This window comes from Centroberyx gerrardi, chromosome 14 (genome assembly GCF_048128805.1).
Source record: "Centroberyx gerrardi isolate f3 chromosome 14, fCenGer3.hap1.cur.20231027, whole genome shotgun sequence".
NCBI classification, from domain to species: domain Eukaryota; kingdom Metazoa; phylum Chordata; class Actinopteri; order Beryciformes; family Berycidae; genus Centroberyx; species Centroberyx gerrardi.
Window position 1 is genome coordinate 26,148,980 of NC_136010.1, and position 117,611 is coordinate 26,266,590.

Below are 117,611 nucleotides of genomic sequence, written 5' to 3' on the forward strand. Positions count from 1 at the left end.
TGATTTCCCTGTGATTCCTGACATTTCAGACCCGTTCAATGTTTCTGTCTCACAACTTTGGTCAGGTTGATCTGCGGTAAATACTCAAACTAGGGATGAAAATTGCATTTATGTAATTTAATGTGTGTGTAACAGTGTGAATGTGTGTGAACTCACTGTGAGTGCGTGGAGCAGGGTGGTTGCTGAAAAACAACAAAACACCATCCGTCACACTCGGCCTGGGAAAATACAGTACGTTACATTTAGCGCCTAAAGCTGGCGAGCCATCTGAGGATGGAGCCGATTAGTCGTGAAAAATGGCAGGCATAAATACGAATGTAATATTGAAAGACTCGACTCCTTCTCCATCCGTCTACCGCAACAGCTGCGCATGGCGGAGACTTGGCCGGCGAACGGACAATCTTGTTCGCTAAACACTCCTCCGCAGGGAAAGAGTGATGTGAGTATGAGGCGAGGAAGAAGCTCTGGAGGTGACTCCCTTCTAGGGCCCGACTGATATCTGGGGCCGATACTGAGCTTTTATTCAAAGTCAGATAAGGGTCCATCCACATCTGATATGATGGATATGATGCAGTTTGATTGGTTCTGATGTGTTATTTTGATCGGATTCCACACAAGTATGCATGAATATGTATTATTGTTGTTTTTTTTATTGTTATTATCAGTTTCAGTGGAGAGATTTTGTGTCCCATGATGGTCTAAAGGCTGTTTCTGAGGCTTTTCCACCCTGACAAGAAGAAAATTCTGGGCGAAACACTGAATATTTGCCATTTTCAAAACAATTTCTGGCATGAAAGTGGTCAAATTTAAAGATATTGAATCTCAGGACTCAGGAACCTCAACTATCGACAGCTTCACTACAAAAAATATTGGTATAAAATCAAAATCCAATATTGGTCGATCCCTGCTGTCAGAGGAAAGGCGTGTATCTCCAAAAAAAACTCAATTTGTAATCAGCCTAAGAAAACACGCCTCGCGTTAAGATTAACCATCATGCATTGTTGAAATGATTCCATGGGTGTTTAATGGGTGTCAGGTTGACAGAGCGGCGGTGTTCATCATGCCTGTGTGTTATTTTGTGAAAGCCGGGATGGTTGCAGTGTTACGACACACTGCAACATTCCAGTAAAGAGCATCCGAACACGTCACTGTGAGCAGGATATGACTCAGGAAGAATACCGGGGGGGTTTCAATCACACTTTACTAGTGTATATATGTGTGTGTGTGTGTGCCACTGCATGTGTTTGTGTGTCAGAGCTGTTTCCCAACAGTGCTGCATGCAGTAATTATGCAGGAATGCGGAGTGGAGAAAGCCTTCAGACGGCTGTTTTTTCTGTCTCTCTTTATATGAGGCGTGAAAGCCAGTGAGATAATAGTCAATCAACACGCTGCTGTGTGAGCCATTAGCCTCTGGTTAGCGGTCGGAGGAGAACTTATTATGGAAGGAGTAGTTATTATGGAGACCGCAACGACTACAATACACTGGAAGTGTTGATGGCTGCTTCGCTCGTCTTTTTTTTTTTCATGTCAAGCCTGAACGCACAGTTATCCATCCATAAGGAGTTGTGTCATTAAAACAACTAACCCTAACCCGCACACTGTAGGATCAGCAGGGTTACACTCATATATACAGCTGATACTGGCCTTGCATTCAAATCACATATCAACCAGTCAGTGTGTTGTCCACCTCTGATATGATGGATATGACTGATTGCTTGATTACATATTGATTGTAGAATTGATCAATACTACAGTGGTTGTGTATGGGAAACCCTTAACCAGAACTGATTGTAAAGCAACAAGTTGATTCAATGCAAGTATGCATGAATGTTTATTTTTATGATTATGATTATTATCATCATCATCATAGTAAATATTAGTATTGATAGTAACACTAATAGTAATAGTAACAGTTATAGTAACAGGAACAGTAATAGTAACAGTAATAGTAATAGTAGCAGTAATAGTAGTAGTAGTAGTAGTAGTTTTAGTGGAGAGTTTTAGTGTCCCATGGTCTAAATGTTGTTTCAGAGGCTTTTCCATCCTGCAATATTGGTTGAAACCTACTCTCTTCCTTCTTCATTTTTTTTTTTTTTTTAAATAAAAATCAAATTTAAAGTTATTGAATATCAGTGCAAAATATCGGCTATCCGTCAGTATGAGTCAAACCCTGATGCGGATATTTCTCCTCTCCTTGTTAAAGCTCTGCTGGCTCTCTAAACTCTCTCTCTCCTCCCTCATTTTTCTCTCTGTGGCTTTCTCTCCATCTCCTCCTCCCCTCCTCTTCCTCTCTCACTATGCCTCCTTGTTTCTTCCTCTCTTTCTTTCTTCCAGGGAGTTCAGAGATCTGCGTGGAAGGCATTTTCCCGCGGGGTCACATGGAGGAGATTGTCCCTAATGATGTTTGGATGACTCTCATCACAGACGGGCCCAACACTCCCTCACCCCTCTCCTCCTCCTCCTCCTCCTCCTCATCACCAGACCTCGGTCAAATAGTGTTTGCAAATAACTCTCGAGCGTTTGTCTCATGCTGCTTGGTGCACCAGCTGGCTGGGGTTTATCACATCGGGACACATTCAGAGAAGTGTCAGATGAGTTGGCAACTCAACGGACTATTTGACTTTCAGACTCAGTCTAACCTTTCCAGCCTGTCTGTATTATCCTATGTGTTAACCGCCGCCCAGCTCCTACCCCCTATCTAGCAGGTTAAAACGAATGAAAACACTCCTCTCCTCCCCTTGCCTTTCGTTTCACCCTGCAGCATCTGCTCCGTCTAGAAAGGCCGATAGATTTTGACTCAGCATCAGATAAGTTGGCAATCACAGAGAAGTATGCTTCAAATAGGCACTTGTCTTGTCCTCCTCTCTGAGCCTTTCTTTTCTCCTCTCTGATTTAATAACAGCATAGTTTAAGGCTCATGATATGAGAGAAATAGCTTGAGGTAATGAAGATGAGTGACTTTGCTAAAACTCATGACCAGGCTGGGAAATGACCAGCAGTCACCAGATGAATGGTGATGTCTTAGTTTATTCTACAATTTCTTTGGCTGGTGAATGTTGAGATTTTATGATCCAATATATATTTTCATCATAATGTGGTTGCGTGTAAATGACTATTAAAGGCAGTATTGGCCACACCGTAAAATGCTCAAAATGTTGCCTATGTATCATGACATCAAAGAAGCCATGATATAAGCAAGTTCTTGTATTTTTGTGTACATGCTCAAATACACACATTGTGAACTAAAACTAAGACAAAAACTATGTGTTCAAAATTTTGTTGTAAACTGAAATTAAAAAATATATAAACTAAGCTTTGTGAAAAAACAAAAACTGAACTAAAAGCATCTTGTCTGCTTGTAAAATGAACTAAAGTAAAATAAAAATGTATGTGGAATGTTTTTAATTTTCATCTTTTGGTTTATGTGCAGGGTCAAAAAGAGGATGAATTTTGGGTGGGGAATTGTGAAGAAAAATTCAAAACTATAATAACCCTGACACAATGTGACCTCTTCAAAACAGTGGAGCACTATCTGTTCATGATCTGCAGACGCACACTTCCACAGAGCCTTGTTTGATGCCCCCAGACTCCCACTGACCTGTGCGGGGTTCCCATTAGGTTCAAATGGGAAAATGTGCTACTGTCTAACTCTGACTACCTGTGATAACATGTAGTTTACATTTCCTCTCTGTGAAAAGCAGATACAGGGAGAATACAGCGTGGGTTAAAGGGGATGTGAGAGGAACATTACATAAATGAAGCTCCATAGACTACAACAGAGTCTTAGTGCCCTCTACTGGACAAAGAGGTGTAAGTACAACATATATTCACCTTCAAACTCTCACTACAGTTAGTAACTTCTGTATAATGACTACAATCAAGCAAATGACCATTGGTCTATGACTACAGGACATCAGTGGTCATGTGGCTTGGTACAGAACATTTGCTTCACTCTTTTCCAGGCCTAGAAATGACCAAGTGCACTTTCCAGACTTTTCCAGTCCTGTGTAGGAACCCTGCTTTCTGTCTGTGTTTGCAAAGTTCTTGCATCTCCAAAAAGTCAGCTTTTTTTAACATTTAAAAGTGTTGAAAATTACTTTTGCCATTGACACCCATGGTTTTTTAATATTTTCACAATGCGTTTAGCTTGGTACCAGGGACATGATACAATTTCCTATACATGGGTGTGAAGTAAGCTGTAAGTAAAGAACCAAAGTAGCAACATTGGAGACTCAAGGTTTCTGATCTTACACTACACTCCCTTACCATTAACCTTCATTCTCTGGATTCCACTTAGCTCCTTTGCAGCACTTCAGTAAAAACCTACAGGAAAAAAAGCAACAGACACAAGGGATGCTTTGCATCATTATGTACAGCGGTTTTATTTGTGATTTCCCCAAAACATTATCAGTATTTTATTACATACAATGCATGTAATCAATGTACAATGGATCAACTTCAAAGAGAAGAAGAGCAAAAAGAAACAGCAACACAAAAACAGGCGGTGATTTGACCACAAAGAGAGACACTGGTTAAGGTAAGTAAATAATAACACTATTCATTTTCATATAGGGCTATTGATGGCGCCATCAATAACAGCAATGCCATGGCATCCGTATGTTGAAAAGACAAGTTTCCGAAAGAAGCATTGAGGTTTTGGTGAGTTTTACTGCATGGTGGTGTGCATGTGTAAAAGTACTTATCTTGGGACTCGGTTGAGATCAACTACAATCTGAAAAACTTTGATTTTTTATATATATTTTTACATTTCCCTAACATTGAGAATGGTTCTTGCTATGGGAGGTCGCAGTCTGCTAGAATGAAACCTGTCAGGTTTAAAAAAATATAAATATTTGGAGAAATTGGTGTAGAGTGAAAACCTCATATCTACAAAATGTCAGCTTTTCAGAGATTAAAGAAGGGTTTCATAAGCCCAAGGGTGTCAAAAGGTTTCCACCTGACAGCTGCAATCCCACTGAGCAATTTTATATCTAGGCTAAAATGAGACTACAAAGGGTTAAAAGTGAAAGTTCAGCAGAAGTCTGTCTTAGACTGCGTCTTCTGGGGTATATGACAAAAACAAAGCAATATCTTGTACATATAGACTTCTCTGGTGCATGGTTTTTGATATTTACAGCTGTTTATGCATTGTTTAAATATGTAACAATGTATTTACTTGGTCTAAAACTGGGCTATACACAGCCAAAGAGATCATGGGCTGTATGAGAGCTAAAGCAGAGATGCCACGTTGAAATGATGCCTAGTGCTCAGTGGGATATGAAGGAATCGGTCCAAGAAAAAAAAAAAAAAACAGTGGACACGGTGGCACAGGGCTTGGCAGCTGGATCAGCAATGTTAAAGGGACTTAGACCAACTTCACATCGACTGATTTGAAGCTTTCGGCGTCGCTGCAGCAGATTCACAGTGACGCAGCACAAGTCAAATGCATCCGTTTAATTTAACCAAGCAGACAGATTCAGGACCAATTCTTATTTAAAAGCAGAAACACCTAAGAAACACTGACGTGGTAAATCCTAGCCGGACATGCGCCTCCCAAAAGCAAGCTGCTCTTGACTCCTAAAGACCAATACGACCGATTCGCTAAGTTCACCTAACAAAATGGAGGGTGGAGATGGAGACGAGAGAGAGAAAACTAGCTACTTAAACTCACTGAAACTGTCTTAACATCGGCAATAAAAAGATAGATAGTCCTGTGTTCTGGTTTAAAACCCCTGATATTGTCCCAAAATAAGGCTGCGGGTTCTAGGCACACCAAGGTACAACTGAGCTGAGCAATATGTGCATTTATGTGTTTTTTATTTTTTGCGTTTTTTTTAAAGACATGAAACGTTCTGTTATGTATAGCTACTGTCTAGTTTGTTTTAAATTCATTCCTGACCACCCGGCTGGCCCCGGGTCTTGCTATAGTGATCAGAGGAAAAAACCGACGGCGACATCAAACGTTTTGCAGAGCATTTAGAGACAAAAAACACGACAAGTGCATCATTGGCAAAAAACTGCTGGTGAGGGAGAGAGAGAGAAGTGCACACGTGACAAGTGTGCGTTTTGTGTGTGTGTGTGTGTGTGTGTGAGTGCGTCTTTTTTTCAGTCGGTCGGTCAGTATGAGTGTGTGTTGCGCGTGCGTGTGTATGAGCAAGCGCGTATACAAAGAGGTAGCAGAGAAATGTAGTCAGAGCCGCGGAAGAGTTTTCCAATGGCTCTCTCTGATCCGGTCGGACAGAAGAAGAGTTTTATCTGTCTGCTCTCCTTCTCTACACTACCAAGGTAACTCCTTCAGTACAAACCACAGAGTTCTACTGAAAAATGCCATGTGTTCACAATACAAACAAAAATCCTAAAGTTCATCGTTCTGTCTGTTGGTTGTAGTGTAATCATTTTGTCAACAAATAACCTACTATCCTTTTAAAAGGGCCATAATTTGTTTTTTTTATAAGAGGGCGTCACGTTTTTCTTTCTTCTACTTTTCTAATTAAAATACATTTTTCATTTCATTTCTTTTTCCTAAAGGCCATGGCACATGGACAAGATGCTGAGGCAATAAACCACTGGACCATTTTCCAACCGTTTTGACTGACAGCTGCTTTTCATCGCACTCTTCTTCCTTAAATCACACTGTTACTCTCACAGAATTAGTCAGATTTTCCAATAATTATCCCAGATGAAGGCGATAGCTCCTTTTGTCCACTGCCTCAAACAGTTGTCCATGCATCACTGCCTTCAGGTCAGTTAAATATCAAATAATTTAAACAACTGGAGGAATTGAATAGTCATAAACTTCATCAACCACAAACAAATCCAAATATCTAATATAGGCTATCCTTAACTTTAAATAAATCTGTGAATCCAAATCTCAGACATCTGCAGTTCGATTCTGCACAAAACTATCAATCAACAGCAGACTACGACAATGCATGCACCTTAAGAGGAGCTTATCTTCCAGAAGTTGCTAGCTGAAATGTGATTCCTATCATATGCTTTGTCGATTTAGTACCATAGTGTGACTGATATAGGCTTGGTGTGTCATTCACAGCACGATTTGTCGGCCTGGTTTCTGAAAACAGAGCGAGAGCAGCAGTGGAACTGTAGGTTTAATATAACCAGAGTTATGGAGTTATTAGAAGGCAGAGTGCTGTGGGTGGACAGGAGCAGGTGTACGTGACTTGGCCGGCTGCTGAACAGAACAAAATAAACATTTGTATCTAAAACGTCTAAAATAGGATCCCAACGTTACAACCCTTAACGGACAATTGACGAAAGCGGCGACTAGAGACGAAACAGACAGGAAAACCTACGGCGCAGGTTGCAAAGTGGCGTTTAAGAGTGTTACGTACACACAGGCCACAGCCGGTGAACAAAGCCAGAAATGACCACTAGCTTTTACATTATGAAGATGGAGACCAGTTATCAAACTCTACTGACTTGCACAGTCGTGTACAAGCTTGTACAGTTATCACTCCCATTAATCAATGCAGAGACCTTCATTCCTGATCTTTGGACACTTAGCTCTACAAAAGGGACCAGAAAGAAGAGTGGACCATACAGGTCTTCCGGCTAAATCAGGTGGCATTTTACTACGACCGCAGCTGTAGGTTTAGTAGCATCAGAGTGCTTTGAAGGCGTCGCTAAACACAAAGAGGAGGGGCTTCAGTCACGCCCCCCACCCCCCGACCCGTCCTGTTTCTCAGAGTCCAAATTCTCTCCACCGTTTCACTCCAGTTTTGACTGAACTGAGGCGTCGCCCCAAATAACAATCAAGTCCCTATTTGGCTTTCCTTCCATTGTTGTGTCTCGTTGTCCTCCATGCTAACGCTGGCTCAGCCAAGCCGCTGTGGTGCCAAAATTATGACAATTGCCTCTGGTGAATGACAGAGGATTTACTTGTTGTCATGGCAACACTGATGTATCTGAGTCGCATGTAGGTCGCATGCCTCGGGATCTGATTTTGTAGCACATATCCATGAGGTCCAAACATGCGTCTCCATGTAGCTTTTTCTGTTCACACTGATTAAAAAACAGATGTGTCGCATGTGAGGCAAAAATAAGAACTGGGACACTTTCGGCTGCAGTGTGAACGGAGCCTTAGCGCCACTTCAGTGGTAAGGTGACACTAAAGTGGGCCCTGCTTTACTGACTGAAGCTCCTCTTGATTTGTAGGCTTATGTTGAGATTTGTTGAGGTAAAAAATCTTCCAGCATTTGAAGAGAGAGAGAGAGATAAACAAGAATATATATACACAAAAAAAAAACTAAATTAGTGTTAAAATAAAAACTGATGCTTTATAATGAACACAATCATGCTGAGACAAAAAAAATATATATATGTGCGGAAGGGAGAGGTAGTATGTTTTGGTTAAACGCAGCGCCGAAGCTTAGCGACACGTCCTCTGTCTGTACAATACAGGAGAAATAAAGTGAGAGAGAGAGAGAGAGAGAGAGAGAGAAGAAAGAGAAAGAGGAAGAGAAACAAAGAGGGAAATATAGAACCAGAAGAGTAGTGACAAGAGAGAAAATACAGAGAGAAAGAGAAACGGAGACAAAGCAAGCGAAGGAGAAAGAGAGATAGAAAGAGAGAGAGAGAGAGAGAGAGAGAGAGAGAGAGAGAGAGAGAGGAGAGAGAGAGAGTCAGAGTGACGGTTTACATGTAGAAACATTGGGATCCACCCATATACTGACTGGTCTACTGGCAACAGGATCCTATCAGAACAATCTTCAACACAACATGAACAACTGGCAACTAGTTTTACTGTATGATCAAAGTAAAAAAAAAAAACACAACACTGCAGAGGTTGCTGAGGAGAGAGCTATGCTGTGTGTGTGTGTGTGTGTGTGTGTGTGTGTGTGATCGTGTGTGGTTTTTATGTTTGGTTCCCTTGTATGCTATTGTGAATAGTCTAACTGTAAATCACTGAGGTATCTGTTTTCAGCTGAGAGAGGTTTCTGTAAGTAAGGCTACTGAGGTGGAGCTGCTGACCTGGTTTGAAGGGAGGGGGGTCAGGGGGGAGAGAGACGGCGGCCAACGGGGGGCTGCCGTTGGCCTTGAGCGCAAGCTAGGCATCGGCTGCAATGCTAACGTTAACCGTTAAATTGCAAAGCTGATGCGAGACGGGCGTCAGAAGGCCAACATCACCTTGCAGGTATCTCCATCTATTCTCTTTAACCATTAAGAGTGGATTTTGAGAGCAAATCAACTTGTCGACAACAGAAAAGAGCCAAAATGGCCGACGTTTGACTCTCTTTTTAACCCTTTAAAAGCGAGCGCCGTCTCTCGCCCCGTCGCCCCGTCCTGCATTCCTTTTTAAAATGTTTTTTTGATGTAGATGTTGACGTTATATGAAAAAAAGTCCACTTTTTTTTATGTCTTTCAACATGAGACCTATTCTGTACAAACACAGTGACTTTTTTTTTTTTTAAATCTGGATTTTTAAGAGCTGCGATGTGAGACACAGAGTAGTGAGAAAGATAATGTCACACTTTGGGTTTTGGGAGGAGACATCTCGTCAGTCACTACACGCTCTGCCTGTGGTGCTTCTCATTTTAAAAATACTTTCTCTCTTAATATCTTCTATACAGATTCTACAGTCTCTTGTGGGTTCGATCCGAAGGTTTTTCGAAGTCAATGGACAAGAAGCCGTTTCTGAATCGCAAAGCAACTGTCTTTTTCACAGTCTGAAGTGACACGTCCAATTCCACAGCAGCCGCTCAACAAACTCCAAATCCCATCAGCCCTTGGTGCGCCACAGTCTTCCCGAAGCGGAGCCTGATTGGCTGCAGAGTTAAAGCTATGAAGAGTATATCCTGCTTTAATTGGCTATTGCAGAAGAAGAGGCTGTAAGATGGTTGGTTGGTGAATGAAGAGGCACGCCCATGCCGTTGCTGCAACAGTTCGCCATTGGCCAAATTTCTGTGTCAGTCAGTTGAGGCAGTGTTAGTTCAATAAGGAGCATGAACACTTGATTGTGTTTGACGTCCTACTTCTGGCAAAGCGGGCGTAGCTTTTGTACAGAGCTGGGGACCACCTTTCCATCGAGAGTGAAGATATTTCACTTCACCGTGTTCCCTTCCCTTCAGGTTTCAGCTCCCAATGTAAGATGGCTGCATTGACAAGTCTTTTCTATTCCATTAGAAACAGAACAAAGGGAGAGCGAGTGCCGCTCTCCCCTATCCATCCAAAAGAACCAAAAAAACAAAACAAAACACATCATTAAACCAGGGCCGTTCCATATGCCATCACAGTTGAAATCAACATACCCAGGAGGGCTCCCTTGCATGTGAGGGAGGGGACACGGTAAGAAGGGAAGGGGACATTGTTCACTTGCACTGGAAAAGGCTCCAGGAGTCCGCTTTGCTCGTCTCCTCGGGTTATAACGGCGTCCCGGCACAGTAAGCCAAGCGCTAGCTAGCCAGCAAACTCTGACACACATTAAAAACAACAACAATCTTGAATCAAATAGAGAAGAACAGATTTGCACCAAAATTAAAATGAAAAATATGGATATATAATCATCGAAAGCTTATCATTTGACCTCAGAGAGAGAGAGAGAAGAGAGAAGAGAGAAGAGAGAGAGGTACATCCATAAACTTGGAATGGACAGAGAGGACACTTCCCAGTGGGTCACGGTGATATAAACTGTTCTGTACCTTCAAAATGGCTGCCAGAGGACTGAGGACGCTGACACGGATGTAGGCGTTGCTACGAGACTCAGCCAGTTGGAATGCTCAACACAACCGCCACTGGGAATGTTCAGTGAAATGAAGCTTTTGCACTGGTAACACATCAGCTTTCTGAGTCCTACGTGTTGTACCAACGCTCATTTCAGTGGCAGCATCATCCAAACTAGGGTTAGACCAATATTGACCTTTAAGTAATGACTGGATATTGGCCAGTTAGTGTCATTCACCACTAATATGATGGAGGCTCCCCCCCAGTTTAGTTCTAGGGATGTCAGTCTGTAAAAGGAAACTTGTGTCACCCTGCTTTCATTTCATTAGTATGGCTTTCAATGGAGAGTTTTAGTGCACCATGGTCTGAATGCTGTTCAGGGGCTTTTCCACTGAAATTCTGTGATACCTGTAATTTTTCTGGCATCAAAATGGTCAATTTTAAAATTACTGAATATTATCCATGGGCAGCTTCAATCCAAAACATATCAGCATCAGCATCGGCCTTCTAAAAGCCATATTGGTCAAACCCTATTCCAAACTATGGCAGTCTTCTTCAAACAAACGACCACTCAGCAATGACTTGAGTAGGATTGCCGATTCTGTCCATGCCAGTTGTGAGTACAACATTAGAAAAGAGTTCATCTTCTATTTGCATAAAGTACTGTATCTCCAGAGCATCTTGCCATCAACAATTGAATTCTCTTAGTATTTTGCCTACTTTTATCCTTAACTATGTACAGACTTAGCAAGTGGTATTTACAAGTTTGTCCACAAGGGGGCGATCCAGGCCTGCAGAAGGGGACAGGAGATGAGCATGCAATGTGTTGACAGGAAGTGATATGATATGTAATGATGTCGAAACTAACATCCTAAACCTCGCTTATCTACACCTGGCTGGTGTCAAAATGATACAAATATGGCAGAAAAAGGTTATGAGGCTTGAGTTTTATATTCAATATATACAAAAACTCTCCATGTGTTATGATTGTGCCCTGTCGTTTAGAGCATTTGAAGGATTTCATTCCAAAACACTATAGGTTATGCATCGCTTTATCATCCATAGAATATCCACTTTGCCCAGAAAAAAAGTTAAGGCTGATGTTAATGTATAGAAATTTCAAAAACACAGATGACTCTGCCTTCAAAAATGTAGCCATTTCACGGGCACACGTCAGCTTCAAGACTATTCTGTAATGAATTTTATGATTATGCAAACAATCATTTTATAAGAGGAGTTTTTAAAGTTGGATAGATAAGCTTGGGAATGAAACTCTTGTAGTAACCATTAAAAAACGTTTCGGTTTTAGCTTAGTTGTACTGTTATTTAGCATGATTAGAATCACAGTGATGCCAAGAGCTTCAAAAACAATCTCCGTCTTATGATTGTAAGCTTACGCCACACACACCATAAACACCAAGTACACAACATCATCAGACAAACTTTTCCCTGAGGCAGCAGCAGACAGTTGGTTTCCGTCCAACTATCTAGCTCTAACTAACTGTCTTAGCAGCAATCTAACCAGCCAAACAAATATCTTGGATATTAATTATCCATGAAACAGGACTGCGTGTGTGTGTGTGTGTGTGTCTGTCTACAAACTTCACAGGTCCATTAATGACAAAATCCAACACAGAAGTGCTTCCCTGTACTAATCCCTCAGCCAGAGCCTGTACATACACCCCCTTGTGGTCCATCAATATTCTCATATACTGTACAAACATCAAAAAATAGAAGGAACCCTCAAACACTTGTCAGCGCTTTCCTGTGTGTGTGCATATGTTTGACACTTGAAAGATGACACATATACACACACAGTGGAGGAGGGGCCTTCAAATCCTCTACATTATAGAGTGGATCACTCTATTACTATTTGTTTCCATGGAAACAACCATCTTTCGCTCTCTTAAATATATATATTTATATATATATATATATATATATATATATATCAGCTTATACGTATTATTTATATTTATATAGCATTATACATACATTCTTGTTTTGTGAAATTCCCTTTTGTCTTGTGAACAGGGAATTCCAACCATAGCAACTCCCTCCATCCATCCGACCTCCGTCTCTTCTTACCCCCGATCTCACCTTTCTTCCCACCGTTCCTGTACTGAAAAAAACGTCCTTTCTTCCCTTCAGCTGACCATCTGAGACCTCACCTTGTACACGCTGTGTTTCCTACACTATAGATACACACAGAGCGTCAGGGCTAAAGCAGGAAAAACACACTAGCAGGGAAACGCCCCAGCTAGTCGATTCCCATCCTTAACAAGCATTTGTAGTAATTTGTATAATATTTCCTTTACGTTTTGTTAGCCTGCCCCGATTGTTATCCATGTTGACGTTTATATTTGGCTGTCTCTGCTGTCAACACACTGTAAAGCAGCAAAAATTTATAACTTGCTAATGCTAATGTGGTAGCACTGCTAGCGATTTAGCTGAACCCCACAAGTGTCAGGATGATTAATGGATATCTATGCATATCTATTCCTGTCGCTCATGGTGATGACGTGAAGCAATGAGTGGACGGTGAGAGGGGAAAGGGATGTAGCAGTCACATCCGTCCATCCAACTTTCTCCATCAGAAGAAAACGGTGGAAAAGGGGATCTAGAGGAGATGGTCTGGGGGAAAGGTGGTGATGAAGAAAGGTGGATTTGGAGGCGAGGTCGCGGATGGAGAGAGATCCGGATATCCGTCTGCTCCGGATGTCCGCGTGTCAGGAAATCTGGGTGAACATCCTGAAATCCAGGGGTCTAAACATGGCACTACGTCCGCAAATCCAGAGATCAAAATGTGACGTTCTGTCTATGTGGAAATCTAAAGATCTGGAAATCCGAGTGCTGCGGGAAATCCAGAGCATATTCAGGTCGTATCCATAAATCCCAGAGGTCCGGATGTCTGAGTCATGCCGCTTTGAAGGTCAGGAGGAGGAGGAGAATGGGTGGAGGAAGAGTGGGAAGAAGAGGTGAAGGTTACCATCTATCCTAGAGTATCCGTCTCTCCACCACATGTCCAGGGTTGTATCAGGGGGCGGGGCTTTCTGGGGGAAAAGACGATGAGGGATGGTTAGTCGTCGCGGGCGCACGCGCGTGTGTGGGGCGTCTCTGCTATGACACCTCGCTGCCGAACACCTCCAGCACCAGCGGGGTGAGCTGCATGCTGTGCTCGGGCTGGAAGGAGAGCGAGCGGTACTGCTTGGAGTGCTCCTCGTTCAGGCTGCGCAGGTCGGCCAGCTTCTGGATCATCTTGGCGTAGAGGAGGCGCCCACCCGGGTGGTTGACCCGGATGTAGGCCTGCAGCACCTCTGACAGGCGGTCCTGGAGCTGCTCGATCCGGGCGTGGTCCTGGACGCCGGGACGATCTGCGGGAGAGGAGGGGCAGGGAGAGTGGAACGGGGAAGAAAGGAAAGTACGGGGGCAGAGGAGTCAGGTGGGAGGGAGGGGAAGGAGGGGGAAAAGGGCGGAGGAGGTTGAGGTTGAGGTTGAGGGATGGAAAGAGAAAGAGAGAGTCAGTCAGCGCAGTCTGTCATTCTCTCATCCAAATCCGCCGCCGCCAGAGGAATGGATAAAATTATGGGATTATGTGTGTGGTCTCCGGCCGTGTTCACACTGCCTGCTTTTCTGCTGCCTCGACCGCATTTTGTGCTGAGAATGACAAGCGGGTCGCACAACGTGCACTTTGTCTCCAAATTGACTTGCTGCAGCAGCTGCCACCATCAGTAAACAGTACTTATGTACAACTGTAAAACCCTTCCAAAAGAAACACAAACACAACACAGGCACTGTGCTCCCATATTGACTCTTCACGATTAGAGGGACAGCTATCATCAACTTTTTGCTCCATTTTGATTCTGGTTGTTGTCGTCGTAAACTGTCAACTGCCTATGTAGCATCAACCTCCGCCTCTTCTTCGCTGTGATGAGTCAGCACACGAAAAAGCGATGTCATGCGGTCTAAATAGTTGAACTGTCTTCAAGTGGCTGCTTTCACATCTGTCTTGCAGCCACTCCCCTTTGGTTTAATGTAAAAACAATGCTGGCAGTTTGAAAACAGTGGAATAGTGTGAGAAATTTAGATGTTTAGTGAATTTAGTGAAGCTCACATTGTGGCTCATTTGCTCACAAGTAAAGCTTCAATGATCTCTAAACTCACTAATACCATTTGACAGTAATTGAATAGTATTTTTATATATTTAATAGCGAACAGGCATATCCATTCTGTGGCTTTGCTGTATGTTTGTTTCATCTCCCTCCTTTCTGAACAGAGTGACTGATCACTGTATTCATTTACTATTTTCAACTGAACATTGACAGCTCACATATATTCATTTCTGACGTTGTGTTATGAATTTAAATTAATTATTAGAAAGGGTTTCATGTATTGAACAGGAGGCATAGCCTGTACTCCCTCAATGAAAACCTTTTTAATGCGCTGCTGGCGGCATCAAGCACTAACATGTAATTACTCTGCTTGGATGAAAACTACGATTTATTTCCACAGTCAGACCAGCAAGCAGCCATAGGAACAATCTGTTAAACACAGCGCTAGATTGAAATGCTACTATTTATGCTTGCTGTGCACTTTTTCATGATGTGCTGTTGTTAGTAGAGCGTCTCTGTAAAATGCATCATTTCATCGATCAGATTGGTGATCGGCCAATCACACTTTTAAGACAATCAGTAATCAGAATCAGCCCCAATAAACCTGATGCTGGTGGTTCCCTAGAACTAACACTAGCCATGTTGCAGATCTAACATTCAGCTGGAAATAACTCCGTCTCAGTTTCATGTAGAAATACACCTACACCACACACACACACACACACACAACACACGCACACACAGTACCTGGAGAGAGCAGGCAGATGGCCATAAGCAGCACGTGTTCCTCCTCGTGCAGGTTGAGTTTCTTCAGACCAACCTGGAACTTCACCAGCGGCTCCAGCAGATCCAGAGTGTGACCCGCTGTGCAGGGCGACACAAACACACCATTAGTGGCTCTAGTGTGTGTTCAAAATACAAAATAGAAACAATAACAATACAAAAGAATCAACAACCAAATTACAAATATGAATTAGCCACAGACAATTATGAGCATGCAAATGTTCATCATCTTTCCAGTACTTAGTTAGGCTGTAAATATAACTCACTCATTTAAATGATGTTCCAACTGTTTCGTAAAAGACAATTTTCCCTTAGCTGAACAGACAAAGGGCAATATGTTCCATTGAGTGACAGCCCTAAAGAGCCCTAGGAGTTATCAGTTATCAGTTATCAAGCAGCCAAGAACAGCTGCCCTATTCTGAGCAAGCTGTAGCTCTTTCATCTGATGATTTTGATGCCAATGATCAAATCAAAGAACAATAATCCAGGTGACACAAAACAAGGGACTGGATCATTTGAGCTAGAACAGATGGTTTAACAAATGAGGAACATTTTCTTATTCCAATTCCTTTGCCCATCTTCAGCAGACCACGAGAGTGAAATATCCAACATTACTCCGAGCAGTTTAGCCTTATAAACTAAAAATAAATAAAATATGTTCACCTAATACGCAGAGTTCTAAATTTGGAGCGAGCCCATGTCTGGACCCAAGTGGAGTATTCAAAACAAGTCTGTTCATATAAACCCATTCTGGGACTCTTACGTTCAAATTCAAAGATAGGACTCTGTTTAAGTCCTTGCCGTTAGATGCACCATAATAGAAGGTGGTATCATCTGCATACAGAGCTGTATTTGTGTCATTAATGACGTAAGGTAGAAAAGAAGGTAAAAAGGAGCGGTCCCAAGCAACTCCCTTGAGGAAACACACATTTAGGATCCTTATAATAAGAAAAACTGCCATTGAAATAAACTCTTTATGATCTCACCGCCAGATAACTTTCCATCCATAAAACGCATGAGGGTGTAAGAGTATATTTATAGGTCTACTGTTCAGACTATTAAAGATAGACATCCTTAGGAATTAGAATGACTTTGGCTTGTTTCCAAATTAATTGACTTATGAATGAAAACATACTGGGCTCTAAGAATAAGAATTTCTCTCTGCATGCTGTGTGTGTAGTAGAATACCTGAAGTCCAGCCCTGCACAGTATGTGTGAGTGAATAAGCAGTGAGTGTATGTGTGTGTGTGTGTGTGTGTGTGTGTGTACGTGGCGACTTTACTGCTGCCATGAAAATACCTGAAGTCAAATCTCCATAGGAATGTGCAGGTGTGAGTAGAAAAGCAAAGTATGTGCAATCCTTATGAAACTCTGTTATACAAGGTAGGAGAAGAAAAACGACAAGGACACGTGTGTAGTGGGCTACAACAAAACAGTTTTCTATCCTTGTGAGGGTATGTGAGTGTGTGTTTGTGTGCGCAATCAGGTGTTATTGATGCAGTACTTGATGTTGCGTCCTTCACGAGAACTTTTGTGCGCTTTTGAGAGCATCGTGTCTACATGTGGGAGTGTGTGGAGCGGGCTTGTTAACTGCTGTGTGCACACACTCGTGTTTCAGTGTCCAGATGTGCGGCTTATGTGTGTATGTACTGATGCAGAAGTTAAACGCCTCGCTCTATCCTAGCTACACAGGGAATTGAACCCTCAACCCTGGATACACAGGATCCAGGATCTGGCATCCAAGAGTGTGTTTCTGTCTCCTAGATATGTTTGTGTGCGTTTTGTTTGGAGTACTGTAACTGTGATAGCTGAGGTGAAACCAACCCTTGGTCACGTCGTTGATGCAGTATTTGAAGTCAGGCCCTCCGCAGCTCCAGGACATGTCCTCCAGACTGAAGGACTGGTTTGAGCGCAGCATGATGATCTCGATGGCGCTGGACTTCAACAGGGCGATCTGGTCCTCCGCTGTCAGGTCTCTGGAACACACACAGACACAGACACACCATGAGTTACGAACGCATACAGACACAAACAGTCAGAAGAGAGCACGGTTTGTGGTATCTAGCATTTGTTTTAACTTGCTGGGAGCACCAGATGGGCGGGGTTTACCGCATCAGGACAATCAAGTTGTCACTCGCAGAGAAGGACACTGAAATTGTCCTTCAGATACTTTCCTGTGATTGTCTAAACTTTCTGGTAGTGTTGTAAATCAGACCCATCTGGCACCTAAACAGGCTAAAACAAACCATAAAAAGCATTTGAAAGTGCCATTTGTTCCTGGTCCTGCACTCACACACACAAACTTACACAGACACACACCCATCATGTCGTTCCCTCCCACACTACAATCCATTTAACAGAGAACAGGTACTCAACCTACGACTGATGATCGAAACATCTGCATGTCAACAAAAGAACATGAGCCTGTTTAATTGTCAGAAAGTGTTACTTCCCCACCTACACTAGATGTGTGTGTGTGTGTGTGTATGTTGTGATGCTGTGAGGGAGACAGTGTTAAGGACAGCATTCACAATGAATGCATTATATGGTTACTGTGGCAATGGAGTTTGAAATCCCAGGCTTTGTGTGGCCACAAAAGCATGCGTGGACACACACAGTCTCTCTCTAACGAACCCCTGGCCCCTGCTCCAGCCCTCTCTATAGCACATCATATACTTACTGTATATACAGTATTATGTAGTACAGTCCTACATGTATCACCCCATTGTGACTGAAGTCGATTTAAGACTAGTAAGGCCAAAAAGCCTCACCACCAGGCGTCGTGATTACAAAAATTCTCCAACACTGAAAATGCAATGTCTGCAAAATATTTGTTCTTTAAAGTGGTAATCAGCAAGTCTCTCTTTTTTTTATATATATAATTTTGGTAACATCTTTGGTCGTGACTGTACAAGATGTGTTGGTACCCGAGTGTGAATGCCTCCTCCGTCTCCTCCTCCAGCACTCGATTCAACAATTAGATGGCCATTGAGGCAGCAAGGTGGAAATCAATAAGGGGATCATAGCTTTCTCATGGATTCACCTGAATGGTCTAGGCGAGCGGTTCTCAAACTAGGGCCCAGGGACACCCAGGGGTCCTTGAGGGGGTTTCAGGGGGTCCCACAGCAAAATGAGCAGAATTCATGAGAATGACTATTGTAATCATAGGTTTCCCTTTCACCACTGTTATCTCCCCATGCACAGTGTAGACAGTTATACAATTCAATACTAAATCAACAACTAAAATCCTACCTGGGACAAAATCCAATCTGTCCAATCTGTGTTTATTTGACATGAAACTGTCTGAGAACCCCTCCTCTAATCCACACAAAGAGCTGGCTGGTCCTCATATTTTGCATCACAAACTGTATGTATTGCATATTTTTAGGTAAAGAGGGGGTTTCCAAGCCCTTCTCATACCTCTTTAAAGAAAATCCCCTCCCAGCTATACCACAGCCTGGGCGCCACTCCAAATGTTTGAGAAGTTCACCCATGACGTACTGCAGGCGAGGTCAGCGGAAGGGATGAATGTATATAAATATCAACCTATTTGTACAGATATTTATTTTTCCTTCTCCATTTCGGTCCGTTTCACACGGCATGTGCGCAAACACACACACGCGCGTGCGCGCGCACAGTCCGCATAGCCACAAACATGCATTATGTATGCAACAGATTTCCCTTCTACATTTTATAACTACATGGTCTATGTATGTGCATACATTCATGAATTTACACCGTGAATATACCGGGCGACAGCCTGTTCCAGCATATTCGTGCAAGAGCTTGTTTGTTTGGGAGTGTTAATAGCATCTCTCCTTGCCCAATAACACATCACGCATATGTGTAGGCAGCAGATCAATGTGTTCTGTGTGGGAGGGTGAGCTCTTTCAGGCTGCTTACCTTTGTGTGTGTGTGTGTGTGTCACAGCGTGTCTGCTATGGGTTAGACGCCCACTGATTTTTACCAGTAAACAAATCATTCCAGGTAGTCAATTAAACGTTGGCTAGCTGCAGGAGCTATAAAGTTAATTTCTCAACATGGTCGGAAATATGATTTCTGCCACAGGGTGAGGACCACAGGGTGAATGTAACACACATACTGTCCAATCACATTATCTGCTTCCTCATTGACATCAAGAGCCCTTCAGAGCCAATCAAAGGTTATTCTGCTGTCCTACTGGGACACGTCAGCTTCAATAGTGTGCTGTGTATCTGAGAGATTTGGAGTAACTATCGCAAAAATACCCACAACAGACTCTTAAAACAATAATCCAATTCATTCAGCTCAGATCCACTCAAATTGTCGTTTTGAGTTACGCCACTGATTTCATTTAATCTTCTCTGTTCTCAAATTAAAGTGCATCAATCGCTTTTATTTATTCATTTGTTCAAATTATGGACTGACCACTGTATCACAATCTTCAATCAAATGAAAAGAAAAAACAAATGGCCACTGATAATGATAAAAAAGATAAAGCTAATCAATTTTTTTATACTGTTCAAATCCAGCTTATTCATTTAGGATGATTTATAGATGCAGTCAGAACAGTGTGGTAGGTTAGGCCTAATAAAACAGAATGGCATTTCGCTTACATAGCCAAGGCTCCTCTGCGAAACAATACAGTAGTTTCTGACAGCAGCATTTTTCTATACTGATACTCCAGATACTATTGGTGCACCTCTAGATGCCAAATTCATTCATTCCACTGTATTTTGTGTGAATTGCCACATGTATACTTGAAGCCTGGGATCATCTTGGCGAAGCCGATGACCTTCTGGATACTGTAGGAGACCAGGTCGGCCAGGTGGGGCAGCATGGAGAGCTTGGTGTCCTCCTCACTGGAGTTTGGACTGCCAGCGCCGTCCTGGTACATCATCAACAGGTTGCTGAAGTTCAACTTGGTGTCCACTGACTCTGTTAGAGGAGAAGAGGAGATGAGAGGAGAGGAGGGAAGAGGAGGAGAGGGCACAAGGGGAGGAAAGAGGAGGGAAGGGGAGAGGAGGAAAGGGGGGGGGGAGGGAAGGGGGGATGATGAAAGGCGAGAGAAGGGAAGAGGAGGAAAGAGGAGGGAGGGGGATAGGAGACAAGGAAAGGGAAGAGAAGAGATTAGAGGGAAGGTATTGTAAACACACAGAAATTGCAAAGAGGCGGCCGGAGCGGCGGAGAGGTAACACAAGGTGAGACAGCGAGTGAGTTCACAGCGGACAGTCGAGTTACAACAAAGATGTCAGTGGGGGCAACCAGAGCCATGAATACAAACAGTTTGTCCAGGCTGTGCTGTGGGAGTAATGTCACTGCCCCAGTTTTTTTCTACAACTAAAAAGCTTCCCTTTCTCTCTGGCTGGAGTATTGACTGCAAATGTGTACAGAGTATTGCAGAGGATGCCGGTTTCAGAAAGCCAAATTTAAGACGTTTTAAGACCCTTTTAATGCTACCTGGAATTAGATTTAAGACCAATTTAAATGTAAAATCGAAATGAAGAAACCAAAAGCTGGCAAATTCAGCCCATTTCCGACTGAACATAAGTAACAGAAGTTCTGAAGCTATAAACAGGCAGAATAATAACAAGGACTTCAGAAAAGTAATGGTTTAGGGTCATGACATCCAACTGTTTACTAAAGCAGATGCAATGACATTTGGCACATTGTATTAACCCTGTTCTGTATTAATCTAGGAGTGGTAAAGTCATGTAATACAACATAAAAAATTAAACCAACCCTACTGCTGGTTTCATTCACATCATTAGGTGAAATTTCGTTTGTCTTACTTTCCAACTCTGCCTCAACTAAATATCGCCGAATGTAAAGAATCTGTCAATACCATCAAAATGAAACTTAGTTGAGAATAAATCTGCTTAACATGGTGAAATAATTAAGACATTTTAATACTTTTAAGACCTTAAATTTTGATAACTTACTACCCTGTTGAAACCATGTTGAACTAAAACATTTAAAAAGGGAATGAATTTGGTAGCAATATCCTTTTTCTCTACTGTGAGATTTCTAACATTCAACAATCTGTCTACAGGTGTCTTGGCACAAACTAATAGACAAACCTGGTTATCTATAGCTCTTACTTGAATGGGAACTAAGAGCAAGAACGAGGACACACACACAGTCACCTTAAACATCCTTGTCGGCGAGGCTACAGCAGATAGATGCTACACAAAGGTTGCAGTATTGGCAGTGATTAAAATTTGATCTGGCAATGAATTTCATTTTACGGGTTCAGCATGTTTGTGTGTGTGAGGGTGTGTGAGTGTTTCTCAGGTGTAGAGCCTTGCTGAGTAAAAGCAATGGTTTTGCATGGATGTTGAATGGGCTTTCATTCAGACAGCATGAAAGCACAGGCTGTGAACAGAGCCTGAGTCATAGCATACGTGTGTGTGTGTGCGTGTGTGTGTGTGTGTGTGTGTGTGTGTGTGTTTGAATAATTGGATCTCTTCATGGCTGTGTTCTTGGTAAAGCTAACCTTGAAGCGTGAAAGGGAACAAGGACAAGAGGAGGGGGATGTGTGTGCATGTGTGTGTGTGTGTGTGTGTCTCACCAGGTGAGTGGTTGAAGGAGTCAGAGGAAGCATCTGACAGAGAGTGAAGGGAGGCGGCTCGGCTGGCACTGCGTGTTACTGGGCCTTCCCGCACTGGAGGCTGCAAACCCACACAGAGAAAACACACACACATTAATGTTACAGTACTTCACAAAGCTATTGTTGGTACATAATCTGTTTTGGAGGCTACAGCCAGTCTAATGTCTTTAAATGAGTTTTAGCATGTTAAAAAGCTACTGTGAAAAGTACGTGTATCCTACTGCCCCCCTCATCAGTTTGATATAAAAAAAACTTTAAAAAAAAAAGCAGTTTTGTAAAATTAGTTAGCTAGTAGTTTTCAAATACCATGTGTTTTACCCAACACATGGTATTTAACTGTAAATTCTTCAACAGACATGCTTAATATTCATGTTAAACATTTACTCCCCATGATGAGTAAATAGATTTGATGTGAAAAATTGGTGAATCATCCCTTTAAATTGCATATTCCTGGTTGGTGACCATGACTCACTGAAAATCTGTAACACTTTACTTCATTGAGCCTATCTTTTCAAGTGCTTCAGACTCCATCAAGTGTGGTTGAAATACATAATCTACACAGGGCTAAATGGACTGTTTGAGTCTTTTTCCCACTGACAATGAAGTGGAAGCTGCATGACTGAGTGCATCTCAACTACATCACATATTGTAAATCGAGAATCACTTATGAGACTATAGGTCTGTGTGACAGTGGTGATTTCTCACTGGATAAACAGCCCACAAAGAAAACGTAATTTCTGTTTAGATAATATGGTTCAAGACATTTTAAGACTTTTTCAGGACCTGCAGACACCCTGAAATGTAACCTCTTTGTCCTCTCGGGGTGCGTTCCCACCGAGCCAGTTTGAAACTGTTTATTCAAACTCTGCAGCGTTTCCTCCTTCAGTTTGATTTAGTGTTTTTTGGTTCAGTTGGGTGAGAAGGATGCCATTTGAACTATAAATAACGGCACCGAGACACCTGAGAAGGTCTCGGTCCTCTGAGTGAGAATGTGATCGTGCCAACAGCTAGGAACGACCCCAAAACGCACGGCATTATGGGTATAAGGAGACTGATGTTGACATCTGATAGCCAGCAGTTAGTCATGCTGGGAAAGCTTAGGATAACTACCATAACCATGAAGTCTGGACTGATGCTCATATTCAGCTGTTATGTGGTACAAACACCAGAGAAGAAGAGCACAGACAAGTCCATCATGCTTAGCTAAAGTTACAGGGACTGGAATCACATTTATTTTGACCAAACTCTCTAACCTGGCAGGATGACAGGTTACCAAAACTCTGCCCAATAAACAAGCTACTTGTGAGCCATGTGACTTTTGTTTACAAGCCCTGATTCCCTTACAATTGGACAGTGTGAACCTAAAGGAGCCAAATACAAAAATGCAGCAACAAAGGCAACTTTTCCAGTCTGTTTTGGACCAAAGAAAACAAACTGTAGGTGTGACTGACCCTGAAGCGGCTGAAGTCGGAGTAGGAGTCGTCGTAGGTCTTGTGGTGCGCCTCCACCAGGCAGGAGATGATCTGCGCCTGCTCCTCGTTCAGCCGTGGCCTCAGCGCCTCCCTGGCCGCCTCCTCCTCCTTCCGCTTCAGAATCATGTCCTTCTTCCTCTGCACCTCCTCGTCTGTCAGGATGACTGCGAGAGAGAGGATGGTGAGAGAGAGAGAGAGAGGAAGGGGAGCAGAAAGGAAAAGAGAGACAGAAAGAGAAAACGACTGAGTTTTGATGTTCTTTATTAAATCATCTCACGACAAAATAGTAACTCTAATAATCACCTTTAAAACTCGCCAACACACACGTGCGCATACACCACACACACATACACCAACAATAACAATATCTGCAGTACTGGCAGCCCTCGCAGGTCATTTAAGTACATCCAGACCCTCTTCTCCCACCATAAATAATGCATTCTGCAGTCTGCAAACATTCAGAAATGTGACAATCATTTCTGGAAGACAAAAAAAATACAAAGAAAGAAAGAAAGAAAGAAAGAAAGAAAGAAAGAATGATCACAGCTTACCATATGCACTTACAGTCACACAACAATTGAGTGACAGCATGCCTAAAACTATTCCCATCACTTGAAGACTTCATTTGCAAAATATTATCAATTTATAAAAAATCTTTATGGTGAGTTGATCATTTAATAGCTCTATTATATAAAGGATCCAGTCTCTAAAAGTATTATTTTGTCAACCAAGGATTTAAGTCACCTACAAACATTTAATAAGTACCATACATTTTTTATTTTATGCTACCGAATCAGTTCAGAAGAGCAGCTTCCAAACAGTGGAAATCTCAGTTTTGGAATGAAGCTCTTCACTTGTTACTATCCATCACACAAGAAGCAAAAGAAAGACACAAAAGCTCAGTGAGACTCGGATGTAATCAAGAGGTAACTCCATTATCGCCCCAGGTATCACAGAGCTGGACTCTTCTCACCGTCTCTAATTTAGTCAACGGGCACACAAAGGACTAATGCAGTGAAACCACACTCTCTCCAACCTATCTGCATGACAATGCTGCTACGCACAGGGGGGGAAACTGATAGTGGAGGGCGACCCGCACGGCACTGAATTACACCGAGCTAATCAAGGCGAGACTTAGGAACAAACAACTCAGTGTACACAAATAAATCAAGTGTGCGATTGTAGTTACACGCTCGGCGACATCGAGCCGATGCCAGTGCCGGTGAACAATAATTAGACTCCGGGATCAAAGCTGTTCCAAGCAGCGGACCGAAACGGCCGGAGGTTTGAGACGGAGCTTGAACCGTGTCGGCATGTTGCTCGGGCGTATTGAAAAGGGGAAAATCCACACTAAAATTTACATATCTGGTACAAACAAAACAATAGATCTATGACTCCAAAAAGTCAGTCCACTTTAATTTTATGTGGTTTATTGTATTGTATTACATGTAATCCCTTACCCCCCTTTAATCAGTGTGTGTACTCGGTTCCTCCACCACACACTGAGCATCAGTCGTCTGTTTGTATAGAAACAAAGACACAATGTGCAGCGATGTAAATCATGTCTATCAGGCAGACTGATGCCACCACTCTGTTTCCACTGATTGTCCTCACTTCACGGTATGAAGTAATGTATTTTGCTGTAATGATTTCACATTTTGGGATTTTCTCCAAGTATGGGAGTTTCTGAATATCTGTTTTGATTTTATTTTTATTCTAGGTCTTGGTTATGCTTGGAAAAATGTCTCTTGGTACTTGGTATTTAGCACATAATGGTGGGCAATATGGCATGAATTTTACATCATGATATTTTTTAAATTGTGGACAGCAACAGTATATATTACTGTATAGTAATTTTTTCTGATAATGTAATTTGAAAAATGTTAAGTAGAACCCTGGGGGAAGACCTGTCTTTTGACTAGAGTTTAAATAATTCAGTTACATTTTGTTAATTTAAGGGCAGGTATCACAATTAAGTATCCTGAAAAAATAAGTAAAAGCGCAAAATAGTAAACGCCCACACTGAAAGCAGCTTGGTTCTCGTTTTGTACCTCGCCGACACTGTTTGGATCATGTCAAAATATCTTCCAAAGCGATATCATCAGGAATATTGAATACTGCTTTAAGGTGGATTCTGCCTGTGTGTGTGCGACATGACGAGAAGTCAGCGCTACTAGTCAGCAGTAAAACGAAGTTAGCGCTAAACTGGGGGCGGGAACTTTAATGCAAGCTCCACATATTTCCATCCTGGGGCGCACGAACCATACGTTTCCTCAGGTTGACACGAGGACAAGGCCTGTCATCTGCCTTTTTTTAGAAAGCCCGGGCGGTGGGCGCTTGGCATTTAAGTGGCTTCTGCCTTATTCATGCTGCGAGAAAGGAGAGAGACTAGGAAGCGTGACAGAGCGGGGGGTGTTTATAGTAACTCGTGTATTTTTGACTAGACGACGACATCTTTTGGGAATTCCCAGGTTTGCACGCCGCTGCCACGCATCCAGGGGCGTTACATTGTGTCATTGATCATTTATTCACAATGTTGATCCATTATACATTACTGATTGCAATTTTAGAATATATATCTATTACTGCATTTAAAAACACAATGCACTCTCTGAATGAAAGTGGCTATTGCATTGTTCATGGGTAAAAGAGAGAGAGACAGAGAGAGAGAGAGAGATTACTCATTATATCATACTAAAAATTACACTCACACTGCCTTTCAGAAATCTGATGGATATATGGATATTGTGCATTAAAGTGGTTTTTGTTTTTATTCAATGAAAGAAGGAAAGAAGGCAGAAGAGACAAAGACATGATCACATTGCTGTTTTTTTAAAACTGATAATTTTCACTGTTTTAACTTGACCTGTACTTTGACCTGTTTCGGCTACCTTTTAAAATGCAATGCATACTAATATAAAGAAGTGGCTTTCTTTATTTGTGGTGAGAGAGAGACAGAGAGAGAGAGAGAGAGAGAGAGAGAGAGAGAGAGAAAGATATTTACACAAATGTAAATCAAATGTCACAGAGTTATAGTGTGTGTGTTTGTGCATCATATGTTCAGACATACCATACCGGCCGTGTGTTTGCTTGTGCCTGCACTTGTGTGTCAGTGTCTAGATACACGTGTGTGAGAACATGGTGTTCCTGCTGAGACCTCATGCCTGATCCCCTTCCAGCAGAGAGAGAGAGAGAGGCAGAAAGTGTTTCATGTCAACGGTGTGTTTGATGCCGCTGATGGACGGCGGAGCACGAGGGACCTGGAGAGTGAACGCAGAGCTGATAACACACACGGGGACCGAGGGAACCGTATGGAGCATGCAGAGCTGATAACACACACTGGGAACAGGGGAACGTATAGAGAGGGCTGTATAGAGTGCTACTTTATTACCAGACCGTACAACAACAGCATAGAGCAGAACAGAACTAACTAGAATAGAATAGAATAGAATAGTAGCACCGTAGCAGAAGAGTGAACTCACTCAGGCTGTGGAGGGAACTTCCACTATTACCACAGCATTACAGTTAGTAACTGTCTATCTTATATTATCCTTCTGATCCTCTGCCACGGTGACTGATTACCCATCAAGCTCCCTGCTGGACAGACAGACAGACAGACAGACAGACAGCATGACGGCCAAACAGACAGAGTGACGGCCAAAGAGACAGAGAGGCCCAGAGCCAAGAAACCAGAACACATGCGGATAAGACAGCCAGCCGGCCAGGCCAACAGACAGACAGCCAAACAGCTAAAGGGAGAGGCAGACAGTGATCAGCAAATGACGCTGTCTCAATATACATACTTTACTGACATGAGCTTTGATGCAATATTAAACTGTTCCAGTATGAGGAAAAATTTAATTTATTTGTATAGCCCTTCATCACAAGCATGTCTCAAAGGACTTTACAGAGAATGAGCCTAGCTAGATCTAACTGATCAACAATCAAAAGCTGGAAATGAGCTCTACTCCAATGTTGTTTGATTGGGCCAATAATGGAGGGTTTGCTTCTTCTTCTATCTGCTGCTTGGCCACAAAGTTTAATGGTGTTACATGAATCCATTCGTACGTTATATGCCTTTTTGTGAGAAGCCAAAAAGGTTAAACAGTTCCTCCAATCTTTCCACAAAGTTTTGTGCAAATCTATTGATAACTTTTTGAGATATACTGCTAACAGACAAACAAACAGACAAACAGACAGAATGGGGTGAAAACATAACCCCCGTCCAACTCTGTTGGCGGAGGTAATGATAGCACAGTGAGCAACAAGCAGAAGACACAAAATCGCATGTTGGAGAGACATAACAGGCCTACCTAAGCTACAATGTCTCCTGATGCTGAAATGCTGCTATTTTTGAAGGTCATAGGCATAACACCCATTGTTTAGAAGAAGAGCCTTGGCTATGTAGGCAAGCCTTCTGCATTTTTCTTCTGTTAACCTGTTCTGCATGAGCTATTTCTAATCTGTTCTGAATAAGCTGTTCTTTATGTTAACCTGTTTTGAATCGGCTGGTTTTATCTGCTAATCTGCTGTGAATAACGTGTATTTGAGAGTCCATCAATAAGCTGTGTTGACAAGTTACATGAGTTATATCCTCTGACCTATATAGCGGCCAATGCAAGGATTAAGGTTTCTCATGCTTCAGCCGTACCTTCGGGGGGGGCGGTGCTCTCGGAGTACGACAGATCAGCAGATGAAGGTCTCTGGGCAGCTACCCAAAGAAGGCACTGGAGCACATGGAGGGTTTCAATTTTATTCACTTGGTGGAAGGGCTAAGTCAACAACTGTTTGCAGTCCCACCTTTAGACCTTGCACCACATAACATCAAATTGAAACTATCCGTGTGCTCCAGTGCCTTCTTTGAATAGCTGACCAGAGACCTTCATCTAATGGTCAATGAGTAATTTGATCAAATACTGTAAATAAATAAATACAACTGATGCATTATAACAGACCAATTTGAGGTGGCATGAAAGATCCATTAAGTACTGCTCAGATTGGTGCACTTCTAGTTCATACTGGTTATGTTCCTGGCAACGGTAAACAACTATATTTAAAGATTTTCAATGATTGCATACTGGACTGCAACCACAGAAGTGACATTACATAACAGTACGATGTGGTGATGCAGACAACAACAACAACAGTTAAGCTACACTGGCTAAAAAAGGCAATTAATTGAATCGGACTGCTTAGCTAACCAAAGGCTTTGCTTGGCTTTCATCTCTTTTAGCCCACCGTCATTAATTAGGCTTCGGCTACTTTCCAAGACCCATCCGCGTCCATGCCAGGAACGGGCCGCCTAGAACCACTCCTTGTGGTAAGGACATCCAAGTGTGTGGCACTAACCCCGACCATGAATAGGCACAGTTTGGTCACAGTTTGGCACGGCCAGTCAAAGCAGCTATTCTAAGGCCGGGACATGATTGAACCGGTCAGTCTCCAGCCAGGATTTAGTCCTGGACGGCATCATTAAGGCAGGAGCCCACAAAAAACAACTGAGCATCAAAGCAACATCTTGACCACCCCACGGCATGGACGCTCAAAACAAGCCGATCCCAACCACAGCACTTGGCAGACATGGGCCACTTCACCAAGAGAGAGTCTGCTGTTTGGAAAAGGGATGATTGGACGTGGTGATGGGGTTGTCATGCAATGCCATGGCACAGAGAGAGAGAGAGAGAGAAAGAAAGAAAGAAAGAAAATGAAAGAAAACTAAAGAAAGAATGAAAGAGATAGAGTTACATTTGAGCCTGGTGCTGATGGGGTTGTCATGCAATGCCATGGCAGAGAAAGAGAGAGAGAAAGAAAGAAAGAAAGAAAGAATGAAAGAAAGAAAGAAAGAAAGAAAGAAAGAAAGAAAGAAAACGAAAGACAGAATGAAAGAGGTAGAGTTAAAAGTAGAGCTTGGTGCTTTCTGCTGTATTGCATTCCCAACCTCCACACAAATGAAGAAAAGAGATGTACAGACAGAAAAAGAAAGAGAGAGGAGCTGAGGGCAGCTGAGGACAGCAGAGTCTCCCTGTTTGAGGAGGCCAGAGGGTCACAGGAGAGTTACTTATTAACCAGACGACTGGCCAACATATACCGTTCAGGTTCATGTGCATGGTGGCAGGAAGATGTGGGGTATAACAATGTAAACTGTCGCCTCACACCAGTATTTTAAGCCTTAGCAATTTTGCAAAACATGACATTTGTGTGAGCTTTCATCTAACACTGTGATGAAGCTCAGTAGCATGTTGTGCTGGACAACATGCTACTGAGCTTCATCACAGTGTACAGCACTTAAGAAAATCCTTTTATCCAAATCATGTCCAAATAGCTTCATGTTACTGTATTCTCCATAGAAGAGATGAAGGCTGATCAACCTACATTCAAATAAACCGATCACTAACTAGCTCTATAGGCCATCATGAAACTGAACACAATCTGGACTTTAATTTTAACCCTGCAGATGAAATGTAGCTCTATTTGGGATGTGCATGTACCATTTTTCACCTGACCCCCTTCCCTGAACTCTATCAAGGTCTATCAAGCTGGAAGATGAGAAGTGAGGCAGGTAGAGAGACAGAGGCGTCCTTTCCGCCTGGCGCTAACATGCGTCTCCTGTCTGAAATGTGTCTCGATGTGATTTAGCTGGAGTACAATTACACCTACGCGCTGAAATTGGATTTGTCTTTTCCTTGCCAAACATAAAAATGGCTGCGCACGTCACTTCCCGTGCAAATATTTACATGACAGTAAACACCTCGTCTTGCTTGTTCCTCATCCACAAGGATCCCGACAATCCATATTTAAACTGTGTTACTTCACAAGCTGCCTGCCGCCTGTTTAACTTGGTTTATTTCCATTAACATAGTTGCTATATTTGTATTGAAGACGCACTGTATTGTTGTTAAGGTGTGAATACATATCTGACCACCTCCGGAGGTAGTTTGGGCCATCGCATCTTCACCTGGATTTGATGAGTTTCGCTCTATCCGACTGCAATCCGAACACCCAGGACGCATGTTAATGCAGGTGGAAGGGGGGTCGGAGAGAAAAAAAAGAATATGAATTGGAGAGAGGCGAAACGGAGGGCAGCGCCACAGGGGAGGCTTTGCTGCTGAAAGACACACAGGGAGAGAAGAGACCCATTTGAAAGGCTGAGATGTTTGATATCAGAAACGCTCCTGCGGGTCGTAATCCTGTTACAAACGCACACCAACACGCACATTCACAAAACATACGCAGGCATGGCACCCGTGCAAACACACACACACACACACACACACACACACACACACACACACGCACACACACGCACACACACGCACACACACACACAGAGAGGTCTTTTCCCAGCGTCTCACTAGGTAACCTCTGTCAAACAAGGGCAGCGTAGGGAGTGTTTACTCCACACAGTGCTGGCAAAGCTCACACAGGGCAGGATCAAGTCTGGGTTGGCACTCACACACACACACACTCACACACACACACACAGTTCTAATCTGAATGCTGGCGGAGTTTAGACAAAGCTGCCGACAGTACGAGAGGGTGGCGTGAAAGCAGACAAATGTGCAAACACAACCACACACAAACACACACACACACACACAAACAGAGGATGACTGAATGCTAATTAATCCTCAGAGTGTTCAGCAACATAAAATAAAGCAGGAAAACAATCTGGAAAACAGTAATCTCCAATTAGAAATGAATGGGAGTTGCACTGGTAAAAACGTGGCAGTGGCTTTAAAGAAATGCTAAACACACCAGATTAACAGGTTGCCACTAATGAATGGAGGTCATTTTATTTCACAAAAGCAAAGGGATTTTTTTTTGTGACTGCTTTCAATCATCACGGAACAAGGATTTAAATCTTGCTTTCTGAGGAATTCCCTCATTACAATCTTGGAAAAAGTGACATTTTCTATGCCAGTGCAAAAAGACAGTTTGACAAAAAATATCCGGAAATGAAGACTGGATACATTTTTTTACAGCGTGGTCACAAGACAGAGTCACAGTGAGACTAAGACCCACAAGGAAGAAGGTATGGTTAGGAACACACTCATAAAAACAACCGCATGTAGAGATATGCACAAATCCTGTGTGTGTGTGTGTGTGTGTGTGTGTGTGTCAGTGGTCTGTCATATGAGCAACCTATAGATGTCATATGACCAAAGGCAAATTCCAAAAGCACCCCCTCCCACACACACACACTAACACACAGAAAACTAGGGCAGACTCATGAACCTACATAAGTATTTATCTATAACATTCCACATGCCAGTGTGTGTGTGTGTATGTGTGTGTGTGTGTCTGTGTTCAGTACTAACCGCAGCTAAGGAACTGAGGCTCTATGATTGGCTGTGAGGCTGGTATCTTTCTATCAATCAGAGGTCAAGCTCGGTGCCACACCCTCACCCTCGCCTCAGCATGTATTTTTTTTAGGGCACACTGGCTATGTTATTATATCCACATGAACACACACGCAAAATATTAATAAGGACATGCACAGACACTGGCCACATTATGCACCCACACGCACACACAGAAATAGACAATCACACACACACACACACACACACACAAACACATAGAGATGCAAACACATAAAATAGATAATAAATAAATACAGTAGCATCCACATATGCAATCATGCTTGTAGACAGCTACACACGCACAGACAAACACACACACACACTGCAGAGACAACCAGGCCAGCTGTAGTACTGAACTGTGTGTGCAGTTGCCTTCCTTCACCCATGACCCAGTGGCCTACAGGCATCACACTAGCTGGGAGAAACAAAGAGACCATTTTATACTGCTGAGGGTCTTTCTCTCCCTCTCTCTCTCTCTCTCTCTCTGTTCCTCTCCCTCTTTCTCTTTTTCCATCTTTTCTCAAAGAAATAAAAGCCAGTATCATGTGGAATGTAGACTGTGCACTGGGGTTCATAGAGGCTTGTGACTGTTTATGGTCGACATGGTGGCTAACAGCGGTCTGACCTCTGCCCTGCATCTCTCTCTCTCTCTCTCTCTCTGTCTCTCTCTCTCACACACACACACACACACACACACAGTGTGTTTGTGAATGAAATGTGGGCCAGACTATTGTGCGACTCTTTGGAGAAAGAGAGCCATTGTTGAACGGTGCTTTAACCTCCCCCCCCCCTTCCTTCCTTCCTTGCTTCTTTTCATTCTCTTCTTGTCATCTTCCAATACTTTCTCATTACACTCACACGTTATAATTCTATAGAAGCAGATTTCTTCTTCTTCATCTTACAAGTTGTTAGTTTTATTACATTTTCAACCCATTTAGATTTAGATTTTGACAAGTAATCACATTATCTGTCAGTTATTACATTATCGGCTGCTACGAGGTGTCAGTTTGTGTTAACAAGGGGCGGAGTGACGTCTCCTTCTTCCCTCCTCAAAGCGCTGCTAGTTTTCCATAACCAACATACTGTGACAAGACCAGACCTGGGTCAAACAGTATTTCAGATACATGAGACAGTCCAGTGAGTTCCAGTTAGTTCAGACACTCACAAGAAAGCATTTGAAAGTCATATTAGTACACTTCCACACCATCTGAATTAACCTGATCCGGTAAACCCCACCCATCTGGTATTCCAAGCAGGATAAAACAAACACTAACAATTACTTGCAGCTACTATTCGAACCAAGCCTGTACCTGACATATGGTGCAGCCTGCCTTTATGCATATCCGCTATTGTCTACCCCCACATTGTAAATCAGATCAATTTACGCCTTGCCACAGATTCTACTGGCTGCTGCTGCCGGATATCTATAAATATTAGATTAAATGCTATTCAAGCAGGAAACCAGTTTGCTGCTAGCGCCAGCCAACCTGCCGCTAATCTCTCCTGACATTTGCCTGCGCTAATATATAAGAGATAGCGCAAACACACACAGACGCACATTACACACACGCTAATAAATGATGCGGGCAGGTTGGTGGAAATGTTTTAGCTCTATGGTCGTTCTTTAGATCTTGCATCTTCATTTTAATCTTAACATAAAAGCCTTATAGAAACTAATCTGCACTTAAAGGATTTTTGATCAATGCAAATTAAATCATTTCAGTTTCAAATTAGACGGTACAGCCTTTAAAAACATTTGGCATATGAAGGTTTGATATTTTTTTAAATGACAGTAGGCGATTTAAGTCGTCGTTGGATAAAATGACACTTTTACTCACTGGATCCTCTATAATTCAGAGATACTGAATGATGAACTTTGGGTAATGATTGTTTTTCAAAATGGATATATAGTGTTTGGAAAAGAAACCCCTCATTTATCTTGTCTGTGTGCTTGCTGATGATGATGATAATTTTCAGAGGGTGGCCTGACACTGACTCCACCCCGGAGGCATCAATGAATCACATCAAAAGATAATGATAATGTTAGATGCTGCCTTAACTACTATTACCCTCAGCAATCGTTTACATGTAGCAAGGGACATAATGCTCTTTTTCATCCGTTTCATACAGTAGCTTCATTCTACTGCCGTGCCAATACTCATGTACATCAAAGAGCTACAGTATTTTCCACCACAGACAGCAGCAGACACATTTTACAACTTTCGTCTGGTCGCAATATGTTGATAATCAGACGAAGCATCTCACACATTCCTTTCAGATACCAGCAAAAAGAAGACTGGATATTAAATATGTCTTGCACTGATCTATACTTAAGGTTACAGAAACAAAAAGTATCCATCTTAACAAGTCATTTAGTCTTGTACTGAGTCTTAAAATCTAATGTAAGTAAAAACATCTGCCAAGCCAATGGGGTGAGATAATTCAACTTGTTTCCCATGAAATGCAACTTGTTTTAAGAATTTTCTTAATTGTCGAAGCAGGTGAAATTGCACTGGAAACAAGTAAAATTAGCTCAGCCCACCGCCAGAGTTTTCCACTTGGTTTAAGGAAAACAGGATCTCAAGACTCAACACTAGACTAAGCTTGTGAAGATGCACATTTTTGCAGTGCACAAGGTTGCTAGTTCAAATCTGCTGGTTACTGAGAGGGAAGTGCTATCCTCTTGTTTTTGCAGTTAAAATCCCTCTGTGGCCTGGAATCTTTCCCAGTACTCCGCATACTAGACTGTGTCAACTAGTTTGCTTAAACAAGGATTAAAATGAATAAACTTTGACACCCATCTATGGATTTTAAATCACATGGATTAGATTAGTTATCAGCCATTATCAGGCAAATTAGCAGGCGAGCCCGCTCGCAGGCTGGTGTTATTGCTGCTACCAGCTGCTCACCTAAAAGACCATGAGGCCAAATTACTGGCCGATTAGCAGCTGATTCCACAGTTGTTTCTCAATAACATGTTTATAAAAAAAAACATCAGCTAGTAATTCATTAGAATGTTAATATGTCAATATAATGGTGCAGACAATTCACACTCCGTCATGCAAAGTTGTAAACACTCCAACATCTGGAGTTGGACTCGTGCCTTCAGCGTCTATCTCAAGGTCTCACACCAAATAACTTTGCCAGTCATTTGAATTGTTTTCAGTCTAATAAAGAAAGCACCTACTTCAGCGGATATCGGCTAGAAAACATTTGAGCGTGCCCATACACAAACATGGGAAAGGACAATATGTGTATGAAGTTGGGATTCCTACATTTTTCTACCAGAAAACTGAGATACAGCAGCCACAGTTACAGCCAGCTGCCCTACTGTGGCTTAACTGCTGCTCCACCCCAAGATAAACTGTTTGGAAACGCAAATGAAAAAGTGAGTGAGTCAATAGCGAATTAGAGTCCAATTAGAGAAGCTGAACAGAAACAACCTATTATTATTTTTTTTTTTCTATTTTCTATCTATTTATTACAGCGAGCGTGTCAGAGGTCAGAGAGGTCAACTCACACTCTTTCATCATGCCGATGTCGATGCAGCGTTTGAGGCGGCAGGCCTGGCAGTGGCGGCGGTTGTCCTTGGTGATGGTGCAGCTTCCGTTGAAGGGACAGGTGAAGGTGGCTTTACGCTTCATGCTGCGCCTGCAGGGGGTCAAAATAATCACATTAAACAAAAACTTTATTAACAAATCTAATGTATAATCGGTTTTCCTTAGTGATGATGCAGCTTCATGCTCCTTTGAATGAATACTTTTTATATGCAAAAAGATTTTTTAAACATTTACACTTTTAATTCAACTTCATTTCAATCGGGTCATCCTATTCATATTCAAATGTACTATTTGGTGGAAGGGAAAGTGCCTTTAAGCTTTGTCGTGCGTCTGGAGGACAGTACAAACAAGTAGGAATTCATGCTGAAAAAACGGCAGAGTTAGACAGAAAGTAGAGACAGACTGAGAGTAAGAAAAAAGAGAAGGGGAATAAGAGAGAGAATGAGGGAGAGAGAGAGAGAGAGAGAGAGAGAGAGAGAGAGAGAGAGAGAGAGAGAGAGAGAGGAAAAATAAGGTTAAGAGTTCCACTGAATCTATCTTGTTCTGAAATACAAACATTACCTGTGTGGTCATGCAGCGATACAGAAAAACACATAATACATCAACCTCAGTGTATATTGACATCAGGCAGTCAATAAAAACAAACACGCCTTTGAAGAAATAAATGAATAATATTTATAGGGCAAACCATTTAGGAAAAAGCAGCACAGCCTGGCCAGTGTGTATTTACATATCCCCGATATTGGGCAAAAAACATGTACCTCCAAAAAATGTATCGTTAGGAACAAAGAAAATATTTTTGAAGTTATAAAATGTGGGTTTTTAAAGGTATCAAAAGCCCAATGTGCATGAAACAGGGTCACTGGGTATCTGCAGGTTTAAGAAAGCCAAGTTTACAACCTCTTTAATTCTGCCTGGATTTGAAAATAAGGCCAATTTAAAAACAAAAAGGACTTTTTCAGAATTCACAAGGGAGATGATGCCTTGTGTCAATTTCAGCTCCAGTAAGAGTGCGAAAAAATTCCAAAAGTAGAGTAAGAAGGTTTTCACCCACTAACATACACTTCACCTTAATTTGACCCAGGTAGTCCCATAGATAGTACAAATCTCTCTTTCAATACAGTCCTGGCCAGGAAAGCAGCATCATTAAAGACATTAACAGCAGACACAGCACACAACAAACAACCAACAATCAACAAAGCATTGTGTGAATGAGTGAGTGAGTGAGTGAGTGAGTGAGTGAGTGAGTGAGTGAGTGAGTGTGAGTGGGAGAGAGAGAGAGAGAGAGAGAGAGAGAGAGAGAGAGAGAGAGAGACAGAGAGAGAGACAAAAGGACACAAAGATGTAATCTCATCGTAATTACATTCAAGCTCCTGCAGCAACACTGTATCAGCTCAGTTTGCAATCAGTGTACACACACACACACACACACACACACACATATAAACAAATCAAACCTGGACAATCTCACCTCCTCCACACTACCAGGCTGCCAATAATGCCTGACACTCAAAAGTAACACACACACACACAAAAAGACACACACAGACACTTTCATTACCCACTAGACTGAAACACTCCCAAGAAGAGAGGAAGCGAAATGGACTGCAGTTTAGCCATATACATACATATCCATATACACACACACACACACACACACACGCATGTGGAGTCAGGCACGACCGAGCCGCCACACCCACCTGAAGAAGCCCTTGCAGCCCTCGCAGGTCATGGCGTTGAAGTGGAAGCCGGTGGCCTTGTCGCCGCAGACGCCGCAGATCCGCGGGGCGTTCCGGTCGAACTCCTCCGGTCCGACCACCGACGTCGTCACCGTCATGGGCTCCATCACTGGACAGAGAGTGAGAGAGACAGAGAGAGAGCGGTTAGAGGTAGTTTTCCTCACAGTGATCCCATAGAAGTGGTGCAAGCGCAAAAAACTGCTGATCCGTCATGTGTTTGCGAGAGAAGAATCGTGAGCATGCGTTCGGCGTTTCGCTAACATCAGAGAAAAGATATTGCGGTTAGGGACATGGGTAGATACATTGAGTGACTGTGTGTGTGTGTGTGTGTGTGTGTGTGTGTGTGCGTGTGTGTGTGTGTGTGTACATCCAAGAATCCTGCCGCTGTCCTACCTTGACAAGAACCTCGAAAAGCAGTTTGCTTCCCCCCGTGTTTGAGTGTGTGTGTGATGCTTGCTGGGGAGGTGTGTGTTTCCCTCTCTTTATACAGACAGGTGTTGGGCTATTAGCATATTTAGCAAAAGGCATTGACAGGAACACTCTGCATCTCGCCGCCATTGGCTAAATGACTCAGCACACACAGGTACACACACACACACACACACACAGAGTCCAGACTAGTCCTAATCGGAATGGCGACATTGCTTCGCAAAAGCAGCAAACACAACGCTAATGGGAGAGAGAATTAATGACTGAAAGAGGGCCATTTGCCAAAGGGCTGAGAAATGGCCGATACATTTAATCCCGCCGAGATGAAATATTCTCCTCAGCGCCCATTCGTCCGCACAGACACACACACCATCTGGCTGTCCCCTATGAAATAAACAGCAGTGGAGTAACACACACCGACAGGCCCACTGTAAGCAAACTAATCCATTTCAGCGTGTACCAAAACTACCTCTGTCTTAACTCTGGTTGAACTGATTATGCTGCTTTAACAAAGTCAAATAAGGAGAGAGGAGAGGGAGGGATGATGGAGGATGTAAAAAAACATATACAGTAAGTAGGATCAGCGGGTTACAGTGGTGGTGATCCTTTAATAAAAAGCCCCGGGGCCTGTGCAGTCTGTGTACAGTATAGGACTGACAAACTGACACTGGTTGGGTTCTTAAATCATCTTCCAAATAGTTTCTGTTCAGCTGCACGGACCAGACTGAACCGGCCCTATGTAAGAAAACAACAGGGAGGGAGGGAGAGAGAGCGAGAGAGAGAGAGAGACAGAGAGAGAGAGAGAGAGACAGAGAAAGAAGTCTTATTGAACATTTCAGTATTCTGTTATTTCCGATAACACTGATATTGATTTTTATTGAATTATTATATGAATCATCTCTTAATAAAGCGTATCTGCAGCTTTGAGAAAGCCAAGGCTAAGTCTTTTTAAGATCTGTGTAATGCTTGCTGGAATTGAATTTAAGTCCAATTTGAAAACCAAAATACCAAAAAAAAAAACTGAACACAGCTGATGAAAGTTCTTAAACTATAAATCAGCAGAATAAGAAAAAGGACGGCAGTAAATGAATTAAGGGACATTAAGTCCACTACACACCCTGTTCTGTGGTAATCTAAGAGTGGACATTTAGCAGAAAGAAACCTGTCATTAAATGGCAAAAAGACATTTTAATACTTTTAACATGTATTTTATGTCAGATAATTAAATTGGATTTTCTTTTTCAGACTTGTAATATTACAGGAACTGATGATTACCTTCCTTTCATGCCTATAATGCAAATTTGAATTGAATTGTACTAGATTGAAATGAACTCAGTCGAGAGAGAGAGAGAGAGAGAGAGAGAGAGGTGGGGGGTAAAATAAAAAAAAAGAGTCAGAAGATTACAGAGAGATAGAAAAAGACAGATAGAGACAGAGAGGCAACGCAACAAACATAGGACTAGAAGGTCCTGGGATGTGATTTCCTTGAATAAAAGACATGTGGGCCTATATGTAAATCTACGTATGCAATCCTATGTGCGAGAGAGAGAGAGAGGGGGAGAAGCCATGAGAGCAGATGAGGAGAAGAAAACCGAATGAGGACAAACGGAGGAGGGGGTAAATGCAGCGAACATAGGCACAGCAGGGAAAACAGTCACGTGGCCGCAAAATATAGCCGGCGAGGAGTCGACACGCATAGAAGTAGGACTCAGATGTCAAACGAGGACAACGGGATAGGGGGAATTAACGGAGAGAGAGAGCGAGGACAAGAGAGGGACAGCGAGAGATAGAAATAATGAAGGAGGGATGAGAGGAATCAGGTGGGAGGGAGAGAGAGAGAGAGAGAGATGGAAGCAAACATCGTCAGACTCCATTAGCTCTCATTACCTCTCGGCTAGTTGAAGCTTCTGCATCGGTTGCCAGGAAAACACACACACACACACACACATGCACACACACACAGACACACACACACGAGCCAGGAGCTTCTGGCTGTGAAGCATCAGTCCCATTACCCAGAACGCACTACACCAGGAAACCAGGACATACACAGACCAAAGCACAAACGTTTCTCAAAACAGAGACGCTGGTTCTCACAGTGTAACTACCAACAGGTGAGTCCCAAAACCCAAACAGATTCTCGCATGTGAGTGAAAAAGACTTGCAGGAACACCATTTCTATCATGTAAACAGAGCAAACAGAAACCAAACTTAATTTTGAGTAAGTAAATCTAGTTTTCACAAACACTGATTCCCTCAATGAATCCTCCTCCTTATGCTTCTGTCTTGAAGAAAACAATTTCCTACACGATCATTCTACAGGCAAAGAAAAGTTTTATTGGATAAGAGCACCAGCTGAATGCCTGAAATGTTAATGCAGTCGGACCTGTCTGTTTTAGATAGACCACTTGAATGACTAAGGCACAAACAATTCCTAATGCTTCCAGTTGGAGTCACCGAAATACATAAGAAATCGATGCAGCCTTCTGATTAGAGCACAGCTGAAAAACAGTTTTCACTACAAATTCTCTGTTCTTCTAATATAGTTTGTTCCTGCCACATCAGTAGCATTATGGGTATACAGCCTGTAGTGAGTCCCACCAATCAGAAGTAATGGAATGCTAGCCTGTAGTTAGCTCAGACAATCAGAAGTGATGTAACATTCGCCTGTAGTCAGTTCCACCAATCAGAAGTGATGTATTGAAACACCAGAGCCAATCCCAGCTCAGCTGGTTTCGTCCAAGATGGTGGTACAGCAGTAAATTATGGCCGACTGCCAGATTTTGAAAATTACAACTAAAGTGAGTAACTTATTTGTGCTTTTGATTCTTCCACACCTGGGAGCTGCCCAGTACAACCACAGTCTTCTACTGTCGGCCACTGGGAGCTGCCCGGTACAACCACAGTCTTCCCAGCTGGCCCCGGGGGATTCGAACCTTCAGCTACCCTCTAACCTCTAACTACCACATTATTTGCCTCATTGTGTGTTGGGTCTGGCCACTGCTGCAACATTCCCTCACTCCTTCAAGACTTGGCTTCGGAAACCTGTGGTTAGGAGGGGGGAAATTGTTCGGTAGGCTGAATCGTCGGGCAACGAATACAATATGAGCCACTAAGCAGAGTTTTGGCTTCCACCGATGTGCAACAATATTTAGTTTCAGGAGGAAACTGAATCGCTGGAGGCTTACAAAACTTCCAGACTTGTGAATGTCACAGCTCTTTTGTTAATGTACAGTTTTGAGCCTCACAAGCAGAAACCAATTCCACCAAGCAGCCAAAGCTTCATTCTACTGCCTGTTGAACAGCTACACCATTTGTCTGTGTGTGTGCGCGTGTGTGTGTGTGTGTGTGGTTCACATGTAACTACGCGGGCTTGTCTCATTCACAAACATACTGGTGATTCGAGGTTACAGTGTGTGTTGGGGCAGATGGAGAGGGTGATCAACAGGATGAACATGCGTGCACACACACACACACGCACACACACACACACACACACACACACACACACACACACACACACACATACCCCATTATTCATAGTGTCAGAAAAAAAACACAAATTTTGTGTTTTTTCAGGTGCAGCAGGAGATGAATAATGAAAGAGTTGGAGAGGGACGGAGGTGGAGACGCATCCAGAGGATCAATAGAGCCACAACAACAACACCAACACAAGCTGCGTTTTCATTAATAGCGATGATTAACAGCGGGACCATTAGCCTCCAGGTCTGTGATTAACAAAACCTATTGTTATTTCTCCATCGATGTCACTCTTCTCTCTCTTTTTTTGCATTATCTGTTTTCTCTCACTTACAACACCGCTAGATAATTAGCATTTTTAATTATTTATACCCATGATGATTAATAGGCAGAGAAAAAGGGGTGGAATTTTTTGACCAAACAGGTGGATGTGTAAACAACTGCATCTCTCCTAAACTCTCTCTCTCTCTCCCACATAAACACCCCCTGCCCTCTTTTTCTCACACACACACTTTCTCAATACATCGCTTTTCCCAACATCTATTTTCTGAGAACAAGCCATCAGCATGTTTTTCTCTCTAAGAGACTGGAGGCAGGGATAACAAGATAGAGATGCATGCATGCAGAAAGAGAGTGTGTTTATCAGAGAGAGAGAGAGAGAGAGAGAGAGACAGAGAGAGAGAGTATATTAGTATTGAATATTGTATTATGTCTTAATGGTTATGTTAAGTCGTATTCGTTTTTGTATTGTCTAGTTTTACAACATTCCTGCTTTGGCAAGATTGTAAATGTACAGTCGAGCCAATTCAAACATGTTGAATTTGTACAGATAGGAGATAACTAGATTGTAATCAAGGGTTACACTGATTTGTTCTTTCTAAAACCTGCTGCCACTCCCCATTTAATTTTGTTTACTAGGAATTTAAATGTTAGAAGTTTGTTATGTACAAGGTATTTTTTCATTTGTATTTAGATGCTTTGGCAACACCATTCATCTGATATTCATGCCAATAGAGCAAACTGAATTGAACGCAATTGAATTGAGTGAGAGATGAAAGAGAGAGTGTTGCCGGACAAAACAGCTGTGACCTGTGGATAATGGATTCTTCATGGATCCAATTTAATCAAATCATCTGAAGATATCCACACTGGAGAGAACTGATTTCATTAAATATGTGTTAAACGGCTACAATTCCCTGGGCAGGCCATCACTGTGTCCTAGAGACAGAAATGGAGATACACACACCACTGCACACACACACACACACACACACACATAGAGCGCTATCGGTATCAAGAGGTAAATTCAGGTCAACGAATAAGAGTTGACACACTTCATTCCTTTATACCCGGACGCTATCAAACTTCATCGCGGTTTACAGCACTTGAGAAAATCATTTTCTACTTATCATGCTTCGTCTTTACTGAGCAGTATCTAATTGATAAAATGAAGTAAAAGTTGTGTTACAAAACTGGGATACAGTATGTAACTGATTCAACAAACAAGTTGAAGAACTCTGTGGGGATCAGGGCGAACCAGCTGACTGTCCCTGGAAGGCCTGTTTACGTTGTACAAGTGGACTGACTGTGTTGTTTAGTCAAGCTAGGCCACTGCCATTCACCTCACATACCCTGCTATAGTCTTATGACTGCTGTCACCCACTGCTCCTACAGTCCTCGCTGGTGTTGACACGACAACTGACGTTTCAATGCTGTTGTGAAAGACTGAATTACTGAATCTTGTAAACTTTCACCAAACGAGTACAACTTCACCTCCAGAGGGTGTATACGTGTGGACTGGAATAGTTAGAAGAAGAAGAAGGAGAAGGAGAAGGAGAAGAAGAAGAAGAAGAAGAGTCAAACAGCTGAAAACATGACAGTGTTAAACAGTCCAATAATAATATGTTAGTATTGGCAACAAAGTCAAAATTCTGGTATCATGGCAACACCAGTCCTTGCATCCTCCCCTGCTTTTTTCCCCGATCTCTCCCCTTCCATCCCTTCTCCTCCTTCCCCGCCTGCTTCACTCTCTCACTATTTATCTCTCCCTCGCTCTCTCTAATCTCACCCTCTATCCTCAGCTGTACAAACACATTTGCCCATGTCATTTATGAGCACTACGCAGCGCTGGCTACAAGTGACATCTGATGTCAACAGATGAAACATTTAGCAAGAGGGATAATCAGGCTGGATTACAGCGGAGTTGCTGTGTCTGCCGTGGTTGATGTTGATGTTATTTTCCCTCTCTGAGGAGGCGAGGAGAAGGGTCGTGTACCGCGGAGCCATGTTGACATTTATAAGCTCGTCTATAGCATGTGAACAGCGAGCCCCTCAAGGCTGTCAATAAGACACCATTGTCATACATTATGCTGAGGAAACATTGTTCACTGGAGGGGAAAATTTACTTACTGAATCCATAAGGAGCACAGTTGGCTCCTTTGATTCCTGACATAAGCATCATGTGAAAAAAGCATCAAAGTAAGGCCAGTCTTCTCTAAAAGCAGCAACGCAATCCAAGCTCACAAACAGGATAATGGCCATTATAGGACCAGCCTGTAATGGCCATCACAGTTCTATGCCCTCAAAACACAATGTTGTAATGCAGCTGTCTTGGTCATGAAACTTACAGGAGTGGAGCATGTTGGCCACAGGAAAAACACATTTTTGTTGTTTTAGATTCTACTTTACCAATTGTGAAATGCATCGTATACGTGTATCATAAAAGTCCATTCCCACATCGCATTCATGGTGATGACACAGACTGATAATAACTAGGGTTAGACTGATATATCAAGCTGAGCTATATTAAATATCGGATATCAGCCAGCCAGTGTCGTCCACTACTGATATGATGGAGGTTCCTCCCTGACCACAGCTACAGAAAAACAATCTGTAAAATCTGCATTGAAGTTTTATTTTCTTTGCAAAATTGTTTTTAATTTGTGTTGTTGTTCAATATTTTTTCCCCTACCACTGAATAGGTGAGCTGGGTTACCCTGCCAAAGAGCTGCAAAAAGTATTTCATAGGTTTCAATGGAGAGTTTTAGTGAGGAGGCATGATGGTCTAAATGCTGTTTCAGAGGCTTTTCCACCATGACAAGAATACAATTTTGGCATGAAATGGTCAAATTGAAACTATTTAAAGATAATATTAACACAATACACAACTATCCATATCGGCACCTGCCTTCAAAAACCCATGTTGGTCAAACCCTAATAAACGCTCCATAGATAATTACTGCACTGGAAAGAATACTGTAGTGAAATGACAAATTTCGCCCATATAGGCTGAGTTACACACAGAAACCATTGTACCTCGGTGAAAAGGTACACGTAGTCCTCTTGTGTGTCTTTCTGTCTGTCTGGTTTTCCTCTTTCTCTTTTCCTGCAACCCCTCCTGTGCCCCTTGGAGGCCAATCAAACTACTGTGCTGGGTTTGTCTCCGTGCTTCCTTGTCATCATAAATCTAATGTTCCAGTGTGCGGGGCCTATACGGGCCTATATGGTGCTAACACAACAAGACCACCTGCCTGGAGAGGAGGAAAGAGGAACACACCGCACGCTGCGTAATAGAGTTAGCATGCACTGTATGCACTAGTATGTACTGTACAGTAGGTAGGCCAGGGCTTCAGGCCTGTGTGTGTTTTTCTGGTAAGCACGTGTGAGACTTTCCATTAAATACAGCATGAGGTGGACTTATCAGTGTATTGATTAGCTAGCGCCAGTGCCATCAAACATCATCACCATGATTGAGCATTTTGTCACTACCATACTGAGACCAAGCCTGATGATTAATGTAGATCTGGTGGGCTTTTACCCATATGTGCTGTTTCACACACTCTGAGAAATGCATGCAGAAGCCACAGGTCGACCCAAATGACTCTTGTTGATGTTGTTGGGTAGAAAAGCGTAATTGATCTCGGATAACATCACTACGGGCCGCATTGCATGGGCCACACTTCTGTGGACAAAATGTTTGGAACAATTACTACTTTGTCTCAATGCTGCACTAATAGAAGACATACTGCAGGGTTGGCCATGATGGAAACAAGAGGAACGCAAATGTCCCGCATATGAGAAGATTTCTGTTGTGGATTTAGTATTGAATTGCGTAATTGTGTAAAGATGGTAGTGATGAGATTGAAACCTATGATTACATTCTTATGCATTCTCTAATTGGGATCATTTCTAGTGAATTAAATTATAGTGAAATTAAGCCATTGTCATTTTGCTGTGGGACCCCCTGGAACCCCCTGGAACCCCTTCAGGGACCCCTGGCTTTACGGACATAGACCAACCAAAAACCTTTATTTCAATCATCATGGGGCTGGTGAAGTCTTACATTACTCAATTTGTACACCCTTCAACATGTATCCAGACATGCCACATTAGACTAAAATATCTAGGCTATTTGTTTAGCAGAGAGGAATGCGTGTCACCTGATCACAGAGCTAAACATACTGGTTTTCAGTATCTCACGCCCTTAATCTAGCATCATGTAGGCATCAGTGGCATTTTATCTGTTATTATATGCTTACAGAGAGGGGGAGAATAAGTGGGGTGGTTTGAACTTGGCAGCAGGCTGGCCTGGAGGTAAAACCTGTCCTTCAACCAGAAGACCCAGGTTCAAATCCCTGTGTCAGCATGCATCTGCACTGTCCCTGAGCAAGTCACTGAGTCCCTGCCAGCTGCAGGGCTGCTGCTCTGTATCTGACCCTGACCTCTGACCTCCCTGTGGAGGGGGCAACAGAAAAGAGAATCCCTACAGGGAATAATAAAGTATCACATTATGATTTGAAAGAGGATCACACCCTCTTTTTTTAAATCCGCCTCCAACAATCTTACAAATCACTAGAAATTTTTCAAACAAGCTTTGTACAAGTCATGTGAATGGGGTTTTGAGGTCACTGGAGCAGCCTTTAACACAAAATATTGTTGAATGTAGATTTTCATTTCAAAGCCACGTAAAATAAATCACTTTACCTTACTGAAAAGACAAACTGAACAAAGTGCATAGAAATAAAGCTTTTGATTCCACAACTTCTTACAGCAAAGCAGGTACAGACTTGAGGAGCGTAAGTAATGACAGAAGCAGTAAAATACCTTTCTGACTATTCTGATGTCTACTTTTTGTTGTAATTGTGCCAGGCTGCAAAACCAATTGCACATCTAGGACAAATAAAGTTGAACCTTGAAAATTTCCGACTACTACTGTGCATTAAAAGCATTGGAATGTATTGTTGTGAGGGCTAAACTCTGATCCTTACTGCATAGACACAAATACTACGGGCTTTAAATGGAATGGGCCACATGGCATTGTGATTATTAGAGTTACAGGTTTGGACTCCCCACGTTGAATAGTTGAAGAAGCAGGGTCGATAAAATACAATGCTGTGAATGTTTGTGCATAAAGCAAGCATTTTAATAAAAATCTAATGCAATCTAGGCTACAGGGCCATTCACTGTGTTAAAATGGGTAGAAAAAGCTCTATAATGCACAAAGCAAAAGACATATCAACATCAAAGGACATATCTTTATAAGCATGTCAGAGTGGTTTAACACTGGCATAACATTGTTCACCTATATTGCCTTTTCAGTGGACAAAAAGTTGTGAAACTCAAAGAGGACCTCTCTCTCTCGCTCTGTCTCTCTCCCTATCTCTCTCTCTCTCTCTCTCTCTCTCTCTCACACACACACACACCGTTTCTGTTCAAAGCTCAGCAGTAATCCAGTATTGCTTAGTTGTCTAGCCTCACTAAAGGAGGGCGCCATAGGAAATGGAATCTATTGCGTATACAGGGGTTCTCTCTATAGGCGACGCAACAGGGAGCATGGCCTACTTTTACCACCAGCTGCCTCACAGTGGGCCTCACGAACAGCTAACCGCCATAATTCTGGTCCTGTATGGCACAACAAAGCCGCGGCCAGGCTGCAGCTTAACACACACACACACACACAAAATCCCACCTCCCTAAAACCAAACGGTCGCGCCGTGTGATTCTTCAGGTGACTGCCTTTGATCTTTGACGGTTTCGATCAACATTTGACGTCACCCAGAGAGTCTTGGCTCTGTCATCTTTGGGCTTGACTTGTTTGTGCTCGCTTATCCAGACAGTCCAAAGTCACAGGTGAATTCTGTTTTAGGGTGGATTTCTACTTTGATGCGTCATAACTCAAGCTCTGTATAGTAGATTTCTGTTCAGCCCCGTAAATCACTGGACATCAAAGGTAAGGTAAGAAATCAGAGAGGAGGAGCAGAACGTGAATGTGAACAAGCTACTGTGGGTCCAAACTTGGGACACACAGATCAAAGCCAGAGTGTTTTTTTCTCTTGATCTGAGTCGGTACCCAACGGTGGCGCATGGAGAGATTAAAAAGGGTCCACAGGTATTATGTTGCCAATGTATAAAGTCCCTGCAATGTCAGGTAGGCTCAACAAAATACTCTCAAGTAGATCTTGTTGGGTTTAGACTAAACAATAGCCTGCAAAAATCAGCATTGGGGTGAGAAAAAATGATTAGATAAGATGAAATTAATGATGATTAATTAAAGATCCCTGTGGGGAAATTGGGACGTTACAGCAGCAAAAGAGTAACAGGATACAGCAAAGAAAAATAGAATATAAATTGTGGGGTAGTTTAACATAAGGCAACCCACAATTTCAACACTGGAATGTGAAGTAGAAATGTATGAATGAAAAGTATGGATAAAAGTGAACTCAAGGCATGCGAACTAGCAGCAGTACAACATACTGAGACTTAGAAAAAACCATATGCAGCATGAAATAAGTGAAAATTTGAATTCAGAGCATATATAGCCTAGAGGCTGTGAAAAATGCATGTTGTGTCAATTACGTTACCAAGATAAACCCTGCCTAATTGAGTCATTTGTAATCCAGGAGACAGCACAAGACTTACAAGAGTGTTAGTAACATGCCCGCTACACTATGGTGCTACCGTGACTGCCAAAGGCTTCAGTACAGTACCGTAACATACAGTAGATCACAGGACATCAAACAAGGGCAAAAGGACGAAGGAGAGCGCTGATTTTATCCGACCGGACACCCGCACATCGAACAAACGAACCAGAAGCCATTACGGGGAAGGGGGGCTCTGACTGTTTACAGTGTGGTGGGCTTTGTATGAGTCTGTGTGTGTGTGTGTGTGTGTGCCAAGTCTGTTTGAAAGATACTAATGGAGTGTCCCGATTGGCTCAAGAACCATGCTATAGAGACGCGCTGGTGCGATTGGTCGGTACGTGGCGCACCCCTTGACACACACACAAATACACACACACACACACACACACACACACACACAATTAATTGCCCCACGCCTCAACCGCATTTTGGATAAGCGCTCTCGATGCTCACAAACTTACCATATCGCTCTCAAACAAACACACAACAAGCTTGTTGGCTTCTTGTATGCAAGTAACAAGATAAATACGACACACACTTACACACACGCCCATAAAGCAGATAGTCAATGCCCATAGCCAAGGTTACATTTTTGCATAAACAGGTTTTCCAACTGAAATGTGCAGCCTCTTTCAAAAACATATGCAGCGCCATCAGAAGGTATTAAACTCCCTTGACTTTTTCTGAATTCTGTGTTGCAGCCTGAAATCAAAATGGAAATTTGGTCACAATCTAAACAAAATACCCCATAGTGACAAAGTGAAAACCAAATAAGCAGTCAACCCCCGGAGTCAATAATCTGCAGAAGCACCTTTGGCAGTGAATACAGCTTTTGAATTAAGGCTGTAACACCACAAACTGTCTCTCACACATACACACACACACACATAGCAAATTGCCCCATTGCAGTGCCTTATGGATAAACATAGGCTCTCATGCTAAGATGCTTAACTTTCACCTTTCTTCAACGTACAAACACACACATTCAAAACACACACGGCAAAGCCAGTACAGGTTTTATCTCCCTCACACACACACACACACACACACACATTGAAAGTGCTGAAGATGCTGCTAATTGTATGGTGTGCCTGACTGTGTGTGTGTGTGTGTGCGTGTATGTGTGTGTGTTGAGAGTTGAGCTGGGGGTAAATACAGGTGGGCAGCCTATATCTGACTGATGCAGGTTGAGGCACACACACACATTGACACACACACACTTCTGTCTCACACTATTACATATGCACACAAATTCTAACATGGGAACAGCCCAGAATAACCCAGCTGTGCAAACGGATAATATGTTAATGAAATTAATTCACATGCGCGCACACACACGCACACACACACGCACACACACACACACACACAAGCCCTGTGGGTGTACAGTAAGCACTAGCAGAACGTGGGAACATGAAAATGACTAGGCCATCAAACTATATTCCCTCGCTCATCAGATTAAAAGCAGCAAGAAAAACCTGCAACATCCCCGGTAACAAAGATGCCTCCAGGCCTGGGCAAACTGCAGTTTAATACCTTCTGAATACATGAAAACATAAAAAACACAATATGGGTCCATACACACAAACAAAGAGTTTGTGTGCCTTGCATCTCACAAGTGTCCACTGTTTGAGGCTGTTGGCCAAGAAATGTGTCAGACAGGATAAGTTGTGCTTGATTTAAATTATCTCTGATCTCACATTCATCACCTCCTCAAAGCCTGGACAAAAGTTGAATACTTTCTGAATGCATGAGAAACAGAAGATGGGGTACACACACACACACACACACACACACACACACACACATACACACAATTACTTGACATACTGTATTCTCAAGTGTTAGCATGCAATCCACAAATTGAAGTATCCGCCTTCAAAAACTTATATTAGTGGAACCCTACTTGAGGCTGAAATGTGGTGTCTGGCAAGATAAAAATTCCAACTATTTGAGACGATATTCAAATGTATTTTGGCCCGCGCCTGTCCTCCTTCTGCTTTCCCTCCACTGCCGCCGATCCACAGCACAACAGCAGCTCTGAACTTTAGACCTTGTTTTCTAGGCAAAGGATGAAAACGAGCAGACCGCCAGGCTGCTGGCAGACTGACAAGGAGAGAGAGAGACAGAGAAGGGGGGGGGGGGGGGGGTAGAAGAGGAGGAAGGGAGGAATGAAGGAATTAAGGCAGGGAGTAAGGAAGGGAGGGAGGGAAAGGAGGAAGGGATAGAAGGAGGAAAAAAGGAAGCCAGAAAGCATGAAGCAAGGAAGCAATGGAGGGAGGGAGGAAGAGAGAAAGGAAGCAAAGGGGACAAAAAAGAAATCCACAACAAAACTGGGGAGTCTTTCGAAAATTGATTAGTATTGGACATGTTGTGATTGTTTGTTAGCGTCAGCTCATAACAGCCATATTTCATGCTGTCTGAAAACCAAAACAAATAAATGCACTTGGCATTATTCTAATACACCAACTGATATTTTACAAACATTTCAAAATTTCAAAGCCACTTTTGAACTGAGACTGAACCAAGCCTCCATCATTATTTATTTGACAAATGCATTTCCATGGTTATTTATCGCATAACTCCTTTATACACAAAACATTTCCGCTTTTTTGCAGCATTGGGGAAATTTTATTAAAATTTGCTGTTTCTATTCAGCCTTTCTAATTTGTTGATTTTCACACGGTTGACAGTGGAGAGAGGGACAGGAAGCGCAGAAGAGTGCGATGGCCTAGTATGACTTGAAGCACCGCACTAGTGATGTGTGTGTGAAGTGTGTACGCAATAAACACACTGTAAGACAGACAAAATAGTTCTTAAAGCGAGAGCACAGAGTCCGTTTCATCTCGCATGTTATTTTCACTCTCTTTCTACAGCTGCAAAGCAGAGGCGGTGAGAGAAAGTAGAGGGACATATGGTATATACAGTGAAGTGCTCTGGGCAGGAATCCAAGCGCAGGACAGTTTATATAATACAGTACGGGGGGATTGAAAGCCGACAGCCATGCCGTTTACATTGCGTCACCGCGAACTAAGCTACTGGCACAAAGGAAGCTTCCCAGTCTGTAGGCAGGTTTGATGTGAACAAAGGCCTGCGGAGCATTTCAACAAGTGTGCTTCAAGTGAATTCAAGTATACACTGAGCTTTTTGGAATGTAAATAGAATGAGAGCCTAACAGAAATATAACATGAACGTAAATAAGGTGGGTTAATTTGCCTGTAATAAATGTAATCAATTTCGCTAAAGCTCGCACATCCAGGTTAATGTATTTTGGGCCTTGTCCACTGTTTCCTTGGATATGTTTTATGCTTTATGCAATATTTCCAAACAACAATCAATAACTTGGTCTGCTACAAGGATTTTTGTGCCTTAAAACTGCCATATAAAACTGTAATGACTCAAAGAACCCTCTGATCTGCGATGGTACTAGCATACAAAACCATTTTCTGGTACTATATAGAAACATTTTTGTTAAGAGTGTAGGCAACCAAACAAGAAATTTTACTTCTTGCTCTGGGATCTGGCCTGATTAAACCATACTGCTACTCTCACCATATGCGGACCCACTACTAGCAAGTCCACAAGCCATTTTGTGACCCCATGCACGGCTTGAGAAACCAGGGCCTCGGCTAAATGTCACTGACATTTCCTTCTCTGAAGTGTTCGCAGTGACGCTCCACCGGCTCTCAACTACAATTTATTCCCTCTTTTTCCCCCCAGCAACATCTCTCTCTCTCTCTCTCTCTCTCTCTCTCTCTCTCTCTCACACCCTCCCCATATCACACACATACACACACACACTGAAACGTGGAGCTTGTCCAGTGAGTGGAGTCTCACACGTGGGAGATCAATGCATTTCTGTCAATTCCTGAACTGGAATATAGAACCAAACATCAATGGGATGAGTCCAGCTACAGACACACCGACCATGAATCCAATGCAAGGTACAGTCAAACTAACTCTGCTTTCAATACCAGGCTTACATATGTCGCTGTGATGTTTCTGAGCTATTACAAATTCACAAAACACAATGACACAACTTGACAACCTTTAAAAACTTGCAAAATTCAATTCATTCAAATGTGTCTGTTTCTTATTGAACAGTCACATAGTAAAGTACGACCTTGTCCTGCCTGAGGAAAAAGCTTAGTGTTGCAGTGTTTCCCACTCATAGACTTTACTTGGGCGGGCCGCCCAGGTATATTAACGGCCGCCAAAGTATATTTGGCGACCCATTTTAGCATTTTTTATTTTTATTTTTATTTTTTTATCCGTCTGAGAGACGATAATCCGTGATCGATTAACTAGTGGACAATCTCCCGTCGCTCTGCTCTACCCCTCCAGGGTTTCCCACACATAGAAAACTTTGTGGCGGGCCGCCACAATATCAGCACTGACCGCCACAAACTTTATTTTTTTTCACTATTTAATCGTAGAACTGCGTGTAGCAGTTCCCTCAGCCCCTAATTGCTCCACGCGATCTCTCTCTCTCGCTTGCTCTCTCTGTTGCTCCCCCCCCCTCTCTCTGTTGCTCGGTCTCTGTCTCTCTCTCTCGCTCACTCGCTCTCTCACCGGACCCGTCTGTTCGCCTCCCACTGCACACGCGTGAGGGATATTTTTTTTCCATGCCAAGAAGACTGAATTCCCGAAAAGAAGAACTAACAGTTAACGTTACTCGGAATACAGCTGAGTTTCCGAGATTAGCATGCTGTATAGCCTAGCTGCTAGTCAGTATCCACTGAGTGGACTGATAAGGTTAATATTAACTTTTTAACTCTGACTCTGAATGTTTGCTCCCTCAATCCAGATTAATATTGAAAAATATTTTCAAAGAAGGAAAAGGACTGGTCCTGAGGAGGAGCAGGACAGTCTGGACCAGAGGAGCTGCTGAGCAGTAAAACAGAGTAGATAATAATATCAAAGGCTGTAATGTAACGATGTAAAGATACAGGAGAGACTGACAGCAGAGAGATGCAGCAGGGCAGAGGGGCAGAAAAGCAGATTTCTCTGTAAAAGGGGACTCATTTCTATTCTTCACCTTGTAGACAACAGCAAGCAACAAACAGAACAGTGTAGCACTGTTTATATTTTTAAGTTATGTTATCTTTGACACAAAGTACTTTAGATATATACAGGTTAGTTATTTGTTTGACAAATGGAATTATTTATGGACTATAATGGAGTACATTAGATAATTTTTCAGCCATCCAGGTAATGGGATCCTTTATTGATATTAGCCTATATATTGACAATATAAGAGAATACAAGAATAAAAAGGCACTCAGACCCCCCCACCCCCACCCCCACCCCCCCTGTGTTGCTTTCAAGCTTGCCACCTGTTTTGTCTGTGAAGCTATGTAAACCGCCCAGAAGTGTTAGCTCACACAAAACAAGGGCTTCAAATACCTTCCACGCCACAGTATCGACACGGTAACAACAGCAAACGTAGATTGCAAAGGAAATAAACAGTGTTCAAAGCAATCTTGAAAGTAGGCTTAGTCACTTCTCTGTTGTGGTTTTCCTGCCACTCAAAGTGGAAAGAGACGTGCAGTGGGAATATGGGCTCTGATTGGTCAATTGACAACCAACAGCACTGGTCAACGCTCCGCCCAAAAAGGACGACTTACACCAAACCAAAACACATAAAAGCGCGTCACTATAAGCGGCTCCCTTAAAAACATCAGGCCCACCCACTACCTCCACTGAGGAATCTTTCCATGCCATAAAATAGGGCCTAAGCACACACTCAAAAACAGATTCATAAGTGAGCAGTACTTCCAACAGCATTAAGATACTTTTTCAGTTATTTTCTCTAAAGATTTGTACAAGCATGTGACCCCAGGCCTTCATCTCCCTCCTGTCCCCATCTTGTTTCTTTCTTCGGCGCTCTAAATTAAAACGGCCGAATAGAAGCGGGAGAGGCAAGGGCCGCGGCAGCCTCATTCAGGCGAGAGAAGAAGTTGTCCGAGCATTCATCCAGTGAAGCTGTCAGGCCGACAGAGGGGCTGTGTGTGGTCTGTGTGTGTGTGTGTGTGTGTGTGTGTGGGTGTTGCAGCAGCTTGCAGTGAGACACATTCACTGGCATTGGCAGAAAGGCAGCGTGGATGTGTGTGTGTGTGTGTTCATCTTTTCATGAAGGACAAACAAACACTGTACCGCCCACAGATAATGGTGATGTAGCTGTAACTACACTCCAGTGGCAAGGATGGTCAAGATAAGGAAAATAGAGGCGTTTTCTACAATCTCACAGCTACTTAAAGGTAAACGACAGACTGTATTACCCTTGGACCGGGGCCTGAAGAAACCAGAGAAAATGTTATGCAACCTATGCCACATAACACAGTGTAATATAAAGTCATATAATGTAACAGCATAGCTTAAGGTGAATTACATACTTACTAATTACGTAATGTTTTTATTGATGTTTTATATTGCTTCTCTTTTATATTTTTCAGTATAGTTTAGATTTGCTTAGTGTGGATTTTAAATGTCATTCTGTTAACAGCAATGGAAATGTAAGGCAATAAATAATTTCTACGGTAGAGAAAGAGGGATTCAAAAATGTGATTAAAACTTTGGAACCCAGGTGTGCCATGACAAGTCTCAAACATTTCAGCCAAAAAGCGCAGAGTACTGTGAATTCAGGAAAACAGTGGAGTCAGAGATCAAAACTGTGGTGCACTTTGCTTATATCAGCTTGACTGTGCACTATTTCAGTTGCTTGGACTCATGGACTTAAAGAGGCACTAGAGACATGGTGACTGAAAGAAGAGCGCCTGGTATGCCTGACCACAGATAACACAGCCAATATGGTGAAGGCAATGGAAGTCAATGGCTGGATGAGTCTACAGTGTATTGGAAGACGTCTGCATCTGGCTGTTGGTAAATCTGAGCAGCATAGATGCTGTAGATGAAGATAACAAGATTTTAATGTTGTTGTTTAGAAGATCATAGTATACTGTAATGTCTTCTAATACATTTATAACAGCTGCTAAGCATGTATATGATAAATTCATTGTGTTAGATTGCCATTATCTTGACAGCAAAAATGTAGGCCTCATTTATACTGCCATCATGAAGATAAGAAAAGTACATTAACTGTTTTTTGTTTGTGGGTGTCTACCCACCTTACTTTATTTACTTATGGAAACAAAAAAATAATATTTTTTATTCTACAATGTTTTGGTGCCTGTTTTGGTTCAATTCTGTTTCACTTTCCACATTTCATGTTGATTTAGCCTAATTGTAATTTCACAAGCAGGAAACTAGGTTCTTTGCAGATCTATATCAGGAGCCAGGTGCGTAGCGAGAGGACTTGGAAGCCTACACAACATGCAAAGAGACTCTCGCACACTGTCTATACTTGCAATTTAAAACATTTTAGTGAAGAATTACAATGTTTTGATTCTGAGAATTCTTCAATAAAATGTTTTAAATTGCAAGTATAGATAGTGTGCGGGAGTCTCTTTGCATGTTCAATATAACAATCAGAACAGACTGAACACAGAAGAAAGCCCAAATATTAACTTGTCATTCACTACTCAGAAAGCAAGGTTTTTTATTTTGTTGTTCATTTTGTTACCATGATATTACATTTTGTCAATATCTCCCAGCACTAGCTTCCCTATAGTTTATGTACCATTATCTCTTCATATTTACTATGCTGCATCTTTTTATTATGCTGCTGACGTTATCCCAATGTCCTTCCAGGGAAGAAAACAGTATCTATTCATCTATGTATCTATCCATCTATAACGTAACGCAACACAACATAGGCCTAACGCAAAACAACACTACTTAACCTTGAGTAAGTCGTAACGTTCAGCTGCCTTTTGGGTCAAGTCTCTATGGGAAAAGAGACTTGACTTACCCGGCTAGAACAATGTCAGGTACAAAGAAATGGAATGAATAATCTCTGATAGCAGCACCAGCAGCAGCACTACTGACCTTTACCACTATGAGAGCGCTCCCTCCATTTTCCTCCCAGCAGCCAAATGCAGGAGCTTAAAGCCAACACTCCTGTTCAGACAAAATACTCCTGGGTCCAAAGGTATAAATACCACTTCTCGCTCTTCCTCTCCCTTTTTTCCTCCAGTTTAACCCTCTAGCTGCCTCCCCCCCTTGCTCCTTTGATGATTTGGATATTCCCTGGTATCTCCTGCACTCTCTTGCCTTCCCTCTTCCTTTTCACCCTGCCTTTTCCCTCCCACTACTTTAAAACCTGCCGCTCGTTTTTAGTCCCTGTCTGCTTCTATTTCTCTTCCACTCCCTTTCAGCTGTAGCCTGCGGTATTTTCAGCAGAAAATAATGTAGCTTGTGGCTATGTCAGGGTTGAGGAGGGGGGGGGGTAGTAAAGGGACAACAAGGTGAAGCCTGAAGGTTAATGGTTAACCTGATTATTGGGGTCAGCAGGGCAAACTCCACAAATACAGCACAAACCATCACTGACATGGAAGAGGAGGTTAAGGACGGGAGTGGGGGGAGAGGGGAGGGAGGAGTGACAGCAGGACAAATAATGTAGAGGGTAAGGAGGGAGAGAGAAGCAAATACAATGAAAGAGAGCAAGGTGTGAGGATAAAAGGGAGGCAAGGATGAAAGGAGGGAAGGGTGTAAGAAGGTAGGGAGGGTGGAAGGTACTGAGAGGGAAACAAAACCATAGGCAGGAGGGAGGGAGCAACTGAAGGAGAGATGGTGCAGGAGGCTCAGAAATAGGCAACATAGAGAAGATGAACTTTCCCAAGGAAGGAAGGAAGGAAGGAAGGAATGAGACAGAGCAGTAAGGAAGCATGGGAGGAAGGAGGGAATGGACAACGTAATGTAAGAAGGCTGAAAAAAGGATCACAGGAAAGGAAAAAGGAGGAAGAAAGAAAGGAATTAAAGGTAGGAAAAAATAAGGAAGGACAAAGGATGGAAGGAAGGAGAGGGGGAAGGAGGAGGGGATGTGGGAAAGGCAAAAGGAAGGAGGGAAGGAAAGGAGGTATGAGAGAGGAAGATAGAAAACAAAAGGGGAGAAAGAAGCAATGAAGCAAAGGAGAAAGAAAGGAAGGACAGAAGGAAGGAAGGAGAGAGAAGAAGGAAGCAAGGGAGGAAGGAGGGAAGAAAGGAGAGAGGGACGTAAGGGGGAAGAGAGGAATGAATGAATGAATGAATGAATAAGCAAGAAAGGAAAGGAGGGAGGAAGAAGCATGGGAAAAAGATAGCAGGACTGAAGGAGGAATTCCCTGAACTCAGAGGGAATCTAACAAAATAGCCTGTGGGCAAAACATTGTCACACTTTAAACTGCATAATAACCATACTAGTAAATATACTGCAGCATTGTACACTGGCATTAAATCAAGGGAACGTGATGTAACACTACAAGGTTCACTGAGATTGAGATTGTTTGCTAACAATGTATTTTACAAGCCATTATTGAAGTGAATTACCAAGAACGAAAAGATGGAAAAACACGTTACATCAGATTCCTAGATCAAGGTGTAGATTACGTGGCATTTAGCTGAGCCATTTTGAATTCTTGAAATAAATAAGCTAACTGCTGTTGTATCCGAGCAATGCCACACCCCTCTTATTGAGGCCAAGAGCAAATGCCAGTTTACAGTGGGATGGGTAATAAAACAACAGGCTTATCTTTTATTTTTATCCACAACGTCAACACCATGCCAACTTTAAAACAACCTGGTATGAGTAATAGCCTTATCCAGTTGTTATGTAATGTAATCTTAATACAAATCCAAATTCAAAAGTGCCATCTGACTAATAGCCTTGTCCAAACTTTGTGGCTCATTGGCACCAATTTCTAAAACAGTGATATGAGTGTGTCACCTTGGTTCATGAAAACAAACGACTAGAGTTTAGTCATAGTTGAGGGAAACAAAACCCTAATCCAAACCTTGGCACACCATGAACGCCAATACCATGCCAACTTTAGACCAATCTGATACGAGTGATAACCTAAAATAAACTTTTGAACTCTGAAATGCCAATAGTGAGCCAATGCAAGAGGGACAAGATGTTGGCAAACATCCAAATATTGACAGCACGGATCTCTCCCACAGCTACCTTTACAGCCATGTGACCTGAGTAATAAGGTGGGTGACAGGTCTGGTGACTCCTTTACTTCGACAGTTAAATTGGCCCTATAAGCTGCGGGAGCAGGCCACATGACATTGGAATGCTGTAGGGCAATGATCTTTGAGATGTTGGGAATTTCCTAAGTCTCTGTTCATGACGAGATGTGCTGCTTTAAAAGAGGATATAGAGGAAAGGGCATAGAGGCGATGACGCGGTTGAACGCCGTACCTCTAGATCTGCCTCTGCTGGCCATGAACAATATGGCAGTATATACTTGTTGTAGCAAGTTAGTCATTGCTGGCGTGCAGTTCCATTGGTCTTGTGTAGCTCAATGAGCAGAGCTGGGTTAAGAGTTCATGTCCCATTGCAGCCACTCGTTTTAAAAATGTATGCACTCATGGAAAGGAGTCCACCAAATGGTATGTTATGTTACTCAGTTTCATTCACTCAGCAGAATTCCATTCAGTTATGAAATAATTCAAGGGTTAGGTAAATATTGTCGTGATGTTGAGTCTCAACTTTTCAGCCAAGGTCACGTACAGTCTGTACATTGAGCTCCTAACACGAAACTGTTCCACTGATGAACCAATGGGGACATGGGATCACTGGGGTGTTATTACACCAGCTGACCAATGGGAACACAGCATCAATAATTCATAGCTATAGGTTAAATTACTGAGGGTAACGTACGGCAAGGGCTGACATGATGACAACTGACATGACAGACAAGTCAGAGTGAACTTAAGTACACGCTGAACAGCTGCAGTGTATTGCTTTTTTTAGAAATCCAGTGTACTATACATTATACATTAAAGTGGTTTTTGACAGACGGAGAGAGAGAGCGAGACAGCGAGAGATTTAAAGTTTAGAGTTGTTTAAAGCCGATACGGAAGGCTATTAATGGTCATGTTTGGGAGATGAAATCATCTGTATTTTTAAAATATTGAGCCGTGAACTTAAGGTAAGTACTTTTCCAACATGGATATGCCAACATGGTGTTTTGGAATGAATCCCATACGGTGTCTTTTCAAATGCTGGCCACGCTGGCAGCAAAGTGCCAGCAGCAGCAGTCCTTGTTATTTCCTCACCCCACTGCAGTCAAGAGGGGGGTAAAAAAAAACAACAACTCTAAAATCTGAGGCCTTTTCTACCCTCTGCCAAAAACTCCATGTTCAAGTAAAAAAAAAGGCATCAGGCCAAAACAAACATATAAACTTGTTGAAAATAGAAGGTGATTAATGTGGCAGACACCACTCAGGGGGAAAAGCTGTGTCATTTCACCAACAGAAGAACATCCATTTTAGCATCCAAAACAAACTCATCGGAAAATAGTTTCCTCTCAGTAATGTCAAATGATTATTGGACAATTGCTCCGTTAGCTGTGGTTTATGAGGCGTAGCTAAAATACTTTAAATTGTAGCCTGTTGTTCCTCCAAGACGAAGGCCTACAGTGCACATTATATCAGCGGTGCTTTACCCATAGTTCTTTAGGCTAAGAGCGTCAGTTGCCATCGGTTTCCAGTTAAAAATGAAGTTCAAATGGGTGTATTTAAGTCAAACAGTACAATGAATCAGGACACATTTTCTCTAAGAGAAGAGCAGTGGCAGTGATGTAAAGCAAGTGCCGGTTAAGTCATTTTTTTTAACTGTAATGAGAACAGCTTTCTGTCTAAAGCGCACAAGCCCGACCCCCACTGTGGTTCTGGGAAGTGTTTTCACTTTGTATTTGTAGCAAAAAAAAGGATGTTAGGCAGGCTTGTTCTGAGCGGTTCTACGTTTTCAATGGCCCTACAAATCAGCCAATACACCGAGGATGTCATAGAGAGGATGACTGCTGTGAAAAATACAAACTGACTGAAATTCTATGACATTAAATTGTATTTTATGGTAATGTTTAAAAATTGATGGTGTTCTGGGTGTGCTGGTAAATTTATACACCTGAATTCTCTTAAAATGAATGGTAAAAGCACCTCTTAGTAGCCCTGCTCTAATGAGACAGTGGCAGAACGTGGAGCTATAACCCTCCTCTTGGACTCATAACAATAACATCTCTATTGAAAATGATTCTTAAGTCTTGGATTAAGCTTGGTAATCAGACTTTCTGGAAGCGAGGATCCCTAAATGTTCTGTTTTTGAGCTGGACACGCCGGCTTCGGAGGGAAATCGAACCCTGTTTTTTCCTAGGTTGAGAGCTTAGCGTGCTGCCCTGCGCTTGTGTGTGTGGTACAGGATAAGCCCAGTCGGTATGCAACTCTAGTCTGTAGCCCTCTTCATCCTATCTAAAGGGGGAAAGGTGAATTCCTTTGTGTATTATTTTCATGTGCTAATGGGGGAGGGAGAGGGATAGAGAAGAGGCATGCAGAAGGTAAACACACAGGTATACTGTGTACCACCAAACCGCCAGTGAATAACTCAACATTATCACACACCCACATATAAGCATACCATCCTCCCACAGACACATTCGACTCAAGGAAAAGACACATTCATAAACACATACACGCACACACACACACACACATCCAAAACATGCCTCCCTTGTCTGCCTCTTCCTGTTCTAGTTACCTTGTCTTTCAGTGGCAGACCTGCTTGACACACTGTGCATGGTGATAGGCCTTTGAGCGGCTGCCAGCACCATTGTTGAGCGGGTAATAATAGTAATAATGACAACATTAGGCCAAGTATCAGTTCATTCTCCGCAGGGAGTATTGTGTATGGGACTCCTCCCATCTCGTCTAGACCGCCAAGTATGCAGGTGTAAATCAATACGGGGGGCCCACACACACACACACACACACACACAGGAGTGCACGTATATACTCACACAAACACACACACACCTGAAGTTCAAGTTACAACTTTATTGGAATTTAAAGTGCATTTAACAGCATGCTCTCAACACGCTTTACAAAGGTTAAAAGAAAAGAAGTCCAGTTAAAAGAAAAAGAATAAACATATGAAAGGAATAGATAACACAGGATAAACAAAAAACCTAACAGATGTAAGACCGCCGCTTCGTAAAAACCAGGTGGTTGCGGTGGTGGAGATAGTTCGGGGTCAGGGATAAGATAAACTGGAGAGATGGGTCTTGAGTCTGTGCTTGAAAACAGAGACTCTTTCACATTCCCTAATGTGGCTTGGCAAGCTGTTAAAAGGAGAGGAGCTCTAAAGGAGAAGGACCTGGCACTCACTGACTTTTTCAAGATTATAGGGACAGTTAAACGTCCAGCCTCGCTGTTCCTCCTAGTTCCAGTTCAAAGTTTAGCAGAAGACTGGCCGATGTTGGCCGCCTTTGATTAGGCTAGAATTTTACCGTCACTGACTAAATTCTCGTGCTGTGGGCAAATTATTTGGTTGTGAACAGCGGTTGGCAGTCTTTGGTGGTTCAGTGTGACACAGTGCAGGGCAGCCAATGAAGGACCCGTGGGTTGAAATCTAACAAAAAAATCTGTGGTAGTGGCAGAAATTTCACCGGTGTTACAAGTGACCGTTAAAAACACGAAAGGAAAAGACAGCATGCTGGTGTCCCCTACAGATATAAACAAACGAAAGTCTGTTGATGAACGTAGGACATAGGATGTAGGACGTAGGATGTAAAATGTCAGATGTAAGACATAGGACGTAGGATATAGGATGTAGATCATCAAACAAAGGACTTATGATGTAGGATGTGGGACAGAGGACATAAGATGCAGGACATAGAACTTTGGATATTGGACATAGAATGTAGGATGTAGCACATAGGACAGGGTATAGACGAAGAAGGTAAGACATAGGACGTAGGACGTAGGATGTAGGACGTATCACATAGGATGTAGGACAGAGGATGTAGGATGCAGTTCATAGAATATAGGATGTAGAATGTAGGATGTGGGGCTTAGGACAGAGTGTAGACGAAGAATGTAGGACATAAGATGTAGGATGCAGGACATAGGATGTAGGACACAGAATGTAGGACTTAGGATGTAGGACACTGGTCACTCGTCACACAGTATGACAACAGAATGGTCTACCTCTCGCACATCCAACAAGACTGATATCAAAATGTGTATTTGGGTCTCACCGTACAAACTGTAACAAACGCAAAAGACGATCATAAAGTTGTACATTACATTACATTACAAAGTTGTAGATTACTCACTGAGTTAGTGGATTTTGGAGATGTTTTCATACGGATGTCAAAGGAGAGGTCAGAGTCAAGCGTCACTCAGATTTCTGACAAGAGTCTTGAGTTGTAACTACACAGCCTTCAATTTTTAATGTCTCCAATCCAGTCCAACCCAAACAAGGTATCACAGCTGAGCAGATGGATACCCGATCGCTCACACAAACACACACACACACACACACAAGCACACAAAAAGGCCCTATGGGGAGTGAAGATCAACCAGCAAAATCATTTATCTCTGGTCCCAAAGTAGGTTGATGGAGGAAGAGAGAGGAGAGAGAGAAGAGGTATCCAGTATCTAGGTATCTCAAGGTATCAATCTCTCTCTCGTTATTTAACATGTAGGTTAGAAATGTTTCCAAGGTCAATGAAGATGATTCTCTAAGAGTCTAAATAGATTTATGGAATGAATGTTTACTGTAGTCTATCAACTGATTGAGATAATACACCTGAGAATGCAAATATTTTGAGGAAGGCTAATCCCTTCACCTCCTGATAGCTAAGCTATACATGTAGAGAAGCTCTTCTGCACTTACATTGATCCAACATTCTGGATTAATGAAGATGGATAATTTTGCCATCAGTTAATGTCAAAGCATGTGTTTTTCTTTGGGGATGTGATACACTGGGTATCGCTTTTGAGGTGATGATGTAGGTCAACATTGATTTGGTCTGGATTAGATTATTCATTATTGGTCTCGAGGACGGGAAAGCAAAATAAATCACACATGTATACACACACAACTAACCAACAGAAATAATGTGGGAAATTATTTTCCAAGGAGTTGAGTCAACACAGCTAACATTCCATTTTCATTTGAAAACAAGATATCTACCAATTAAAAGCATAGAACGTACTCAACTACTAAAAGGTCACTCAACCTACAAAACAATTGCTGGTATGTAAAACTCAGTATTGAATATTATTGAAGCTTTTGGCTATCTTTGCTTAAAAAGTTGATATATTATATATATATTAATATAAGGTAATCATCTCAGTGGAGACCGGTGACTGAACAAGAGCATTTTGTAGTGAAACCACAGTTTTTTTCCATTATTGCCCGATGCCTATCCTGACCCAAGGTCTGTACAGGGAACAAGGTCAAGACAACAACAACAAAACAATCAAGTCTCCTTTACAAGCGTGTGGAGGCAACGGAGAGACCAGCAATGCGACTCAGAAGAAGAGTTATAGGACATGTGAATTGAGCTGACATTGTAATGTGCTGGTCCCAGATCAGCCCACCAACTTGTTTACATCTGTAAAAACTTGACTCAATCTTTTTATCCACCTCTAGATCCTGAGCTAATAAGTAAGAGCTGAAATATTAAACACAGAGTCGTATAATATAAGCTGTGTGTGATGTGTGTTTATGTTCCTCCATAGAGATTAAATCAGATAGAGGCCCGCATGCTTCGCCGGGCCTCTGTGTGTGTGTGTATGTGTGTGTGTGTGTGTGTGTGGTGTGTGTGTGTGTGTGTGTGTGTGGGGGGGGTGTGTGTGTGTGTGTGTGTGTGTGTGTGTGTGTGTCAGTGATGACTGAGCATCTCAGGACACTGAGGGCTGATGGGTAATTTACAAAGATACCCCATTTGCTATATAGAAGTTGGCATTTACCTATGGGGAGTGTGTGTGTGTGTGTGTGTGTGTGTGTGCATGTGTGTGTGTGTGTGTGTGTGTGTGTGTGTGTGTTTTGATGCCATGTGACAGTTGAGCATCTCAGGTCACTGAATAAACTGATGGGCAATTTAATTCAAGTTATCTAATCTGTTCTATATAGGTAAGCATATACAGTACCTACAGTATAGTGTGTGTGTGTGTGTGTGTGTGTGTGTACAGACACACACACACGAACAGAGTAAAAGGCCACCAATGAGGCAATAATATACATTTACATGCATTCGTACTGTATATACTACACATAAATATTGCCCCTCACGATGCACGTGAGCCTGAGTGTGTTCCTCCATGTGTGTCTGTGTGTGTTTGCTTGGAAAATCCTGTAGGTTCCGATGTGGGACAGATATAGGTTGAATGCCGTTTTCTACAATGGCTGCCACTGTGAAAGGCCTGCACATAATCTCAGGCGAGTCATGGCAGGAGGGAAGCGGTTACAGTGCGGCGGCTGGGCCAGAGATTAGCCATCGAGATAAAAGGGGAAACTCTCACAGGCGGCTTAACGGAGTGCGAAGGGCCTCTTGAAAGAGCTCCTTCAGACCCAAACACAGACATAAGCTTCCATTCAAACCCCCATTATCCAGTTCAATTCCCTTCCATCTGCCTTTTGATTCCGTTCAATACATTCAGCCGCTAATCTAATACTACTCCGTTCTTTTCTATTCACTCTCCCGGAGAACTATTCAGAGGAGGTTTCAAGACTGGCATCTTTAGCGCCATAGTCCGTCAATCAATTACGGGCCTGGCAGCATCCTGGCAGCTTATACAGTCGCTGCTTCCGGGCGGAAATCAAAAAGTCAACTTTTCAGGTTTATTTACAGACTGATGGGCACGCATTTTCGGGTTTCGAATGGGTTTCATGGGCCCTGGGGGTCACGGAACTTGCTCGAACTCTAAACGACCACGTGAAACTTCAGCTCAAGTAAAAACATGGAAATTACCCACGCTGCACTTGTGTGAGACATTTCCCCGACTGCAGTGATTGGTTCCACATCTATGCCCCGCAGAAATGTTGTTTTGCTTGATTATTTCTGTAATTGAGAGCAGTGAGGGAAATCCTGTATGCTGCTGTAACATCATTTATTGAATCAACTAACATGAGATTTCCTTCTGATATCTTCCCCTTAGGCATTTCACACTACATTTCATTTATACTATATTCCAATGCGCCTGCATTAACAATTGTTGATGTTGTTTCTGCAATTGACAGCTGACACTGCTCTCTACCTTGAAAGTGAGCCAAACCACTGATATTTTTACTATGTTATTTTTACAAAAACACATTGCTGTTCAGACTGACCTGACCCAAAAGTGACCATTATATCACTTAAGCCATCGAATTGGAAGCACTTCACTATACCTATCTAGCAGCTATCATCATCATCATTACCAAAAAGGACTGTCCATTTCACCTTGAGGTCTGAAATAAACAACTAGGAGAGCAACGCATCCACTGTCACCATCGTCAGCAATACACCGACTACTCCCCATGTATCAGTGTGTAAATGCTTGAGTCATAGCTGAAAGTCAGGAGCATGCTGTTGACAAATCTGAAACATGCTGTTAGGACATCAAGCACATGAATTGTGTGTGTGTGCGTGTGTGTGTGTGTGTGTGTGAGGAGGAGGAGATTGGAGGGATTTCAGGGAAGATGAAAAAGCACTGCTAGCACCTCTCTAGGGAACATAATGCCCGTCGATGACTAGCCACTTTCCAGCTACCATTCACCTTTATGCAAGCCTTTCCATCCAGCTGTATGAAAGAAGGGGAACTCTTTCTGTCCTTGAACTATGTCCATTACATTTTAGGCATCAAGCTGACGCTCTCATTCAGAGCGACTTTCAATGAGTGAAACACTACAATAAGCTTCAATTCCTAGATCACCATTAGGGCTGCACGATATTGGAAAAAACTGACGTTGCAATATTTTTTTTTTCTGCGATATATATTGCGATATGAAAAAATACAAGAATTTTCACCAAATGACTTGAATAGCTCTATCAAGCCTTGCCCCTTTAAGAAGGTGGCCTTGTGGGTAACCTGCGCAGGTGACGTAGTAGGAAGTGGGAAGTGAGTGTGTTTTAGCCGCAGCCAGAGTGAGTTGCAGGATGCTAAGTGAGTAAAGTTACCATAGTTAGCGGGAAAAGAGCTTAGAAAGTCACCGAGAGGCCGTGCATTATGTTCGCTGCTGTACAGAAATAAAGTGCCAGTTCTCCACTGCAGAGTTGGTCCGGACTCTTAGTAAAAAGCTTGTTACCAACTACGAGCCAGGCTAAGCTAAAATAGACTAGCACAACACCAGAGGCTTCCCAACTACGGTTCGGAGCCGCGAAAGCTGGAAAGGTAACATATGCTACTCTTATAACAAACCCTTAAATCAGAGTAAATTATGTTATATCAGACAGACTTCTCTTGTAGATTAGTCATGGAAAATGAGAACCGTGCGAGTTTTCCTTTTGTATCAAGCAGCAAAAAAGTTGTAGCATGATGTGTTTGAGTTAATTTGCCTTACTTGACATCGCACGTCCTGCGATGTGACTATTGCGCATGCGCACATCGCGATGACGATGCTGAAACGATATATCGTGCAGCCCTAATCACCATCATTGTAGCTAATGCCAAGGTCAGAGCCACAGTGCCCATACAATATTCATGTGACCAAAGAGAGACTATGTAAGAGCTAAGTGCTAGGGAAAAAACTGAAATAAGAGCAAAGATTTTTGACCTTCTGAAGGGACCAAACCATGTTTTGTTGTCTTCAGACATGTGACTTGACAATTAACTAGTCTAGCTGAACAGGGAGGAGAGGGTTACTTAAGGACAAGTCCATGCATGTGATTCAACTTTAACCACAGTCTGTCCCTATTATAAAATTATCTCAAATGTGAAGACAAAACAAAAAAAGACTCTTTTCCACCCACTACCTGGCATCCATTTATGAGAGAGAAAATAACAGGGCTTAGTGGAAAACAACAGAGACTGACAGAGAAAATGACTCATCTCCAGCTCCATCCATCCCTCCATCTCTCGCTCTCTCCATTCCCCTCTTCTTGTTACCAGCTACAGCACATCCTGTACATAAAAACACCACTGAATTTGAATGAGAACACACACACACACACACCGACACTGTGCCAACACACTTACTGCCTGTTCCGGGAATCGACAGGGGGAGATGGAGAAAAAGCAAAAGAAAGAAATACAAAGAGTGTGCAAATGTGATGTGGTATGGTAATTGAATGTAAATATTGTTTACAGCACCTTCCTTTGAAGCTCCTTTGAGAATGGAAAATAAAGAAAAAGGAAAAGAAAATGGGAGAGGAAGGAGAGGAGCAAAGAAAGAAAAGCGAGAAGAAAGAAAAGAAAGAAAGAAAGAAAGAAAGAAAGAAAGAAAGAACACGGTTAACCACTTTGACACATCTAACCATAGAAAAAAATGTAAGCCGGTTCAACATGGACTTGTGCCTAATGCTGCATTCAAGTGCTCCTTGTAAGCTTCTACTACCGAGTTCAGAAGAAGTAAATAGGACTTGTTGCACATTCAAGTGCTTTTGGTCAAATATAATAATAAACAGACTAGGGCTGCACAATATATCGTTTCAGCATCGTCATCGCGATGTGCGCATGCGCAATAGTCACATCGCAGGACGTGCGATGTCAAGTAAGGCAAATTAACTCAAACACATCATGCTACAACTTTTTTGCTACTTGATACAAAAGGAAAACTCGCACGGTTCTCATTTTCCATGACTAATCTACAAGAGAAGTCTGTCTGATATAACATAATTTACTCCGATTTAAGGGTTTGTTATAAGAGTAGCGTATGTTACCTTTCCAGCTTTAGTAGTTGGGAAGCCTCTGGTGTTGTGCTAGCCTATTTTAGCTTAGCCTGGCTCGTAGTTGGTAACAAGCTTTTTACTAAGAGTCCGGACCAACTCTGCAGTGGAGAACTGGCACTTTATTTCTGTACAGCAGCGAACATAATGCACGGCCTCTCGGTGACGTTCTAAGCTCTTTTCCCGCTAACTATGGTAACTTTACTCACTCAGTTGCATCCTGCAACTCACTCTGGCTGCGGCTAAAAACAAAAACACACTCACTTCCTACTACGTCACCCGCGCAGGTTACCCACAAGGCCACCTTCTTAAAGGGGCAAGGCTTGATAGAGCTATTCAAGTCATTTGGTGAAAATTCCTGTATTTTTTCATATCGCAATATATATCGCAGAAAAAAAAAATATTGCAATGTCAGTTTTTTCCAATATCGTGCAGCCCTAAAACAGACCCTGTAACTAAAGTCGTTTTTGGTGGCTGTTATTTTATTTAACTTTACAGCTACTTTGTGCTGCAGCAGCGGAATTAAGAGCAGAAAATACACATCAGGCATATGATTGATGTTTTGATTCATTAATTGGGCAAAAGCTGTTGTATGACAACTATGATGAATGCCAAACAATAGTATATAATAATAAAATACATCCCTTTTACCATCAATTGTTCTCTCCCTCAAAATGTGTATGGGTTTCATGTGCGCTCCACGTAATTATATTTCCAACAGCACTTGAAGGCATCATGCAATCTAATCTTACAACTGGTATGCACTTTTCTAGTCAAGATGACAATTTATAGGGATCGAGAGAGCAGAACATAAACATGCGTGTGTGTGTGTGTGTGTGTGTGTACAGCACACTTGCGACATACTTGTTTGCCTTAACACAGCACTTTGATTAGAGGAGCTCCTGCAGCTAGAAAACAGCAGGACGGCAATGCATGTGTGTGAGTGTGTGTGTGTGTGTGTGTGATTATAGGTGTATGTATGTGTGAGAGGCCCCTGCAGAGAAAGCTGCTCAGCAACACGACTCCAGCCTTGGCTGGTTTGATAACTCCCCCTTTGTCCTTGTCAGCATCCCTGCCTCTTTCCCACCAGACATGCAGTTTTTCTGGGAGGTTTATTCCCGTTTTTGAGAAAGAGAGATCAAGGATTGTTTTCATTTTATTGAAACACGAAAGTAATCTGTAAGGTACAGAGTAGGGGAGACACAGGATTTGCTCCTAGGCCCGCACGGTTATATGAATTTCTCGAGGCAGGTTTTTCCAATCACAAGACCATCTCTGGGCATATTCTCTGGGTCCAGGATACCGACAGGCAGCGCATGATAGGAGAAAAGCAGGAAAACAAGAAATCATCAACAGAAATGAATGGCAGGTGTATGCCAGAAAAGCACATCCCTGAGTATTCCTGGTATCGCGCAAGCAAGGGAGCAGGGAACACATACTGTCAATGTCCGACAAAAGCCTTGTGTCTCCAAAAGGACAACTTTGGACAACATCAACTGCCATGCCTTTCAGTACTTAACAATACATTTCCAACTATTTCACTTGGTGCAATAATCTGTTATGCATGGGGGATAATCCCAGCAGTCAATTACCCCCTCAATAGAAAAACATACATCCAAATTGTGTGTAGTCCCACAGCACAATTGTGGATATGATGTATAGTTATTTACGAAAACAAGAAAAGGATTGTGGGAGCTGTGTGAAAATTTGCAGCTTGGATGAGAAGATTCATAGTTAGGCACTAGGTAATTTTTTAGGTAATGCAAGTTTCTGATGCTCCAAGCAACCAAAAAAACAAGAGAGCCACAGGAAAACAAGTCTATTAAAATGTTCCTTAACAGCAAATGTTCCTAGTGTGATTAAAGCAACATTCCTGCACTACGCAATTTTTGCACAATGGCAGCCCAAATATGGCAGCGAGAGGTAACTATATGAATTTTGAGGACTTCAGTTTGCAGAACTAGGGCTGGGCGATATTGACAAAACCAAATATCACAATATTTAAGACCAAATACCTCGATATCGATAATGTGACGATATTTTGGCATTGAGTATTCGTGCTTTCATAAGATATTTACACACAAGAAAATTTGGAAAATGACTAATGATCATTAGTAATCAGTAATGTGTAATCAGTAATAAGTAATGTGGATATGATGAGAAGCTAAAGCCAATCATTGTTCATTTAACTCATCCAGAACAGGCTAATAAGTTCAGAAAATTGTATCACTTTACATTCAAGTTCACAATATTACGATAACCAATATCCCAGATGATATCTAGTCATATCACAATATCGATATTATACAATATATCACCCATATTTTTTCCTGGAAATGGTACGTAGAGGATCTTTAAGAGCTGCTGTTGAACTTGCCCTGATCTGTCTCTGCCTTCGGGGATTACTTTCTTGGGCATTTCTGCTTTACTTGAAAGTGAAGCCTGGCGAGAAAAACAAAATAAAGCAAGTGGAAACTGTGACATTACAGAATGACGAACCGCCCTTACACTCACAAAATAGCCTCACACACCAGAATTTTCAAATTTTAGCTATTTGAAGACAAACCCATAATCACAAAGTACAAACGACTGTCAAAACAGGATTTGTGAATCAAGTTATTGGTGGAGCTATAACCAGAGAGTACAAATGCCTGTCAAACATTACAGATTTTTTTTTCTCTTAGTTTAAACAGGCGGTCTGAATCACCACATATGAAAGGAGAATCTGATTCTAAGTGACAGTTTCAACTCTGTGGTGACCAGAAGAACTGTAAACAAGTGGTTTTAGGGAGGGATCAGGCACAGCAGAGTGTGTGTGTGTGAGTGAGTGAGTGAGTGAGTGAGTGAGTGTGTGTGTGTGTGTGTGTGTGTGCGCGCGCAAACATTTAGCCATGCTTTCATCTGTTTTCATCTGCATACATGGATTTATGTGTCTGTGTACATATGTGTGTGTGTGTGCGTGTGCGTGTGTGTACTAAGGGAGCTGAATGTTCTGTATTTCTCAGCCAGGCACGAGTCTTCACCACATCGCTACACACACACACACACACACACTGAACTGCATAACACAAACGCCACAAGCAACCGACACCATATGGAGAGCAGAGAGAGTGAGAGAGAGTGAGAGAGAGAGAGAGATAGAGAGAAACAGGGAGTGCAAACAATTAGCTCTGTTTTGGTCTTGTTGTGGCTGTTTGATTTTTCCTCTCTGGGTAAATCAGGATGCATCCTCGCTAAACAAAACCTCTCTCCTGGTTTCAGCGGTTGTCTATATATACACATTTACACAGACACACACACACACACACACACACACACACACACACAGAGCGGGGTGTTTGTTGGATTGAGGCTGTATGTTGTCTTATGCAGACAAATAAAATTCAGTCAGCTGTTACTTTCAGTGTCTTATGAATTGGACTTGACAGAGAACTCACATTTTATTGCCCATTACAGCTGTACAGTCAAAACCCTAAGTATTGGGAAAATGAGCCAGAGTTGACTTGCCATGTTGTAGAGTTGTCAAATTTATATTTGTATGGGAGACAAAGTGCTGACTTGATTCTGGCTATTTTTGGCATTGTGGGAATATACGTCATTTGACTACACTGTGTTACCAGTGTAAGCTTCAGTATCGGGACAGACTGACTTAAAAAGTTGTGTTAAATGACTATATAGTTACAAATACTTCTATACAATCAGAGCTTCAAGTTGCTGACCCCAGAGCATCACCACAGTCTTGATATCCTCCCTCAAGATCCTCTGCCAAGGCCAAAACACATCTTCATGGCTCCTTCGCGGCCCCTACAGTCTTGATTCTTCCTAAAAGCATTAGGGACTACGTAAACCTCCCATTCAAGGAAAAATGTGAAAAAATCAAAAAATTTCACGGAAGTTACAAGGTATTCGTGGAATGGCAGCGTTATGTAACTGATGCTGAATCCAGTCAAAGCCACCAGCGGGGAGGCAGGATAGAAGAGAGCTGTGAGAGAGAGCTGGTGTTGTGTCCTTTCAAGGTTTTCATTTCCTGGCTACGGGGAATTAAAATACCTCACCTCCCTGCTGCCGCTGGCCCCGGGCCAGCTGAGGGGCCTCCCACCCTGGGGGCCTCTGTCCCACCCTGCCTGCCTATAGCTGGGTTTCCATCCGAGCGTTTTTATGATTCGTGATGTATCGAATTAGAAAAGGCTGAACGGACACGACAAGTTTCAATCGAATTTCCTCAATATCACAAAAATATATTAAATGCTCGCTTTAAGTGTAAAAGTGTTTTTTTGTTGATAAAGAAAACACATACTGTAACATTTTTGTCCACTACATCTTCCGAGAAATTTGTGACATTTCAAAAGTTCGCTGAAAAATCTGTTTCACAGTCGGATGGAGGCTTGGCTTATATTGTCCGGTTGTGCTGCTGTGTTAGTCTGACTCAACAGGATGTTCCGCGGCGTGATAGCGATGTGTCCTTGCGCTCCAGAGCCGATGAACAGTCAAAATCGATTGTTTTCTTCCTCCCATACCACTGCCACACCCCCGACCTGCTCACCACCTCCAGTCCGCCTCTTGCGTCCTTCGCAGGTTCAGCAGCAAACAAACACCCACTCGGTTTTGAACGCTGCCCTGGATTGTGAATGGTTGAAGAAATACAAATGCCTACCTCCACCTTTATTCCTGCCACAATGGCTTCAGCCCTTCAGCTCTCCTGACAAGGTTAAAATGATTAAAAATAAAGAGTTTGCCTTGGAAACAACTGTCTACCTGGGCGTGGAGCTCACACTGGGAACATAATGGAGCTCGGACCAAAGGTCCAGGGCCGTTCCTCAAGAGTCCATCCTTTTCACAGCCAGCCCACCCATAGAAAAAATGTTTTGGAAAGAGTCTTGCGCAAATATAGGCTCTGTCTGACAGAAACTTGGTCACCAGGTGTTATATGTTTTCTATGGCTTACATTATCCATTTTATGGAGCCTCCTGACGTATAGCCTAGGCCTCTGACATACATAATATTTAATCCCAAGGCTATGATGCACGACTTGTTTCCATCCAAAACATACGAGAATCCGACTGCAATTCTTGTAAAAGCATTCCCCATGAGCTCACAGTGATGACTGATGGCTCCAAGTATGCAAAGAAATCTTAAAAGCTAATTACCAAACTGTCCACACAGCATGAGTGGCCCCAATTCAAACAAGTACAAATTGATTTCACTCTGTATTCCCCATTTTTCAAATGTCTCCTTTTCCATTTAATTGCTTTTCATACAAGGTATGCGGAGCTTACCAACAGAGTCTGTATTTCTCTTTCTATGCAAGACCCACTTAGGATTTCTCTGCCCAGCTCTTGCTCTAATGTACAGCTTAATGTAAATGCATGGGAAAACTGCCTTAATACTGTGTTCAATAGCTAGGTAACTGTTTGAAGTGGCCGAGTCAGACTGTAAACACTCTTATTCCAGTGTCCATTGAACATAGGTAAAAACAACAGCATCCCTCCAGTGCTGTGAAGGGGTTACACACAGGCGAACAAAAAGAGACAATAATGGCCATGTGCAAACACACAAAAACACACTGCCAACATACTCACACAGTGAAGCTGCCAGGAGGGGGAGAGAGAGAAAGAGGGAGAGAGCCAGAAACACAGATAGAAAAACAGACAGAGAAAGAAAGAGCGAGAGAGAGAGAGAGAGAGAGAGAGAAAGAGAAAGAGAGAGAGAGAGAGAAAGTCAACAAAGTGATGGAAGGAAGTGGACAGGAGTTGATGGGAGGAAAGCCAGAGAGTGAAACTGTAGATAGTGTGGAGAAACAGAGAGGTTACTGTGGCACAGCTGTGTCAGCTTTCAGCACATATACTGGACACCTTACACACACACACACACACACTGCATGGACGCCGTCAAACACATACATATGCAGTCCCTGTAATCACATACAGGCATGTATGCGAGCCAAAATGGTCTATGGACACTGAGTCATACACATAAACACACGTACGCCTGCGCTGTAGCATGGCTGTGTCAGCTTTCAGTGTCCACGCATCATGTGACAACTTACACACACACACACACACAGCCACCAACATGGACACGTAAGAGTCATGTTCATACACTTACAGCTGGTCAATCCAGCATTGCTGTGTCAGCTTTCAGCTCCAAAAGCATGACACAAACACACATACATAGGCAGTGGAGACATTACGCAGAGAAAATGGGCATGTAGGCCTACACTATACACAATGCAGAACCACATACTGGGCTGTGAATAGCCACCCAACACATCCCACAGAAACAAAAGGATGGATGGTGTGTGCCTGTTAAATAGGCCGTTGGATCTGCTCAGGTCTAATTTTGGAATGGCAAGGAAGGAGATGAAATGACTGATGTCAAAACTCTGATGAGTGCGACCAGCCAGAGAAGAAGTAAGTCTTTGAAATGGAGATCTGACACAAATACTAAGTGAAGTAAGCAGCATTTACAGCACACACCCATTCCACTTAGCTAGTTTTTATTGCCTTGAGGCCCGAAATGAAAACCAGTAAACCGGACTCTTTCCACTTTCATTCATTTTGTAACCAGCGAAATCAAGGTAAAAACACATACATACTAATAATAAGGCTACTTATTTCTGTCAATCTATTAAAACGTGGAAACTAATCTTCAATTAATAGGTTACCAGTGTTTCCTCTAGAATTTTTTTTAGCAGCGGGGGGAAAGGGTTTTGTTGTACCTGGGTGGTGCGCGCGCGGTCAGAGTGAATATCAATAGGTAATTAAAAAATATGAAATAAATTGACACTTGACTGCAAAACAAACTTTAGAACATACTCCACTCTCCTCACTTTCTGCCCTCTCTCCTGCTCCACTCTGCTCTCCTGCTTCACTCGCCTCCACTACTCCTGCCTGTCTACTTGTCTAATAAGGTTACATTTGAGAATGAGTAACGTTAGAATTCTCTCACCTCACAAATATTTGATCACGCAACCAGTAAGAACATTAAAATATTGTAGTAGCCACCACCAACGTTACATATTTTAGAACCAGAAGGCATTTCTTTCCCCTCAAAACTTCGGGGCATAGCTAAGAACCTTGAGCCCCTCCCTAGCTAAAGTAACGTTACCTGACTATCTTCCTCATCGACATCAGGCATCTTTCTCTTCTTGGAGAAATATTTTAACAAACTCATCTGAAAATGCAATCAGGAATATTTTAATACATTGCTTATATAAACATCGTTGGCAATTATTTTACCGACGTTTATTTAAGGCTGCGTTCACACAGCGTTTTTTCCCCAACTGCCAGCGCCCTTTTCTCATTAAAAGTAAAGGGAAGCGGCCGCAAGGCGCACAAAAGGCGGCCGCTCCCGAAAAGCGCTACAGCTGCGTTTTTTTCGTCAGAGCGGAGCGCTTTCAAAAGTTGAGAAATGTTCAACTTTTCAGAGAAGCGCCGGGTGACGTGAACCGCTTTTTCCCAGCCGACCAATCGCGATGACAGAGACGCGGCCGTTTCCCATAGCAACAACAAATATGGAGAAAGTGAAAGTGCCGGTGGAGAAATTGGACGTTGTAATAAGTGAATTTCCGTTACCGCAACAGGGATCTTAAAGGCAGTATGGATTATACTGGACATGTATTGAAAAAATCTGGTAAGCCTTTGCTTGTTGCACAACACTGTTCTGTCTGCTAGAAGTGAACCAGCTGGTTAGTGAGCTAGCAGCCGCTCAGCTAACCGGCTGGTTAGTGAGCTAGCAGCTGCTCAGCTAACCAGCTGGTTAGTGAGCTAGCAGCTGCTCAGCTAACGTCAGGTGACGTTGCCGTGATCCGCTTTTTATTTCTCCTCACAAAAAGCGCTCCAGGCAGCGCTTTTTCCACATCAGAAAACGCTATGTGTGAACACAGCCAATCTACCTTTCTCTCTCTTCTCTTTCTTTTTCTCTTCTTTCTCTCTCTCCCTCTCGCCTCGGCCAGGTGTCGCCACTTCTGTATCCGTCGTTTCAAATTAAAAGCCCTCTGCAGAGTCGTGTAATTGCGACTTCATGACATTTCATAAAATTCTGAAGCAGCGGCGGCAATAATTTTCCAGTGGCGGGCCGCTGCTGCAAAATGTATGTAACGGAAACTCTGGGTTACTATGGATATCCACTGTGTGTTGTGTTGAAAAGTAGCACAAATGTGTATTGTCCAAAACAAGATGGGCGTGTAGAAGATGACACGTCCATTTTGAAGAGAGTGAGCATGTGTGTGTTCTCACACACACACACACACACACACACACACCAACTGGACCCATTAAATCTCTTTTATAGCCTTCAAGTTGCGTCATTTTCCCAAATCTGATTCAGACAGAAGGGCGGGGCGGCACGCAGTCTGTGTGTGTGTGTGTGTGTGTGTGTGTGTGTGTGTATGTGGTGTGTGTTGGAAAGGAGACAGAGGAAGAATGTATGGCGGCGTTTTTTTTGTTTTCCTGCAAACTGCAAAATTCTGGCGGCGCGCACTACGAGCCACAAGCAGCGCTGAAACAAATCTGACCCAAGCAGACTCCAGCTATTGCCAAGAGCATTACAAGTCTTAAACGCTACATAATACAGTCCGCAGCAGGAGGGAATAAGAGAGTGAGATAGAGAGGGAGGGCGAGAGAGAGAGAGAGAGAGAGTGAGAGGGAGACCATAACAAGAATAAAACACTATGTGACGCAGTAGGCAAAAAGAGGAAAGGAGAAATGGAGAGAGCGAGATAGAAAAAGAAAGAAGTGTGAAATGCTGAAGTTGGAGGAGAAGAGGGAGGGAAGAAGACGAGGTAAGAAGAAGGAAGGAAAAGAGGTAGGGATAGACTGAAAGAAGGAAGTATAACATGTCGCAGGAAGCCAGATTTACGACTTTAACATTTTAATGCTACCTGGAATTGGACTGAATACCAATTTTGCAGCCAAAATAAAGAAACCAAAAAGCTGGCAAAACCACTGCATATTGTATTACCCCTTTTCTGTATTAATCTAATTGCATGTGAATCAAACTTCGTAATGTAATACGAACACAAGAAAATAAAACCGCCTCTACTGCCGATCTCATTCACATAACTTTTTTCCTTATTTCGTTTGCCTTCCAACTACAGAATATATCACCAAATGTTAAGAGTCTGCCAATACCACCATTTAATTGTAAATTTCCATCATAATGAAACTGTGTGTGTTGAAAATAAATCTCCATAACATGGTAAAATATTTAAGACATTTAATTACATTATTTAAGACATTTTAATACTAAGGACCCTGAAGAGATAGATTTTTGTATTACTGCTGTTGAAATTTACTGATATGACAATGTAACATTATCAGTATTATCATGTAGAATATTACTGTCTGTAATATCAACTTTATATCTTATTTAAATGAATGGGGGAGGGGATTATTGAGCGGAAGTGGATCCACGCAGCATAAATTAAACCAACAGGGAAAAGGAAACCGAACAGGGACCTGATATCAGTAAAGGCCAATTTTTCCTGCATTTTTCATGAGTTTTTGTGTTTGCTGAGAGAAGGCAGGGGATGAGAAACTGAGGAAAAGCAGGAGGAGGAGGTCAGACTATGTTTTAATAATCAAGATATTCCATAGAGCGCGTACATACATACACCTTCCCTCCCACAGTTCCTCCCACAGTTCCTGGTCCTGATCACCTCCTGGTTTGCATCTCCTGGATCTCTCGGCAAATGTTTTTATCTTGAAATAGATAAAGTGTGAATGTTAATAGGTGGCTGTGATTGAACCGTCGGCACATCTTATTGTTTTTCTGTTTTTTTAAACAAGTAATTAGTTAAGATGCCGATTGACAACAAACAATCAAAGTCCCTGCGCTCGAGTGCAAACAAAGCAGAGGATGAATCAAATAGCCATGATGACATCCTACAAGCAATCGAAAGCATGGAACGGAGAATCTCCAAAAACATTAAAAGTTTGGAGGACACTATTGCTGATAAAATAGCCGCTGCCATTAGAGAGAAGATGGAGCTTATTCGACAAGAATTTAAGGAAGACATTGTGGACTTATTCACCCGCGTCTCTAACTTGGAGGTGATCATGGAAGAATCTCCCCCCACAGAGTCTCTGTTGGACTCCGAGGTTGGTGAACTTGATGCGCGACTGAAAGTTTTAGAAAACGGGGGCCCTAATGTGGCAGGTGAATCTGGTGGCGTAGGAGACATTGCGCTAATGTGGTAATTAGAAATCTCCCACACAGAAAATGAAGTCACACTACACTCTGTGAACTGTCTAATTAAAGATGGGTTGAAAATCAAAGATATAGAGTGTGTGACAGCAGAAAGGAAACAATCACACAGCGATAGACCGGAAGTCATAATTGCCAAATTCAGCTGTCAGGATCACAAGAAAACTGTAATGGACAAAAAGGCAACGTTACAGAAAAACAAGATGTACAAGAAGGTGTTCATTAATCACGACATCCCCAAACAGCAGCGAGCTATTGAGTTTCTTTGCTATCTTAAAAGAAATAGGAACTGATAAACTCGTTGTCCGGGGGGGGGGGGTAGGTTGTGAAAACAACCAGGCCTACTCGTAATAACAACATAGCTGGGGAAGCTGGATCTCAGCGGTAGGTCTCATGCAGGTTTTGGAATGTACAAAGCTGGAACACCGACATATCATCTGACAATAATAAGACACGTTCACAGTGTATACACCACCTTGGCTTGGATGTAATAGGAGTGGCAGAAACGCATCTGACTGGAACTCAAGTTGCATCCGTTACTGGATACAGCTGGTTTGGACAAAACAGGACCAAACTTCATCTTCGGGCGCGTTCTGGATCAGGCGGAGTGGGCATATTTATTAGTGACCGAATATGTACGGACTATCATTGTGAAACTCTTGATGACTCTGTGGAAGGTATCCTGTGGATTAAACTGACTGCTAAACCCCACCTACATATAAGCCAAGTTCTCTCTGTGGCTGTCTGCTATCTACCCCCAGCCAACTCCACCAGGCAGGTGGATGCAGCAGACTTCTATGAGAACCTTCTGACAAATGTCTACAGATTCCAGAAACTGGGCCCTTTCTTCATAATGGGTGACTTCAACAGCCAGTGTGCAAATGCTCAGGATTATATTGAGGGGGTGGATGCCATTGGAGAACGGAATATAGTGGACGTCTCATCAAACTCTTATGGTGAACTGCTTATTCAGTTTCTTATCAGTGCAAATTGTTGTATTCTAAATGGGAGAAACTACTGCAATAATGACTTTACATGTGTGTCAATCAAGGGGTTATCAGTTGTTGATTATATTCTGGTTCCCTATGAAAATTTGGACTGGTTTGGTAACTTTAATGTAATTAGGAGCAGGGACCTCTTTACACAGGCAGGCTGTGTGTCTATTATTGATACATCCTGGGTAATCCCAGACCACTCCTGTTTTACATGTTCCATGGCTCTCCCAGCACTGTCAACACCTCCCCCCCAGCCAGCCTACCAGAGGGAAAAGCAGGGGGTCTTGTTTACCACTTTTAATCTGTCCAGTATTCCTGACAATTTCTTGTCAAGTGACACGTCAAGCAGCACTGAAGGACTGTGTAGCACAGTTAGAGGCCTCGGCAGCTAATCAGCTTACTGTGGACTCTGTGTATGCACAGTTTTGTGACATTGTAAAACAGGAGATGTGAGAACAGATCCCCCACAGGGACGTCACTATTCAACCTGGTCGCTCCAACAAAAAGAAGAGGATTCAAAAAGTCTGGTGGACAGAGGAACATTCCTTGCTATGGAACAGTCTGTGCTCAGCGGAGAAGGAATGGACATCTTGCCCTCCTGGTCCTGTAAAGGTGCGGGCCAAAGCTGCAATGAGGGACGCACAGAGGCTGCTCGACCAATCAGTCCAAGCTGCTAAAAGGCGCCACTGGAGACTACAGCAGGAAAATACTCAAGAACTCGAGAGCACTGACCCAAGGGCCTTCTGGCGACATGTTAACCAGCTTGGTGTTGGTAGCAAATGCCACCAGCACATCCCCTGGGAGGTCCTGGGGCCTGATGGGTCTATTCAGACTGACAAAAAACTATTTTAGAGACTTGGCAAAATGAGTTTGCCAGCCTGTTTCAATCCACCCATCGTAGTGACTCCAGGACCCAGATCGGAGTTAATGCACACAATAACCCTGACTCCCCCCTGAACCAGCATATTAGTGAGTATGAGATTGTAAAAGTTCTTCAAACAGCTAAGAAAGGTAAAGCTTATGGCTACGATGGGTTACCAATTGATGTGCTGAAAAATGGTAATGCACTGAATATCCTGCATAAGCTCTTTAATCATTGTTTTCTACACGGTGTGACCCCAGAGATGTGGAAATATGGGATCATCAATCCCATACCTAAAGCTGGGGGAAAAGATAAAAGAATCCCTCTGAACTATCGGGGCATTACTTTGACCTCTGCTGTGTATAAGCTGTTTTGTTGTGTGTTATTTAATCGCATCTCTGAATGGGCCGAGTCTAACAACATCATAGCAGACGAACAAAATGGGTTCAGAAAGACACAGAGTTGTCTGGATCACATTGCCACCTTAACCACAATTATAGACTCTAGGAAGAAGCTAAAGAAGCCAACTTTCTGCTCCTTCATTGATTTCTCTATAGCTTTTGACCATATTGACCGGAACTTGCTCTGGGATAAACTGTCATTACTGGGCCTACATGGCAACATTTTGAATTGTCTTATTGCTATGTATGAAAAGGTGAAGTGTTGTGTCCGTGTCAATGGCTGTCTTACAGACTGGTTCCCAGTTGATATTGGAGTAAAACAAGGCTGTATTTTATCCCCCATTCTGTTTTCTATGTACATACATGATCTTTCTATGTCAATCAAGGTAAGGGTGTCTGTATAGATAAGGAAAAAATATCCATCCTCTTATATGCAGATGACATCATCTTAATTTCTGAGACTGAAGAAGAATTACAGGAGATGCTAGACCTTGTCCATAGCTGGTGTCAGGACGGGAAACTGAACATAAATGTTGACAAAACAAAGGTGGTGCATTTTAGGAACCCATCAGCTCCCTTAACTTTGTTCGGATTTTCATGTGGCCCTTCACCACTAGAAGTCGTTAAGGAGTATACATATTTGGGGCTGATCCTAACAGAGTTTCTAAACTTTGACAAAACTGTTAAGCATCTGGCAATGCATGCAAATAGAGCTCTGGGTGCTATCATAGCCAAATGTAAATCTATGGGTGGCCTTCCTTTTACATGTTTTACCAAACTGTTTGAATCTCTGGTTTTACCCATTCTGACATATGCTGCGGCTGTTTGGGGTTACAGAAGCTACTCTTGTGTTAATGCTGTTTTTAACTGAGCATGCAGATTTTATTTAGGAGTTGGTAAATACACCCCAACTGCTGACATACAGGGTGATATGGGTTGGAAAACTCTATGGCAACGCCAGTGGTCATGTATTTTTAAGAATTGGCAGAGGCTTTGTAGCATGCCTGATAGTCGACTCTGTAAACGTGTGTTTCTGTGGCCTTCCCAATTGACTAATGTAAAAAATTATATGTACACTGTGAGAACTTTTTTTAGCTCCTTGCATATGTCCCACCTTGCCCGCACAGATATAGTCTATTCAAGAAATGACTTAAAGAATGTTGACACCGCAGTGTCAGAGAGTGATGAACAGAAATGGTTTCAGTTAAAATAAACCTGAGGGTAACAAATTGCGCACTTATTGGCTATTTAAAAGTGCTTTTGATACAGAGCCATATGTACAAAGTATCTTATCAAGGCAGCACAGAAGCGCCTTTGCTAAATTCAGATGTGGAGTTGCACCTTTAGCTATAGAAACTGGTAGGTACACAAACACCCCAGCCGATAGACGGTTCTATGTAATAATGGTTCTATTGAATCACAAGAGCATGTACTCTTACACTGTGAACTGCATAAAGACATTCGTTCTGAATTATTTTTTCAACTTTCAAACCATGTTGCAAATTTTAATGAGTACGATAATTTAAATAAATTGTGTGTAGTTTTAGCTGGTAAATATTGTATCAACGAATATGCCAAAGCTTGCCACCTCATCCTTAATAGAAGACGTTCATTCATGAGTGTCTAAATTTTATAATGCAACACTAAGATTGTTTTATGTTCTTTGTGTTTGTGTGTGTGTATTATGACTTCAATTTTGTGTATGTGTGTGTATGTATGTATATGTGTATCAATACGAATGTATGTACTTATGTGTGTGTATATTTGTGTGTATGTATATATGTATATATATACATATATATATATATATATGTATATATATATACACATATATATATATATATATATACATATGTTAGTATTTTTTTCTATGTGTATTATTTTTAGCCGTGTCTCTTAACTCTCAATGAGTGGTCCTCAACCTTCTTTTTTTTACTGTACTGTGTTTGTTGCCCTGTTTGTCTTGTATGTTGAGGAGTGACACGTTAATAAAAATTATCTATTTATCTACATACATACATACAGTACGTACTTAGGTTTAGGGACTAGCCTAATGGAAAGTGGATGGTCAGGAGGAAGAGGGGGAAGAAAGAAGAGGAGGTAAAGAGAGAGAGATGGAGGGAAAACTGTGACGAAATACCAGAAAGAGATCAAACCAGAAAGGAGGAAGAGGAAAAGGGAAGGAGAAGGTAAGTCTACATAAACACAGACCAATATGCATAAACTCATACAATGAAAGGGACGGATGCATTGTATAAAAACTACTGATAATTTTACTCAAATACTTCAGAAGTGGGCTATTGTTTCTTTGTAAAAATCCATGCCAGTAAAAGGACTGGGAATTGAATTAGAAATGAAAAGAGAGAGAGAGAGCGAGCGGGGCTTTCTGCTTGTTGGAGAGAGAAGGAAAGAAAAGCAGACCAGGGCCAAATTTAAGACTTTTTAAGACTTTTTTATGCTACTTGGAATTGGATTTGAGACCAATTTAAAAACCCAAATAAAGACATAAAGCTGGGAAAAGCAGCCTGTCTCTGTTTGAATCTAGGTAATGAAATTTTCTGAAACTATAAATGGGCAGAATAAGATAAAGAACAACAGGAAATTAATAGTTAAGGGGCATGAAGTCCAACTGTGTTTAGTATAGCAGATAGGATGCAGACTGTACAACTAACCCTGTTCTGGATTCATCTAAGAAGCGCTAAGAAACCTGTCATTGCATGGGAAAAAAGAAGACCTCTGAAAACTACTGTTAAGGCCTTAAATTCAGACTATTTTTAAGACTTTTCCTGACTACAGAAAAACAGTGAGAGAGAACAAATTCAAACTCGAAAATGTCATCATTGTTACCAAGTAACAATACAAACCATAATAAAACACTGTTTTAAGCAATACAACCACTGGGGAAAATAAGATTATAGTGCAGGAAGGGACTGACGGGGAGAGAGAGAGAGACCGAAAGACAGAGAGGGAGAGAGAGAGAGAGAGAGAGAGAGAGAGAGAGAAAAAAAGAGAAAGTAATAGCTCTAAGCCAAAACATGCTCGGTCCTGTTCTGCTGGCTTTGGCCTACTGCTCTGCATTTACACTGGATCCACTAGCATCAGCAGCTATATGCAGCTGTGCGTGTGCGTGTGCGTGTGTGTGTGTGTGGGTGTGTGTGTGTCAGATAGAGAAAGATGGGGAGAGTGAAAGCGTGAGTGAGAGAGAGTGCGAGAGGGAGAAAGAGAAAATGAATTGAATGTTATTTAATTGAAGAGAGTGAGACACACAATTGATGCCAATAAAGGATAGTGTGTTGGTGCTCAGTCGTCTATGACACTTTTGGATGACTGAGCAATTGTCCCGCAAACAGGAAGAGGTGGGCGGAGCCTGCTGTAGGAGGCTTGTTGGGTTTCAACCAATCCCACTCAGTGGGCTCTCTCTCTTTCTCTCTCTCTCTGCTGCAGTGGCCTCAGGAGAGAGAAATGACGGAGGGAGGGAGGAAAAGAGGAGGAGAAGTAGTGTAAGTGGCGAACTGACACCCCCTTACTCTGGGCCTCAACAGAGAGAGACAGAGAGAGAGAGAGAGAGAGAGAGAGAGAGAGAGGAGACACTCAGACCCTCTCTCTCTCCTCTCTCAGATCGCCCATAGAGCAGAGGAAAGACACGTGAATACCTGCACTGCTGCAAGTTCACAGGACACCACTTTATACATATCCACACATATCCACACACACACACACGCACACACGCACGCACGCACACACACACCAGTAGTCCCAGGTTTAATGAGTGGCCGCACTAATGAGCCAGTCGTGCTTTTAGTGCCGCTGTAAAACACGTCCGAGTTAACTCTCATCAGTCTAATTAAAAAGCCTCAGTTTAAATCAATGGAAACTGGGCCCATTCATCTGCGCACAAGGCAGCGCTGGTTACAACGCTGTTCAGGCCTGCTGGAGAAAACGGCTTTAACGTGGAGTTCATTTGGTAGTCTGATTCCAATTTAGCCCAATCCGAGCCGATGAATGGGGTTGTGCATTTCAGGAAACAAGACTAGACTTTCATTGCCCCTCGTTAAAGGCCCGAATTTGTGCGAGACATGAAAACATGTTGTTTTCGCGAAAAAACGCCGGGGTTCCTGCATATTTTTTTGCCAATAAAATTTCACGACTTTTCCGTGACTATTCTGTCATGGCATATATAGCACGATCCGCGTGACCAATATTTACCAGGGTCTATGCTCAAATGTTACAAATGTTACTGAATGTCTGATTTGAAAATTTCGGGTCTTCAGCTAACTACAACTACTTACTGTATATAATCAAGAAATTTGCTATTTGGGTTATTCATTCAAAAAAATATCAACCAGCAGCCAAACTTTCCATTAAACACTTAACTCACTGGGAGAAATAAGGTGATGAATACATTTCCCTGACATTTCCAAAACGTTTGGGATGTGTATCATTTTTCATAAGTTTTCCAGACCTGGAGAACAACATTTTCACATTTCATGACTTAGTCAGGTTTTGTATGAAACATGCTGTCAAGAGCAACTGAAAATTTATCAAGCAGGCACCCTATCCCTAATTACAACACCAGAGAAAGACATGACAAGACCGATGACAAGTGTTTCCATACTATCAGGTCTTTACTGTGCCACTTATCCTTTTAAGACTCCATCACTGTGGATAAATTCTGTGATTCCTGACTCTGTTTTGCTGCCAGCCCAGATCTGCCCTCTGAGTTACCTCTGTGAAGACAGACCGATAGTGATTTCAGTCTCTTGTTAAGCATTTTAAGCTGTTCCCTGGCCTCGGTAAGCCCTGCTTGGCCCCGTGGAAAGAGAAGTGCGCCTGTGGATGATCCTAAGTCTGCCTGACAGGTAAAATGGTCGTCCTGCTAACGAAGGACAGTCGAAGTATATGAAGGGTCGGCTGGTCTCGGGTCTGCGCCTGGAGGGAGAGCTTGGTCACCAGTGGTAAATGTCCAGCCTGGTTGCAATGAATTCAATTTCTATAAATTAGGCTGTGTTGATTATAGGTAAGAAAGATCCATTTATTATAATATTACATTTTGCCTGGGGATATTGTTTCAATAAGTGGAGACCAAGTATGAATATTTTCATGTACCTTTCAAAGCTATACATGAAACACTACATAAAAATACCCCATAAGGGCGTCCTGGTGGATCAGTGGTCTAAGGTTCGAATCCATGATAATAATCAAACGAATTCACACTTTTTTGGTCAGAAGCAAACTCTAAAATGAACTACAAGATGACAGAAAATGAACTAAAGTTTCCACTGCTCTCCTGCCGTTTGGTGGACGCCTTACAGTTCCAGGAGTACGTACATTTTTACCCCGGTGGGAACCTTTACCCCCGGCTGTGTTCGTGCCGCGCTGAGTCGCACCACAACTTACTGCACGAACCCTGTGGTCTTGTGGTCTGTGCCCTGGTCTCCCACCGAAGTCGTTCAGAAGTTGAACCCCGAGTAGTCACAAGTGTCTAAGCCCTTCCTGTGTGTTAGCCTGTGACCTTACGCTATGAGGTGAACCGCTATTGATGTTTATCTCGCCAAGCCCCTTAGGGGCCGCGTTCAAGACCTAATCACACCGACCACAACACCAAAGCCTGGGCCCGGAATTACAGCTACACTTATGTTGTAGCTACGCAATTACCTCTCGTATGGAATCCATTAGCCCCTGTTTAGCACATTCACATTGAGGAGAGGAGAGGAGAGGAGAGGAGGTGATTGTAGGTACAGTACTGGACACACTGTTTGATTGACAGGTGATCTCTAAGAAGTGCAGTGGAGTAACACCACAGCAATGAGCACTGAGCACCAAAGATGGAGACTTTTTTTTAATTACAAAAAAAAACAAGGAACTCAGGGATTACCACTTTAGCAATACTTGCAGTAATCATGTTTAAGATAAGGCAGCCTTGAGGTTATAGAAGCAAGCTTGTGACTAAAAGGTCACCGATTTTAAATCCCCAGTCTGACATTTAGGTGAGAATGAGATTGTTGCTGCCATCACTCTGCCACATAAATACTGCAGACGTGCCTTTGAGCAAAGTGGTGTTAAACTCCCAACTGCTAGCAGACTGTGGTGAGGCGTCCCGGTGGCTCGGGGCGCATGCCATGTGTTCGGATCCAGACCAGGACTTGCCAATAAGGGCAAAAAGTGCCAAAAAAATATCTTTAAAAAGAAAACTAAAAAAAAAAACTGGCCAGTTCAGTAGTCTAGGGAAATTGTGCTCAGTCTGGCTACCCCAATAAATAAAGGTAAAAAATAACAATAATAATAAAATGTGATTTCCATTTTATTCAATTAATTGTTTGTAGAGTTCCCTACTGGATTTGATGTCTCTGTCATCTCATTATTGGGTATCCCTACCTACATTGTTTATGTGCCATTAGTTGATTATAGGCCATAATATGCTGCAGCTGCAGTTTAACTTTTTTTAGCACTGGAACGACATTGTAGTCTCTTGCCTGGAAACCGGGCTTATTAAAACATTCTCCTACTCTCATTGCTGAGCCGACCCACCAGAAATAGGTTCACGACCCTTTTGGGGGTCCCAACCCATTTTCAGCAACCAGGTTTTGATAAAACCATAGTTTACAAAACCTAAACAGTCTATACATGTAAGAGCTGTTAAGAGTCATCTTATGTAAGGCAACAGCGAGTTGTTATCATCCAATTTGAGATGACCCTTCCTATGATCCTTTACTTGTTTCTGTGTTGTGTGTTCACAACAGCAAATTAACAAGAAACAGCATTGACTTGAAACACCATGAAAGACTAAAAGATATTGAAAAAATTCAGCTCAAAGCAGCAAACCTCAGGCCACAGAGAGTGCTGAGACCTGCAGGCATTTCTGTGTGTGTGTGTGTGTGTGCGTGTGTGCGTGGGTGTGTGCGTGCATGTGTGCATTCCATATTGCTGGGAATTAGCTTACTTTTCAAAACAGCACGCTGCACCTTGAGGGCCCCATGCATCTGTTATCATTTTACAACCTGCCTATAACTCAGCAGAGCTCAGACCTCTTGAGCACAATGTGCTCCGGTAAGCACCTCATTACAGAAAATAGCCCTTTGTATCCCACTGAGGTAATGGGTGGGTTGGACGAACCTTGAGATGAAGAAATCAACACAGCTAAGTGACACAGCGATCGCCAGTCACGTGAAAAAACCTCCCAGCGTGAGCGTTTTCTTTCCCATTTTTTTCAGATTTTAAAAAAAGTGTATGATGAGTATGTCTCATCCTCGGACCCACAAAATATATTCAAAACCAAGCAGGTAATTTCAACGTCGACATTCAGAAAGATAAGTGTGTATTTCTGAAGTCATGAAACCATGCATTCTTGCAGATACGAGGTTTTCATCCGACTGCAGCGGGAGGTAAGTGGCCAGTGAATCATGGCTCGCACCATGTTATTGTAGACTGTAGCCTGTTGTGTTTATTGACAACCTAGGAAGGCAGCAACCTAGTAAAATCACAAGGTGCCAAAACACGGCGAAAACAAACAAATAAACAAAACACAAAATATCTCGACGCAACCACAACATGGCAAACTAACACAGAGAAAGCGCTTCAAGGAAGGAACATTAACCTTCTCCCCTCCTGGTTCCCAGTGAATCAGTTCTACCAAATGTGTTCTTTTTTTCATCATATTCATCTGAGCCTACACACAACAAAACATTAGGTCTGGAATAGTCCCTGTACTTCTAATTCAGTGCATACAGGTCATCGTCTTTACAGTCTTTACAGTCTTTACAGTGTCTTCACAGCAATCACAGTGATTTTACATTTGCTGCAAAACAAATGTCAATCTTAAACACTTTTGCTGCATATTCAGTCTTAAAATCAATAAAAAAAATCTTAAAAGAAGTGAAAAATCCTGCCAATAGGAGTGAGATAAGCCCACTTGTCTCTAATGCAGTTGCACTTGTTTCAGGAATTTTCTTGTAACAAGAGATAATACTTTGAAAGAAAGCAGAACAAGGCAGATGACTCACTGGTATCAAGACTCTTGATTCAGAAAACAAATTGAGTTGCATTGGAAACTGGAGAAATTATCTCATCACATTGGCAGATATTTTTGCCTCTCAAAAAAAAAAAACCTCAACACTAGATGCAGTGTGGCAATACTAAAGTCCCTTACATGAAGAGGAATCCATTATGTCTCCACACTTAAAAAACGCTTATTAGATTGCTGTGTAAATAAGATTAAAATATCTTCTAATGCTTATTCAGAAGCAGGCTTGATAGTTTTATTTGATCTTCAGCCTCACAGCCAAACACATGAGCTGAACAAACACTGTAGAAGTAGCACAGCAACACCACTTGCTCACTGACAGTGTTCACTGTGGAGAAATGAATGAGGTGGCCGCCCAAATCTCACTGATAAAACACATCGGCTAGCAAGATAGTTACTATCAAATGATGTGTGAAGAACAGAACAGAACAGAACAGAATAGAATAGAATAGAATAGAACAGAATAGAATAGAACAAAATAAAATAGACTAGAATAGAATAGAATAGAATAGAACAGAATAGAACACAATAGAATAGAATGCTGCTTGTCACCAATAGACATATTATTCTGTCAATGTGATAATCATTATTATTCTATAATATACATGTACAATATGGAATACAACAAAGAACACAACAGAATAGAATAAAACAGAACAGAATAGAATAGAATAGAATGCTATTTGTTATTAATAAACCTGTTATTCTGTCAACTTGGCAATTGCTATTATCCTTAGATATGTACAATATAGAATAGAATAGAATAGAATAGAATATAGTGTTATTTGTCACCATTAGACATGCTATACTGTCAACTTGAAAATCGTTATTATCCTATAATATACATGTACAAGACAGAATAGGATAGAATAGAATAGAATAGAATAGAATAGAATAGAATAGACACACACAGTCCTGTCCTGACGGTGTCAGCCTAATGACCATCATCATAACATCTGTCTGAACTCTCCCCTGGTCTCTGTCCCTTTGTCTTGCCTGGCTGCAGAGTGGGACTGAACACACCTCTGCACACCACTGAAACCACATCACTGCATCGGTCTGCCTGTCAACCTACACCTCCAGTCACAAATACTTGTTAATGTAATGCAATGTAATGACCTCCATTTCAGTTTGGATCCCTATCAGCGTTTTGGATTTGCAGGGATTTGTGCGTTGGCCCTGCAGCAGGCAGGCAAGCAGGCACACACACACACACACACACACACACACATGTGGAATGTGAGGGAAAGCACCCGCCTATAATAATAATACCACACACAAAACATAACCGGGATAAAGCGAGTGTACAAGTTGTACCGAAATGCGAAATGCCATGTGGCTACTTTGCACATAAATATGGTATAGCATGGCGACAAAAGAGAAGGCTGCATGCACAGTGTTGCAGGATTTGTGGGCTTAATGTGTAGCGGCTAGCTGTAGCAGGCTAGCCCATAACGTTACAAGCTAATGGATTGTGGGGTGTTTTGTGCGGCTCCTGTCACTTAACTAAGATAGTGAATACCGGTACTCTCTTACCTGATGTGGCATATCAACCTTCACTTTGTACAGTCGCAGAGGGGGGCGCCAGGTCGCCAAATTTTCCGAGCAAGTTAAGGTGAAGGCAGCTTTCAACTACAATTTCCCCTCGTTGAAAAACTTTTTCCTCCGTATAAAAAAAAAACTGTCAACAAAGAAGAAAGGGGGGCTGAATTAAGCAGAGTTAGCTAACGGTCACTCGGGGGGCTGGGATTTGGTATAGCCCCGGTAACGTTCTGTTTTCTCTTGCATGGACACCTTTACGCCAATCTTCATTCAATAAATCTGGGAATTCAGTGTTCCCGTGCTCGTCGGCAAACGTGGACACCTCGTAGGACATTACTTTAGACCTTTTATGAATCAACGGGGTCTTCTGGTAGATTCGGCACTCAAGTGATACGTGAAACAGCACTTTATTCCAATTCAATTTCAACTTTTAGGATTGGCTCACACTGCTTGCTACCGCCTTGCATATAGTATTTCAGTGGAAGAAGATTGTGGGAATTCACCGCCGAACCAATTGTAGAAGTTGACATTTTACTGAGAAAAGTGCTGCTTGGCGGATAGGACGCATGCCGAATTGAAGAGTGGATCCAAACGATTTGTGAAGGGTCTCCAGTCATGTTCTATCAGGTTTGTTCCTTTACCATTAGGGATGACCACACTAAATTGCCAGTTTTTTTATGGAGTTTGCCATGGCGTTCTCTCCATGCAAGAGAGAACAGAACGTTAACGGGGTTAGGATGTGGGACAACAGAGGAGCCAGTAGTAGCAGTTAAAAATTAACCATTAAAATATCACAAACCACGGCTATTATTGTGCCACAGTGACCGAGCGCCTGTGAAATGGCCTTTCTACAATGACATTACGCCTGGGCTGACTGGGTACATTGTCAGCGGCATGTCAAAATATTGCAGCCCGCTAGAGAGCAACAATAACAGCAGCAACGGTAACAGCAGCACAGTTAACTGGACTGAAAAGCGCGTGTGCGACTCGGCCTGAAAGCACTTTTCAGCAAGCAAATCAAAACGAAACAAAAAACACCCAAAAATGAAATGCTACTATAGTCTTACAATAGCTTGCAATCTATGGAGCATACTCCAAAAGGTATATGAAAGCGCAAAATAACTTACATTACTCCATGCGAAGCGCAACGTAGGCAGACACTCTGTTAGTCCAGCTTTTAGATCTCTATCTACATAGATGGACAGCACTTCTTCATAGTCCCGCCCCCACCATTTTGCAGTGAGGCATATCTATACATATATCATCCGCCCGATGTCCAATCACAGCTCTCCACTCTGGGATAGTCTCTTTTCCCATTGGTCGAGAGGCTTGTCAGTCTCAGTCCGTGTCTCCATCGATTTCCCCCAACCATATAGGGGTGTGTCGTGACGTAGCAGACACCCAGATAGGTAGTAAACAATTAGGCCAAAAAATAAGAATAACCAGAATTAAATTAAAAATAAAGAAAATAAACAAATACAAAAAAATAGTAAAAAAATATATAAATATATGTCACTATGTCATTAAAATTTCTGTTGTAGTTATTTGCAACATTGTATTTTGTTGATGTCAATTTTTGAATGTTATAAAATGTTCTTTTTTCATTCCACAACATTCTCATCATTAATTATTTATGATTTTACCTATGCATAATATATGAAAGTCCCACTGTCCTCATCTCTCTCTCTCTCTCTTTCTCTCTCTGCCTCTGCCTTGAAAACTGGTGAAAACTGATAGCATACACATACCGAGGGGATCAAGGGGTTAGTGAAACTGGTTTTGTACGTTACCAAGTTAGAGAGCTAAATGTGGGACGCTCACACGTCTGGCAGCGTGCCTGCATGTGTGTGTGCGTGTGTGTGTGCGTGCATGCATGCGCGTGCACGTGTGCCAGTGTGTGCATGCATGTGTGTTTGAGTGTATATATGGACATATATTCCCAGCTTCAATGAGAGCATCAGGAATGCAAGCAGGGCCTCTTTTTCAGTCAGAGACCATGTGTGAAGTTCTGGTGGAAGCTGAGCTAAACTAAAGCGAGCTCAGAGGGTACGACGCCATAGGCGGCTGCGGCACTATACAGTGACACCCCTGGGACGTTTTATTATAGCACTTCAATCAGCACATTACCCACACTAATGAGGACTTATTCCTCTCTCATATCCCTCTCTTCTCATTTCCCTGGACAGGCCGGAGCTCAGGGGCGGCCTGGAGCAGCTGGGGTTCGGTGTCTTGCTTGCTCTAGGACACGTCAACAGGGATCGAGGGAATGTTGGATGTTGCAAGGATCCGACCTGTGACCTTCCAGTTACTGGATGGTCTGTCAAAGCACCAGGCCAGCCAGTCATCCATAACGTACTGTGTATTTTGGGTTAAAGGCCATGATACCATATGGGGGCAAAATTCGCCCCTCTCACACAGATGAAACAAGGACACAGTGTCAGAGATGCGAAGCGGCCTACACAGTGCAGCAGTACTGCAAAGACGAGGCGAGTGAACAGTGTCTGCAGACTTTGCCATGCCTCCTAACGGCCGCTAGGGGTCAGATAGGCTAACCGTGAGTGAGTGAGTGAGTGGGTGGGTGGGTGAGTGAGTGAGTGAGTGAGTGAGTGAGTGAGTGAGTGAGTGAGTGAGTGAGTTACTTTACAGGTCCATGAGTTGCTTTGCATCTAAAAAATGTGTGAAAGGCTCAGAGCAACATTTTTCAGACCACCAATAAGCCGTCCTCCAACCTAGTCATGAAGCTGATTGAAAGACGGCCTGTGTTACGCAATATGTGGTATATATTGTTATGACATGTTATGCTATTTCGTGAAGATAATCAATCAGAAACTACCGTACACCATCACGTACTATATGTTTACCTTGCTAAAGGCAGTGTGAATGGGTTTGGAACTAGCGATGCCGAATTTCCAATAACGAAAACTTTTTGCTGTCTGAAAGGGGCTGTACTATATTATACTGTACTGTACTGTACTGTACTGTACTGTACTATACCGCACTGTACTGTACTATATTATACTATACTATACTATACTGTACTGTACTGTACTGTACTATACCGCACTGTACTGTACTATATTATACTATACTATACTATACTGTACTGTACTGTACTATACCGCACTGTACTGTACTATATTATACTGTACTGTATTATACTGAACTATACTATAATATACTATACTATACTGTACTGTACAATACTGTACTGTATTATACTGTACTGTATTGTACTGAACTATACTATAATATACTATATTATACTGTACTATACTGTACTGTACTATACCGCACTGTACTGTACTGTACTATACCGCACTGTACTGTATTGTACTGTACTGTATTGTACTGAACTATACTATAATATACTATACTATACTATACTGTACTGTACTGTACTGTACTGTACTATACCGCACTGTACTGTATTGCACTGAACTATATTATACTGTACTATACTGTACTGTACTATACCGCACTGTACTGTACTGTATTGTACTGTACTATACCGCACTGTACTGTACTGTATTATACTGTACTGTATTGTACTGAACTATACTATAATATACTATACTGTACTATACTGTACTGTACTGTACTATACCGCACTGTACTGTATTGCACTGAACTATATTATACTGTACTATACTGTACTGTACTATACCGCACTGTACTGTACTGTATTGTACTGTACTATACCGCACTGTACTGTATTGTACTGTACTGTATTGTACTGAACTATACTATAATATACTATACTATACTATACTGTACTGTACTGTACTGTACTATACCGCACTGTACTGTATTGCACTGAACTATATTATACTGTACTATACTGTACTGTACTATACCGCACTGTACTGTACTGTATTGTACTGTACTATACCGCACTGTACTGTACTGTATTATACTGTACTGTATTGTACTGAACTATACTATAATATACTATACTATACTGTACTGTACTGTACTATACCGCACTGTACTGTATTGCACTGAACTACATTATACTGTACTATACTGTACTGTACTATACCGCACTGTACTGTACTGTATTGTACTGTACTATACCGCACTGTACTGTACTGTATTATACTGTACTGTATTGTACTGAACTATACTATAAAATACTATACTATACTGTAGTGTACTGTACTATACCGCACTGTACTGTATTGCACTGAACTATATTATACTGTACTATACTGTACTGTACTATACCGCACTGTACTGTACTGTATTGTACTGTACTATACCGCACTGTACTGTACTGTATTGTACTGTACTGTATTGTACTGAACTATACTATAATATACTATACTATACTACACTACACTACATTACACTACACTATACTATACTAGTATACCGCACTGTACTATACTATACTGCACTATACCGTACTGTATTGTACTGTACTGTACTATAATGAACTATCCTATTCTATAGGCCTACTATACTGTACTATACTACTCCATAGGCCTACTATACTGTACTCTACTATACTGTACTGTACTGTACTATACTGTACTCTACTATACTATACTGTACTGTACTGTACTATACTGTACCATACTGTACTGTATTATGCTATACTATACTATACTATAGTGTGCTATACTGTACTCTACATACTATACCGTACTATACTATACCATACAATACTGTACTCTACTATACTATACTCTACTATCCTATACCATACCGTACTATACTGTACTGTACTATACTATATTATGCTAAATAGATGTTAACTTTACAGTTAGCATAAATTCACAGTGATTACAATTTTATAACCTGTTGAAACTGTACATTGTAAAACTTTACACTGGTTTATTTTCCTGTTGTTTTCCTCTTCCAGCAGCTCTCTCACAGGAATGTTGTCAGGGCACTGTTGCTCCGACCTTTGGCCTCCATACTATTGGTCACTAGTAATGCTGGTGATCCTGGAATTGAAACTAATTCTACTGTTGCAGTCATTGTTATGCGATTATATAATAAGATTCTCAGCTACATGTTTAAAATGTAAATGTCGAATGGAAACGGTTACAGTCAAATAGGTTACAGACATACAGCTAACATCATGACTGGCTGGCAAAAGCACAACATGTTCAAGGTGCAATGATGTAGATATATATGGTTTGACCTGGAGCTGTTAGAGCAGCAAGAGAAGTATGAAATGCCATAAAATGCATAAAGCTTAACAGTGTGTTTCTATAGCGTTCACACCTGCCCACCTCCTCAGGGTCCAATGGTAGTTTCTCTGCGCTCAAAGCCTCCAGTAATAGCGAACATCAGCCTCAAGCATTTTACTGTTGTGTATAAATTAGAGTAGCTGCCGTCGGTTATTATAGATTCAATGTACAACAAGAAACCCTCATAACTGTGTGTACGTGCATGTGTGTATGTGTATGTGTGATATTTTTCCTCACTGCCTGCCTGTGTGTGCATGTGCTGGAATCTAGGCCAGCCCTTGTGGCTTTGTGTCTGAGAGGCGGATCAGCTTATATGAGGGGCAGCCAGACATATGGGCGTGTTTGTATGTGGGCATGCGCACACAGGAATTCATCTTTCTGTGTGTTTTTGTGTGTGTGTGTGTGTGTGTGTTAGTGTGTGTATGTGAGAGAGAGAGAGAGAGAGAGAGAGAGAGAAAGAGAGAGAGAGGGTATGCATGTGGTGTCTGAGTTACCTAGGGGTGTGTCCACTGTGTAAACATACTCGCAATAGGAACAGGAGACACTCTCACTCAAATTGTACACACACACACACACACACACATTCTCTCACTTCTATGTCGCTCTCCCTTCCTCTTTTCCCCTCTCTCTTCCTTCCCAGTACTCGGCATCCCTCCCTCTCGCTTTTCCTCTTGCACCCCACCCTCTCCTCCCGCTCCCCCACCCACCCACACACACACACACACACACACACACACACACACACACACACACCTCTCTCTCTCGTAGGGTGAGACTGGGAACAGCTGGAAAAGCAAATAGAGGCAGGCAGGCCGCGCCGTGGCCCAGTGGCTCTCACACATGACTGGCCCTTCACTTGGATGAATGCAGTCCTCACACTCCGCTTCGCAGCCGCAGTCAAAAAAGCACAAGGAGTGGACCAATTGCGCAAACCTAAAGGAATGCTGCAGCTATTGGCAAATACGCTCTTTGATCAACGCAGTTTCACCTTTCACTGTGCGTCCATTATTTAGTGAGCTTTGGTGTTTTTGAGATGATGGAAAGCTAGATCCTACCATCTGCTTAACATACACAACATGCAAAACTCAAGGCATGCACCACTGCAAACTAAATAAATACAGGATGCATGGAGGTGTAACTGATACCGATCTCCTTGCTACACAATATTTTGACATACTTGGTTGATATCCTAAGGGTGTAATTTTTTGTTTGTAGCAGACAGTGCCAGAGAAGGCAAACCACTGCCATGGGCTAGTATGATAATTTGATTCCATGTTCCTTAACAAGAGAGATGGTAAACACCTTCAAATTTCCTCTAAAATGTGTGGATGCATTGAATAATTTGTCATACCGTTAATTCATACAGTAACACACAACAGCACTTTATATGCAGATACGGGGGTGACAGCGTCTTTTTCTGCCCCCCTCCTTGTTTCATTCTAACATGCTTGTCCGTCGCCCCCTCCGACTCCTCGACAGTGTCATCGCCGGCTTCCAACATCAATAAGCCTGACCCATATTCACAACAAGTTTGCTGCATTCTTTCCGAGCAGAAGTGAAGGAATCTGATAGCCGCGCGCAACTGGAACATGGGGTCAGCGAGTCAGCGAGGACGCAAGCCTCGTTTCCAGCGCAGCGGAGTCACACAGAGTCTCTTTTGGTTAGATGTGTATGTATTGTAGTCGTTCATATTCACATAAAAGAGAATAAAATAAAATGAAAAACAAATGTATAATGAGAATGAATGTGTGGCATGTATATGGACATTGAGGATGGGATCTCACAAAATCATAAACTAAACTAATAAATCTTTTGTTTGAGACAACGCTGTATACTTTCCCTTTTATTGAGTGGATGCCACTTAAGGTGTTTAAGAGCACATTTATGCGGCTATAACTTCCACGCTCACGTTTCGGTGCCATTTACTGCCGAGTACTAAAATAAAATAAAAGCAAATATCAATAGGCGCTGTGTGTTCTAGCCGCTCGGCCGAGGGGGGAAATGTACTTGATGGATTATTTCCACTCGTTGCAGCTCCTCAGGAAGCGTTTAATGCGAGGCGTCTGGGCCGGGAGAGGATACACACCCAGCGCCGACACCTCCAGCCAGACCGAGCGCGCTCCGCAGCACAATACCACACAGTCATAAATCAGCGCTATCATAACACTCTACCTGCGTCGGGTCGGGCTCAGCTGAAATAGTTTCCGTCGGCACTCCTGCAGTTGAAAACAATTCAAACGCCTACAATGAGAAGGGAAGAATATGTGTATTTTTTGCATAGGCTATACATTCCTTTATTTTGGAATGCAACACTCCACTGATTGTCTATGGGAAGCCCTTAACCTGAATAAAACTAAAGTGTTATTATTATTAGTAGTAGTAGTAGTATTATCCCAAGTTTCAGTGGAGAGTTTTAGTGTTCCATGATGGTCTAAATGCTATTTAAGAGGCTTTTCCACCTTGACAAGAATAAAAGTCTGAGGGAAACACTGAATATTTGGAAATTTGGGGATTTTTTGGGGTCATGAAAATGGTCAAATTTAAAGATACTGAATAGCAAAATATTGCAAATCGGCAGCTTCAATCCAAAATTATCAGCATCAGCCTTCCATCAGCTGAACCCTATGCTATCAGTCTTCTTAATATGCAACAGTAAGGTGATAAGAGAGATATTCCTTCAAGTTAAGGGTCATCTCCATAACACAACCGATGCATGACTCATATACTGTATGTTACTGTAAAGACCGTCTTGTTTTCGTCTTTCGTCCCTCCTTCTGTAACTTCAAATAGGTGGAGTAATGGAACAGAAACTACAGGGTGGGGAGGAGAGTGTATAGGATGTGACAGACCAGACAGAGAAATGAGAGGGGGGGGGGCAGTGAGAGGAAGAGAGAAATGTGAGGGAAGGGGAAAATAGAGAGAGAGAGAGAAAAGAGAGAGAGGGGGAGACTGCAGACAGACGGAGGGGACAAAACAGTGCCGCGTCATCATTCCACAACCCTGATCAATGTCAGGCTGTTGCACAACAAAACACCAAACCCTCCGTCTGTTTTCTCTTTCTTTCATGCTTACTTTTTCTTTCTTACTTACTTTCTTGCCTTTTGTCTTTCGTTTTTCTTTGTTTCTTTGTTTCTTTCTTGCTTGCTTGCTTTATTTCTCTCTTAGTTGCTTTCTTGATTTCTTGCCTTTTGTCTTTCTTTCATTCGTTCGCTCTTTTCTTTCTTTCTCTATCTCGATTAAATTCAAATCACAGGTGCTTTATTGTAATGAAAAACAAAAGCATTTCTCACCAAAGCAAAAACAACAAAATACAGGCTTAGTTAGAAACTTTGACAATTTGACATTAACAACAATTTAATCTAATAATATCAAATCAGCCGAATCAATTAATCAATAGACAAATCCATCTTGAGACAATCTGCGTCTCTTTGTCCCTCCTGTCTGAAACTGTGACAGGTTAAAACATTTTACAGCCAGTGTGGCACACTCCTTTTCCCCTCCTAGATTACATAGAATATTTTCCATTTGGAGAAAGATTTTCAAATATTTGACATATTACTTTGAACAGGAATTAATAAGATGAGGCGTTTCTCTTGTTTTCACTCCTTCGTAGTTACTACAGTGCATGCTGTTTTCATTCTCTCTCTCTCTCTCTCTCTCTCTCTCGCCAGTCCCTCATGACCTCTGCCCCAGTGGGATCCGTCAAAGATGAGGGGAAGAGGAGGAGGTGGAGGAGGGAGGGAGGGAGGGTGGGGAAGAGGAAGCCCTAATCACAGCTTTGCATGATGGATCAACACGGACGCTCCGTCCCTACAACAAACAGATAGCAGCCATGGCAGTGGTGAAAATAGAGTTGAAATTCCAGTCTAATTGGTGCATTCTCCTTCTCGGATGTCCCTATCCTCCTCTTTTTTCCCCTTTTTTTTACAAGTTGTTTCCATGTTTCATATAACCGTGTAATCTAATGCTCCTCCAGCATTGCGTCAGAGGCCAGAATGGGTGGTCATGTGACGAGCGTGCTGGTGTAATAAGTCCGGGTCCAGAGACAACACACCCGGCCAGAAAAAGCTCAACAGCCGCTGCTGTAATGTAAACTTTGTGTAGAAAGACGAGGATCAGCTTTCTGTGACACAGAGCGGGGAGGTTCCCTACAGGGGAAGAGGGAAAACTTCTTTGGGTTGGTCCCTTGGTCTGATTTTTTGGTCCTTTTTGGGGGTAATTTTATTGAATTTTATTGAACTATGTTGCATATTGGCAGACAAACACTCAATTTGTAGCACTAAGATTCGATTCAGCTTCTTCCCTATTGCTGGGAAGTGGCAGCAGGCCTTACAGAAGACTCTCTGTCCCCAACCAGTTCTTTTTTTTTACCATATTGGTCGGTTTTATGTTTTTTGTTGATCCAGTGGTTTGTGTTGGTCGGCAGTTTCTACCGCTTCAGGCTGCATACTTGCTTGTTTTTATCCCAAAATGCCCCATTTTTCTCTCCCAGAACGCGCTGGAAAGAACGATCCGGTCTTCGGCTACTGCGGGTCGCCTACGGTGGCCCAGTGGTCACATTCACGTGCGAATATTTGACAGCTCAACGAAAGAAATGTGAACACGGTGCAAGGCAGCAAGGGGTGCTCCCAGTTAAAATCACAGTGAAACAGCATTTGAGAGCACCTTGCTTACTTAATGTGATGTATTTCTTGGGGATGTTGGGGTGGGACATAACATGTGGAGTGATTCAAAAGTGTAAACCAATGGGATATCAGTTAGGGAGAGAAAGGTAGCTTTATTTGATGGGAGGGGTGGATTGTTTAAAAATCTGTGTTGGTTTTATTGGTTTAATTTTAATGTACTGATGGTACATGATGATGTCACCACTAAAGATTTTCCATTCTCCAGGAAGTAAAAATAATGATATTTTGATATAAAAACTATATATATAAAAAATATTTTTTTGTCTTTTTTTTGGCATACATTGTCAAATGTATGGTATGACAGTTAGAATGAGCTAAAAAGGCAAAAACATAATTTTTCATTTCAGTGTGACTTTAATGTCAGATATTTTATGAACTTTTAAGGGTCTTTGTGCTGAAACCTGGTTAATTTTTGACCCACAGATTTAGTCCCAGGTACAGGACGGTTTTTGTTCCAGTTCAGTTAGTATAGCATTGTAAATGAATTAACCTATTGCCCATTTTACTGGGGACCCCTGCAACCCCCTCAAGGACCCTTGAAGCATCCCTGAACCCCACTTTGAGACTGACATACTCTATCTTACCCATTCCACCTATTGAATCCACTTCTCCGGCGAAACGAGAGACGCAGATGAAGTCAACAGCAGGAAGCAGTTTCTGTTGTACAACCAACCCCAAATAACAGGGCACAACCGCAGGCTGCAGCACACTTTGTCCTTCACATCAAACTGCTGCATAACACTCTGTTTTCCAGCAGGAACATTAGTCCATTCCTCAGAAAAAAGCATGTCCAAAAATATCAAAAATCTGGGCACAACACATATTTAAATGCAATTATCTATTCATTATTCATTATTAAACAGCAATGTTTCGGTCTCACTGACCTTCCACGGCAAATGCATGTGACACACATCGCAGCACCCTAAAGCACATGCTAAGCTAAAGGTTAAAGAGAGCATGTGACTACCATCATGCATGGGGGTAGGAAAGTGAAATTGAATTGGATTGTTTTTGAATGGTTATATAATACTTTATTTCTGACATTTATTGTTTTTTTGTTTGATTACTACTGTCTGTTAATGTTTATAATATTTCCTTAACTGATGCTATATTGCTTGGGCAACACAGGTTTCTTTCCTGTTATGCTATTTAAGCAGAATTGAATTGAATTGAATCGAATTGAACTGAACTGATCTGAACTGAATCGAATTGAACTGAACTGAATTGAATTGAATTGAACTGAACTGAATTGAATTGAATTGAATTGAATTGAATTGAATTGAACTGATCTGAATTGAATTGAACTATTGAAGTGGACTAGATAGTGATTTTGATATGCATTATTTCTGCATTATGCAGTAAAAAGACACTTCTCTGGAATTCCCATTATACTTGAGGTCTTCATTTAGGCCTTTAAAACACTGTAAACCTGTTTGTAGTGCTGATTAATGAGCATGTGGAATGACAGCTCAGAATCTGATGTGGTGTCCTGTCTTGTCTGAGACATCTGTGTGTGTCTATAGTAAGTGCATGTCTATATGTATCTATGAATGGATGGATGTGCATGGGTGCATCTCTTCGCCAGGTGCACGCCTGTGTGTGTGTGTGTGTGTGTGTGTGTGTGTGTGTGCGCGTGCTGGCATCTCCCCATGGGGCATCCCTGCAGTAAGGAGGTATTTCCCTACTCTCTGTTTTGGTAAACCCCCCTCTGAAATATTAACCGTTTTAGTCTTTTTGTTCTTTCCTCCAAGACAACAGGTGCAAAATCTGCACAAGCTGAACTGCTTTATAAGTTATCCTGCATAATTTCCCCAGAGAGAGATAGACTGAGAGAGAGAGAGAGAGAGAGAGGGGGGGGGGGGGGGGGGGGGGGAGAGGAAGTAAAGAGGGAAGGAAGACAGGAATGAGTGTGGGATTTCCACAGCTGGATAGCTAAATGAAAAACTGTAAATGTATGTACGCTTGTGTGAGCTCCTGCATTCTTGCATGCGCGTGTGCACATGTACAAATAAACCCCTTATGCACATACACATCTGTACATTTATGTCTATATATATACGTTTGCAGTTTGCAAGAATATATGCATCTCTGCTTTGTGTGTGTGTGTGTGTGTGTGTATTTAGATCCAGTTTAAAAAAAAGAAGGCAAACATAAACTGGCAACTCTGGCTGCGTTGCCTCGGAGCCAAAGTTAAACATAGAAAATTACACACTGGTGTGCCAGCCCCTTCTGACTCAGGCCTGCAACACCCTGGGAGAGAGACAGAGACGGAGAGAGAGAGGGATGAGGGACGAGGGCCTCTTATACAAATTAATGTGTAGAAGGAAAAGCATATGATTGTATAAAATCTATGTATACAAACAATAAATGTGCAATTAAAGTCAGATGGGAAAGGACTGAGTACATGCCACAGGAATGTGGAGTTCAGCAGCCCGACCTCATTCCATATTTACATAAATGAACGTGAATGAAAGATCTGTTACTAATACAAAAAATCTATTGCTCCGGGTCCCACTGTCCTGGACACAGAAGGAAAATTTCTTTTATATGCAGATGATTTGGTCCTGTCAACCACTAAAGATCAACTAAATGATTTCTGCCAGGCCGGGGCACTGCAAGTCAATTTGAATAAAACAAATGTTTTTTCACAGGAAAAGTACTTCAGACTTGGAGAGGGTGTTATTAAACATACACAGAATTAGAATTACTTAGGCATTATCTTAAGTTCTATAGACAATCTCAAAATGGCTGTGAATGCACTGAAAGAGAAAGCAAGAATAGCATTCTATGGCATAAAAAGAAAAATCCAATTTGACATACCAATTCGGACCTGCCTCAAAAATTTCGAAACCCATAGAATTATGTGCCAGCAAAATCTGGGGACCTAAGACAAAACAAGATTTTAAAAATTGGGATAAACATCCAGTTGAGACCCTTCATGCAGAGTTCTGCAAATCAATACTCGGAGTGCACATGCCCAAAATGCTACTGCATGCAGGGCAGAATTAGGCCAGTACTCTCTAATAATTGCAATCCAAAAATGAGCCATCAAATTTTATAACCATTTAAAAACCAGCAACCCCCCAATCTTATAAAGATTATAAAGCCTTTCAATGCCAAGCGCTGAGCACAGAGAAGAGCCCCCTCTGCCTCGCTGGACTGAACACCACAAAGCATCGGGACAGCTCTCCGCTCATCTGGCCCGACCAAGTTCGAACCAAACAAAAAGAAAAATATGAAACACACTGGAAAGAATTAATTCAATCCCAAAGTAAATCAGAAACATATTCGGCCCTAAACAGACAGTGCACACTGGCAGACTATCTTACCATTGTGACTGATCCTCAACCGAGAAAATCCTTGACAAAGTGCAGACTCGCAGGCGTTATACTTTCCCAACTTTCACCACAACTTTGAAAATCTTCCCCTAAGTGATAAAACATAGTATATTGTGGGGGAAAGAAGAGAGTCTGCCACATTAGCTGCTACATATGTCTTTATGTGTCATACTTCAAGACCAGAGGCAATGAAAGCCTGAAAACACCAGTGTCATCATATAAATTGTTTTAATGATGACTTAGTAATGGAATGATTTGTTAATTGTTTTGAGAACTAGTTTCTTATTTCACTTTTATTGTTAGTACTGTCATTGTCGCTTTAGTTTGTATTTGTATATGCTGCTTTGGCAGTAAGTACCTTTGTATTTGATGCAAATAGAGCCCATTTGAATTTGAATTTGAGAGAGAGAGAGAGAGAGAGAGAGAGAGAGAGAGAGAGAGAGAGAGAGAGAGAGAGAGAGAGAGGGATTCCAAATTGTGATACCAGATTTCTCTGCCCTCTAAAACTGTCCTATGTGGTTGGAGAGGAAGAGAAATCTGCTAGGCTTGCTGCTAAGTTGAGACAGCACTGTGAGAAATGGTTTGAACTGACAAAGATATGACACTGCAGCCACCAGAGGTGGGGACTCAAGTCACATGACTTGGACTCGAGTCAGACATGAGTCACAATTTGAATTGCTTGAGACTTGATTCATGCAGAGAAGACTTGAGACTTGACTTGACTTGGGTTCTGCTGACTTGGGACTTGACTCTGACTTGTACTTTGATGACTTGAAAAGGTTTCTAAAGTCTTGACAAAAGATCTTGTGTTTGTGTAAATGACTTAGATTGAAAGTGATGAGATTCGTTCCAGTAGATGACTGAATTTAAATTCCTAAATTAAAGTCCTAGATATTTCTAGGGCATTTTCTTGAAGATATTAAATTGATACTGGACTCTTGATTTGTTCTGACTTGACTTGGTATTCTACATTTAGACTTGGGTCTTGACTTGAGACTTGTGCCTCAAGACTTGAGAATGACTTGGGACTCGAGTCAAGTTGACTTGGTCACACCTCTGGTATATACTGTATGTATGTAGGCTATATATGTTTTCTATATATTGAAATATTATAATGATAATTGTATGTAGTTGTAGTAATATTGCCCTATGATGCTTTGCACTGAATGCTTTGGCAACATATAACTTTCTCTTGTAACGCCAATAAAGCCAACTTGAATTGAATTAAATCGAGAGAGAGAGAGAGAGAAAGAGAGAGAGAACCTATGTCCTGTGAACAATAAGTTCACATAAACAAGTACTCAAAAAGATACACACACACACACACATACATCCAATATAATAATCCAATATTGTGTAGTGTGAGCGCCATGTTTGATATGGCAGGCTTGCCATATCAAACATGGCGCTCACACTACACAATATTGCATGTAGCCAATCTCACTTTAGTACTTATTCAAGAAAGCAGCAGCACCGTTACATCCCCGGTTCATATTTGCACCGCTGATGAGGTTCTGCTGCTACTTATCCAGCCAACTGTTATGCAACCCAGACCAACTGAGTCTCTTCAATTTTTAAATGGCAAGTTTTAAAAAGCGGGCAGATAAAAGAGAGGGGAAGCAGTATTGTTGGAGCTCTCCGGGCAAAACAATAGGCTCCTTAACTTAACATGCTGCGGTCACATGTGTGTGTGTGTGTGTGTGTGTGTGTGTGTGAGTGGCAGGGAGAGCAGTAGAAAACAAGCTTGGTGAATATATCCGACTGTAACTATAAGCCGCTGTGAGTAAATGAAGTAAATGAAAAGAAGAAAGAGGGAGAAAAATAGAAGAGGATAGGAAGAGACAGGGTCAGCCAAGCCCTCCAGACAAAACGAAAAACGATAAGCTCCCGTGTGTAAATGTTTGACTGATTTAGCCTACATTTTGAAGAGGACTGGGGAAGAGAGAATCAAAACAGACAGCGCTATGAGCCCGCTGACCGGCCGTGAGTCAATGTTTGACTAGAGAGAGTCTCTTGCTTGCTGTGTTTGTGGCAGGCTGGTGCGCAGAAGAGGAGACACCGCTGTCACCTGGAAGTCACACACACACACACACACACACACAGGAGGAACTGTTATCTAACTTCTCAAAGCTTTCATGAGACTTATTTAACTTACTTATGTGTTTACCTACTTCCTCTTCCACCCTTCCGGCCCCGCATGATGGACTATCATTACAAACGCATGTTTTATAGCCGAGCTTTGTTCAAACCCACAGAACTTTATTTTCAATTCTAGTCGAGAGCCCAAGTTTTCCCAAGATACCAAACATGTCAGGCTGAATTACAGGGAAATCTGTATAAAATGATGCACAAACATCTAGATTTTATTCCATTTGATGTAATGGTGCAGCCATAAAAACTCTTGGGTCTTGGGTCAGTATGGAAAACATTGAACAACTTTGAAGCTACTTAAGAGGCAATATAAGGGAAAAGTCAAGGTGCAAGCGGTTATACTCACTTATGTATTTATTTGCTTAAAGCCCCTATGTGCAGAATATGAACCTATATCATTCTCAAATTCATTCCGATAGAATAGAATAATGGCTGTAGAAAAATGAGACCAAAATTAGTTCATTCTATTGCTTTCCATGTGTTTATTCTATTCGTCCTGGGGTACCACTTCCCACAAATATGTGCAGGATTATGAAAAATTTATTTGAGAATGACATATATTGAAGTTAATATTCTACATGTAGGGTAGCCCCAAAGGGACGCTAGATGGCATTGATTTATAGGTGCCCTTACTAGCATCCCAAACCCATCTCATACCAAAACCCCTGAGAGAGAGGTCTGCTGATTTGGAGCTTTTCTTAAATTCGTAAACGTCTCTTTACCGCACCATAAAGCATCTTTGCAGCGTGGCACTGCTACGACTTCCGCTCCCCATATAGAAGCCTTGTTGTTAAGAGCGTGCCGTCTGTCTAGCTCCTGCAGCGACATCAGCGTCCCCTCCTGCTGTGTCTGTCCCCGGCTGTGTGACAGTGGCCTGGTTTTGGACTGTGGGCTTGACCTCACACGCCCTCCTCCGATGCTGCGGATCGACTCCAGCCTGGGAGGAGGGCAGGCGCGGCTCTTATGTAACGCACCCAGTCTCAGATTAACTCACCGTCGCTCTGATAATCTCTCTCTGTCTGTCTGTCTCTTACTTTAGCCAAAGTGAGTGCAAACTTTAATGGATTTAAGCAGGTTTGCAAGTTTTGGTGCTTTGTGCTTTGTCATTCTCCTGTTTTCTCATTCCCTCCCATTCTCTTTCTCATGCCCTCTTACTGACTACAGTTGTACGCATGTTCATGTATGTGAGTAAAAACACACACACATCCAATTGCCTCCCCCTTGTTTTCCCTCCGTCCCCCTGGGCAATGAGTGTCCTTTTCCCCTCTCTCTCTCTCTCTCTCTCTATCCTCAGATCTCCTCCTCCCCTTCTCTTTCTTTGTTCCAGCCATCGTCTCACCCTCCTACCTTCTTCTCTCCCACACCAAAGGTTGTCAGGCAGAGTTCCTTCGCTGCGATCCTGTCAAACTCGATCTTGTCACTGGCGCGAGCGCGAGTTGCCCTGTCCAACTTCCACACAGAGGATGGCATGGACGTAAAGCGTTATAAAACAAAAGAACAGTCGCTGTCCTCGGCTCTGATTGTCTGAGTCACGCTGGAAGCCATAACCAATATGGCAGTTGATTCACTGTAAGTATGAACGATGTAATATTGTTATACATACACCTGTGATGGCGTAATAGTTCATTTAAACATTAACACGCTAACTGAAAATCACTTCCCATGTGTCGCTTAGCACCCACTTTGTTTAGCTACTGTTCAAGAACGTCAGTTCAGTGTTAGTCTCACTAACATCTAGAACTAACATAAGTATAGTCTAAGTCATGATTTTATTATGATTAAAAAACATTTTTAGCACTACAACCTCAACCTGAAACATAACAGAGTGAAACAGGGACAGATATGGGACAAAACTAGAATAATCCCCCGGAGCAGCACAGCTGCATCAAATTACAGAGAAAGCACTGTACTGTATTATCGCCAACAAAACATGTGAAGAAGCTCTGAAGCTTTCACAATGTTTTTTTTTTTTTACTGGCAATTAAATATGTTCAATATGTTCCTTTGTCGTAATTCGTTGTTGTATCATCTCCAACTGCTGCAATGACCCAATTTCCCTGCAGGGAACTTTCATCTAATCATCTAATTAAAGCATTATCTTGGAAACGTTAACACATCACAAGTTTTCAGCCATAAAGTGAGTGTGTGTCCAAATTAGTGTTTAGAAAAGACAATGCTGTCTCCTTTCATGGCTAACTTGACCAGCAGTGTTCCACCTGGCTGCTGTTACACTGTTGTTGTCCTGCACCTGCGCTGTGTTTTCTTCCTACTGTCTCACCTTGTTACATTCCCTACAGTAACCAATATAAAGAATTAAAGGTCATAGCGGTGCTTTAAAGGGAGCATTATTAACCTACTGACACTGTTTTGTCTAGAATAGTGGTTATATCTTGTGGCCCCTTTTATTCTTTGTTTTAAATGGTATTTCTTTATTTGAAGGTAGTTTGCTGTTTGCCTCTACTGTGTTTTACCGTTTGCTAAACCTCATAATTGCCCCTTAAGGACAAATAGGCTTTAAAAATGCAGTGTGAAAAGTGAAGTTAAATTAATTTGGTTAAATGAAATGAAATGAAATTGTTCTATACTGAACTGAACTTGAAGTGAACTGAACTGAATTGAGTTGGTCTGAAGTAAACAGAACTGAACTGAACTGAACTAAATTGAACTGAATTTAGTTTGTCTGAATTGAACTGAATTGAGTTGGTCTGAAGTAAACTGAACTGAACTGAACTGAATTGAACTGAATTGAGTTGGTCTGAAATAAACAGAACTGAACTGAACTGAACCGAACTGAACTGAGGTGATTACACATTACACAATCAGAATGGGTAAGAGAGAAGAGGATGCCATGTGACAAAAGTAGAGCTCTCAATTTGAAGTCAGTGTTCACCTACTGCACATGCACTATAGCGCACTACGCCACAGCGCAGCAAGTATTGTTTCTATCTTCAGTGTTCATGTAACCACAAAGCACAGCAATGTATTTCAGTGGTGAGCGCTGACTCCTACTTAAAAGAAAAAAATTTCTTTCATACTGTCAAAACCGCAAAGCTTTATGCGCCGGTGACGCTCTGATACTGAAAGCGACGCCGCGGCAAATATGGAACGTACACATACGTCTCTTTCAATAAAAACACAAAGAGAGACACGTTGAATGTTGAGTATATCGTAACCACATGGGATATGTAACATTTTATCAGTTTAGTTTTACGAGCTTTTAAACATATAATATTATAACCATGTGGATTATTACTGTAAAATTAAGCTTCCAATTTGAACCATATGTCATGTCATTACAAAAGATTCAGTTTTCATAAGCTTATAAATGTATGAAATTGTAACCACATGGAATATCATTGAATAATTAAGTGGGATTTCCTAAGTATATAAACACATGCTGTATATACTGTATATATATATATATATTTTTTTTATGCTTTCGCAAGATTTATCAACACATCAAATTGCAACCAAATGTAAAAAAGAAATACTGTCGCCCAACTAGGTGAGGTTGCACAAGCTACCTGCTTTAAATTTGGTTTTAAACGTTGTCAGGCTGGATAAATTTAATCTCGGTCACATACCCCGGCTCCTATGATGTGGGGGCCCCCCAGAAACAGAACCATATTTTAAGAAGAAAGCACTGTTCTATAACACAGACAGCTGCTGCACACATGGCCGCTTCATCCATCCAGAGAATATATATGTCTCTTGTCACTTTAAAAAAAAATAAAAAAATAAAACGCCCTCACCGCTCCAATTTAGAGTGTTTTCCTTTCGGTTCTTGAACTGACACGTTTATGTGGACCCTCAATTCCGAGTGGCCTATTTCTTTTTTAACGTTAAATTATGTGCTAAAACCCCAGGAAACAAAATTTATGAAAGAACGCTCGTGTGGGAAGAGTAAATTTCATGCCCCGCTGCCGCAGAAAGCTCACTCGAATCCAATTGTGTATTTTCAAAAAAATGCATCGGTGTCAATGGGGCATTCAGTCAGTTTCCCCACTTCTCGAAAAGTTTTGGAGCATAAAAGAAGGTTCACATGACTGTTTATGGGACAAGGTAAATTTTATGACCCTATAGGGCTAATAAAACCCATTCAAAACCAATTGTTGATTGAATATCATCAAAAAAAGGCATCCATGTCCGTCCATCCAGCCCGTTTTTGACGTTTCGCAGATACAAGGCTTTTATCCAGCAGCATCATTATGCGTCCTCACACTCCTGGAGCCCCTCAGGAGTGGAAGGCTTACTCCGACAAGAGCTCTATTCAAATACCATGCAACACAAATACTCCTCACTCATTCCTGTGGAGCAGAAAGAGCTCTAAATCTGTCTGAAGTAGTGTGTTTGCTCCCAACCTCCCTCCAGGTGGGACGCCTCTGATAAAACCCACAGACTGCACACTGTACCGAGCAGAACTCACACAGACAGGCTTATATGTGTCTTCTATTGAAGACTGTGTGTGTGTGTGTGTGTGTGTGTGAAGAGGGAAGAGAGAGAGACAGACTGTCAGACAAACAAACAGGGAGACATGAGGGGAGAGCATCCTCTGCAAAAAAAATATACACTTTAACCAATTATTCAGTCTGGTACAGAAGGTTAAAATCTCATTTCAAAACAAGTGAAAAGAAATCAGTTCTTTCCAATGCAAATCTACTTCAAGGGACATTGACTACTTCTTGATAGATGTCTCCTAACAGGTGAAAATGAATCATTGGAAATAAGTAAAATGATCTCACCCCATTGGTAGATTTTTAAACTTCTTGTAAGGAAAATAAGATTTTGAAGACTTGAAGAGATACAATACGAAATGACTTGGACCTTTTTGCAGTGTGTGTCCTTGCATGAGAGAAGGTTGTGGATGGGCCTGCAAAGAGTAGACAGACACCAGAGAGGTGAGCTTATGAGCAGATGATAACCGTTTCAGGAAGCAGCTGTTGTCTTTTGGTTTCTAGGAATCGGAAGCTCTCCCTTGTAGTCACACCACTGTCAGTGTGTACTAAATATACACTTAATCTTCTAACTGCTCCAGCGGTGTTTGTGTTGCATTAGGAAGCTAACAGGTTTGAGAGTGCGTAACTGTGTGTGAGTGCAGCAGAGTATTGCTGAAAGAGATCAGACATGGTCAGTGATTTTCCCTGTGTAAATAGCAAATTGCAGTATTAGTTGTACAAACATTTCCCGGAGGCAGAAATAATCTCATTGGTTGAGTTGAACCTCAACCAGAACTAGAGCAAGTTAGCTAACTGGCAAACTTGAATGGCAAAGAAGGAACTCAAAATATAAATAAAAAATATGAATGGCAACTGTTTTTTTTTTCTTCATTCATTCATGATCATGGCATTCATGATGTTAGAAGGTCAGCAGCTACCTTACCTAGATAGCTGTAGGATAGTATGGCTAGTTTGAACTTGGAAGGTCAGCTAGGCTAACTAGCTAACCTAGATAACAATTTGGCTAGAATTCATTTTTTCAGTTAGTAGAGCGCTAGGCTTCATAATATTATGGCTTTATTATTTATTTATATCCTTTCTTTCTAAAGCTACTTCGCCAGAAAAACTGTGGTTCTTTGGCTCCGCCCACTGAGATTATTTGTACCTCCAGAGAAGCTCTGCCTCCGAGAAATCATTGTGTAACTAAAACTATGATCTGCATGTAAATACAGGCTTAAAAACTGAATTAAAAAGATCTTAGGAAGCAAAAATGTATATGTATATATCACACATATAAGTATATGATGCTTTTGTAGCACCACTGAATAAGCAGGATAGGTCACCTCACCTAAAGAAACTTCCATCCCATCTAAAAAACATGTAATTTGTACCAGGTTCATCTCAAAGCAGTTTCAGAGGACTTTCTACCCCTCCAAGAAGACTGTCTGGATGAAACACTGACATAACGGTTCTTCCTGGGATCTCTCCTGTCCAACTGGCTTAGAAAGACTGGGGCAGGTTACGCATTCGGTTCGTGGAGGGACAGCGTTAACTTGTTGGGCCTCATTATCTCATTATAGCATCTTAAGGCCGGTCGCTTCGTCTCATGTGGCTAAACACTTGGCTTTATGTTCTTAAGGTTTAAAAACAGACAGGACTTCCAGGTACAACGCTGTGGTGGCTAAAGGGCCCAGGAAGAATTCATTTTGTTTAGATGCTTATTCGGTTCATCGTTAGCTGGGGGTCCATTCACTCCATCTGAGTCAGAATTTGTTAACGTTCACAATGCTAATGTGAGTTTTCTATAATGCTGGTATAAATCAATGGGGCTACGATTTGAAAATCACATGGAGCACGTCCAAAAATTATTTGGTATCAGCTGCACAAACACAGACAAGATTTTTCACAGAAATGGTTTTCAGCCTCCTTGACTTGAATAATGGTGGTGTAAGGCTGAAGCTATTATCTCACTCTTCCTGTTTATGATTAAAAGAAGTGAAAAAAAGATTTGTACCTCTGCGGGGACTTTTTCAGATCTGAAGCAAGACTAGAGCTTGATTTTTTCCTCTCTCAAAGATGAAAGCTTTAAGTACTGAGTATCTGACGGTGATAGTTTCAGTGGTCTTGCACAGTTGTTAGGAGGCCCATTTTCTCTATATCTTGCAATATTTTTTGAACTGCAAGTCTATGATCTTATTTCTAATCTCAGCAGAAATATCGCCATTTTAGATGCACATGAGAAAGAAATGTGGGAGGCAGCTAAGGTGTGTTTGGGTAGTTGTTTGTGTGAATGAGTGGACAAATTAAATACTGACAGATTTGATATTATGTGTCGGAGGCTTTTGTGTAATTGCATTATTGTTTGACACCAAATCATAAATAATCTGTACTGAATGGCTGATTGGCTGGAAATTAAACAAAAGGGTGGTCTCTGACATTTGCACAGTACTGTTTGTCATGTTTTCCATTCATTTTTCTTTGATGTTCTACTGTTCTTATTTTGCAGACCCTGAATTCATATACTTGATTATGTTTTCTCACTTATATTTTTACTTGCATTACTGTATTTAATGTGTTCTATTCTTGTTTTGTCCTCCTTTTCTTTGCTGTATCCTATTATTATTTGCTGCTGCAAACCAGTTTTCCCAGTGGGGATCATGAAAGTTTCATCTAACCTGATCTACAGTAATCTGTATGCCTGTTACATAAAAAGTTCCAAGGCCGAGTCAACAGCATCTTAAGCTGAAACGCACTGACTCCCAGTGACCCACTGACCATCAGTGTGGTTTGGCCTCCTCCCAGGCCAGGCCAGGATTTATAACGGATAAACCCTTTGTAGCAGTGACTCTGAGCCAAACAAACAGTTTACTAATGTCACCTTACAGGATTTCTGGGGATTGAAGTTCAATTTTCAGCTAGCTACCTCTCCCTGCCATTTGGAGCCTCCAAAACATGAAATTGCCTAGTGCAGCTTTAAAATAAATCCTTCACTTCATTAACAGAATTAAGTTCAATGATTCAAAGTTGCGGGCTACATCTGATCTCTTCCCACACCAGATCCAGGCCCTGACCAGGCAACACAAGACAAACTGAGGATTTCCCGGAAAAGGGAAACTTGAATGGAAACCGGAAAAGGGGTCAAGTGTAGAAATGCTAATAAGGCTAGCTAACTTCCTCTTGTGTACTGCTACACACACACCCACACACACACCTACTGTAGCGGTTTCCCAGCAGGCCACACAATCCAGCTTATCGCAGTGGGGTCCGGTCTGTGTACGGGCGACGGATGCTCCAATTAGGCAAAATTTGAGATTAGCACTAAAATAGGATTTAGCCCAAATTAGATAGACCGGGATTACATTCAGGGAGGAGGGGGGGGCTGAAAAAATCATACACATCAGACTCTGTGTGCTGTGTTGCACAAAAAATCCAAGAGCAGAGCAGAAATCTGAGAGCAGACGTTTCACGAGCGCACAGAAGCAGCCTGAGTGCGAGGAGAAGGGCTGAAGCTGGAGCGCAGAAAATCTGTGCAAGCAACATTATATCTGAGTGCAAGCATACAGTTTGAGCAGAAGCAGAGCAAATCTAAGCGCAAGCAGGAGCTATTTGAGTGCCAGGGCAGGGTTTGAGGGAAAGCATTACAAAATCTGAATGTGAAATCAATAAATCATGCTCTCAAATTGAAAGACCACGCTCTTGAATAAAGTTCGGAAAAAAGCTCCATATGTAAGCAGCATACACTTGTACTTAATCACAGTTTTTTTCCCTTCTTAGCAGCTTTATACTGTCTGCCAGTGAAACAGGATGAGTCAAACTGGTGTCATTAAGACATCAAAACAATTCATTTACAGCCTTGTCTGCTGCTGTAAGCCCGTCTTTACATCTCACCACCATTTCTAGTGAATTGCTTGGTTGAAACTAGCTTTCATGAACTATAATCGACTTCATGTAAAATAGAATTAATTGATTTACAGTTACAATGACTTGCTCATCAGAAGTCAAATGAATTGCTCGACGGCTCTGTGGCCATTCGCTGGAGGCAGAGAATCGATTGTTTTGGGTTGTTATGTTAAATTATAAGTCATCTCTTTTCCCTGACAAGGAGATGGAAAACAAATAGTAATCAAAAAATGCATCTGTTTTTGCTTGGTTGCCCTATATTCCCAGCACACTGTGACACACTGTATTGCCTTACATCCCACCAGATTGATTTCAGTCACGTTCCCGCGTCCAAAGTCCAGCAACGCATTGATTTACCACCAATCCTTCTTAGTTGGTCAAACGGGTGTCTGTCCCTGTGTGGGTGTGGGTATGTATACATGCTTAAGTGTGTGTGTGTGTGTGTGTGTGTGTGTGTGTGTGTGTGTGTGTGTGCACCAGCCCCCCCGGACTGTAATGAGGCCGGAGGAGCGGCGGGTCAAGTGGGAACGGCGTGCTCACGTGTTGCGGGGATTGTGATGACAGAGCTGTGTGTGTGTCCCTTAAGCTGTTAGTATAGCCCTAAGCCGCGGGACATCAGGGTAACGTATCCTCACAACACCTCCCCGTTAAGCTATGGATGGATGGAGCTGTATGGGACGAGCTTACAGCTGTAGACAGACAGAGAGAGAGAGAGGGGCTGCAGCGTTCACTGACTCTATAATTATCCACATCTACACAGCAATGCCTCCTTGAGTTCATATTAGATTAGATTAGATGAGACTGTAACGATTTATCACGTTTCCCCGCAAGGGAAACATGTGATATAAATAAGAGTAGAGCCACTTAAACATAATGCAACCAACACTTACAACCGTGGATATTAGCTAAAAATGTAAGAGTGAAAAAATATGAAAAAATATGAATTTAAAACATGACAAACACTACATATGTAGGTATTGCAGAGTCAACCACTGGTTCTAATTTAGGCATTTAGTTAATGCTGTTATCCAGAGTGACTTACAGTGAATAAAACAGTAGAATAAGCTTCAATTCCTGCTGCAACAACATTACAAACAACCAAAAATGCAAAGGTCAGAGGCAGGTTTCCAATTATAATCACGGGGGTTATTGTTCACAAATAGGCTCCAGTGGTTTGTGTACATCAGAGGTCAAAGCACAACACCATAATGGCAATGCAATACATGACACACAAACAGTGGCTGTCTGCATCAGTGAGGCTGCTGGTGATGGGACACACACACACACCTACACACATACAGTATATATGTAAACACACACACACACACACCTATACCGTTGCTTCAGTGATAAACTGAAGTCTGACTCTATAAATGTTGCTCAACACATTGATTCTGAGACAGTAAGTACATTAAAATGTACCTAGTTACAAATTACAGATTGGGGGTCCTGTGATAAGGTGAGTGCTTAAAAATGATGTGTACTTAGAAAACAAAACAGTACCAACCAAAATGACATCCTATAGTGCCCGATACTTCAACAAAAAAGTTACAAAATAAAAAAACATCCAACCATACCAACCAAAATGTCTTAAAATGTTCCAATAAAAAAAAAAATGGCATCCACCACTGCCAACCAAAATGACAAAAAAAAAGTACAGCCAAAAAAATGACATCCAACCATAACAACCATCATGACCTCCGTAACAAAAAATCTCCAAACATACCAACCAAAATGGCATCTAAAAAGTTGCAACCAAAATGACATGAATCAAAAGAATGTTCCAACAAAAACGTTTTGAAATACAAAAACAGATAGATAGATAGATAGATAGATAGATAGATAGATAGATAGATAGATAGATAGATAGATAGATAGATAAATACTCTGCTGCCCTCACATGGCAGGTTTTAGTTACTACAGCCACATTCATGACCCCTTTTTTCAGCCACATATTCTCCAATTCATTTTTGATTGCAAAGATAGAGCTTCAACCAAAACAGAAGGAGGACTCACTTTGGATTTCTCTACTTGTTCTTACAGAAACAAATACACAGACAAGCATGGGTGTGACCACTATTTAGGTATCGGGGGGACTGTTTAATTTGCCAACACAGAGACCAGAGTCTTTCCAGTGCAAAATACCTCAATACATTTACAGTCTATGACACACACACACATAGAAAACCTATGGTGAGGTGGTAGCGTTGCAGTTCTGAAAAGTGAAGAGGTAAAACATCCCACCAACTATACCCTTTAGCCACTTACTAGCAACAGGTTGTTTGTGAGCATATTGCTTGACAGATATTTATGTATGATTTTTTTTAATCAAATGTATTTCTGCTGAGATGCACCTTCATGATCGAAGTGACAAATAGCTGTATGAAAAAATTATAGGGGAATTATAGGGGTGCTACTGGTGCGAAAGTTTGCTATGTACCTTGTGTGGTTAACGTTAGCTACATCCTAGGTTGCCATCATAGGAGTTGTAAGGCCAAGTCTGCATCGCTCTTGAAGCTTTTCAGAGTCCAAAACAGCAGATATTGTCACAATGACCAAAGAAAACACTAAGAGCAGCTATCAATACTGCAGAGAGCCTTTGTGTTATATGGATCTTTGGGTGATAGTATAAAATATGTATACTGTAGATAATTTGCTTATTTTACTTTTGCTAGTAAAACAGCATGAGACTTCTTGTTTTACTATGTACTATACTGGAAGAAAGGGTTATACACAACAGAAATACTGCAAACACTAAAACAGAAAAGGCTTCAGAGTATTTTACTTTTTCACATTCTACAGTGGATCCATTTTTATGGATCCATTTTTTCATTTTCTTTTTTTGTATAATTACAAGATACACTAAATAAAATATGGAAACAAAAATTCCAATACTAAAATAGGCAATACATTCGCAACTCTGTAATCAATGCGGACACAGACAGAGAGAGAGCTGTTAAATTAAAACTAATTTAATCACATATTGCATAATTTGTGGGTTTATTATTTTTTATTCTGAAGGATCAAATGCCTTTAGGTAAAGAAAAGAAAATGTGACGTTAAACCAAAGATCATAAATGATCAAGATAAGTCCCATCCCATGTCGACCCATGGAAACCTTTTTGTCTGTTAGACTGGAACAGCGTTCAGCTGTCTAAATTTAATATGTTAATTCAATGTCAGCTAGCAGGTTAGTTGTCTAATGCACAAATAAGCTAATTTATGGAGAAAAAAAAATTGACATCAGACTTCGCCACATTACGCATGTGCCAAATAGGAACACCTGCTAACCAAACTGTTTTTATTGATTAAAAGGCCTTACAACACTGATAGCAGCTTAACACTGAAAGCAGCTTAAAAAAATAGCCTAACTATTATTCACTAAAAACAAGATGTTGATATTACAATTGTAGGTGTCACTAGAAAACGCTGATGGTATCAAATGGAACAAAAAGAAAGTCCCTTGAGTAGGAACAATGGAGCTAGTGAAGAGTGGAATAGCAACTATAGTCTTTAGTAAGTAGTTACTGGTAAGTTATCTTAATTTATTTCATTTGAAATATAAATAACAGTGATATTACTTCAAAATATGAAAGATTCTAGCCATTTTCATTAGACAAACACGCTGCATATAATATGTAGAAATGTGGTACAGACTAGGGTAGCCCATTCTGTTTCTTAAGAAAATCAGACACACACATTCAGAATAGGCTATATCTGTATAAATGTTATTAAGATTAGGGTAGCATGTAGTGGATATCTAATAAGGCTTGGGTAGAGCACCTCAGTGATTAAGGACACATAGATGGCAGACATTCAGTGGATAGGGTAAAATACAATTTTATTTAAATTAAAAATACATAGGCTACCCCGTACGTAAAATCTGCACTAAAAGCATACAAGCACATAAAAAGGAGCCCCAATACAAGGGAAGATTGCGTGCACGCAAAAGATAGCCAAGGTAGCCAAGCCTCGCTCGCTCTGGAACAGCTTCCC

At 41.9% G+C, this 117,611-nt stretch overlaps 1 protein-coding gene across 1 annotated transcript; it reads right to left on the bottom strand.

The window, feature by feature from the left end:
- Positions 1 to 13,800: 13,800 nt before the first annotated feature.
- On the bottom strand, positions 13,801 to 91,128 carry LOC139923163 (vitamin D3 receptor A). The gene is made up of 10 exons (XM_078288290.1): positions 91,035 to 91,128; positions 89,902 to 90,046; positions 37,260 to 37,407; positions 35,520 to 35,650; positions 23,616 to 23,800; positions 22,126 to 22,225; positions 20,315 to 20,492; positions 17,400 to 17,551; positions 15,540 to 15,656; positions 13,801 to 14,054 (listed from the first exon to the last, which is right to left on the bottom strand). Exons 3-10 carry the CDS (start codon positions 37,403 to 37,405, stop codon positions 13,801 to 13,803), a joined length of 1,263 nt encoding a protein of 420 aa, XP_078144416.1. The 5' UTR covers positions 37,406 to 37,407; positions 89,902 to 90,046; positions 91,035 to 91,128.
- Between the last annotated feature and the right edge of the window lie 26,483 nt (positions 91,129 to 117,611).

Bases quoted from the DNA above. Each gene is read 5' to 3' on its own strand.
- LOC139923163 (XM_078288290.1), bottom strand. From the start codon at position 37,405: ATGGAGCCCATGACGGTGACGACGTCGGTGGTCGGACCGGAGGAGTTC. The intron at 22,226-23,615 runs GTCAGTCACACC...GTGGGTTTGCAG, and splicing joins CCGACTTCAGCCGCTTCAGG to CCTCCAGTGCGGGAAGGCCC. The intron at 20,493-22,125 runs GTGAGACACACA...CTCCTCTAACAG, and splicing joins CTCCTTCAACCACTCACCTG to AGTCAGTGGACACCAAGTTG.